The following is a 144,179-nucleotide window of genomic DNA, read 5'->3' as shown; positions in this document are numbered from 1 at the left end:
CAGCTAAATATGCTTCAGGTCTTATAGGCCCATCAGTGCTGGGGTAGGGCTGCCAAGGGTTAATGAGCCCTGGCTCCCTCTGTTCCTTGTATCTCTTGAGCAAGACAGGCTGGCCTTAGGCTCTATCCAGCCTAAGGATAGTCAGCCAAAGAGCATTGATGAGAGCCACAGAACCTAAGCCCATGGCCACCATGATGGGTCCTTTGTTCTTTACTCAGACATAGTATAGATGCTGTCTGCTCAGGAGCATGGTTTTCATCTCTCATCCCCTTATCCCAGAGCTTCACCCTTGTCCCTTATCTCTGCCTCCAGGCCTTGCTCCTTAAGCAGAGGGAACACCATTGAAGAGGACCAGCCTCCAGCCTTTGCTCAGCATTTATTTGTTTCATACAGTTGTGTAGTTCCTCTCCAATAAGCAGATTGTATTCACTTTAAAAAAGGAAGCTTTCTTCTGATGGGAGTCTTGATATTTAGGTAAGAACACAAGATACAGGCTGGCAGGTTTGAGTTTTGTTTGTTGGCTTTTGTGAGAAAGAGGAAGTCTTCTCCACTGTTGGGAGGGGTGTAAATTAGTTTAGCCCCCGTGGAAATCAGTGCAGAGGATTCTCAAAACTAACATGACCCAGCTAGTTATACTATCCCTAGACATGTATCAAAAGCACTCCATATCCTACCACAGAGATAGTTACACATCCACAGTTATTGTTGCTCTTTTCACAATAGCAAGCAAATAGAATAAGTTGAGAAGTCCATCAACACGTAAATGGATGATGAAAATGTGATAGATAGACACACACACAAATACAGGTACACACATATTTGCACAGATAAATTTAAATCTAGGTTCAATACATGAGAGATCACATCTAGCTTATTTTGCTTAGCATAATAATTTCTAGTTCACCACTTTCCTATGAATGTCATGGTTTCATTTTTCTTTGTGGCTGAGAAAAAAAATCCCGAGTCTGTGTACCACATTTTCTTTATCCAGTCTCTGGTGATGGACATGTAGGCTGGTGTCGTTTCTTAGCTACTGTGAATGGTGCAACAATAAACACAGATGTGCAAATAAATACCTGTGTGATATTATCAGAGTCCTTGGGATACACATCCTGTCTCTTGACTCTGTCATAAAGTATTTCTATATTTAGTTCTTTTAGAAATATCCGTGGTGATTTCCATGATGTCCACCAGAGTCCACACTCCCACCAACAGTCTATAAATACTTCACTTTCCCCTTATCTTTGTCAGGCTTTGTTATCATTTATTTGCTTGATGATAGTCATTTTCCAGTGCTTTTATCATACAGGAATTTTGAACTTTGTCAAATAAGTTTTCTGCCTATATTGACGTAATTATATGATTTGTATCTGTAAATCTAGTATATGTAAAATCACACCTATTGATTTGTATGTTGCCATCCTTGAAGGTCTGGAGTGATCTGCTCAATGTGTTCTTAAATTCAGTTTGCAATAGTTTTGCTGAAAACTTTTGCGTTTATGTTCATCAGGAAAACGGGTCAGTAGTTTTCTTTGTCGGTTGGATCACTGTCTAGTTTTAGCATCAGGGTAATGCTGGTTTCACAGGATGGTTTAGCAGTGTTCCTTTTCTTTCTGTTTTACCGAGGAAGACTGGTATTAGCTCTTCTTTAAAGAGCTGGTAGAATTTGGCAGAGCATCTGTCCTTCCTTGGACTCTTTTTTGTTTATTATTGTGTCATTTCCATTGGTAGTTATGGATTTCTTTGAGCTGCTTATATTCCATTTACATCCTCTTGATTTAATTTTGCTAGATCAGATGCATCTGAGAATTTACTCATTTCTTATGGGTTTTCCAGTTTTTTAAACATAAATTTTCAAAGTTCTCCCAAATGGTTCTCTGGAATCCATTGCAATCTGTAGCTACCTCCTCCTTTTCATCTTTAATTGTGTTAGTTTGGGCCTTCTCTCTTTCTTTTGGTTCACTGGGCTCTGGCTTTGTCAGTCTTGTCTATTTATTTCAAAGAACTGACTCTTTGATTGGTTCTATAGAGTGTTCATTTTGGTCCCCATTTTATTAATTTCTGACTCAGTCTTTATTATTTCTCATCATCCACTGTTTTGGGTTTGGTTTATCCTCATTTTCCTGGGACCTTCAGTTACATGATGAGATGATGTATTTGCAATCTCAATGCTTCAATTAAAACGTGAGCACTCAGCTATGACCTTTTCTCTTAGAACTGCCCGAGTTGTGTCCCAAATGTTCTGGCAAGTTGTGCTTTCATTTTGATTTGATTATAGGAATTAAAAAATTACCTCTGATCTTTCAGTGAGTTACTAGTCATTCAAGAGTGTATTGTTCAATTGCCATGTGTTCGTGGTTTGAGTACTTTCTCCTGATGTTAGTTTCTAGTTTTATTCCACTGATACTTGACAAGACACAAGAAGTTATTTCAACTCTTTGGTATTTGTTGAGACTTTATTTGAAGTCTAGAATGTGGCCAATTTTAGAGAATGGTCTGTGGCCTCTGAGAAGAAAATGCATTGTGACTCTGTTGGAAAGAATATTCTGTAGATATCTATCAGTTCTATTTCATCTATGGTGTAGTTTAACTGAGGGTCCTTTGTTGAATTTTAACTTGGATGACCTATCTAAAGACAGGAGTAGGGTATTGCAATCACCCACTTTTATTGAATCAGGACCCATGTGGCCATCTAAGCCCATTATTGTTAGTTTTATAAAATTGGAGCCTCAAGATTTTGCACATGCATGTTTATGCATTTATAATTATTTTTATCTTATTGATTAATTTTCCATTTACTAATATGCAGTGGCTTTTTAAAAATTTATTTTAATTTTAGTTCGAATTATGCTGAATCAAACACAAAAATAGTTAAGCCAACTTGTCTTTTATTTCTAGTTGCTTGATAGATTGACTTCCACACTTTGACTCTTAATCTGTGGATGTCTTTACCAGTGAGATGTGTTTCTTGGAGACAAAAGGTGTTTAGATCTACTTTTAAATCCAATCATCTAGTCTGTATTTCTTTATTGCTGATATTAATCCATTTACATTTAAAATTAGTATTGAGAGACATTTATTAATTTCTGTGATTTTCTTAGTAATTTTTCTGATTAGTTGGTTCATTTTTCCCCTTTCCTTATATCCTATTAGTATTAGGGTTTTGATGATTTAATGTATTGGTCATAGTGGATTTCTTCTTAGCTCTTCTTTGTCCATCTATTCCTAATCTGATAGGAGCTCTGATGTTTGCCTGTGTGAGTAAATTGGAGTTTTCCCCTTACAGCTTCTAATATTACATCTTTCTTTGCATTTTTGCCATCTTGATGATAGCATGTCATTGAGAGACTGTTTTCTAGTCATGTTTATTTGGGGTTCAAATGTCTCTTGTGTTTGGATGTCATTTCTTTCCTTAGGTTTAGGAGGTTTTCTGCTATAATTTCATTGAATAGATTCAATGTCTTTTAATGTTTATCTCAGATTATTCCAGCCCATAGATTATTAGGTCTGATCTCTTTATCATATCCTAGATCTTTTGAACATTGTAGTCATGTTCATTTATTATTTTTTTCTTTATTATTGTTTGAATGTAGTATTTCATGGGCTTTGTCTGCCATTTCTGGAATTATTTCTTCTGCCTGATCAAGTCTACTGGTAGTTTTCCTACTGTTTATTTTTTTATTTGATCCTTTTCATTTCCAACACTTACATATATATTTTTTCAGACTTTCAATTTTCTTGCTGGCCCTGTCTCCCATGTTGCTGACTTCTCATTCATGTTGCTTATTTTTTTCATATGTTTTGATAACAACATACTCTTTCTTATTACTGACTTTCTATTCCAGGTCCTGGGTTGACTCCATCTTCTTATTTGTACTCCCTTACATGTCCTTGGCCATTTTACCAGTAAATTTTTCCAAGTTTCACATGGCATTTTAATGCCAGCATCTTCAGGCTTAATAGTTGAGGAGCTATGATCTTTTAGAGAGATCTTTTTTTCATGTGTCTTTGTTGCAATATATGATCAGTTGGGTTGGATAGCTCCTCTGGCTTTATTGGGAATCTTAGAGAGGAGAAAATAAATTGTTATACTAGGAATGACACTAAAGTATGCAAGATACAGAAATACACTCAAAGTTGACCAAGTACATCACTAATAACCATAGAAAACAAAATGAGAAAGCTACTTTAGAATGTGCTGTAATGTTAAATGTTAACTATGGTAAATGGAGAAGTAATTAATGGAAGAGGTGGAAGGAAGGAAATGGAAGGAAGCAGGGGAAGTGAAGAAATGGAAGAGAAGGAAGGCTAAGTAGATAGATAAAAGAGGGGGCATAGTGAATGATATAATAAAGGGTGTGCTGGATAGTTTTCTGTCAACTTGACACAAGCTGAAGTTATCCAAGAGGAAGGAACCTCAGTTGAGAAAATGCCTGCACAAGACTGGGCTGTACACAAGCCTGTAGGGCATTTTCTTAATCAGTGGTAGACGTGGGAGGGTCCAGCCCATTGTGGGGGGTGTCATCCCTGGGCTGGAGGTCCTAAGTTCTATAAGAAAACAGGCAGGGAAAGTCATGGAGAACAAGCCAGTAAGCAGCACCCCTCCATGGCCTCTGTATCAGCTCTCGCCTCCAGGTTCCTGCTTTGTTTGAGTTCCTGTTCTGATTTCCTTCAATGATGAACAGTGTGGTGGTTTGGAAAAACAAAAAGGCCCCTAAAGGGAGTGGCACTATTAGTAGGTATTGCCTTGTTGGAGGAAGTCTGTCACAGTGGGGGTGGGTTTGAGGTCTCTTTTGCGAAAGCTTCCCTCAGTGTGGCATTCAGTCAACCTCTGTTGCCTGAAAGACGTAGTACTCTGAGCTCCAGCACCACATCTTCCTGCATGTGGCCATGCTCCCCATCATGATAATGGACTGATCTCTGAAACTGTAAGCAAGCCACCCCAATTAAGTGTTTTCTTTATAAGAGTTGCCATGGTCATGGTGTCTCTTCACAACAATAGAAACCCTACCTAAAATCCGTACCTAAGACAGAAGTTAGGGACTGGGGTATTGCTATAATAGGCCTGACCGTGACTTTTTTTTTTTTTTAAATTTGGAGTAATATGGACTTTGGTACTTTGGGTCAGGGAAGCAGTGGAATGCTTTAAGCACTGCTTAATGGGCCTGACTAGTAGGAGCGTGGAAGACAGCGGTGCTGAGGGTGATTTGACCTGGCTGATGAGGTTTCAGAGAAGAAGGTTAGTGTGTTGCCTATGGATTGTTCTTGTGATATTTTGTGGAAGAAAGTGTCTGCCTTTGCCCTTGTCCGAAGAGTCTGTCTAAGGCTAAAGTGAAGAGTTTTGGATTAATTCTGTTAGCAGAGGAAATCTCAAAACAGCCTGGTATAGACTCTGTCATGTGGTTATTAGTGTTAACTCTAATGAGGATTTATAATGAAAAGGGGCAATATGAGCATGATAAATTACAAAAAGTAAATTTTGAGGAGAAACAGAGCACCAGGAAGTGGAACAGATCGAAACCCTATGTTCAAGAAGATAAATGGATTAAGAAATGGAATAAAGGGGGTGGTGACCTCAGGGAGAGGAATCTTCTCAAGCTTCCCTCAGTCTGACTTTCAATTGACTTCCTACTGTCTTCTGGTTAAGATGTAGCCAGTTCCATGTGTGCCTGCACACTGCTCCCTGTCACGATGATAATGATGGTAATGGACTGAACCTCTGAAACTGTAAGCTGCTATCTCAATTAAATATTTTAATTGTAAGAGTTGCCATGGTTATGGCATCTCTTCACAGAAAAAACAAAACAAAACAACAACAACAACAAAAAAACCCCAAAACCTAAGTAAGACAATTAGCAAAGTGGAAGTGTAAGCTAAATAAACCCTTTCTTCCAAGTTGCATTTGGTAATGGTGTTTCCTCATAGCAATAGTAACCCTGAAGAAACTAGAAAAAAAAGAGGATAAATTTTAAAGGGGAAAAAGTTCAATAATAAAATTCAATAACTGTAAGGAGAGGGATTAAAATATCAACCATGAGTATTAAAAAATGAGGGAATGTCAAAATAATACTAAAAATATGGTAGAAAGGGAAAAACAGAGGACACATTGGAAGCAAACAGAAAAATAGAAGAAAAAGATGAAGAAAAAGAAAACAGATTGCCTACTAATGAGAAGCACGTGTAAGAAAAACTAAATGAATACACGGAGGGAAATAAAATCTGAAAACAAAACTTGAAGAACACAATGAAGTAAAAACGGTGCTGGCAGCCTGGGTACAGGAGGCGTGGGAACCGCCACACCGTAGACAAACCACCAGCAAACGCGGCCAAGCAGAAGAGACAATGTCCGTTCTCGTAAAGAGGATGGGATGCTGGAGTATCTCCTTTGAAATGTGGAAAGCGCCAGTTCCACGTACAGTGGGGATTCCACCGAACCTGTGGACGCTTGCCTTCCCTGCCGCGTTTGCTGCTGCTGAGTCTGAATTGCACAGGAGTCTGAGGTGTGTCAGAGCTGTCTTCGCGGACAAAGCTTTACGTTCTTTGTGTACTGAGGGCATCTGCTGTCTACGCGTAGCTTTGCAGTCTGTGGGCTGAGCATTTTCTCATGCCCTCTGGAGACCCTCCCCCACGACTGGACACCATGGGATGGCTCACATTCTAACTGGGGTGGGTTTCCCAAGTGCATTGGCGTTGTAGGAAGCAACCCCAGTCCTCAGATCTTTCAAGACCCTCTGAATATTAATCGCCCCGTTGAGGGCTGGAACTTCAGACTTCTGCAGCCCTACAGCATTGAACAGCAGAAGGGTAGCTTCTGAGGTTGACCTGCCGATTGCTCTCAGGCTCCTCAAACTCCAGGATGAACTCCATTCCCAGGCACCTGTCTCTCTCTGTGCATTTCCCTGCTTGTCGGGGAGCTTCCCGCTACCTGCATCTTTTGGCTTGTGTATCGCAAACTTTTCTATTGCTTGATAAAAAACCACAATGAAGGCAACTTACAGAAGAAAGAGTTTATTTGGGCTTTTCAAGTTCCAGAGTCCATGGTGACGGACTGAAAGCGTGGCGGTAGGAGGAAGTAGCTGAAGCTTCCATCTTGAACTGCAGCCAAAAATCAGAGAGAGTGGACTGGAGTGACGTGTGGCGTTTGAAACTTCAGATTGCTCCCAGTGACTACTTCTTCCAGCAAGGCCACGCCTCCTTAGCTTAGCCACACAGATCCACCAGCCGCAGAACAATTATTCCAACATTTGAGCCCATGGGGGATTTTCTCATTTAAACCACCACAACTTACCAGCATCTGGCACGCCTACTTTACCTGCCATGGGGCTGTGGCAGCCAAATGAAGCCCCTGAGCCTGTCGCTATACCCCGATCTCAGGCTTCCAAGGTAGCCAGTTCAGTTTTCAAGTCCTCTTTTAAGATGGCACCCAGCCTCTGTTCTCTGAGTCATACGGAATGGTAAAAATATGACTTGTCTCCATTCCAGACCCATCTACCAGATATTACTGTCTCCAACACCACAGCAAGACTGGAGGGTTGTGGGGGCTGTGGGGCTGTAGACTTATCCTGGCTTACCTATTTTAAAATTTTAAAATTTAATTTAATTTTATATATCAGCCACGGATTCCCCTGTCCTCCCTCCTCCTGCCTCCCCTCCCCACAGCCCGCCCCCCCCCCCCCCATTCCCATCTCCTCCAGGGCAAGGACTCCCCTGGGGATTCAGCTCAGCCTGGTAGATTCAGTTCAGGTAGGACCATTCTCCTCCTCCCTTCACCTAGGCTGAGCAAAGTGTCCCTACATAGGCCCCAGGTTCCAGACAGCCAGCTCATGCACTAAGGACAGGTCCTGGTCCCACTGCCTGGGGGCCTCCCAAACAGTTCAAGTTAATTGACTGTCTCACTTATCCAGAGGGCCTGATCCAGTTGGGGGCTCCTCAGCTATTGGTTCTTAGTTCATGTGTTTCCACTAGTTTGGCTATTTGTCCCTGTGCTTTTTCCAATCATGGTCTCAACAAGTCTTACTCATACAGTCCCTCCTCTTTCTCACCGACTGGACTCCCGGAGCTCCACCTGGGGCCTGGTATGTACTCACTCATAGGTGTATACTAGATGTAAAACAAAGGGTGACTAGTCTGCTACTCACAACTCCAGGGAGGCTACCTAGAAAAGAGGACCCTAAGAAAGACACAGGCATCGCCCAACGACAGAGAAATGGATGAGATCTACATGAGCAAATTGGACATGGGTGGGGGAGGGTAATGAAGGGCAAGGGTCTGAGGGGCAAGGGTCGGGGGAAAGAGAGCTTAGGGGAGCAGGAGATCCCAGCTGGATCAAGAACAGAGAGGGAGAACAGGAATAACAGACCATGATAAATGAAGACCCCATGGGAATAGGAAGAAGCAAAGTGCTAGAGAGGTCCCCAGAAATCCACAAAGATACCTTCACTATAGACTACTGGCAATGATTGAGAGAAAGCCTGAACTGACCTAGTCTGGTGATTGGATGGCCAAACACCCTAACTGTCATGCTAGAACTCTCATCCAATGACTGATGGAAGTGGATGCAGAGATCCACGGTCTGGCTTACCTTTTGAATGTAGCCTCTGCTTCCTCCCTCCGCCCACAAGCAGAGCTGTGTGGTTGAAGCTGTGTTCCAGTTACTTCTTATTGGTGTATCAACTGTATTTTTTCCCTCTGTGCCTTGGGTACCCCTCTTCTGGAATAGAGTATATTTTTTCTAAGCCTGACTCTGGCCTTCCTTGAGTCACACAGAGGCAGCCTTGAGCCTGCCATCACATCCTGAAGTCCTTACTTCTAGTTTAATTATGTAGAACCCTCTGTGAGGAGTGATCAGCCTCACTTTCCATCAGGAAACAGAAAACGGTGTTGGCTTTAAGAAGTCACACACACCTACCCAGTGAAGGGGGTAGGATGCAAAGACAAGTGTGAAATTCAGGGGTCCCAGATAATGAGGTGAGCCTGTCCATCCAAGGCCTTACATCTATCTTGCTGAGGCAGATCTCTCCACTCTCCCTCCCAACCTCTGGGTCTCTCTTAGTCCTGGACAGTGACCATCCCCAGCTGCATCTCCCACCTTGAGCTCTGAGATGCAGGCAGGATGTTCTCAGATGGCCAACATCGACTGTTAGTGAAGCTTCTTGTAATCCTGACCTTTCCTATCTTCCGGTACAGACTGCATTGGTAGGTTAGACAGCAGCCTGGAGCCAGGGGAGAGGGCAGCTTAGCACCCTCAGCGTCTTATATTTCAACAAGCAATCCCCAAATTGTTTTCCACTGCTAAGTTAAAAAAGAAACAGAACAACAGCTTGGGGCACAACAATGTCCACAAAGCTGAAGAGGGAAGTAATGAGAGTAAACATAATTAATTGTGTCTTTTTGGCCCACGGCTAACAAAAGCAAAGCGTAAATTCACTTAGCTACCTTCTATCTCAAATATTCATCTCCAGTCCTGGGCCATACATGACAGTCTTTAATTGACTGCAAAGTTAAACAAACAATAAGAGAATGTGGTTAATTGTGTTGGCCCGAGGAAGTGGAACACAGGTTTAATGCCCAAGGCTCACATCATGCTGTGAAGAACACAATTTTCATGTCCACCTTAAATAGAAGCCTCTGTGGACAACGGCTTAAGGCATTGGCCTGGCTCCTTGTTCTCTTCCCAGGTCACCTACCTCCCCTCTTCTTTCGAGGCATTCTATCCTTTTCCTGAACTCCCATTTCAATAAAAGTTTGGCTAGCATTCTTATAGTCTCTGTCTGAGTCTTTGAGTCTGTAACTTGTTTACCTGATTTAGCTCTACCTTGGAAAAGCTATTACATTTAGCATTGTCCATTTGAATGCGGTTGAGTATGTGTTATCTTGGCGCAAAGGCATGTAGGCATCTGTCTTAGCTGCTTAAACTGTATGCTTATGTGTTGAAAAGAAAGGAAGAGATGAAGAGAAGGGAAATCAGTTTTGAAAATAGAGCTGTTGATGTATGGACAGTGATATCTTGTGGAGTCTACCTCTGGGATCTGTGGTGAGGAGTCTTCTGGGAGAAAATGACCACTCTGAATCTGACACTTCCATAATGTAGAGATGGTGCATCTTTATTGATGATTGAAACTATTTTTTCATTTTTGTAGATGAGGAATCTTTGGTGCTTAGAAGCAAGATGTCTTTCCCAAGGTCACCCAGTAAGTTAGGGACAGAATAGCAATTAGAAGCCAACATTCCAGACTTCCAGATTCATGAAGTTTTTCTTGGACTGGAGTGAAGCTCTGGCATGTTAGGTAGGGCAACTTTGAAAGTCACGTGCACACCTGAATTTGATCAGTTATTGACCCACCCCGGGGTGATGGGCTCTGCAGAACTTACCTTTATCGTATGTGAATGAAGGTAGGAGTCATAATGGTAGGAGTCAGTCTCCTGTCAGGTGCTTACTGATCCTTCTTCCTCTCATCCTCCCAACCACTCAAGGACAGAAGAGATGTCACTCTGACTTAAGGTTCCTGGACACAAAGCCACTTAGGTTTTATGTTTCATTCATCAGTTGACTGGCATGTCAAGTCCTTGGTGATAATTGGTAAGAGCTGCTACAATAACAGCATTGGTGACCTTGGTTGTCTGTGCAGAGAGGCTATACAGAGAACCCACATTATCTCACTGATTCCTTACAGAGAAAGGAGGAAATGGGCGTCATTTTAACCTCATGCTAACATCAGAGATCAGGACTACAGCTAGAAGGTAATTTCCCCACCATGTCACATCTATCCACTGTCAGCACTTGGATTTGGTTGGCCCAGAGTCTCCCTTTTAATGTGGTGGTTTGCACGATATGCTTAATGTTTAAATATCTAAGGAAAGTCTACTGTGAGCCTGACCCCTTGAGCCAGCCCCTTGTCCCCAGCCTCCATCATCTTTGGATCTGAGACAGAGCAGCTGCCTGAAGGACACTCTCTTGTTTCCAGAGGCTGGGGCACACTAGGAGCACATTTTATGAACATGAATAGAAGGCTTCCCAAAGCACCAGCCTCCCAGATGGGGCTGGTTGCTTGAAATCCTTCAGCCACAGCATTGAAGTCATAAAATGGGAGGGCTGCAATTTCCTCTCCGTGCTGGCTCTTGCTGGCGGCATCAGGAACTGATGGAGGCAGCGGACACTCCTGCTGATCTGGACTGCTTGCTCAGCAGGGCTGGCAAGTCTCACTGGCTGTGCAGTAGTTGGGACTGAAATGGCATTTTTGGGGGGCGGGGAGTCTGGTATCAGAAACTTGGCAAATGGTGCCTAAAAGAAAATAAACCACCACCACCATTTTGTAATGTTTCATTGTTCATAGAATCAGGCTTTTTACCCCAAATGCCTGTCTTTTGATTATTTCTCATTTCCAAAGACACCATTTGTGAACCCTTTTGACGCTAAGGATGGAAAGCTTCAGTGAAGTCTAGAGAGTTAATCCAGAAATCACTCATTTTGCCCCTCTGAAGAAGGCCTTCATTGAGAATGAGAAGAATTGAACCTTCTAGAACTCTGAGCAGTACCTTTCTCATCTGTAGGAAGAGGGCAACACTACATAAAGATGATGAAAACCAAATGGGACGCGTGCAAATGCTGGAAGGCCTTAGGTTTCCAGAGTGTACAAGATAAAGGGGACATCTAGGGGACTGCTTCAATCCACACACATAGCTTCATGTCTGTGCAGTGAAAACACTCACTCTCTACCCCTACGATGTAGCCTCGCTTTTCTGATTACAGTGGCACCTGTAAACCCGACCATTCCTTTAGCAAACACATCGTTTCATGATGTCTCAGCTAGTATCACAATTCCGTTTGACAATTTCATACCCGCTCTATGTCTTGTACATACTTTCCTTCATAAGTTTCATTGACATGGCTTCTGGTTTCTGTTTCATTGCCTGTCCTGTACAGAGTCAACACTGGGAAATCATGAAGGAGGATAGCTTTGTCTTCACACTCTTCAAGCTGCCCCTTCCCATGCCCTTTCTTCCATGGAGAAATGGCAACTACCACCTGCTCAGCTTGCTAGCAGAACCTTTCCTGTGCATCTGTTCTCAGCTCACATCACAGGTAAAAGGAGCTCTCCATTGACAGTGGCTCAAAGTAAAATCAGGCCCTTTCAGGAGGAAAAGACAGAGGAACTGAGCAATCTACCACTGTGTTCCAACTCATTCGAAACGTAGGTGACCCCACGACTTCCAGGCAAGCTGGGACGAATCCAGCAAGACAGGAAAAAAAAAAAAGACATGCTGGGAAAGAACATGAGGCTCAGAATGTGTTCCAACAACTGCTCGAATGAAATCAGTGTCATTTGGGGAGGGAGAGCTAGGGGAGGAGTGTGCCTTTGGGGCCATCTGTCCCAGGTGGCAACGTGGCCTGTCTGAGAGGCATGTCTGAGGGTGGAGCTGCGTGTCAGATGAAGCAGAAAAGCACCTAGATTCTGCTTTTACTTGACAAATCCCTGTTAGAAAACAGGGAAGATGAATTGCTATTCCATTCTTGATCAACTGTATTATATTGTTTTGAGAAGATGTTAGAAAATGCTGAGGATAATCTATCAGCCATCTACGGCCATGCCAGAGGAAAAGCCCAGCTACTGCTTGGTGTCTTCGCTGCTGATGTTTATACAAGGGAAACATCACACAAGGGAAGGTATCTTTAGGACACTCATTTCCATCCCTTCTGCTTCTCCCCTCCCCTCCCCCACCCCACCTCTGTTTTGAAGTCATGAGAATCTGTTGTTGTTTGTTTTGGGGGGGGGCGCCACCCAGCTCCCAAATAAATCACACTCAGAGGCTTTTTCTTACTTCTGAATGCCCAGCCTGAGCTTGGCTTAGTTTCTAGCCAGCTTTTCTTATCTTAAATTATCTCATCTACTTTTTGCCTCTGGGCTTTTCCCCATTCTCTTATTTCCGTAGATCTTACTCTTACTCCATGGCTTGTTGGTTGTGTGGCTCGGTGGCTGGCCCCTGATGTCCTTCTCCTCTGGCTCCTTCTCCATCTCTCTCCTTCCAGATTTCTCCTTCTATATATTCTCTATGGCTGCCAGCCCCACCTATTCTTTCTCCTGCCTTGCTATTGGCCAGTTCTTTATTAGACCATCAGATGTTTTACACAGGCACAGTAACACAACTTCACAGAGTTAAATAAATACAACATAAACAAAAATATCTCACCTTAAAATAATATTCTACTACAAGAATCCTTTCAATCCGTAGACTCAAGGCCTATCGGTATGAAAAGAGGGATTTGGCAGATGAAGAAATGGCAGAAACTTTGGGAGAAGGCATCCTCCATAGGAGTGGTGGATGGGAACACTTTCCTTGTACTTACTGAAGCAAATTGCACAAAGGTAAAATAGAAAGCCAGGGCAATCAAGCATATTTAAGTCTAGGAGCGTCTAAGTATTTTACTTGTGACTGAGTGCACACGAGGCTGATGAAGAAAGGCTGAACTACTATGGAAGGAGCGTGGTGATCCTTAGGGGATGTTGAGTTCAGCTTTCCAAAGGCAAATATGTAGACATGGGAGGAAGTGACGTACCCGAGGTCAGCAGAGACCCCCAGAAAGAGAGGCTTTCTCAATTACAGCAGATGTGTTGAGAGTAAGAATGTAATGGGTGTTTTTAAAACTATGATCAGAGGGAGGGGAAAAAAAATCAAAGGAGTCACGGTCCCTTTCCCCCAGACAGCTGTTGAAATGCTTGTGGGAAAGAGAGAGAAACCAGAGCTCCTCAGTCGCTCCTCTGCGTTCCCTGTCCTACAGAGGTAAACGTTCTCCATGGAGAAAAGATGCAGAGCAGTCCCTAATGCAGGGGAGCTGGGGCGGAGAGGCATGAGGTGCTAATAGAGCTCACGAACTGTCTTTCAGTGAGTTTCCATTTTCCGGGCAGATGCAGCTGTAGACGTGATCAAGGACTCCAGTGCTCCACAGCTGGCAGTGGGCAGATGCTTTCAAGATGGCAGAAAAGGTATCCTCTCACACATAGAGACGAGAACAAGAGCTTGTGTTTGTGAGCTAGTTCACTCGAGGTGTGGTGTGGAGGAAGTACCCAGAGGTGCATCTCCCACTCCTGAGGCCCTTTCTTTCCTGATGGCAAAGCATCCAGTCAGTGTGAACTGAGGACAGGAGCCTTAGCTGCAAAGGAGAATTCAGGGCAGAGTAGGGGTCACTGGGGGCCATTAATGGGCATACTCTTTCTGCCCTCCCACTTCTGGAGTTCTTTCTGGAACAGTCTCAAGAAATGATTTACCAACCTTTTCGTTAAGATATGGACGTGAACTAAGTGCCTGAAATAGCAAAGGGGGAGTGGACAAGCAACATGTTTAGGTCTAGCGAGCTGTTAGAGAACAAGCCTCCTTTTAATCCACGAGCTGACTAGAGTTCTGCTTGCTTGTGGCCTGTCTACCCTTGCATGCATGCTTTCTAAATTTCTATCTTGTATCTTCCTAGAAAGGCCACACTCATTTGACATCACCTCCCCTTCAACATCTGCCAGCCTGCACTAGATTCTCTGGGACTACAAAGATGGCTAAAATCCGATTCTTGCTTTTAATGGCCCTCTGCTGAAGAGACTTGCCTGGTGTGAGGCTCCCTCCATATAAAGAACAGCAGATTGGGATTGGATCCTTTTTGAAGAGTCCTGGTCACCTGGATGATGTAAATGTCTCCGCCAGATGCTTCCCACAGTCATGGAGAATCCCTTAGTCCAGTTCGTATTCTCCCTAGATCTCTGCGTGGGACAGAGGAAGCCGGAGCCCTGCACTGCCGCAAGGATCTCAAGACTTTGGCAGAATGTCTAGAGTTCAAACTCTTGGTCCTCTCTCAAGGTCCTAAAGATCCAGACCCTTCTCTCTCCATCTCATCTCCCCTTTCCACTCTGCTTTCTCATGCCACTCAATTCTCCTGGCTTTTGTTTCAAAGATTTAACATAGACTAAAAACTTTTTTCAGTCAGGATGTGTCATCATGTGGAAAATGGAAGGTCAGTGAATCACGTGAGAAGGATGTGACTAGCTCCCAAGGCTTGGTGGCTAGACCGAGCTTAGGATAGTGGAAATAGGAGGAAGTTCGAGGTAGCAGGCATTCATCTTGGAGCTTGTCTCTGGTGTGCATGGAGGCCTCCACAGCCTGGTCTGGAAGCTTGGAGAAAGAGATGAGATCCCTGATACGGATGTTAGGAACACATTCTTTCCCACTGAGCCCACTCCCTGGGGTGCAGGCCTGGGGGTGGCTTGGAACAGAGACAGCTCTCTGGGCTCCTTAGCTGGCAAAGGGTGAGATTTAGCCTGGGGCTGCATCAGGATCCAGATTCCAAAGAAGAGCTCCCAGGATGCTGTGGGCTCTGCCCCGTGCCACACACGTACAGGGTTTCATTTCAACTTGATTCTTTTCTTACTATCTAGACCTTCAGCCCAACAGACCTAGTTCTCTAAGGTTAAGAAGGGCTTCCTTGTCCCTGATGGGTGGTGGGACTATGGAGCCTCTAAATTCCAGTCTGAGACCTGGAATCCTACCTTATTTGTCATTGTGTGTCTACTTACCTTCTGGAAGTGTCATCTCCTCCATTATAACCACTATTCTAGTCTTGAGAACCCAGTAACATACAAAAGTGCATGTTAGCCTCCATTCGGGCTTCGGAAACCTAAATGTTCCTTTCTCCCCTGCTTCCTCTGCCCAGCTTTCTCCAATATCCAACAAAGGTACCAATGTAGGTGAGCAAAGGATCAGAGGCCAGCCTTACACTGTGAAGCTGCCTGTGAAACATAGCAGCAAGACCCTCCCTGCCCCACACCAGACAAACATTTTTGTCTCTCAAGCCCTGTGATAACATCTGTAGATCACCCCTGGCACAGTGATACTATCAGTCACTGCCTTTGTCATGGGGTCTTATGCTGTACATATTAGTCATTAAAACACTGGTATGAAATAGCTTCAAAGTCAGCGCTTCTCAGGGTTGCAAGTCACTCCAAGTCCTAGGCAAATGATTTTGACAACTCTCTAAGAGTTGTCTAGAATCTTCTGGAATGATCTCAATGAAGAAAAAAAAAATGACAAAAAACTTCATGGCATTATCAGGTAGCATTTTGGTTCTTATTTATTTATTTATTTATTTATTTATTTATTTATTTATTTATTATTTGTTCACACATGTGTGCATATTCATGTACACATATATGCACACACGCATGTGATGATCACACTACCTTCAACTTTTTTTTTTGAGGCAAGGTCTCTCACTGCACCTGGAGCTCACTGTTTCAGCTGGCCTGGCTGTCCAACAAGCCTCAAAGATCTTCCTGTCTCCACTTCCCCTGAGTCGAGGTGACAGGCACACATTACTACACTTGGTCTTTTATGTGGGCCTTGGGGATCTGAACTCAGGTCTTCAGGTTTGCATGGCAAATACTTTATTCATTGACCTATAACTCCTTAGCCTTTGGTTCTACCCCCTCAAAGCTGTCTCATGGAGTTGAGTTCTGTGACAGAGGATAGACAGGTAACCATTCATTAGCACTTGAAATACTTGAGAAGAGCAATATATTTCTCTGCCTTTATATCCTGGATTATTGGGTTATTTTCACATCTTTTGAATCATTTTTAACCCTATGTACTCGCATTGCCCAGTGTGGCACCTGTACCTGACCCAAGGAGGGTGACAGTACAGTGGGGTTGGAAGGGGACATACAGCGGGATTGGAAGGGGACATACAGTGGGGTTGGAAGGGGACATACAGTGGGGTTTGAAGGGGAGATACAGCAGAGTTGGAAGGGGACATACAGTAGGGTTGGAAGGTCAGCCTCTTCTTTGGGTTGGATTTAGGTGACTGGTTGTATAACCTTTTCTTTCTTTTTATCAACTTACATAATTATTTAAGATTTAGCCATTTAATAAATTAAGACTTCAAGATGCTTTTACCTGAGCCTCTAGAAATTAGGTCATCATTGGATTAAAATTTTAGATTAATTAGGCAAGTCAGGTTTTTAATCTAAGAGCAGCTAACTCATCCTTAAAATTCTTCCTGCCTATTATTTGTTTCAGGGCTTTGTTCTTGTTTGTTCGTTGGATCTTAATTTGTCAATCAATCCACCTGCTAGTTGTTCAACCCCGCCTTATATCATCTCTAGTTTGGGGAAAAAAGGGGAGGGAGCATGGTTGAATGGCAAAGCCCTTTAGCCCAACCTCACACTTTCCTGCAACTGACAGATATCCATTATCCTTGAGTAAGGCTGCTGAACTGCAACATCATTTAATGATTCTGTCATTGAGGCTAAAGTCTTGAGAATTCCCAAGCTTAGCTGTTTCCACATTCAGTAAGTAAGTGAAAGTTCATTTTTAATGATCTGGGTGGAGTTCTTGAAAGACATATATTTGGTTACCATTAGTATACATCTGGGTACCCATGATGTCATCTGCCCACACAGAGTATTGCAACATTGACTGTCCTGGTACAGAGGCAAGATAGTCATTCACTGGATACAATGGTACTGAGAAACATCTAAAAGAAATTCTTGACTTTCCTGGTCTCTTTGAAGGTGGAGGAAGAACTGCCTGGACATAAGCCTGCCAGGTCCCAAAGTCCAGGATGCCCTGTCTTCAAGGGCTCCTCTGTTCTCACTTTCTTCCACAGGACAAGAAAGAGCAGCAGAAATTTCATCTGCAGCATCTGCTGTTGTGAAAGCCTGGTGTCTGGGGAGGGATACAGTATGCTCCACACTGAGAGCTGTGCAAGTCACCGGGTCCTGACCCCACAGATTAGCTTGGCTAGCTGAGTTGATTTTTCCCCTTTCACCAGGTATTGCTTCTGACATTTCTAGAAGACACAGTCTCACAGCGAACCCCCTGGTCCTCTGGCTCTTCCATTCCTTCCACCCCTCTTCCATAATGGTCCCTGGGCCTTGGGTGCAGAAGTGTTTTGCGTGTGTATGCGGATTCATGGGTACCGGGCTCCACAACTCTGCATATTGACTGGTTATAGTTTTCTGTTGTGGTCTCCATCTACAAGTTTCCTTGATGAGTGGTAAAGACTATACTTATCTGTGGGTGTAAGGACAGATGTTTAGATTGTCATTAGGGATTATTTTCTTTTAGTAAATTAGTGGTTGTAGACTCTCCTCCAATAACTAAGACTTCACTAGCACAGAGTAGTAAAAAGTGCTAGACAGGTCCCCAGAAATTCACAAGGATACATCCACTGTAGACTACTGGCAATGGTCGAGAGAAAGCCTGAACTGACCTAGTCTGGTGATCGGATGGCCAAACACCCTAACTGTCGTGCTGGAACTCTCATCCAATAACTGATGGAAGTGGATACAGAGATCCTCGGCCAGGCCCCAGGTGGAGCTCCAGGAGTCCAATTGTCGAGAAAGAGGAGGGACTGTAAGAGTGTGAATTGTTGAGACCAAGATTGGAAAAGCACAGGGACAAATAGCCAAACGAATGGAAACACATGAATTATGAACCCAAAGCTGTGGAGCCCCCAACTGGATCAGGCCCTCTGGATAAATGAGACAATTGAATAGCTTGATCTGTTTGGGAGGCACCCAGGCAGTGGGACCTGGACCTGTCCTTAGTGCATGAGCTGGCTGTTTGGAACCTTGGGCTTACACAGGGACACTTTGCTCAGCCTGGAAGGAGGGGACTGGACCTGCCTGTACTGAATCCACCAGGTTGAATTGAATCCCCAGGGGAGTCTTGGCCCTGGAGGAGATGGGAATGGAGGGGAGGGGATGGGGGGAAAGTGGGGGTAGGGGCTGGAGGGGGGAGGACAGGGGAACCCATGGCTGATGTGTAAAATTAAAACACAAATATAATAAATAAAAAAAGAGAAAAAAAAATAAAAGTAGGATCAGTGTATGGCGAAAGGCTATTTCACTCCTGGAAAAAATTCCATGTAAAAATGCATGGGAATTAAGGAAGAGGACATGGGGGGCGGGTGTTGAGGAAACTGATGGGAGCACCTTGTGTGCATAGGTGAGCTCCCATGAGAAAACTGGGCAGAAAACGACGCTGAGAACTGTGAGTTCAGTCATCCACCTTTCCTTTCTCCTTTTTTATTTGAGGCAGGGTGTCACTGTGTAGTTCAGGCACACCTGTACTTCTGATCTTCTGCCTCAGTTTCCCTAGCACTAGAGTTTCCAGTGCATGCTCAGCTTCAGAGTTTATTGATCATGTTTGTTTCTGGTCTCAGTACCCTGGTGAGCAGAAGAGAAAGTGATGCTGACTTTGAATTACGAGACGTTCTGCTTGAACGGCAGCAGCCCTAGCGGCGTGGACCTACCGCTCTTCATCTTTAGATGTGAGGAAGTCAACAATGAGCGTTGAAGCTAAAATGGGGCCAAGGACAATTTGCACACCCCACTGCTTGCAAACAGAGAGTGTAGATCCTGCCATAAAGAGGATGGATAAAAATGAGATTAAACATAGGCAACAAAAAAGTCTCCGATAACAGCATAACATTGTTGTGAAAGCTCGGAGGCTGCTTTTTAACATGGCAGAGATTGGAGAAACCCTGACATCTAGAACGCCTTAAGTTAAACACTTTGCAGAGAAGGTAAATATTTTAAAGAAATCCTCAAATCCTGAAAATAACAGGAAAGCTGTGGTGTGATTCGCTGCATGATTTATCCCCAGCCGAGCTGAGACTTTGCCTGGATGGAAGACAAAGCCAATGTACAAATTCAGCATGCAGATTAGAGAGTCTAAAAGCAATCCGGAATGACCTAAGTAGAAAATCAACGAATTGAAAGAGACTGAAACATTACTCAGATCACAGTGTGGAGGGAAGAAGGGAGCAGGGAGAGAGGGAGGAAGGAAGAGAAGAGGAAGGGGAAGAGTAGAGGAAGAGGAGGAAGAAGAAAAGGAGAAGGAGGAAGAATAAGAGAGGACGGAGAGGAGGAAAAATAAAAGCAGTTCTCTAGACCATGAGTGGCAAGGGGAAACCGCGGCTGTTGGCACAAGACTATGTCAATATCAGACGTTATCAGGGTTCCACAAGGAACTGCAGTAGGTTGGTGGTATTGAGTAGCCTTGGGAGAGATAGTAGCTCAATTCTCCATCATTAACAAATTGTCCCAATTATTTTTTCTTTTCTATTTTATTAAAAATTTTTCTATTCATTTTACACATCAACCACAGATCCCCACCCCCTCCCTCCTCCCACACAGCCTCCTCTCCATCCCAACCCCCATTCCCACCTCCTCCAAGGCAAGGTCTCCTGTGCGGAGTCAGCAGAGGTAGGTCCAAGCCCCTTTCCCTGGACCAAGACGGTGCAAGGTGTCCTACCATAGGCAGTGGGCTCCAAAAAGCCCACTCATGCCCTAGAGATGGGTCCTGATCCTACTGCCAGAGGGACCCTTAAGCAAATCAAGCTACATAACTGTCTCACTTATGCAGAGGGCCTAGTCCAGTCCCATGGAGGCTATTGGTTCACAGTTCATGAGTTCCCACTAGTTTGGTTTGGTTGTCTCTGTACGTTTCCCCCTCATGTCAGGAAGGACAATAGGATAAATAGCAATCCCCCCTCACCCCCCCCCATCACAGTGAAAATGAGAACGAAAAGTGAGAAAGTCACCGTAAGAGATTCATGACCACAAAGAGTGGCAGTTAGACTCCAATCCACTGTTTAGAAGGGACTGTGACAGCAATGGGGTGATATCATCCTAGTGAGATCTGAGCTTGCTCTACACAGCAGGGCTGCTTTAGGGGATGGCTTGACCACGTGCAAGGTCACCAGGTGTCTGAGATGGTCTGTGCTTGACTGTGCTGGGGGGCGTCTTTTGCTCCACCCCTTGGCATTCCTTTAAAAGCCCTGCAGTAGAGACAGAAGGGGCTGCTAGATAATGACCCAGGCCCTCCCGAGGCTGTCCTGTGTTTCTAACTGTCTCTCTTCTCTATACTTCTGTCTACATATTCCTCATTTCTCTCTGCTCAGGAGTCCTCAGGGGAGAAAAGAGGGAGCTGGTCTCCCTCAGTCATCCCTCTGTGAACCTGGAACTGCAAACCCAGCAGGACTGTCTGGCAGTACTGAGACAGAAATGAAGCAGGAACCGAGAATTTACCACAATGTGGGGGGCAATTGTGAGGAGTGAAGTTAAGGGAGAAAGCAAGCAGAAAAAAGAAGAACAGAGGGAAATCTGTGGGAAGATCCAAATAAGTCGTTAGGCAAATAAAATAGCTAAAACAATACCTGATTTTGAGAATAAAAAGTTATGAAACTAAAACCATGAAGAAAAATGCTTATAAATAGGAAGGGTGTTATCGTGATGAGAAATAAACTGTCCTTTGTTCCAGGGGCTAGTACTGATAATTGCTCCACCCTTCGATAAAATATTGATAACACAAATAGTTATATAGATCTGATATATTTGTTGATGTGTGTCCACAAAGTAAATCTACTTATGTATGTTAAAAGTTCTAGAGTAGCCAACAGAAGAGTGAAAACTAAGGATTTTAAATTAGGAGACAGAAAACTGAAAAGGGGAAGAAAACAGACATGAAATTCAATTAATTTGAAATAAGGTGACAATTTAAATGAGGTTAGGAAAGTGACAAATGAGAGCAAAAATCATGACATTTTAAATGGATAAGAATGTAGTACGATGCACAGTAGACATCCATCAACTAAGTGTTCCAATGCAAAGCCCACCACTAGATCCCCGACCAGTCTAAGCAAATCAGCTCCGTACTGTTTACAAAAGGTGCTTTAGATGTAAGAACTCAGCAGTGCTAAAAGGAAAAGAACAAAAAGTATTTATTTACTTGACCTGGCCTGGAACTCACAGAGATCTCTTTGCCTCTGAGAATGACAAATATATAATCTGTTGTGATGGTCCATCAAGGTTGTCAACTTGACTTGCCTGGGTAGGGGAAACCTCAGTTGAGGAGCTGCTACCATCAGATTGGTGTAAGGCATGTGTTGGGGCATTTTATTTACTGTTGATGAAGGAGAACCTAGCCCACTGTGCACAGTACCATCCCTAGGCAGTTGGGTCTGGGAGATATAACAAAAGTAGCTGAGCAAGCCAGAGGGAGCAAGCCAGAAAGCAGCATCCTTTATGGTCTCTGCTGAGGCTCCTGCCTCCAGGTTCCTTCCTCAAGTATCTGTCTGGATGCCCCTTGTTGATGGCTTGTAATCTGCAAATTAAATAAAATTTTTCCTCTCTGTACTGGCTGGTTTTGTGTCAACTTGACACAAGCTGGAGTCATCAGAGGAAGGAGCCTCAGTTGAGGAAGTGTCTCCATGAGATCCAGCTGTAAAGCATTTTCTCGTTTAGTGATGAATTGGGGAGGGCCCAAGCTATGGTAGGTGGTGCCATCCCTGGACTGGTGGTCCTGGGTTCTATAAGAAAGCAGTCTGAGCAAGCTACAAGAAGCAAGTCAGTAAGCAGCACTCCTCCATGGCCTCTGCATCAGCTCTTGCCTCCAGGATCCTGCCCTGTTTGAGTTTCTCTTCTGACTTCCTTCAGTGATGAACAGTAATATGGAAGTATAAGCCAAATAAGCCATTTCCTCCCCGACTTGGTTTTTGGTCCTGGGGTTTGGTCACACAAATAGAAGCCCTAACGAAGACACTCCCCAAGATCATTTTGACCAATGTCTTATCACAGCAACAGAAAGTGAACTGAGAAACTGGTAAATATAAAACAGGGGAACACAGAACTAGCTATGGTAATACAGTTTTTCAGCAGTACTTAAAATTACTTAAAATAAATACAGTTGCCATAATAATATAAAGTGTTGAATTTACCAGGAAGATTATAAAACTCTAGATTAATATGTGTCTAATAACAACCCATAACTAAATATAACTGTAGAACTCTCCTGATGGGAGATTGAAACACATACTTTTGAGCAATTCTTATTTATTAAAAAAAAAAAAAACAACAAAGCCCCAAAACAATCAAAGATGTGGAATATTTGTATAGCACAATTAGCAATTAAGAAGTACAAAATATAAATCACTTTTAAATATAAATGGATTGTTTAAAGTTTGATCACAGTCTCTAAGGTAAATTTCGAGAAAAGCCAAAAGGATTATAACCCTCGGAGCACAGAATCCGACTGCTGGAAATAATTGAGAAGTCAGTCGCACAGTACTTTTCTTTGCAAGTGAAAAATAAGTCTGTGGAGCGAAGAGTAAACATAGAGGAAAGGACAAAAAATGTATAGCTGAAAAAACTGAAATGACACCCATTAAAATAGAGGGAGAGAGGGGCATGGGGAGATGGAGGCAGCAAGTTCCCGATTATCCATAATATGAGGCACAGATGTAGTGGGTAGCCTTGCGGGCATTTGAAACATGGGAAGCCTCACAAAGAACAGTTAGGAGCAGGACCAGCAGTCACAAGGTAGAGTGTCTGTGACTGTCTGGGAAAGGCAGCAGGCTACATGTGAACTAGCCCATCTTCTTCTAAGGCAACGTCTTACCTTGAAGGAGGTGTCTGGGAGTGAAATCAAAATTGAGAAAAATAAGGACAGAAAGAAGGAAGGAAAAAGAAATCTCAGACAGGACGTAAAATAAAAGTCTCAGGAATGAATGCAGCAATCTCTCAGCTCATGTGAAAGTAGAAGAGAGACTTCCCTGAAATTAGAAAATCTGCACATCTCAGAACAGCATTTCCCGGAAACTAGCAACAGATATATATGCCTTGGTTCAACTCTGTGTTTCATGAATGAGCAGTATTTGATACTGGACTAGGGAGACGGCTGAAATGGTAGAGTGCTTTCCATACATGCATGAAGACCTGAGTTTGATCCCTAGAACCCACTTAAAAAAAATCCCAGTGAGGTTGTGTGTGCTTGTGCTGCTGCACTGGGGGGGGGGGGGGGGAATAGGCAGAAGCTTGTGTTCACTGGCTAGCCAGCCTTGCCTATATTAGAGAGACCCTGCCTCAAAACACAAGGTAAACAGCATGTGAGAAATGACACCCAAGATTGACATCTGGCCCCCACATTCAATGTACACACCCGTGCATACTCACTGCCCATGTACATGCATATACATGCACACACACACACACACACACACACACAAATAATAAACAAGAAGGAAGTAACTAGGTCAAAAGTCATCAAAGTTATTATAGGTACAATCAAGACATGGAGCAGAATAACAAACTTATAGACACTGAATGCACACCAGCGAGATCTGCCCATGAAAAAAGCTTAAACTGTAATTTTATTATTACAAAGTGAGCTAATGTTAATAAGCAATGTTAATCTCCTGATTTTGATGGTTATTTGTAGTAATATAAGAAAATTTATGTGTTTAGGTATGATGGAACTTGGGGTAGCAATTTACTTCCAAATAACTTGAAACTTTCTATAACCTTGATATTACCTAAAAGCAAAAATCTCTTGGAAAATGGATTTCTAACAAAGTAAGAAAATCGTAGTTAAGAAAAAAAAATCAATCAACCAAAATATCTCAATGTAATTAGAATAGTCCCAAAGAAACAAATGAAAAACTACTGAAAATTACAAATCAAATAAATTTTTTAAACACACACACACACACACACACACACACACACACACAGTCTATTATTTCAGCTCTACTCTGTGAATTACTGATTTTCAATGTTTATCTAAATATGCCACACATAGAATATTACCACAGAGTAACCACCAGTAAAACATATTTAGATAGAATTATTGCTTTAAAATAAAATCTTTAGGCATCTAGATTGAGCAACCCTTTTATTTCTTTATGAAGAAAAGAAAATTAAAGTGTTATCATCATCATTTAGGCAAAACAGCTCCTTACAGAACGTAAAAAGATCTTTACTAATTACACATCTGATAGAGGGTTAGTATCTAAAATACATAAAGAACTGAAAAACTGAACATCAAGAAAACAAATAACCAGATTTAAAAAATGCAGTACAGAACCAGGCAGAGAATTCTCAAAGAATGAGTCTCAAATAACTGAGAAATGCTTGAAAGAAATGCTCAACATCCTTAACCACCAGGGAGATGCAAATTAAGACTACTTTGAGATTTCATCGTACGTCAGTCAGAATGGCAAAGATCAGTGGAACGAATGACAGCCCATGTTGGCAGGGAAAGGCAGACACCTATTTATTGCTGGTGGGATGTGAACCTGGTCAGCTGCTATGGAAATCAGTGTGGCAGTTTCTCAGGAACTGAGTCAGGAATAGATCTACCTCAAGATCCAGCTATACTACTCTGGCATAGACCCAAAGGACTCCACATCCTACCACAGAGATGCTTGCTCATTTCACGATAGTTGCTGTAATATAGCAATAGATATCTGTAATAGCCAGAAATCAGAAACAGCCTAAATGTCCATCAATGGATGAATGGATAGTGCAAATGTGGTACATTAACAATGGAATATTATTCATCTGTTAAGAAAAATGAAATTTGCAGGTAAATGGATGTAGCTAGAAAAAAATCTTCTTGAGTGAGGCAGGTCCCCAAAGATAAATACTTATGTTCTGTCTTACATGTGGATGTTACTTTTAAGCTTTCAACCTGACTGTTACAATGAAATAACCACAGAGATTAAGTGCCTGGTAAGGGGCTAACAGGGGGTAGGGTCCCCAAAGAGGGGAAATAGAATAATGTAGTGAGTGTTATGGAGAGACAAGGGGGAGAACTAGGTAGGAGGACTGAATGGGGAGGGGATGCGGGGGGGGGGATGGTGAAGGAGGGACTACGTGGAGGGACAACTGACACTAAGGACCATTTGAAAAGCCATTCGGAAATCTATGACTGGAGAGGTTTCATATGTCTACATGGAGTCACCAAATAATAGGGAGACAGTGCTCTAGCTAGACATCTTATGCCACCGTGTAAAACCTCCAGTTATAGGAGTAGGTCACATCTTCTTGTTGACCAAAGAGGTCCTCATGGGAAGCCTCAAACATCCCAGGTTATTATTATTGTACCAAGTCTATTGGTTATCCTCCACAGCCTGATTGTTTCTGAAGACAACACTTACTTATTTCACCAAACACGGAGAAGTCAAGCTGGTGCCTAACTAGAAGTTTCCCCCCTGCTGACTCGTGTTTATGGTCCTGGAAGGTATTTTGCACACTGCAGGAGGAGAAAGGAAGTCTCTCCCAGCTGCAGTCCCTGTGACCTACAACAGAGATGTGCCTACAAGATATACTCACACAGAAGTGACACAAACGTTGTATAGTCTTGCTATAGTGTGCTCCTCCATATCTCTTTGAGACGGGGTCCCTCACTGAACATGGAGCTTAGCTGGTGGCCAGTAAGCCTCCAAGACCCTAAATTCTCTGCCCCTGCCCTCCCCACTCAACAGTGCTGTGATTGCAAGCATACATAGCACACATGGCCATGCCTAGCTTTTTGTGTGAGCTCTGGGGATTTGAACTCAGGTCACCATGCTTGGGTTGTAGATGCCCTCACCAACCGAATCATTGCCCATTCCCAAAGATTTCACATCGTTTCATCTAGCATCCATCATGGTGAGTCTGTCTTTTCAGCTCTGTTCTGTAAGTCACTGCTTTGCTATGCTTCTGTAAACTCCTCTGATCCTATATTTGCTCCATCTGTGGGGGCCTTCCATGTATAACACCCCATGTCCCAGGAGAATGCTCCCTGCCCTGTGGGCTTGGTGGGCTCTTACTTGTATACACTGATGAAGTCTTGAAGTTCCTTTGGTACTCATCCAACAGACTCGTTCTCCATGACCAGACCCTGCTTATGCCCTTCTGGCTTGGTTGCAGAGCCAGTGAGTAGCTTCAGGTTGAATGGTTTACCAAAAGGAGCACAACTTACTCCACTCTTTGCCACCAGGGTTTTGGGTGTGGGGAGGCAGGGGGATAGGCCCTGCTGGCTTTTAGTAAGGACAGATGAACACGTTTGTAAGCTTCAGAAGAGTCTCAGAGTCAAAACTGTCAGGACTGGGATTTTTAGTCCATATTTCAAGGTCTGAAATTTTCCCAGCAGGGCTCTGATCTCATCATTACTGACCACATTCTTGTGCAGTCAATTGTCTTTGACATTCAGCCACATTGACTATTACTGATTGGCGGAACTGAAAGTTCCTTTGTAGACAACCCCAAGAGGCTCTTTGGCTTTCAGAGCAGGCTTCCAGTTGCCTGTTACCCTCAGCTGTTTCTTATCTTTCTGGGAGCATCATGGTGTTTAGTGGTAACCATCTAATCATGCTTTCTTAGTGCTCTGATTCTTTTCTGACATCTCCAATGTTGGTAGATTGCACTGCCCAAGCAAGCCTTTCCCCGTAGACCTTGAGAGGCTGATATACAACCCTTACTGTAGTCCCATTCCACAGTATATTCTCTCAATTCACTGTTCTTTAAAAATTCAGTGTTTGAGCCACCAGCCTATGCCTGGGGCCTGTGGCATCATACCTACCACCAGTGATAAGCCTTCATTACTAGGTGGATGTTCAAGTGATCCAACTCCAAAACACCTTTGGCTCATATTTCTCAAATTATTTCTGCTTCCACATGTTCATTTTGGGGTTCTTCAGAAATAGGCGACAAGCTGTATCAACGAATCAACGTGCTCAAAAGGAGAAGAGAGGAAGCAGGATTGGGCAAAAAGAAAAGTCTGTTATCAAGTAAATCTGATGAAACCTTCAGTGATGGGCAGGGAACTTGGAAACAATTGACCATTGGAATGTCTGTCATGGGGCCCAGGAGGTTGGATCTTTCACTTTCACCTTGCTTAACTGCCAAACGCTGTACTGCTGAGGACAAATCTGAGGAACGCAACTCTCTGCAGCTGAGCTGGATACAGAAAGAGCCTTTCAGAAGGCTCTCCACTGGCCAAGCAGCAGGTTTTTTCCTTGAAGGAATATCTAGGCAATACATCCCTGTGACTGCTTTTATACACACCAGCTACAGACTTGACAATGTGTGTTTAGTATAAGCATAAAAAATACTGGACTCAAACAGGAACAGCATGTGCATACATATTGGGAGGTCGTCAGTGGTGGTACTGCTATGTTACTCTGAGGAGACATGTAAATGTGAGTTCAAACAATGACTGAATTCTTTTAAATCCTCTACCATTGAGGAAAATAACGTCTGCATGTGTTCACTGAAAGATCTTTGAAAAGCTAGATCAGCAGCAAGGAGCATTTGTGGAACCTAAAATGTACTACTGAATTATGATTTTTCAACTAAAAGAAACTAAGACATCTTAGAGGGAAGTCTGATTCAATGTCTGGGAAGAAATGAATCTGAGTAACCTGGAATATTTGTTCTGCTGACTACCCAGGAATGGAGCGAAGGACACTAAAACCACGCCAAAAGACTCAAGAGCAGTTCAAAGAGCAAGTACAAGTCCTTTTGATCAGCGAAAGGACACCTGAGGCGGCAATAAGAAAATAGAGTACGTTTCCGTTTTGACTTTATAATGAGACGTTAAGTTGATCACTTCCCTTTGAGTGAAGACAGGAAATCAGTTCATTATCCTAAAGGTTAGCAAGGAAGGGGAAAGAGCAGCATTTAGTCTGCTTTCCTAAATGAACTGAACCTCTGGGCAGCCAAGCGGCAAACAAGAGAGACATCGCTTCCTAACAGACTCCCAGCTAATAAATGAAAACAAAATCTGAACATTAGAAGACCAGCACATGGTGACTGCAATAAATCAGTGGATCTGCTCAATAGCAATACCACAAACAAGAGACATGGCCAAGCATTACGTGCCCCGCAGCAAACAAACACCACACCATCTGTAGTCTTGCCAAAAAGATCAAACCCAAGTCTGATTGAGCCTTCAGAACCTGCTGCCATTTTTAAAGAAATCCAGGGGACAGAGGAATGTATTGAACTTCATGATGAGCATGTGGATTAGCAAAATCCAGATGGTAGGAAATGCTAGGGGCCAGACTCAGATACTCAACAGAGAAATTAGAAGGAGAAGTAAAAGACGGGGAAACTGTAGAGTAGGAAAAAGATTGAAGGCTCAAATGTCAGTTTTTAAGTGGGTGAGAATAGTCACTATAGTGTCTAAGGACTTTGACATGGGTGACACGTGATTATCATAAAAATCAGAAAATGCTTTTTGGAGGGGGAGAGGGGCCTGAGATTGGTCCAGCAATGGATGCCTCCTTGGTAGTTGGCAAAATACTACTTTTTGACTTCTAAAAGTGTTTGCAATGATGTTGACTTTTATAATATTTTTACTAGCCCATCTATTTCTCTAAGTTTCTATATTTGTGTTCTATTTTACAATAAAATGACTAAACACAGAAAAGAAATGAATAGCCATGTTTTGTGAAGGACAGTTAAAGCTGTACTCAGGGGGGAAATTTGTAGTCTTAAACATTTACATTAGAAGAGAAGTTAGATGAGAAATAGCCAATGAGGTAGAAAAAAAGGAAAGAAAATCAAGACAAGGCGGTATAATAAGGGAAATCATAAAGTGAGGAACCAAAATTAATACAATGAAAATAAAGGTGACCAAAGAAGCCTGAGTGGAAACTTTAAGAATTATAAAGCTGGAAAAGTTTCTAATAAGATTAATTAAGACTAAAGGAGAGATGCCCATACATAAATAACACACTATAGAATAGGAAGTTCTTACTAGATTAAAAGAATAATGTGAAAAATCTATGCCAGCAAAATTTGAAAACAAGTGAAATGGAAGACTTCCTTGACTCTTTTATTGGAAGACTCTTCTAAAGTTGTTCTTAGAAAAAGACAGGAAAGGAAATACAAGTGAAGTATTTGATGATCCTCCTAAAAGGAAATACAAGTGAAGTATGTGATGATCCTCCTAAAAGGAAATGTCCTAAAAGGAGATGTTGTGCCCAGACAAGTCTTCTGAAGCTATTTAAGCTTCCAGTCATCACTGCTACAGTATTTAATATTTCATCAGGGGACCAACTCAGCCAGTAAGACAAGAAAATGAAATGTATGTTTAGAAAGGAAAAGTGAGATGGAAATATAGCCTGTAGATGATATGGCTCTCCATGCAGAAAGTTAAAGTCATTTTAGGCAAATTATTAGTAGATTCATTAAGTCTGCCAAATATATATTTATTTATTTCTGTACATCTCTCTCTCTCTCTCTCTCTCTCTCTCTCTATATATATATATATATATATATAAAGTTTATTACATATTAAAGTTCAAGGGAACCTAATTAACTTCATTAATTTCCTTGCGTAACATTCTGAACGGACAAAAAAATAAGCAGATAAAAAAATAGCTCAAATAGCTTAATTTAAAATGGCTGATGGGATTAAGTGGACACTTCCCCCCAATGAAAATAAGTGAATCCACCAAGTTTAAATGAATCCCCAGGGGAGTCTTGGCCCTGGAGGAGATGGGAATGGAGGGGAGGGGAGGGGAAGGTGGGGGTGGGGGCAGGAGGGGGGAGGACAGGGGAACCCATGGCTGATGTGTAAAATTAAAACACAAATATAATAAAAAAAAAGAAAAGACGTGAATGGGCAATAAATATATGAACAATCATGTTCAACCTCATTAAACTTTGGAAAACACAAATCAAAACCTCGTCCTAGCTGTTCAAACGGCTGCTAATTAAAAGTCCAAAGACAGCAAGTGCTGGTGAGAACGTGAGGTCAAAGGAGAGCAGCGGCCGCTGGTGGGGCTGAGCGCCGCATAGCTCCTGCACAAAACCACTCCTCACAAAGATAAGAATGGAACCGTGATCCAGCAAGCCCACATCTGGGCACAGATCCAAGGGCAATAACACCACTATCTCAAGGAGCTATCTCCTCTCCCATGCTCTTTACTACATTATTTGAAATACCCAAGATAGCAAAACAACCTAGGTGATCATGGTCAGGTGAGTGGCTAGGGAAAGGGAACACCCACTCCTCGCATGCACACATGATTATCACTCAGCCTTTTAAAAAAAGGAAAACTGTGCTCTTTGAAACACGTGGACAAACCTTGAGGGCATTGTGCTAATGGAAATAAGCCAGACATAGAAAGCTTTTGCATCAGCTCATGTCCAGAGTGTAGAGTGGTGGTTACTGGAGGCCAAGAGATGAGGGGAAAGTGGAGATACTGGTCAAAGGGTACAAATCTTCAGTAACAGGATGAAAAATTACTAGAGGGCTCATATAAAATTTGGTAAGTACGGCTATTAATAGTGTATGGTAGACTTGAAATCTGCTGAGTCAGCCATAAATGATCTTTTTTTTCACACACACACACACACACACACACACACACACACGTAACTATGTGAAATTATAGAAATGTAAATTAACTTGATGCTAGTAGTTATTTTGCAAACATCAGAACATTGTGTTATATACCTCAAATACATATATTTTTTTTTTTAGTTTTTGAGATTATAACAAAATTACAACATTATTTCTTCCCTTCCCACCTCCAAATGCTTCCATGCTTCCCTCTCCATTCTCCTTCAAATTCATGGCTTCCTTTTTCACTAATTATGATAACTTACATAATTCTTGCTTGTCATTATTCAGCTATAAAAGAAGAATGGGCAGGTGGCTGCTGAAACATTTTTTTTAAATCATCCGTAATACTGATTTTTCAGAATGTGTCTTATGTCTGTGCAAGAGAGAGATTCATAATCCCAGATTCCAGAATCAGACAACCCTCCCAATGAATCATGGGAACACCAATCTCCTATAAAGAAAGGGTCATTTCTGTTAGGCTTTCCACAGGGCTTAGAGTAATCAGGACCACATGTTCTCTGAGAGTGGCTCCCAGGAGAACAGGAAGAGGAAGGAGGGGGCATGAAAGCCAAGTTTATCCTTCCAAGCCATTAATCAGATTATGTCGCTTCTTCTCCCCCAGGGCCAGAGTGAGTGAGGGGTAGAGACAGGCCAGGATCACTTCATAGGTGAAGTTCTCTCCACTTGCAAGGAAAAACAATCATCCCTTGGCATCCAAGGGTACTGAGTCCAGGCTCCCTGCAGATATATTAAACTCTGTGGCTTCTTGGGTCCCTTATCTAAAATCCACAGTGTTTGTGTACAGCCTGCACACAGCCTCCTAGATATTTAAAGCCATCTCTAGACTATTTATCATAATTAATACTCACAAGTGCTATGCAAAATAGGCCTTTTACTATATTGTTTAACAAATGATGACATGAACAGACAGTTGTTTTTTCCTGAATATTTTTTGAACCTGGTTGATTGATGTGGAGCCTGTGACTAAGATGGGTGATTGTACTCAGAGTGGGCAAGTGGGAAGGAGCCACTCCCTTCTCACCAAGAAAATTACAATGTTGCTGCCATTGCAGCATGGCCAGATGGGAAAACTGGACAGGGTCAAGTAGTTGTTGATCTTTGCAAAGCCAATCCACAGATGGAATCTAATTCTGATAAAAATCCATTAAGCTTTATGCAGAATGTGATGAGCTAACACTAAAATGTGTACGCGGGGGTGGGGGGTGGGGTGGGGGGGTGGGGGGGTGGGGTGGGGTGGGGGGGTGGGGGGGTAGGGGGGGTGGATACAGTAAGTAGCTGAGACACCACTATGCAAAAGTGTCCAAGCAAAAGGATTTGCCCTACCGAATTAAGTATTACTCAAATCACATTTCTACTAGCTTTCAGAGAACTGGGTCTCATTGGGGCAATTTTCAAGCAAAATTTCTTTTTGTTTTTCCTCTCTCCCGTCCCCTCTTCTTCCTCTTGCTTCTTCTTCCCTTCTTCCACTCTCCCTGCTCCAGTAGTAGCTCACTCTCCACTTCGATGTCACGTATGACTTTTGCCCTCTCTCTTTTCTTAAAAACTCCTGTTTTCCCCAGCATACCCCCCACATCCAGTTTCACAGTCTGTGTCCACAGTCAGGGCCCCTTATTGACATGCAGACATTAAAGTTAGGATCCCTGTGTGAGAGAGAAGATGTGGTTTTTGTCTTTCTGAGCCCAGGCTATCCCAATACAATTACAAGCCATTGTATGAAAACAGTGTGGTTTGGGCACACAGGTGGGGGAAAGCCCCATGGAGTAGGATTGAGATCTCATGCACAGCTGGCACAAACAGACATCTCTAGAGGAAGAGCTGCCACTGAAGCCCAACTGGGAGAGCTTACAATCGTGGAGAGGGTAAGACTGTAACAGCTGGTCACGAGTGTGAAGAAGGGTGTGTCTCCATGCTTCTCTACCATTTAAATGAATGCAGGGATTCAACTGGAAAGATAAAGCCATATGTTTTAGACAAGAAAATACAACTTTGGAATTTGGAAAACCTTGTTATTTCTAGGTATACTTGAAGATGTTAATATCTTTTATCTATGAGCTACACACTAAGTGTATTTCCTAGAGAACTTCCATGGGTACACCAAGATACACAGACAAGACTATGCTTGTCATACTGTTTGAAACAGCAAAACTAGGAACACCACCATAAATCTGTCAACACTAGCATGGATAAGCAAATTGCAGTGCCTTCATGCAATGAAATACTAAGGCTAAGTAAAAAAAAAAAAAAAAAAAAAAAAAAAAAAAAAAAGAAGGTTAACTTTCTATACCAGTATGGATGAATCTCATGTTGCATTAAAAAAGTCAGAAAAATACATATCATTCAAGTAAAGATAAAATAATAAAAGTGAACTTACTGTTTGTAACCCATTGATATACAGAAGAAAGAAGAGCATGATTGATTCTTGGCAAACTCTAGTTATCTTCAGGCTGGGGGTAGAAATGAGTCTCATGGAGATTTCAAGCTACTGATTGTTAAAAGCTAGAATGTCGGTATCTCTGTCCCCAGCCCCAACCCCAATCATCTGCTGGAACTCAACTTCCAGTGTGATAGAAGTAGCTGCAGGGCTTTTAGGAAGTAATTAGTCATGAATCCTTCATCCTCATGAATAGGATAAAAAGCTGGAGAAAATCCGTTTGCCCCTTTTGGTTTGTGTGGACGTGTAGAAGCTGTCATTTGTGAGAAATGAGTTCTCGCCAGACACAAAATCTGCTGGCACATGCTCTTATACTTGCTAGTTTCCAAAACTGTGCATTGTAAATTATCCACTCTGAGGGATTTTGCGGTGGTATCAGGAGCAGACCAAGGCATCGGTTCTGTTCTATATTTAAAACGAGGTAACACATGCATGTGTGCTTATTTAACCAACATTCTTTATGTAGCACAAAAATTACACATACTCACGATATGTTTTATTTAAAGAATGAAATAATTTTTTTTCCTCTGAAAATGATGTAATGAAATCTCCTGAATGAAACTCCAGCAAATTACTTGCCATCTTAAACGCCATAGAAAAATGATGTTTGTGTAGCAAAGGACCAGGACACACTAAGGGGGCAACAGGAGAGGATGGACAGACAGTAGGTTGGGATACACAGACAAGGCATACAGGGTGGGTTAAGTCAGAAATACCTATGGAAAACTGATACACAATAGCTGAGTTTAAAACTGTATAGAAAGTGATAAGGAGACCATTACATAGTTTAGAAATCAATGCTATAATATGGAGAACAAAATTAAGATCTTCCAAAAATCAGATGGAAGAGATAAACAACTGTCAGTTATGCGAGAAGATGCCTGATGTGGGTAGAGGAGGTTGCCTCGAGCAATCCTGGGCTACTCTGGAACTGGTTTGGTTCCTTTTCCTAAGTTCCAACAGCAACTACCTACCTCTACTAAGGTGATCACCTCACTGTGACAGGAGTACTTGGTTGTCGTCTGTCTTTTTTCTTGGAGGTCACTTTCTAACTTCCCCAAACTCTGTCCTATTTAGGAGTGGCTGCCCAGTGCACACAGAGTGTATGAACAGAATGTTTTGTTTTGTTTTGTTTTTCCAGACAGAGTTGTGTCTAGCAGAGAGCCCTAGTCAAAGCGACTTAGATCACAGGCATGGGGAGGGCAGAGTGCTCGTGAGTAAGGCGCTTGCTGTACAGCTGACGACGTGAGTTCAGATCAATCCCTGGAAACCATATAAAAGCCAGATGCAATAATGCAAGCAGCTATAATCCCAGCACACCCTGATGGGAAATGGGAGGAGAAGAGAGGTGCTTCTCTAGAAGCATGAAGACCAGCTAGTCTGCCTTACAAAGCAACAGAAAGCCCTGTCGCAAACAAGGTTGAGTACTGACACCCTAAGGTTATCCCTGACCTGCTCATATGCTTCATGTCACATGCCTGCATTCACACACAGAAACACACACACACACACACACACACACACACACACACACACACACACACACACACACACAACCTTAGAACAGAGGTCAGCCAAGTATAGCCCATGGGTCAAATTGTCCATTTTGTAAATAATGTTTGTAAGGATCTGAACATTTTCAAATGTTTATGTCTCCCTACATGTATGTGGCAAGGTTCTAATCCTCAAGGTAAGAGGATTAGGGGCTGGGGATTCTGGGATTACTACCTTATAAAAGAGATTCAAAACAGATTCTCACTCTTTCTATCATGCAATAAAAGGCAGCTGTCTATGAATTAGGAAGTGGGTACTGAACCTGCATGCATTTAGATCTTGAACTTCAGGCCTCTTGACCTATGAGAAATGTTCCTTTTGTTTATAAACCACCTGGTCCATGGTATTTGGTTGTAGCAGCATAAGTACGCTAAGATACTGTTTGAATGGTACACAGTCATTCCCATTATGCCATCCACAGCTGTGTATGGGCTACAGTAGCAATGCTGAGAAGTTGCTGAGAGGTAGGGTAAAACATACAGTATGTGCTTTCTCTCATGTTCTCAATAGATTTGCCAAACCCAGGCTTAGCCAACCATGACATTTGTTATTTTTACACATCAGGAGTTCCAGGGACCATGTAGTTCCAGGATTGAGTTGAGTGTCTCAGTGTTATCACAGAGAACTCAGTTCCTTACATCTTGTCTCTACATTATCAGCATGTTGGTTATATGCATACTATGTCAGAATTCCATAAAGATGTTGACATAAAGGAAAGGGGTGGGTGTGGGAGTCTGTGGGAGACCAGCTCCAACCTGCTCCCACCTTTTGAAGGGTTCTTGGGTAGAGGAGAGAGGAATTAGGAAACATTAGGTAGAAAGATAGACCTAGAGGATGAGGAGAAAGAGACACAGGATAGCTTCAGGAGGGCCTGGGTCAATACCCAACAGCCCAGAGGTCTGTTCAAAAGGGCTTTTTATACTATGCCAAGGGGAGAGGCAAAAGACCTTGCAAAATCAAAGCACACAATACAGCCAAGTGTAGACCCTTCCAAACACCTGGTAAACACACCATGGCCAATCATCCCACTATGCAGCCCTGCTAGGTAAAGCAAGCTCAGATTCTCTGACCCTGAGTAATTTCTCACTAGATAGCCTCTGTGGGTCTCCACAGGTGAAGTTGTCCCTGTATCTCTTCTAAGGTATTAACATCTGTCCTATGTTATCTCCAGAAGAGTTAAACTCTTATTTTAATTGGTCAAAACTGAATCCATAAGCCACTCCTGAACTACTCCCTAAACCAATTATTGCCAAAGTTTATTCTGGTACCATGACTGGTCTATACCAAGCAGACTTTCCATGAATCACTGCAAGAATAGATACTAGATTCAAACTCTGAGTTCAGTGAGCATTTATGCAGAAGAAATGGCTTCTGAGCAGACAGCCAATGGTGTACACTTTTACTCAAGAAATATTTGCTGTTATATCAATCACTCAAATGAAAGGTATCTATACCTTCCTGGAAAACAATTTCTTTACATATTTTATATTTATTTTATTGCACATGGATGTGTGTTTCCATGTATATGTGTGTACCACTGCATATCTGGTACCTAAGGAGGTCAGAAGAGAGTGTGGGATCTCCTGGAATTTACAAGTGCTTCTAACCACTGAACCATCTCCCCGACCTTAACTATACGTTCTTACCAATCTAAAGATAAAGAAAAAAAAGTCAAGTATCCAATAATGAAGAAGCTGTAGGAAAGAGAGTCTGCTCTTTCCTGTTTATGAATGCTAGGGTAACAGCTCCACCCAGGAGGATTTCAAAGTCCCTGCTGTCCTAGGACCTTTGGCTTTCCTGTTCTATCCCAACTGCGCTGGATAGCTTTCTGTCAACTTGGCACAACCTAGAGCTATCTGAAAGGAGGGAAATTCAATTGAGAAAAATGTGTCCATAGATCCAGCTGTAAAGCATTTTCTTAGTGATTCATCTGAGTGAGTGGTGCCACCCGTGGACTGGTTGTCCTGGGTTCCATAAGAAAGCAGTCTGAGCAAGTTATGGGGAGCAAGCCAGAGAGCAGCACTCTTCTATGGCCTCTGCATCTGTTTGAGCTCCTGTCCTGGCTTCCTTCAGTGATGGACTATGGATGTGGAAGTGTAAGCCAAATAAACCCTTTCCTACCCAGCTTGCTTTTTGGTCATGTGTTCCATCACAGCAATACTAACCCTGACTAAGATACCAACTAACAAAATATGTGTGGAAGTGGTGAATCTATATATCCAGAGCCATCTGGGGCTTGTGCTCCTCAAGCCTGCCTCTGCAATAGGATTATAGGGGACTTAAAAAATATCGATAGTTAAGAACATCTTCAGGGAATCTGTTTTGTCTTGGATTTTTTTCTCCTGGTCCTCTGGAGTTTTATTTTTAAATTAAAAACTTACAGATAATTACTTCTCTTCTTCCCTCTCCTCTCTCTAACCATTCACATGTCCCCCTCCCTTCAAGTTCCCTCATGTCTTCCCCACCCTTGTTTTCCTCATCCCTCTCAAATTGATGGCCTCTTTTTCCTTGATTGCTCCTGTTACATGTATAAACATTTACATATATAAATACAACCTCCACAGTTCTTTCAGTGTGGTTTGGGTATATATGATTTCAGGGCTGACTACTTTGTATTGAATAACCAATTAGGAGGAGCATTCATGGGAAAGGTTAATTCCCCCTCTTTAGCAGGCATTGGTTGCCTGTAGTTCTTCATCTAGGGGTGGGACCTCAAGAGATTTTCCCCTTCCGTGGTAACATGTCTATTGGTAGTGTTATTGTTCAGGTCTTGGTTAGGTAGACATATTGTTGCCAACAGCTGTCTAATTGGATGTAAAGCCAACTCAAAAGGGCAGAAGCCATGTTGGGTATTAGATACCTAACCAAGTACCTGGGGTAGTGAGGATATGGATCTTAGAAGAGCATCTACTGCTGATACTTAACTAGACCAACGTAATTCCTAACTATATTCTAAAGCTTATGTGGATACCACAGATGAGTGTAGCCTTCACCCTCATCAAAGAAGCCTCTCTCTTCAACAAAAGTCTGGGAATTTTCAAGTTTCTCCAGTGACTAAAATATTCAACCAGAGTCGTGGAATGCTCTTCCAGGGAAGATACCTGTATTAATTTGCTAGAACAGCCACAGTGAGCACCATACAACAAGAGAACTTCGTTGTCTCATGTCTGGAGTGCTGGATTCTCTTTTGAACTCTTTCCTGGTGTGTGTGTGTGTGTGTGTGTGTAGGCAGGCATGTATGCATGTAGCCCTAGATCCAGGTCGCTCCCCCCTCTTCTTGTCCAGCCCACCCCACTCTTGCTTCCATTCCATTCTGTGAATAAAATGGAGCAGCTTTCCACCCACCCTGAGAGTTCTTCTCAGGCCTTGATGCCAGCTTCATGGGCTTGTGTTCTCTTGCTTTTCCCTCTTTGCTTTGAGTCAACGCTACTGGCCATCATGGCAGATTACAGAACTGATCTGGCTAGTGTCAGTGGTGTAAGTGAGGAGAATCAGCTGTGTGACTTGTATTGAGCCCAGGGTGCTTGGTTGCCTTTAGCCAAGCCACATACTGCCGTTTGACCCTTGCACTTGGCATTGAAGTCTCAGAGTAAAAACAAGTTTGATTAACTTATTCATTCATTACTGAGTGTCTGGTCTCAGCCGAGAATGAACCAATGTGTCTAGGACAAAACAAGGTACGTATCCTTATAGAGCAACTTGGAGGAAATAGTAAAATAATCACACAAATACACATGCAAATTATGAGATGTGATGATGATAGTAGCTAAACAAGGCAGGTACCCCAAGGGACAAACTCATATATTAATGCACCTTCAAAGTGTTCTTTGCTTTGGAAGCAGCTGAGCCTTTTTTGGAAAAGAGCTAAGTGTACCCAGAAATATTCCTGTATGACATGTTTTATGACACAAGCTAAATGTGTCCAGAAGTGCTCCTGTCTTCTATTTTTCCTTCTTGAGCAGTGACCTTGAACTCAGCATGTTCATCAACATGCATGTTAATTCATGATACATGTTAATAAGCATGCTTGGGAACGTGCCTGGTCTGGTTGCTTTTTCCTTATGAATGTGCAGCAGCTCCTGGAATAAAATCTCCATATTCTCTAGGTTAGAGGAAGGCACTGCTTCGGGAATAACTACTGTGATCTTATCTGCTTCAGATAATAAACATTTCTCCACTTTTATTTCTTGGCTGTGCTTGTTTGGGTTGGCACTTGCCAAGGCACTAGCCCATTGTGTTCAGTTTCAGGAGGTGTTGTGACAGAAAGGCAAGGAAGCAACAAGAAAGGAAGGCATGCCTACTGAGATTGGGGCGTGTGAACCCCTTCAATGGGATAGAAAGACTATAGAGACATAGAGAGACATTGTCCACTCCACTCCACTCCCCAGCTCGCTCTGGTCTAGGGCTGCCACAGTGTGGAGGATGCTTCACAAACAAAGCTGTGTTTGGAGAAAATAAACGAAAGAAACGAAGCAGGTGTGCTGAAGTAGAAAAGAGACACTTGCTCAGAGAACCCACCCCCAGCTGGCACTTGCTGGGAGAACCCACCCCCAGCCGGCACTTGCTCAGAGAACCCACCCCCAGCCGGCACTTGCTGGGAGAACCCACCCCCAGCCGGCACTTGCTCAGAGAACCCACCCCCAGCTGGCACTTGCTGGGAGAACCCACCCCCAGCTGGCACTTGCTGGGAGAACCCACCCCCAGCCGGCACTTGCTCAGAGAACCCACCCCCAGCTGGCACTTGCTCAGAGAACCCACCCCCAGCCAGCACTTGCTGGGAGAACCCACCCCCAGCCGGCACTTGCTGGGAGAACCCACCCCCAGCCGGCACTTGCTCAGAGAACCCACCCCCAGCTGGCACTTGCTGGGAGAACCCACCCCCAGCCGGCCCACAGACATAATTCTCAAGTGGCTTCTCAGAAGACCCATTGGCTTCTGTGTGTCCGTCTGATTGTGAGTTTCCAGGCGCTATGAGCAGATGCTTTAGAAATCAAAACAGTCAGATGCTACTTTTTAAAGAGCTCTTTTCAACTAATGTGGCAATCCATTTCAACAAAGTATTAAGTATAAAGAGTGGTTTTAACCCCACAGCCTGACCATAGCTCTTTAACGAAGGTGATCAGCATTCCTGAGCTACTGATGTTCAGGGCCACAGACAATGGATTCCACTCTCTCTTCTCAAGGTGTATTTAAGTTTTGTTTAAGGGTCTTTTGTTTAAGGGATACCACACTTAATCAAAATAAGCCTGGGTCTTCAGGAAGCTTCCTATCCAGATTGGGAAATAACCACTCAAAGTGGTGAGATCACAATCTACCACAGTTGACAGGGCTTCAGGGCTATCTAGATAGGGCTGGAGACGGCCATATTCACTACCTCATCTACCAATGTGATATGCAAAATAGTTACATTTTTAATTTTTCAGAATGCCTCATATTATGGAAGCTTTTTAGGAAACCAATAAACCAATTAAGGAAAGGGTAAGTTACCAAATCTGTTACATAAACCTCAAAGCCATCACTAATGGGACTACCCTAGTTGGCCTCCATTCTTCAGGAGGCATCTTGGGGGAATCAAAGTAATCCTCATAAGAAGTTCCCAGCAGCACATGGCTTCTGCCTTCACCTTGACTTTGCAGGAATGGAAAGAAAGAGCAGGCAACCACAGGCAGAAACTTTGGTTAATTCGTGCTCAAAGGATGAATTGGTATCTACTCTCATTCAACGTTTGAGAATTCTGTTGTTTCTAGCTTTTAAGGCCTTGTTCCACTAGATAAGACAGACTTGTGAATAGCAATTCCAAAATGCTAGATAAGAATTAAACCACAGTCCACAAATTCTCTAGGGCTGCTTTGTTTATGAAATGTTCCAAACTGAACTTGCAAGCATCCTAGTTTTTAACTTCAAATCAGTACACAGTGATAAAACAATAAACAAAAAATGAAGAGTTGGGGAAAAGTCTGAACAATGGCAGGAATTAATCAAAGCTGCCTGTATTTTATTTAGCACTGGGGAATGAAGAACGCATGTGTATTTCTGGTGGTAATTATCCATCTGAAGGGACTATGCCTGCTCTAGTTAGGGTTACTATTGCTATGATGAAACACCATGACCAAAAGCAAGTTGGTGAGGAAAGAGTTTGTTTAGCTTACACTTCCACATCATAGTTCATCACTGAAGGAAGCCAAGACAGCTACTCAAACAGGACCTGGTAAAGGGGTGCTATTTACTGGCTGGCTCTTCTGAATCACTCATCTTATAGAACCCAGGACCTCCAGCCCAGGAATGGCACCACTCACAATGGCTGGACCCTCCCCATCAATCACTGATTAAGAAAATGCTCTACAGGCTTGCCTACAGCCCAATCTTATGGAAGCATTTTCTCAAGATTTCCTCCTCTCAGATGACTATAGCCTGTGTCAAGTTGACAGAAATCTAGCCAGCACAATGCCCTTAGCCATTCAGTCTCTGTGAGCCTCACTAAGGACAAAAACAATGGTCTTCTGACACCTTCAACCCTGAAAACTTCCTGCTGTGTCTTGCTTGACAGCTAAGGGGTACAAACAGGATGTTGGGTTTGGTAATCCAATGACATATGATCATGATGCTTTGTTAAAGGTAGCCCCATTAGGTATCCCTTGTTTCTCTTCTGTCACTTTGATTTTTTTCACTTTCCAGGTGTTAGGATCATAGTCTGTGGTTTCAGTCTGGACACATGTCTTTGTACAGAGTCTGCTGGTCTGTCTTTATTCTCTAGGGATCCACCCCTTGAACACTACACAGCTTTAACAGAAGGCACGCATCATCTAATTCCTTTCCCCAGAACATTCTCCCCTCCTAAGTTAATGAGCTACACCAGCTGCCTCAATTTCCTAGTTAGCTATTTGCATAAGAGAACCAGTGAAGAGAGCTTAGGGCTGAAGAATGTCCAAAAATATGAGGCCCTTAGAGTCTTAGTCTTCATTCATAAGATTAGTGTGGTCATTTGATTGGTATACAGGCTCATCAGAAAGAATATGTAGTTATAAGAATACGAGACATTTTTATGAAGTGTGCTCTTGGAATGTCATGAAGTCAAGAAGTTCTTGCTAGTTTCATATGATCTGGGAAATGTGTAGGCACAGTTGGCTCCCCATTTCTGATCCCTTATATCCAATCTTGCACCTGCATACTATGGTAACTGATGTTTTTCTTTGTACCATCAGCTTCCTAGTCCAGATTGTCCTTCCACAGCCATGCTTCCCACCTCGCTCACCTCCTTCCTGCATACCTCAGAGCAAAGCTCCTTCTATTGCTTAGATGATCTCAGTAACCACCTGCTACTGATGCCAGCAGACCCCACCTTGCTTCCTGACCTGCAGGGTCACTATCTGCATTTCTCAGCCCACCCTTTGATCACCTCAGTTCTCTTAATTTGTCAGTATGGATCCCTCACTCTTTAAAAGAAAGTGTCTCCAAGTGCTGTCACAGAGATGAGATTCCAATGTTTACATCTGATCCCTTTAGCCCTTCCCATTCTAACCCCTGCTAGATACTTTGATAACCAGTCAAAGCGCTCCAAGACCTGTGTCCTCATTTTCTGTGTGGTGCTCAGTAGCATCAAAGGTCTGGCTTTAAACCCTGGCCTTAGCATTTGCTACCTGGGTGATCCTGGGTAAGAGGCATGGTTGTTTTACAGCTCTGTATCATCACCTGGTATTAGAAGGAGTAAATGATGAGCTAACTCCCATCACTGGGGTCCTATACATGCCTGATGTATTATTGTTACTGTTATTATTGATGATCTGGGTCAATGAATACCTAAAGTTCAGCCAAGGCATACAAGGAGGAGCTGGTAGGCTCCTATGATACCCAAGGAGACCATATGTGGCTGCACAGGTGGAATTTCTCCTGGCAACTCAACAACTTGACTGGTATTGGTGGGACACACCCATCTATCCTTCTGTGAAGGCCTGTGGTGGCTAATGCAGCTTCAAGGCAGCAGAGGTGCATTTAAGGCTCTGGCTGTGCTCCCTGTCACTCTCTTGTCTCTGTCTCCTTTCCTTTGTCCGGCCACCGGCACTGACACTAAGTGTTTTCCGTCTTTGTGATTCACACTTCTGTTTTGGCTAAGAAACCATAGAGTATTTGCCTGTATTAGTGTCACTCACTTTTATTTTTGTCCTATGGGCCATGTAAGCTTCTAGAAGACTGGGAATATGTCACTGATGTTTGTGTCTTTTGTGGTGTGACAGTAGGTGAGGCTTTAACCGTGGATGTAGTCATGCACCATGATGTGTCTCTTCAGTTACAAATGCAGCCCAGAGACTCCACTGATTCTCTACCATGGGCCCAGGGCTGCTGTAGAGGTTCATCTTCCTCACAGTCCTGGGGAGACACAGGCTTGTTGTCTTCTTGTGGATGCAGAGAACTCCACAGACTGTGCAGCCATGTGCACTAATCTGCAAGTGCTGCCTATGTTTATTGGAAGCACAAGTGTAGGAGGCTAAGCTTCATGATCTCCTAAGGCCCCAGCTCATCTGTGAAATGGGGCTTAGATCGTGGAAATGGCACTTCCAGAGCACACTGGACACACAGTGATGCTTACATTTGAATCCCTTCCTCACTCTCCGCTGTCCTTACCTTTTCTAGACATTTTCCTTTCTCTCTTCTCATCTGTTCACTCCTCCCCTATTAATGTTTCCATACTCTTAAGTTTTCTGGTCCATCTCACCTCGTATGGACCTCCCATCCATTTACACGGGTCTGGTCATGAAGATGCCGACTTTTCATGAAGCACTTCCTTCATCAAGTTCTTGGTGTAAGTTGTACTACATTATGGTCCCATCACCACGTCCATCGGTGACATAGAGTTTTCATGCCACTTTTCTATATTTTTGCCTCCCCTCCCCCCATTCTGGGAAAGATTGAGCAGCACTCTGTGCCTTCTGAAGTCATTCATGCTGATTCAGTCCACCAAAAGCAAGCAGAAGTGGCAGGCGTTGCTGCAGGTGGGAGTGTGGGGGTCTCTTCTTTTTCCACCACAGCAACAACACCCAACTGTTGGTAGCCTGGGTCCCCAAAGGAGGATGACTGGAGCACAACCCCCACGTCATTCATGACATATGACAGTTTGTATTTAAGGGGAAATTTAACCACGTAGAATTTGAGGTTTCTGAAGCTAGCAAGCTAGCTGATCCTAACAGGTCACTCACCCGAGTGAAGCTAAGTACAAAGATGGTCTCTATGCACCCTCTACCACCATGACAAGAGCCTCATTCAATATCAGGTTCTTGCTGCCTGTTAAATGAATGTGTTCTAACTCAATCGCAGCAGTTAGAGACTCAAAGGGGATAAGCAAGGCCATCTGTATGTAGTATGCTTGGATGATTCTGGGGACAGGAAGATCACTCTGTTTCTAGTTAACTTGCCCAACTTTTAAAGACAATTATGTTAAAATTTTTAGCCTTTTAGAGATCAAAGATTAATTTAGATGTGGTACCCTCCCCTTGGTCTGAAATTCCTCTCTAACTGTGAGCCTTGGCCCTGAGCAAATCTCTGTAAGGTACAGAGGAGAGGGGTCAGTTCCTTCACCACCACCCACCCTGAGTCCTCCACTGTTCAGGGGCAGTTGAAAGGCCCTGGGTGATGCTGAAACAGTCTTGGAACTGAAGCAGAGTCATCAGGGAAGGAGATCTTTCCTTTGGCCCTTTCCAAGTCCCAAGCTCTGTGATTACAAGCTTTGAGGACACCACCACCCCACCCCCCCGCGCCCACAATGTGGGACATCATGGCCTTTTCCCTCAGATGTGATAAAATAACCTCAACCAAGAGCCACAAAAAACATGTGGAGCTACTCACCTCACCAGCCACGGGTTTGGCTCTGTTACATCCAGCCACTGACCCTGCCTCATCCCTAGGGAAAGGCTTAGGATTAAAAGTCTTGGGAGGGTCTACTAGAAAGGACACTACTGACGTTGATCTGGACAAAGCCCATGGGGATGGTGTTTTATTTCTGTGAACCATGACTCAGGGCTCTGAAGCCACTGGTGGCTCTGTGGAGGAACTTGTGTGACATGTGCAAGAGCACGTGGAGACCCAGAGTCAGAGGTTAGAGAGTTGAACTCTCAACAGAGGGAATAATATCACACACTGAATCATTCTCAACAACAACAAGACAGGTTTTCTTTGGACATGGCTGTATTTCCTTAAACAAGAATGAAACCTCTCCAACAGGAAACACAACCTTAGAGTAGGCAGTCCCAGGAGCCTGCTCACTTCTTCCTCCATTCTCCTTGTAGGAGGCACGAAACAGGGTTGGATTTAAGTTTGTGAATTACTTGCTAGCCAATGGAATTGTTCCCAGAAAGGCCCGTGAATTATAAGGCCAAGAGACTGAGTTTTCTCCAGGACAATAAAAAGAAAAGAATTGAAAATTTTATGGATCAATTTATCTACCAAACACCTATTTAGTATTACTTTCTAGACTTCATAGAAAACAAACAGGATTTTCATATAAGTGTACACACACACACACACACACACACACACACACACACACACACACAGAGAGAGAGAGAGAGAGAGAGAGAGAGAGAGAGAGAGAGAGAGAGAGAGAGAGAGATGGGGGCTTTTTAAACAATGGATTCATAGCTTGTGAGTTACTGTGTGTGGTACAAACATTTGGAGGTGGCATCCACTTGGAGGAAATAGGTCATCATGGGGCTGATCTCTCTCTCTCTCTCTCTCTCTCTCTCTCTCTCTCTCTCTCTCTGTCTCTCTGTCTCTCTTTCTCTCTCTGTCTCTCTGATGCTTTGAGGTAAGCAGCTTTGCTCCTCCACACACTTTTGGGATATTCTATCTCACCAGGAAACAATGGAGACAAGTGGCAATGGGCTGAGTCCTCTAAAGCTATGAGCCAAATAAACCGTTTCTTCCTTATGGAAGGGATGGTGGCTTGGAAACAGTGGTGGGAGCCTAATTTAACTCCCTCTCTACTCCCACCCTAGCTGGGGAGAAATGAGATGGCTCAGGATGCAGTAGGATGAAAAGGTCTCACATTAGTAGGGACCAGAGATGAGTGAACCCAATGTCTTGTTTAGCTGGGTTGCCTGGGAACCAGGTAGTTCTTGGGCTCTGGCTCTCTAGAGGAGCCTGCACACTGCATGGCAGGATGGCAAGGCCTTTGCCTTGAAGTCTCTCTAATTTCTCTGGGATCTCAGCATCTACCTAGCACAGGCATGTGATTGATGTCTTCTAATGTTTCCTAAGTTGGAAGGAGATTCTTCCTCAGGAAAGATAGAGGGTCTGAGAGATCTATGCCTGATAGGCAGACCTGAGATTGTCCTCTCACTAATGTTGGCCTGGGGACAATAGGCATCAAGTGACACCATCATCTCAAATTGCATCTCAAGCTTTACACATCTATTCTCATAATTATCTTCAGAAATTGTGTTGTCATTAAAAATATTTCTTTTAATTTTTTTTTAAGATTTTAATATAATTCCATGATTTCTTCCTTTCCTTTCTCCCTCCAAGACCTCCCATATGCCCTCCTTGCTCTCTTTCAAATTCATGGCCTTATTTTTCATTAGCATACACATATATACATATGTTACTAAATATATAAAACAAAGTGCTCAGTCTGTGTCACTTGTGTGAATGTTTCCAGGGTTGACCGCTTGGTATTGGAGAATCACGTACTATGCTTATTCCGGGGGAAGCCTGTTTCCCATGCCTTCAGTACCCCTTAGTTGCCTGCAGTTTTGTGTAGGGTTGAGGCCTTCTGGATTTTTCTACCCATATTGGCACGTCTATTGTTGACCTTGTTCAGTTCATGATTAGGGAGTCATGCCAGTGAGATTTTTATGGATGTAACTTCTGACATTCCTAGGAGACACAATCTCACAGTGAACCCCACAAGTCTTGGGCTTTTATAATTTTCTTGCTTTCTGTTCTACAATGTTCCTTGAGCCCAAGGTGTGGTATCCTTTGGAATGAGGTTCCACAGCTCTGCATTTTGATTGGTTATGGTTTTCTGTAATGTTCTCTGTCTGTTACAAAGAGAAGTTTTCTTGATAAGAGATAGGACTACAGTTACCTGTAGGCATAAAGACAGATATTTAGAGTGTAGTTAGGGATTATGCTGGTTTATTAGACTGTTGGCCGTAGGTTCTCCTCCCATAACCATGGCTTCACTAGCCTTGAGTGGTTACCTCAGTTTCTAGTACTCTCTTATTGTGCCAGTATTAAATACATTTGAGAGCTGTTGGGTACTGCTGAGGTATGCAAGCCACTACTGTAGCATTAAGTTTATGGTGTCATGCTGGTTATTGTGGTTCATAGGTGTTGTAGTGGGTAGGATTGTAGGTTTCTTCTCTTCTTTGCAGGCTTGTCTGGTGCTTGCTGGTACCATGAAAGCTAGTCCTCAAGATGAAGGCACTGAGGTCAGTTCCAGTTCAGGAGTCTCTGAGCTCTGTGTCTGAAATGAGTGGTGTTTCCAGCAGTAGGGTCCTGCCTTCCACCTGTGGGGGGCAAATAGGGACAATAGCAATGGCCTGTGTGTTTGTGAGTCTCTTGATCAAACCTGACCAACAACTCCAAAAAGAGTTTCTCATGCCTGGTGTTGGGTTTTGTTAGATGGTCCTTGACTTTAGGGGAGAACATCATCTGCCTAGATGGGAATTTTTTATTTCAGTGTAAATATGTATTAATACAATGACTTATGTGTATTTTAGGTCTTTTTAGGTAGATGGTTAATAGTATGATTCCTTGTGACTGTTTTAGACATACTGCTATTTCCCCCTCCTCCTTCTGTAGTTATTTCCCCCTCCTTCTTCTGTAGTTATCTCCTCCTCCTTCTTCTGTAGTTATCTCCTCCTCCTTCTTCTGTAAATCTCCCCCCTCTTTCCTTCTTCTGTAGTTATCTCCCTACCCCTTCCTGGAAGAGTCCTCCTGTGTTTCCATTTTCTTCATCAAATCTCTTGTCCTCTGCAATTCCCCCCTCCATTGCTCCCCCACCAGGTCCCCATCCCAGCAACAGTGCCCTTTAACTCTCCTGGGTTTTGCAGTTCCTCTAGGATATGTTCCCACATCAGAAGACTTGGATACAGGGGTCTCAGGTTAAAGAGAATATGCAACATTTATGTTCCTGGCTCCTGGGAACCTCACTCAATATCATCTTTTCTAGTGCCTCCCATTTGCCTGCCTATGATATGACTTCATTTTCTTTACAGCTGCGTAATATTCCATGGTGTTTATCTGCCACATTTGTGTTACATATTCATTGGTGGAAGACCATTTAGATTATTTCTATTTCTAGCTATTATGACTAGAACAACAACGAACATGGCTGAGCACATATTTGTGGAATAGGATATCTAATCTTTTGGGTATATGCCAAGGAGTGGTATAGATGGGGCATATGGTAGATTTGTTTTTAGATATTTGAGAATTCTGCACATCAATTTCTCTATGGCTGCAGCAATTTACAGCCCTGCTAATAGTGAATGAAGCTTCTCTTTTCTCTGAATCCTCTTTAACATTGTTATTTATCCTCTTGTTCTTTGCTAGATGAAGATGAGATCTCAACATTATTTTTATTTGCATTTCTCGAATTGCTGTGGACAATGAACAGTGAGATGTTCCTTAGCCATTTTTTTCTTCTTCTGAGAACTCTTTGCTCAGGTCTTAGGCCCATGTTTTTGAATGAGTTGTTTAGTTTTCTTTTTTTTTAAGTTCTTTATGTATTATAGATATTATCTGTGGTGATATTGTGTTCCCTGAAATACTGTGCACGCTAATAAACTTATCTGGTGTCAGAGAACAGAACAGCCACAATATTAAACATAGAGGTTAGGTAGTGATAGCATACACCTTTAATCCTAGCATTCCAGAGGCAGAAATCCATTTGGATCTCTGTATGTTCAAGGATACAGCCAAGCATGGTGACTCACGCCTTTAATCCCAGAAACCAAGCCTTTAATTCCAGGGAGTGATGGTAGAAAACAGAAAGATATATAAGGCGTGAAGATCAGAAACTAGAAGCATTTGGCTGGTTATGCTTTTAGACTTTGGAGCAGCACAGTTCAGCTGAGATTCATTTGGATAAGGACTCAGAGGCTTCCAGTCTGAGGAAACAGGATCAGCTGGGGAACTGGCAAGGTGAGGTAGCTATGGCTTGTTCTGTTTCTCTGATCTTCCAGCATTCACCCCAATAACTGACCTCAGGTTTGATTTTATTAATAAGAACTTTTAAGATTCATGCTATATTAATCCTCTGTCAGGTGTATAGCTGGCAAAGATTCCAATTCTATGGCTTCCTCTTCACCTGATTGCTTCTTTAGATATACAGAAGCTTTATATATCTCAAAGCCCCACTTGTCAACTCTTGGTCTTAATTCTTGGGCAATTTGAGTGCTATTCAGAAAGTACTTTCCTACACTTATCACGTGGGATACTGCCTGTGTTTTCTTCTGGAAGTTCCAGTGGTTCAGGTTTCACACTGGGTATTTATTTAGTTAGAGTTAGTTCTGGGCAAGATGATAGACACAGGTATATTTTCACTCCCCTGCATGTAGACATCCACTTTTCCCAGCACCATTTTTTGAAGATGCTTTCTTTCTTTCCAGCATGTTTGGGCATCTTTGTCAACAGTACATGGCTGAAGTTGTCTGTACTCATGTTTGGATCTTCATCTTTGGCCCACTGGTCTAAATGTCTGGTTTTGTGCCAGCACTGTATGTTTATTACTCACAGATCTGTGATGTATCTTGACATCTAGCATGGTGATCCCTCCAGTGTTGTTCTTGCCCGGGATTGTTCTGGCTATCTGGGGTCTTTTGTGATTCCACATGAATTTTAGGGTAGTCTTTTTGTGTCTGTGAAAAATGAAATGGGGATTTTAATTGGGATTGTACTGAATATGTAAATAGCTTGTAGAGTCTACAAGATGACTGTGGTTTTTTTTTTTGTTTGTTCTTTTTTTTTTTTTTGTTTTTTTTTGCTTTAAGTCCATTCATGTAGTTTTTTACTTTTATTGACTTGTGTTTATTGAATCATCCCTACACTTTAGAGATAAAGCCATCTTGGTCATGGTGGATAATCTTGACATCTGTCTGTATTCTGCTTGCAAGTATTTGATGGAACATTTTTGAATCTATATTCATCAGTGATATTGGTCTGAAGTTTTCTTGGGTGTTGTGTTCTTTATCTGATTTTGGTATTGTAGTTATACTGGCTTCATAGAAGGAGTCTGGGAGTGTTCCTTCTGTCTGCTTTCCTACTTTTCTCTTCTCTCCTCCTGCCCCCTCTTCCTCCCTTCTTTCCTCCCTCCCTCCTCCTCCTCTTTCTCTCTCTCTCCCCTCCTTTTTTCCTTCCTTCCCCCTCTCTCTTTCTCCATCCCTTCCCCCCTCCCCTTCCCCTCCTCCCTCTCCCTCCCTCCCCTCCCTTTCTGTTTTCTTTCTTTCTTCCTTCCTTTCTTCCTTCCTTCCTTCCTTCCTTCCTTCCTTCCTTCCTTCCTTCCTTTCTTTCTTTCTTTCTTTCTTTCTTTCTTTCTGAATAATTTGAGAATGATTGGCTGTAGATCTTGAAAGTCTGGTAGAATCCTGCTGTGAATCCATCTGGCCCTGGCCTTTTTCTTTTCTTTTCTATATAGCTGTGGCTGTCCTAGAACTTGCTCTGTAAACCAGGGTGGCCTCAAACTCAGAGATCTACCTGCCCTTGCCTCCCAAGTGATGGGATTAAAGGCATGTACAACCATGCCCTCCATTCTTCTTTTTACTACAATTTCAGTCTCCTTATTTGTTATGGGTAGTTTAGGTTGTTGACCTTCTTTCTCTTGGTTTAATTTTGGTGGTTGGACTGAATCTAGAAATTCTTCCAGTTTTTTTTAGGTTGTTCAACTTAATGGAGTATAGGTTTTTAAAGTATTCCCTTTCTGAATTTCTTTAGTGTCTGTTGTAAAGGTTCCCTGTTTGTTTCTGATTCTGTTTATTTGGGACCTTTCTTTCTTGGTTGGTTGGGCCAAGGGTCTATCAGTGTTGTTTATTTTCTCAGAGAACTAGCTTTTAGATCTTTTGATTCTTTGTATTTTTTTTATCTATTTCATTAATTTCTGCTCTAATTTTTGTTATTTCTTGCCATTGCCTGAGTTTGTATTTGGTCTGTTCTTGTTTTTCCAGCTTTTTGAGTTGTATCATTAAGCCGTTTGTTTGTGTTTTTTCTGATTTGTCAGTGTAGACTCTTAGAGTTGTAAATTCCTCTCATAGGACTGCTCCCAAAATGTCCTAGAGGTTTTGCTGGGTTGTTTTTAATTTTCATTTAGTTACAGGAAAATTTTTATTTATTTTTTGATTTATCCTTTGACTCATTCATCATTCAGTAATGAGTTGTTTAATCTCCATGAGTTTTTATGTTTATTAGAGATTTGTTTGTGGTCAATTTTAAGTTTTATTGCATTGTGGTCAGATAGGCTATGTGGAGTTACTTCAATCTTTTTGACTTTGTAAAGATTAGTTTTAGTCTATTTTGGAAAAGCTTTTGTGTGCTGTTGAGTAGAATTCACATTCTTTGGTATTTGAGTGGAATATTCTGTACATATATGTTAAGTCCACTTGCTACACAATGCCATTTAACTCCAATGTTTATTTTTTGTCCAGATGAACATTCTATTGGAGAAAGCAGAGTACTGAATTCTCCTATTAATGGGTTGGTGTTAATCTGTGTCTTTAAATCCAATAGTACAATTTTATGAAACTAGGTGCGTCAGAGTCTGATGCATATGTTTTTTTAAGATACCTTGATTAGAATGAAATGCTCTTTTAAAAAATCTCTTCTTATTGGTTTTGATTGGATGCCTGCTTGCTTCCTGGTCCCATTGATTGAAATTCTTTTTTATCCATCCATTTACTCTAAGGGCTTCCCCATCTTTAAAGCTGTGTTTCTTATAGACAATAGATAGATAGATTTTGTTTCTTTCTTTTCTTTCTTTCTTTTTTTTTTCAAGACAGGGTTTCTCTGTGTAGTTTTGGTGCCTGTCCTGGATTTCTCTCTGTAGGCCAGGCTGGCCTCAAACTCACAAAGATCTGCCTGTCTCTGCCTCCCAGTGCTTGGATTAAAGGTGTGTGCCACCACTGCCTGGCCTGCCTGGCCGGTTTTGTTTCTTGATCCATTCAGTCAGCCTTTGTCATTTGATTGGAGAATTGAGGCCATTAGTATTTAAATTCATTATTGAAATTTGTGGGTTGTGGTCATTGCATTGTTGATTTCTGGTGATATTTTGTGTTTTATTAATTATGGCTCTCTACTTCTTTCCACAGTCTTTTGGCTGTGCTCATTTATTTCTTCAGCCTGAAATAATGCATGCTTCTTTTTATGTTCTTTAGGTTTAGTTTGTTGGATATAAAAGTTTTTTGTTTTTTTTTTTTAACACTATTTATATTGTGGATTTTTTCCTTCAATGATGGTGGATAGTTTTGCTGGGTATATTAGTTTAAATTGGCCACCATGATCTTTTGCCTTAGGTGTTGGAATACATTGCTCCAGGCTCTTCTGTCTTTCCAAGTTTCCATTAGAAACCAGCTGTTATTCTAATGGAATGTGATTTGTGTTTTTTTCTTTGGCAGTTTTCAATACATGTCCTTTGTTTTGTATACTTAGTGTTTTAACTAGGATATGCTGTGGGTAATTTTTTTTCTGCTCTTGTCTATTTTATGTTCTGTGTGCTTCTTGCATCTCTATGGGTATGTTTCCCCTTAGTTTGGTGAAGTTTTCTTTGATGATCTCTTTAAAGTCTGGTCTATGCCATTGATTTGGGGTTCTTCTCCCTTATCTATGCCTATAACTTGAAGATTTGGACTTTTCATTGTGTCCTACTTTTACTGTATGTTCTTTTCCTGTATTTAATACTTTGTTTCATATTACTTGTTTATTTGGTCTAGATTCTCTACTTTATCTCCAGGTCCTGACATTCTAGCTTCTGCTGGGTTCATTCTACTAGTGAGCCTCTCTCCTTTGAGTTTCTAGTTTTCTTATTGGGTTTTTCAGTTCCATCTTCATTTCTGTTTAAGTCTCTTCTATGTTTCTATTTTTTCACTGATTTCATTTGTAAGTCCTAGATTGACTTTGTCATTTCCCATCAGCCTATGTTTGTGTTTTCTTGGGCATCACTCATGCATATTCTTCTTAAGATGTTTCTCCTTGATTTTATTTGGTCTTCTTAAACTCTTTAAAGTTTTTAATAAAGTTTGTGATTTTTCTTTTAAATTCTGTGCCCTGGTAATTGTCAAACATTTTTGAAGGATTGGTGGTTTTGGAGGTGAGATGCTGGCTTGATCTTCCATGTTGTTTGTATTGTTTGCTGTGAGATCTGGGCATGTTAGTTCAGTTTCTCATATGGACAGAGAAGGTTAGGGCAGAAGAGAGGATGTGTAGGCAGGTTGGGCCTAGAAGTTGGAAATGGTTTAGGTGGAATAAAGTCAGATGGACAGAGGTTACTGGGAATAAAGTCAGATGTAGAAGTTGTACCTTCTGGTCCAAGCCTGAAGTATGATCTGTCTGGGTGCAGAGATTGGATATGGTGTAGGAGGAGCCTGTGGGTTGGGGAGGCAGGCAGGGCAGGTCATGGAGGAAGCCTAGAGATTGGTTGTGGCCCAGGCAAAGGTGTCCAGACTAGGCTGAGCCACTATATGTGGGACCTGGGCTAGATCTGGCAGGTTGGTAGGCATGAACATAAGGGAGGATCAGTGGGTTGTCTTTCTTGTTTTTTTGTCTTGGAGCAGGATGGGGGTGCCTTGGGCTGAAGACTGCTCAGACAGCCTTCCCATGGAGAAACATAACAGAGCTCCTGAGGACAAGACCTTGGGTGTGAATGTGTAGAAGTCTCTGCCTGCCATTGTATTCCATAACAGCTCCACCCAGACCCCAACACATGCTGTGAGCCAGGAAAGGAATGTGGATGAATCAGCAGAGCCTTGGGGGTGTAAGCAGGCCCACATAGCCTCCTTCTAGTGATCTTGGTTAATCTCCATTAGCCCTGGCATCTCTATGGCCATCCATCTTCTTTTTTTATTCTTTAATCAAAAAAGGAAATTTTATGAAATAAGAGATTTCATTATAATTCCACAATGCACATATTATACTTCAAAATTTCCCCTATTATCTTTCTTATCACCCTTTCACACACCTCTTTCCATGTTCCACACCCTAATAATCCTTTTACTTTCATGCCCTCTGCCTCAGGGCCAACTCTACATGTGATATTTGTCTTTGTGAGTATGGCTTATGTGCTTAACACAATTATCTCAGGTTCTATCCATTTCCCTACAGAGAATGTAATCTCATTCTTTCTGGCTATGACTCCTTGTGTGCACAAGCCACATTTTCTTTATCTATTCATCTGTTGGTGGCACCCAGGCTGACTACATGACCTGGCTATTACAAACACAATAGACATGGGCATGCAAGTATCTCTTTAGTAAGCTGACTTTGATTGTTTGGAATAGAAACCCAAAAGAGGTATAGCTGGATCATAGTTTTTCTGAGGAACTGCCATGTTGACTTCTAAATTGGATAGACTAATTTACATTCACCTCAATAGTATGTAAGATGGCTTTTTGCCTTGTGTCTTTACTAACATTTGTTGGGTTTTGTTTCTTGTTAATAGATATTCTGATTGGGGTGAGATGGAATCTCAGTGTCATTTTGATTTGTATTTCCATGACCATTGACAATATTGAGCATGTCTAATGTATCTAATGGTCAGTTGTATGTAGCTGGAGTTTTTCCTGCCTGGCCCACAGTCAGGACAAATCTCTCTTACCCGCCAGTCCCACAGTCACTCAGACCCAATCAAGTAAGCACACAGAGACTTATATTGTTTACAAACTGTATGGCCGTGGCAGGCTTCTTGTTATCTACTTCTTCTATCTTAAATTAACCCATTTCTATTAATCTTGATTTTTTTTACCATTTGATTCGTAGCTTACCAGTACCCTTACATCTTTCTTGTCATGGCGGGGGCTGAGAGACTTATATTGTTTACAAACTGTATGGCCGTGGCAGGCTTCTTGTTATCTACTTCTTCTATCTTAAATTAACCCATTTCTATTAATCTTGATTTTTTTTTACCATTTGATTCGTAGCTTACCAGTACCCTTACATCTTTCTTGTCATGGCGGGGGGCTGGCAGTGTCTCTCTCCTCTGCCTTCTACTTCCCAGAATTCTCTTCTCTGCTTGTCCCACCTATACTTCCTGCCTGGCTACTGGCCAATCAGTGTTTTATTTTAACCAATCAGAGCAATACATTTGACATACCTGAATATCCCACAGCAGTTGTATTTCTCACAGACAATGCCTTCTCTGCTAGAGATAGCCTGCCATGAACAGTAGTTTGCCTTTCCTATTTTGCCTTTCCTTTCCAACATGCCTTTCTGGAACTCTGTGCTTACATATGCAGAATTAAGTTTTTCTCATCCAGATCACCATTCTCATCCTCCTGTCTGTTCATTGTTCATTAACTGTGTTGTGTCCAGTTTTCTAGCTGGGCAGTGTGCCTACAGAGGTCAAAATTAGCATTATTAGTGTTTTCATCCACTTGGTGCAGTATGTAGTAGGAACTCAATCCCCTTGTTAAAAGAACCGGTGACTAAATAAATGAACATAGTAGAGGAAGGCATTGCTGGGCTGTAAGTTTGTAAACAGTGCTCAGTGGTCCTGGAATGACAGGAAAGAGGCATCATTTTCTGTGGTCACCTGTTGACATTTTCTAGTAAAGAAGAACACTGACACATGCTGAGTGTTGATGAGTGATGGGGTCCTTAAGGATTAAGCAGAACTATTCAGAGGACAGTAGTGAAGTAGCTCCTAGCTTTCCTTTCTGAGGATTGGCTTTTCCATCCACTTTAGTCTTCTCTAGCACTTAAAATTTCTCCTGTCTCCTTCCTTACACTTTCATAGATGCTTAAGCATTTCCTTTTTAACAAAGAAAACAATCAAGAACCCTCTCATTTCCTTTGAAAGACTATGACTGAATCTGTGATGGTCACTGTTCCATCAGGTCCATACCTACATGTGGAGTATTTTGGTCTTCTCAAGGAATTGTCACCATAGTCTATGAAGTGCTTGCAAACAGGGTAGGGAATAACATTAAACATTATGGGATAGTTAGGCTCAAAGAATATTGGCTATCGATCAAAACTATTCTTGGTGACTGTCTTCCGTTGCCTCATCTTCCATCAGGCTTCCACTGTGGATGATGATCTAGCTAACCAGCCTCTTTGCTGCATCTGGACTTGCTGAACTCCCTCTCCATCAGGCCCTTTACATAAAATCATGACATTTGCTTGGAAGCTCCCTCACTCCTATCCTTACACAACTGATTGTGCTTGTCTCTCATTTCACATTGGTTTTTCTTCCCCAGCAAGGTCAAAATCGATCACTGCAGTGCTCAGGAACTCAAGAATTTCTACTTCTAGTGTCCATCATGGCCATATTTTCACTTATTTCTGCATTATTTTTATCCACTGCTAGATTGTAAGTTCTGTATTTTATTTTTTCCCATACAAATGTATTCTCAACTTCTACATAGCCCTTGGCTTTAATGAACAAAGGAATGAACAAAAGATATGAAGTACAACTTCAGCGAACACAAAGTTCAGAAGTATGTGAAAGGAACCCCTAGTTTAGACAGTGGCAGGAAAAACAACAAGGTAAAGGACTTAGTGCATAGTCAGAATGAGCGTGCAGTGACTATGATGGGCCATGGTCACATACTGTAGGCAGAAATTTCTCTCTTGCCTACCAGTTCCCAAATACCTGGCAGCCACTTCCTAAGTAGTTAATTCAGAGGCTTAATATTACTTATAAATGCTCAGCTGGTAGCTCAGGCTTATTACTGACTAGCTCTTACATTTAAATTAACCCATAATTCTTATCTATGTTTAGCCACATGGCTTGGTACCTTTTCTCAGAGCGGCATTCTCATCTTGCTTCTTCTGTGTCTGATTCTGCCCTTATTCTTTTCAGGATTTTCCAAGTCTGGTCACCTCAGTCTATACTTCCTGCCTGGCTACTGGCCAATCAGCATTTTATTAAACCAATTTGAGTGACAAATCTTTACAGCATACAAGAGCATTATCCCATAGCACACAGACACTGGTACACAGTCAAAATGAACTTTCAGTAACTGCTGTGGGCCATGGTCACCTACATTGCTGTTACTTCTATTAGCTTCAGGTCAGCCTCATCCTGTCTGGATTGATACTTCTCTGGTAGTTGACAGAAACAATGTGTTTAATCACCAGATCAAGATTCAGAAAGACACCAGGCCAGTTTCTACAAATGTTGTTGAATACCTCTTACTTATCCTATGTTCTAACTTTTAGAGAGAGCCCAGAGGTTCCTCCTCTCTTCCAGAATAGCCAGAAGAGAAAGAACTTGTCTTAGTGTGAGGAAGAAAGGAAGCAACCCAAGCTGGGGCTGGGCTGAGCCGGCATCCTTTCTCTACCCCTTGATTTGAACAGTGCCTTCTATTTCATTGTTGTTTCTTTCCTACTGAGTGGGCCATCAGGTGGGAATGTCTGCATGAGTTCCTGAAAGTTCTACAGAACCATTCTCCTCCAGGGTTGTCACTGTAAGGTTTGGTAGCTTATACTTTACTTTGGATTAGAAATAGATCTTTTGCTTGGCACTTTTTCAGTACATCATGGTATGGGGAAGCACCTAGCAGAAAATACAGCCATGTGTCAGCAGATGAGGCACAGTGCTAGACTCTGGACTATTACAATGAGTCAGATAGGGTTCCTGGCCACACAGATCTTAAACCTCACCATGTAGTAAGCCAGATGACTTTTTTAAGATCAAACAATCATGGAAATAAATGTAAGATGAAAGAGTCCTGACTGTAATATTAAGAAACAAAAACAAAATCAAGAGCATTATAATATACTATTAACTTGAAGTGGAAATCTAGTGTGATGTGGCAACTTGGAAAGTCTGTGTATTATCAGTCTGTGTTGATGAAAATAGGTATGCTATGTGGTTCAAATGAGGTAATAGTCTGGTTATAGTTAGGGCTGGTCAGTCTGTAGCTAGAGTATTGTGTTTTCTTCTGGACACCACGTTTGCCACATTCTAAAGGAACAAATTAGAGGGTTGGTCAGGATAGCAAAGGGCCTGGAAATCATCATACAGGGAACTGAAGGACCTGGTGATGCTTAGTCTAGGAAATAAAGAATTAGATGGGAGACATATGCCTGTTTTCAAAGGTTTGTTATATTGATAGGAGTGTGAGTCAACTCATGCACTGTCCAGAAAGTACTTCTGGGACAGAATGAATGGGTGGAGAGGATCTTTAGTTCAAAATGAGCAGAAACTTTGCTCAGCACTTCATATTCTGTCATCCCTTTTGCTTCCCCTCCCAGAAGCAAGAACTTTGAAGATGTCTTTCTCTTTTCTAGTGACCTCATACCTCTGCCCGCTCCATGCCACTGTAACAGAACCAAAGTGTAGAGTCTCCTTCTACATCCGTGACTGGCAATGTTGACCAACAGCATTAGGACAAAGACTTTACAGAAGTGACACTTTAACTGTTCATCAAAGCCTCCTCCAACAAGACAGGTGAAGAATGAGGGAGGAGGAAACCAGCATGTGGGTTACTGGATATGTTGAAGACAGTGGGTTAAGTGTATCCCTAGGACCTGACACCACTTGTCATGGTGCAGAGTGTCTTGGTGAAAAGAAATCAATGGCCAGCTTCATCCCACAGTCCCTATGGATGGTAGGTTGTTTTTGTTGTTTTTAACTTTTTTATTTCACTGGGGTCTGGTTATTCTGCTTTAATCACCTCTTTATTGCTCTGAGTAGGACTAAGCCTTACACAATGAATAAAATAACTGAAAAACTTCTTCCACTTGAAAAAAAAAAAGAAACACACACACACACACAAAAACAGTTTTGTGACTCACCCCATATAAACCACAACCCAATAAAGCCACGATTAAAGCGGATGTCAACTAAATCTCTCAATGACTGGGGTTTCGCTTTCTGTTTTCACGCGTCACCCAAGTCCTTTGATGGATGTTGGGCCCTCTTGCTCAGGGCTCTTGGTTCTTTTATCACTCTCCTTCCACAGACCTCAGGCCTGCGATTGCTCAGCAGAATCCTGGCTAACAGGAGGTGGAGGGAAGGCTTCCTGGAGCACATGGAGCAAAGTCAGGAAAATGACCCCAGTGAAGGTAAGCCCAGCGGAAGATTATCGGCAAGCTCATGGCTTTTCCAGCTGGACTGCTTGCCTGTGTTGGCTCCAAGGCTACTGGAGTAAGTGATCAAAGGCCACAGGGAAGGACTTTTACCCACATTTTTGTCTTCTGGCTCTTGCTCTGGGTAGAACCACTTTGTGAAATTTAAAACAACAGCAGCAACAACAGTGAAACTCCAGTCTCTGAAACAACATATTTTCCCAGAAATGAGGCTTATGGTCCATGGCACCATTTACCTGCATGTAAACCACAGAGTTAATACATGACTTCTGGCACACACAGGCATGTTTATGTTGATTCTAATGCTATGAGAAACTATTAATGTGGAGTACTCACTGGCCATGTGGTCTGATAAACTTTGGGTGGTTTGAATTCTTTGCAATAATTCTTCAGCAAATCTCCTCTTAGGGCAGTCATAAGGCTCATTTTTATTGTGTCCATGATCTCTTACCCAAAATAGTGATATTTTTATGTACTGGATCAAAGGAAGATTGTGATTATAGCAGGGACTATTATGAAACCAGAAAGGAGCCAACTAAAGAGAGAAGGGATAGAGTGGGTTATTTTTAAATGGCATGCTTCAAATATGACTGACTGTAAATAAACTGTATATTGCCCTTTGAGGGTAAGAGCCTGAAGTGGAAACACCACATATGGCCATCGGGAGATCTGGTGTGGGACTTATGAATGTTCCAAGGGACTCTAGATATGGTCTGGCTATGGACTTCTTCGGCTTCAAGCCTCAGAAGACAGGCTTTTTCCGAGCACTGGAAACTATTTGTTTCATACATTGAAATGTGGCATTTTTCATTTTTACAGCTATTACTGGTGTCTGTAGAAAGAACTATGTAAATTGTCCTGGGTTCAGTGCAAATAACCCCTCTGTGAAGCTGTAGGATGGTCCAAAAGTCATCTGAAAAGAGTGACATTTCGTTTGGTTATCTAGAAGATAAATTGAAGAGAGGGACTTGTTCAGAATCATGTAAAGATGGAGAGCTATGCAATGCTTCCATGGCGATATTCTGTTTGTGGACCAAGTCTTTTGTTCCCTCCAAGTAGGACCATGCTTGGTGCTGTGCGGCAGGTTGCTTCTCCTGACCCCACGCTGTTTCCTATAACCCAAGTCTACCTCCAGTTTCCATTTGCTATGAGTTCCTGCTTTGGGGGGACTCGGCTGTCACTCACACCACCACATTCTTCCTGGTGTGCTATTGGTCTGATGGGCCCCGTTCTGACATCTGCCTTTCCAGGAAGGACAGCAGAGCTGACCTTGGAGGACGTGGGCCAGGAGATTTAAGATCAGATTCCCAGGACTGCTACCGAAGTCCAACCTAGACTCTAAGAACAAGGAAAATGAACCTCACCAAAGTTCCTGGGTGAGAAATGAGGACCAGCCCACTGAGAAACCAAGTAGAGTCCCAGGCCTGGCTGTTCAAAGTGTGGGCCTGAGAGCAACACTGTTGGCATCATTGGGAGTGGTGCTTAGAATATAGACGCTCAGCTCCCAGTCCCCACTTGACACGTTAGACCTCTGGGTGCTTTAGGTGAACTTAAAATCTTGAGAAGTACATCTCAGAGAACCCAAGGCAAGGTCAAAGTCAGGGTTGGTTGAGGGATCTTAGTAGGGTTGGGAATGAGAGCAGGTCAGAAGAAAGCAGGGGGAGACATGGGAGGGGCAGGGGTGATGACTGCCAACACCAGGATGTTTGAAGCTGCCTTCACAAGCTGTGGGTATGTGGTTATGTGGTATGCTGATATATCTAGACTGTAAATAGGGTCTGAATCCTCTAGTCAGCCTCTGAGACTGTGAAAGACAGAGACCCATCTTACTCCTTCATCTACTCCAGACCTGCCATGACATCCCATAGCTCCAAGACATTCTTTGTTGAACTGAATAGGGTCCCCCAGGAACCCCACTAGTCATCTATCTTGAGTTTATTGTCGTATAAAGTCACTCATCTTGGGTTCTGTATCTCCCTCAGGAATCTCCTGGTGAAATAACAATACTTGGGTGTTTTCTCTAGCACAAGTCAAAGCCAAACAAAATGCCCTACCAGGTCACAGAAGATCTGGCACCACATCCCCTGAGAGTTCAGGCAGTGCTCCAAAAGAACTCATGAGAGTTTATCTGCTAATGTGCAATTTGTGCAAAAAAGCCAATGAACCTGCTGGCTCCCATGATGGCTGTCTGAAAAGCCAGTGCCCAGATGCCAAATTCAGAGGTGTGCTTTGTATTTGGAGAGACGGAATGGCCAGCCCCCTCCAGGTTTCAGGAGAGGGCTCTGTGCACAGCATCCTCCAAAACTGGCAAGAGTTAACGCTAAGGTGCAGCTGCAGGAATGTGAAGCTGGAGAGCTAGCTCAGGGAATTGCTATTGCAATCAGAGGACAGCCCAAGTCAGAGTTCCAAAGCCCTTTGAAGGGATGCCAGCTCGGACACATGTTTCCAATTATCATATGCAATCTCAAGGCAGTGTGCAAGCTGCACTTTCATTATGTCAAAGAGAAAGGAAGGGTGAGGGTGAGATAAAGCGGGGAGAGGCCGCCAGGCTGGAGACTGAGCTTTGCTGTGGCACCAAATGGTAGCCGGGCACAGAGTGAGCCACCAACGTAAGTCCGTCTGGGAGCCCAAGGTGTGTGGCAGCTACTCTGAGAGCCTTTGTTTTCTTTTTTCATTCTGAGGGTGGAGGAGATCCAGCTGACACAGCCACAGAGGGCCATGTCTCTAGGAAACCTGACCATCTCTTTGGTATTGGGTCTGACTACAGATAAGATCCTGTGAAAACTTCACAGGGACATCCACTGTGTCCAGCCACAGGGTTTCAGGTTATTTCTTAAATTTCTCCGAGGTTCGTATTTCCACCAGGAGTTGGTTCCTTTGTTTGATGTAACTCAGGAGGCAAGAGAATAGACAGCTCCTTCTCCTCTCCAGGGTTGGCCGTTCTTAGGCTGAGTTTTGCCTCTTTCTCGTTCTGAACCAAGTTCTAGCCCAAGAGACCATTGTCCTCAAGTTTGTTTTCCAAACACAGACCAAGAGATTTTCCTCAAAGAAGTCTCCCAGGCATATCCCTTCCACACCATTGCCTCTTAGGACATGCTCATCATTTGGAACGGCTATTTGGCTGATCCACGTGTTAGTTACTCTGTGTTTTTAAGTAAGTTTGTAGAGGCATGGGGGCCTAGAATGTGTACTTTCTGGCTTCTTAGCTCTCAAAAGTTATTTACACATACATGCATACTCATATTTACAAATACATTTTGTGTATAGCTGTGTCTTCATATATTATATTTACATATGTACATGTACGCACCTGTAGCTGTGTGTTTTTACCTGTTTTGTATGCAATAATTGGCGCTGGACTATGTGTTTTATTAGACAACACAGAGTTTCCATTACCACCCTCATTTTGCATGTAAGAGAAGTGACAGAGCAAGAAGGAGCTTGCCAGTGCCATTCCACCAAGCTAATGGTGAAGCCAGGCATGGACACTGACAGTCTGGTCACAATCCTCATAACGTCTCCCTCTGAAAGCCACTCAGCTGTCTCCCATGCTATGTACCCAGGAAATGTCACTTGGACTATTATTCCATAGTTTGCTGATATAGGGGGCCTGTAGGGAAGAGGAGACACTGCAGGATTGGTGGCTGCGAAGAGAAAGGCAAGAACTAAGTTATGCCTTACCTGCCTTGTGACACTGCTTCAGCAGTCATTTGCCTGCTGCCTGCAAGATTGGGTCCTGGTGTGGAAGAGAGGTGGCTGGAACACACCCCTAACACCAGGAAGAAAGCCTGCGTGTACAGGAGTCTCCTCAGGTCACTGCTGTGGTTAAGTCTACTCAAGTTTGGCCCCTGGGCCCCCCAGTCTCTTCTGCAAGCCCAGAAGAACTTTGGGGAGGTCAGAGATTTTTATTTGCCAATCCAAGTGAAACGCAGCAAAACACACTATGCATGCTTGACATGTGGAAACTCTAGGAGCCAGTGGTTGACAAATGTACCAGCCTTAACGAGCAAACATCCCAGAGAAGGCAGAGCTGGATGCAAGCCTTCCTGGCTTCATCAGGTGGTTATTTTAGCTTCAGAGCCTGGAGGCTAGCTCATAACTAATCCATGCAAGGTGTTGAGCCCTGTGCCTGGTACACGGTGAGCAAGCTCTCAGTAGGTGCTAAGAAGTACTATTAGTACCACTCACTATTACTAGTTGGAAGGAACCAACCATATAGTTGTAACACTGGCAGCTGATGAACTTACCTGCCTCATGGAAAACCACTCCACCATATCCTAAGGGCTTTCTAATGTTCAGATGACTCTAGTTTTCAAAACACATTTCTTAAATGCTAGTTCTTAACATGCATACATGCATACATGTACATACACACACAAGCATATATATAATCTTAGTTATTTCTAGACTTTCTGAGTACTTAACACACAGACTCTGGAACTTCTGGAGCCTACATGATCTCCATGAACCCAGATTCAGGTAGGATCTGCTGAGGGAAGTGCCGTTCTTCTCCTATCCTTCTGAGCCCAGCTGTACACATCTGGATACCATGATGCCCACCAAGAAGAGGGCGTCTCTCCCCATCTGTGCACCCTCCGGTAAACAAACATCCAGTGAGCCCTGGCACGGTTCTTCCTCCCCTAAGTCAGCACAGGGTTGCTCACACCTATGGCTTCTGACCCTTGCCTGGGGCTTAACTGGTTTCATGGCTTTGCTTCCGGCTCGCAGCCCTGCGGTTATTTTCATTTCATGGCTGCCCGGCTTAAGAGGTGCTGTGCCTTGCCAGCATTTACAGATAGGACTGAGGGAGCCAGCTCTTGAACTCAGCTCTGCTGCCATCATCCCAGAACTTGTCCCCTGACAGGGGGCTGCTTCCTCTCCACCATGGGCAGCTGATGACTTTGACTCTGTGTGGCCCAGTGCCTCCCACTGTCCTGTCCCTATCTTTGGTAGGAAGACTATGCGTTCCAGATAACCCATGCTTCCCCTGGGTTTTGCTTTTCTGGTCTATTTCTTTCTCCTTTCCCCAGAGTCAGGCCAGGCATCCCAGATGTGGCAGAACCTGCCCTCTATCCTCTACTCCAGGTCTGAGGCAGGACTTCCTCTGCAGTGCTTAAAATTTTGGGTGCACTCCTGTGGTCCACAGGATCAAACCTAGCCATTTGGAGGTGCTGAAAACCTGTGACTATCTCTGCCTTCTGTTAGGAGCACAACCACCTTTGGAAGAGGCTGGGGGTGGGGGAGAAGTCCAAGGGACAAACTGGGACTCTAAGCAGAATCAGACGACCCAGTGCTGTCCGTCTGCTCCTGGAACCAGACGAGGTGTCAAAAAAGGATCTTGGAGAGAGGCTGGGCTGGGCCACAGTGGGAACAGTGGGTTGGTGCTAGTTTTCTGTGGCAGGTTAGAGAATGCCTTCAGATGGAAGAAGCTGCCCATAGGAGAGGTAAACTGAGGTAGAAAAGCCATAGGAAGAAATGGAGGGAAGAGCATGAGATGGGCCCCTGCTTCTCTAACAATGTAACAGGAGGTTTGGAGCTGCTTTTTCCTCATGCTCAAGTGGTTAGGACCCTGGCCATGTAGTGACCTCTCAGGGAGAGTCAAAACAGGCTGCTGGAACTCCACACAGGAGAAGTGTTCAAGCTGTGGCAAGGCCCAGGCCTGGGTTGGGTTTGTACTGCTTACTCTGATCAGGCAAACTGACAGCCCCTCGTTCTGTGTGAAAACACTGCTTCCACATCAGGACCCCAGTGTTTACCTCAAGCACAGTTTGCCTTTAGGGGAACAGTGGTGCTGTAGGGGCAGGAGACCCATGTCTGCCAATAACTGTAGAACTTTTGTGGAAATGGGGTGCCCTCCATCAACCCATTTTCATTAGAGATTCAGATGCCAAGTTAGCCCTGTAAGCAGGCCACGGGAGCCAATGGTATTCTTCAGATACCCCCAAAGAATCTGTCAGCACTGGGCACAGTCTCTAGGGGTGGCTTTGCTGGTGTAGCCACTCAGAGGCACAGCTGCTCTGCCTAGAAGCTTCCAGAATGTCTCCCTCACCACCACTCTCCTCATGTCCAGGATTTGGCAGGTCTCCTATAAAGAGAAAGGCCTTTATAATCTATCTGTTCATGAGAGGGTCCTGAAACTTCCGAGGCCATGGAACTGGAACCCTGAAAAACCCACAGACACAGGCCAGTGGGAGGGCTCCCTTTGTCTGACAGAGCATCTCAGCACAGAATGTTCTGGTTAGTGTTTCTTGAACATAAATCTTTATTCCAATTGCAGTAGCTGTGATAGGGGAAAAAATCTATCATATTTCATTCCACTTTTACCCTAATCAAATGGTTCTCACTCCAAAGCTCTCTGAGTTTCCAATTTACCCTAGCTGAATGAGGGTGGGGGTGGGGCAGGGCAGTGATGGTTGTGGAGGAAATGAATGTAACCAGTTCCCTTTTCAGCCAATGGACACTTTGGGATATATATTACATTATATATATATATATATATATATATATATATATATATATATATTTATATATTACATTATTATATATTATATATAAACAGAGTAAGTGTTGTCATCCTTGGAGGAGAGGTATGGTTAAAAATTTCTGTGTGATGTTTCCTATTCTAGGGACAGAATTGTGACTTGAGGTAAACAACAACAACAATAAAAAAAACAGGATGAAGGAGAAGGTGACGACTTAGAGCTATCACACCCTGCTCCACGGAGGATTCTGCAGCCTCTCTGTTACCTTTACTGCTCTTGAGACAGTGGTCACAAACACATTAAAAAAAAAATTACCCCTTCCCCAAAACTACCCAGGACACTGGCTGTCCTGGAGGCAAGGGCTTTGGTAGAGGATAGACACACACACACACACACACACACACACACACACACACACACACACACACCAAATCCATTGCCTCTCTTTCTGCCTTTCTGTTTCCTTTCCTGTTGGGAGGAGCAGAAAGCAGCTGTGCCCACCTGACTTGACCTCTCTCCCCCCCATCTTCCTGGACATTTTAGTCCTGCTACACTTATCTTTATCTGTTCTAACCCAGCTCTCATCTCCACAGGCCTTGTGGGCCCAACCAGCTCTGGTCACTTGTGGAAAACATCTCAGTAAGAACGAAAATTTTTCAAAAGTTCATTTCTGTCTGGTCACTGGCTTTCTAGTTGGAAGCAGATGCCAGGGTGCTAGGGTCACTCTCAGTTGCTGCTGGAGCTGTTCATGGAGACGAGAAGTTTGGAAGCCCTACTGTTTTCTTGGGGTAGGGATGTTTTCTTGCAGGGAGCCACAGGGGAATAGCAGAGAAATAACCACCATGCTATGGTAATCTTAACATGAAATCAGACCTGCCATGTCAGGCCTCAGGAAATGATTTTGTTACAGCTCCTTCAGACTGCCTACCTGACAGAAAGCAGCCGAAAGGTCTTCTAAGAAGCCTCCCCTTACCCCCACAGGGAGTTCCCAGTAGCCTCCAAAAACTAGCCTGGGTCTCTGAGAGGTGGGAGGCCTCCTGTGCACATAGCAACCTGCTTTGTTACCAGTCTCAAATATCCTCCCTCCTCAAGTGAGACAATCAAGGTTCATGGATCCATGAGCAGATACTGCAAGGATTTGGTAGACTTGGCTCTAGAATGTAGAGCAGAGCCTGCAGGCTGACTCCCCTGGCTAATCATGCTGCGCAACAGGGTAGTAGTGTCTGAAACCAGTTAGCGGGCCCTAGAGCAGTGCTGGCTGGGAATGAGGGCCACAAATGGGCTTTGGAGCCAGGAGAGGCTGGGGACAGATCATTCTGCACTCTCCCAAAACTTGTGGGTCTTCTTACTGAGAAAAAGGACTCAAGTGCGGGTACACAGGATGCTTTGAAAATTTAATAAATAATGACTTTTAAAATTGTATAAACGATAAATTACCATGCAGTCCTTATAATTTAAAATAATTTACAGGCTGAGGTAGGGAGGGGCCCAGGAGGGTGTGGAGGGGGCAGGTCGGGGAGGGGCTGCCAGCGGGTCAGCCTCTTCTTGCAGCCTTCCTGCTGAGCACACACACACAGGCTGTGTCTATCCGGATGAACCTCCAGGCAGCCTGCTTGTCGTCTGTCGTCAAGGCCTTGACAAAGGTGTGGGTTGTGGTACAGTATGAGTTCCAGTGCTTGGAGTCAATGCCCCGGCAGCCACTCTCAACGGGGTTGGGGGCTCGGCACTTGGTCTCAAAAAAGTACTGTTTGAATACACTGTTGTTAATGTTCACCTCGCCCAGCACTGTCACCTCCTTGCCCTTGATGTCCGTGGCTGTGGTCTTATCCCCAACCCACACACTGACACTGTCACACACTGAGAACTCCCCCATGTGGAAGACTGGGTGGGTGGATGAGCGCTTGCTCCTGTGAGTCCTGTTGAAGGAGATTGTACCATGGGCCTGGAAGTCCAGATCCAGAGTGTCCGAAGAGGTGGGTGGGGGCTGGGTGCTAAACAGCACACGGGGTGAACGGAGTCTCCGCTTCTTAAACAGTCTGGGGTCCACAGTGATGTTGCGGGTCTGCCCTGTGACGCGGGCAGCTATTGGTGCCGCAGGGGCGCTGCGGGCTCTGCGGAGGGCTGTGTCAAGGGAATGCTGAAGTTTAGTCCAGTGGGCTTGGGGGACGGAGTCTCCTTCTGGGACATTGCTATCTGTGTATGGTTCTGCCTGTACGCCGATCAAAAAAGCTGTGATCAGAGTGTAGAACAACATGGACATTACGCTATGCACCTGGAATGACAAAGACAGATAGATTACTCAGGGGAGCCGCGCTAAGCATTGTCAGTGTCCGGCTCCCTCACGGGGGCCCTTCCGAGACGATGCCAGGAGGCTGCACCGGTGGGCAATGGGTGAGGAGATCCTGGACGCCTAAGTACGGCACTTAGGAGAGTGAGGTGTGATGGCAGCAATCACACTGGCATGGCTGGCATTAACCAGAGCAGCCTGCGTGGTGGTTCTGTTCTGGGAAGCAACGGGACCCTTGAAATCCTGCCTAGGAAGTTGAGGTCTCCCTCACAGAGTCCTTTGGGCTCTCTGACTGCCAGCTTGGAGGGCGGTGGTGCCTGCACCCTGAATGGCATTCCCTTGGGAAGGTTCTGGAAGTGCTGCAAGGAACATGTCCGGAAGCCCCATCACTGGATTTGTTCCTCACGCAGCAGCTCTGAGCCTGGAGACTAGTTCTTCCACAAAGCACCACACTTCCCTGAAGTCTCTGAGGGTTAGGAGGGTTAGGGATTGCCATCTTTCTTTCGCATACAAGGAAGCCATCCACAGGGAATCATGCCAGAAGCTAGACCAGAGGGCGGCTCCAAAACAACCCTTACCAAGCCAGTCTGTTTCCTCCCTCCTTTCTCTCTTCCACTTTTAAAAGCAATTCCTTTATTTTTATTGCTTGCTCTTAGGTGAGCAGCAGAGACCGAACACCAGGCTCAATCGGGCTCACCCTGAGCACCACTAGAGTCAACTCTGCTCTGGGGACCATTGTCTTCCCATACTGAACACCAATTCACATCTGTAGAGGTGGATAAAGGCCACCTCCCAGGTGAAGCCCCTCCCGCTCTCCGTCGGCTCAGGACTCTCCTGGACAGTGTTTTCCATATTCTCATCTTCCTGCACTGATGGATCATTTTGCCTCCTCCTCCTCTATAGTTTCAGCCTAGTTTGTATATTTCCTACCTCTTGATGCTTTCTCAGGTAACTCTAGCAGAAATGTTCCCTCTGTTTGTCTGTCCGTCTGTCTCTCTATGTGGGTATATGTGTGTATGCATGTGTCTGCATGCATATATATGTGTATATTCCTTCCTGGTAAATCTATATAATGAACAACTAGCCTTAGGATTGAGAGAACCTTGGACATCCAGCCCAAATACTTGTTAGCAGAAAAAAGCCATTTAATCTACTGCAGCTTGGTTTCCTTGTGGGCAGTAAACTCTCTTCTCCAGGGTGAATATTTGGATTATGTGTGTGTTGATTCTTGAGTTATCATATCTCTCTTAAGACAAGGACTTTCTCTTTTTTAGCTCTGCTGTTCACTCTCGGAGCACCTTCCATGCCTGGGCGCTTTCATAGAACAGTGTTCTCACTCTCAGACTTCTCTAAAGCATGTATCTGGGCTTGTCCACTTCCTGGCTGTGTTGTCTTAGAGGACAGAGCCGTGTTGAACCCACTTGGGTGGAAGGTCCTCCGTCACTATGTGGATGTCTTTCTTGTCTTTCACAGCAGACTGTATTACCTTTACCTGGTGTGGGCATTCATTCCCACGTCTATCTCCCTCCCTGGTGGTGCTTTAGAAGTCATGTGACTTCCATTGCCATCACTGCATGCACATGCACAATGTCTGGGATGTTCCAGTTTCTCAAGAAATATAAGAAGAATGGGGAGAATACTGAATGGACGTGTCAGAGAAGCCCACCCTTTTGTTCACTTTCCACCATAGTCATGGGTCCTTTGACTGTGCCCAAGGCTACACGCTGCCTTCCAATCAACATTCAGCCAGTGAATTCCATACAATGCTGTACTTCTTGGTGGGATCCAAGAAGGAAACAACCACATTCTTTTCTCTCGGCTTCCTTTGAAGAGTGTCTGGTCGCTCCCCTTCTCCAGCCATCCGTGCAGAGGATGAGGCACTCTACCTGAGCCTTGGATTCCCCTACCAGATCTGATGGCTAAAGGTCTTGCTGGTGATTGTCTTGCCAGCTCTGACAGGATTGACGGTTCTTTTGGCAGTGAATCTGGCCTTTTATGTTTGTTCCTCTTTTTGTTTCGCTACTTTCTTTGCGGTACATGTTATCTTTCATCAGGTAAATTAAGGCAGAAGACACAGAACTGAAACCCAGACTTTTATACCCAAATTGGTAACACCTGTTAGAACTGGAGCAGGAACTGCAGAAAAATTGACTGGAGTTTAGGGTTTCAACAGAAATAAAGCTGGCCTTGCTCTGTGGTTTCCATGGTCTCCTTCTGCAGGCTCACCATCTCCCGAGGAGACTGCTGATGCCCCATAGCTACATCCCTAGCCAAGCTGTCCCCTGGGGCACTCTCTGGACCCTCAACTTGCCAACAGTACCTCTCCATGGATGTTGGCAATCTCAGTGCAAGGCATCACTGAACAAAGTCTTCATGCTCAAGCCCACCATCATCTCATCTTTGTCTTGTGTATCAGTAGCAGCCGCCCAATTGTGGACCACTTGGTGCCTTCCAAATCAGTTCCACAGTCACTGTCTCTACTGCTCCTGGTTCTCGTTCTCCTCAACGGCATCTTCACGTTTTGCTTTTCTATTGCTAGCACCATTATGCTTTCCTTTGCCAGCTGCAAACCTCAGCTCACCCTGGACTCTGTTCCCAGCCCTTCCCCTAGTCTTCTGAGTAATCTTTGAGTTCTGTGGGAGTGGCAGTCCTCAACGATGTAACTTCTCTCCAGTCTCACTTCTTTGTCCCTGGTTCGGGTCGTGGGGCCTCCTACCTGAGGTTCCAGACCTTCATCTCTCTTATTCCAGTTCCCTGACTTCCCCATTAAAGTTCTTAATGCATTGCTCTAGCCCTAGGGCCTTGGCCAAAGGAGTCAATGGTGAGCCCTTAGTCTATGGATCTGGAATGGATAGCTCAGCCAGGCAACAGCCCCACCTCCTCCAATAACCTCACATTTCTTCATTCCAGGCAGAAGAGCTCCTGCCTTCCCTGTGCTTAGCCACTCTTGCTCTGGCTTTGGGGTCTTCCCTCCAGGTATGCTCCCTCTGCACCCCTCGCCCCTTTATGCTCTCCCTGTCTCCCATCAGAATCCATCCTGTTGTCTCTCAATATACCAACTTCAATGGCATCGCTCCAATAGCACCCGACTCTAAGCATAAAACCCCTCCCTGGTACACCTGTCCTGTGGCAGGTGTGTTCTCTTATCCTCTCTGACAGAGGGAGAGCTCTCATAGACAGAAAACTGTCTGCTTATTGCTGTTGCCTGTGGCACCTCCACCTCCAGAAACCACGGTGTGTGGGGATACCTCTTTCCTTTTGAGTTCCCCACCTGAGTGTTGATGTTAAGGTGTCTCTAAACTCTGACTTTGATCTTTTAAGGAGTTGTTAAGTTTTCTACTCTGTATAGCACTTGCTCGTTCCACAAAACAACTCCACAAAGTTCTAAACGTCTAATGCTATCTGTGTATTTGCTGTTGGGTCAACCCACGTTCCCCACGGTCATTCAATGGCAATAGAGATTTGCATCATGGACAGACAGTTCATTAAGAGTTGAAAATGTCTCAAGCTTCAGTTTTTGACTAAAATCTAATTGGGGGGGTGGGGGGAACCACATTGTTTACTCATACTGATGTGTTCCTATAATCTTTAAAAATTATTAGAAAAGTTTTATAGTCATTGGAAAATATAGAAAAAGAGAGACATGATCCACACTGTTTTCCATTCCAGTGACACAATGCATGGTGTAGGAAAGAGCATCCTCTCCTTGGATGAAGTGAGCCAGGAAGGAGTTGATTCATTTATATTCCACTTTTAAAGCCTGCATCCTGAGCAGGTGACAGCCTTCCATGTAGCTTCAGGGCATGTGTCTAAGTGGGACATTTAGCTGGAGAGACAAGCTCGGGCTCACATGAAGGAACATGTCCATTTCAGGTGTGAATCTTCATTTTGTTATGCTCCTATCTATAAGGGAAGGGAAGTGCCTGGGAAAGAGGAGACTGTCCTCAGGGTAGCTTTGACAAAGCCTCCACCAGGACCCTCTCCCTGGCTGGCAGAATTTTCTATGGATTACCAGCATTTACCTCTATAGTAGGAGATGTTTCTATTCCGGGTGAATACTCTTTACATATGTCTGGCCCTACCTGACTAGCTGATAAAGCTGCCAGACAGAGCTTAACAGTTGATCCTAACTAGTCCTTGTCTCCAGTTGCCAGGAAGCCTACCAGCCAGGCCTGCAGAGCCATGTTATAGAAGGGAGCAAGGTAAATCTGTCTCAGAGAGAGGTGTCAAGAGCTACTCACAGTTCCTGGGCTAGAGATCAGATCTGTGAACCTGGGTCACCAATTGTTGGACAGAGAGGAAATTCTTGTGACCAAGGAAATCCAGCCTCCTCCATCTCACTGGCTGCCATCTGTTCAAGGGGTCACTTCTTGCTTTATACTTGGCTTCCAACCTAAATGTAAATTGGCTGCTATATTCCATTTTAAAACTTAGGAACTCCCAGCTGTTGGAGCCTGCATGGGGTATAAGAATTCTGTGGCTCCCTAACTCCCGAGGGAGGGATCTCTGAGGTGTCCTGGGATGAACACAGATAGCAGTAACAGAACATAGTCCAGCACCTCTGCTGGCATGGCCCACACAGCACTCATGAGGAGGAAGCCCAGTTTTGCAGTGACATCAGAGACTGAATCCCAGGCTATCAAACTTCCAGGCATCAGACGCACCTGGAGGTCTGTTAAGCTGGGTAGCTTTTTCTACTTGTAGAATTGTTGATTCTCTGGGCTTAGGATTCTCTAGGCTTAGGGATGGAAGAAACATGTCAGGCAAGTGACAGATGACGCTGATGTTGCTGATCTGGGGGACACGTTTTGAGTTACGAGACTAGAGGCTGAATGTTCAGGGTAATGTGGCTAGTATGTGTCAGGACCACCCTGCTGCTCAGCCTCTGCATCTTTTTGAGGAGGGAGGCTTGAGGCAGCCTACACTCTGTGATTGATAGTGCATCCTGAGACGCACATACTCTCTCCAACATCCAAAGGAAATTCTCAGATTATGAGTGCTGCCTCCAAGGTACCACAAATCTGGACACAAGGGAACACACTGATGTTTAACTGCTCTCATGTCTGACATCTCAGGTTTTCGAGTATCATGCAGCTATCTATGATCCCGATTCAAGTATGTCTTTATCAAAAAGTGCATAAGATGGCCAAGATGGTGACATGTGGCCAGAGAGCTCTAGAAGGTTCTAGACTCTGTGATTAGCTGGCATTCCTCAGAACAGGTGTGTAAGCTATGGTCATGGGAAGAGAATGTGCTGGTCTGAGTTCCAGAGTCACATCTTATGTCTCAGCAGTCATCACAATCACCCGGGAGTGGGGCTGTGCTCATCCCATTTTATGACCCAGGGAACAGAAGACATGGAGATTACATCACTTGGTCCTGGACACCTGGTAAAGCAGCCAGGCTGCTGCCAGTGTCCAGATTCAGAACTCTTCCCTACTCTTCCACTTAGGCACGAAGAGTGACCATAGACTTTCTGCCTTACAAAGCCACCTGCTCAGACTGCTCTGGGCGAGTGTGTGGAGTGTCTGTCTCATGTTGTCTGTCTACTCAGGGGCTTGTGTTATGTGACTCTTAATGTGTCCCTAGAAGCCGCGGAGCAAGAGGACTTCTTTGAACAAGCCCCATTTGCAGCAGTGTCATGAAGAGCCGTGGCCCTTACTGCCCCATCAGGTCCGACTCCCCTTCCACAACCTGCTCAGCCTTCCCAGTTCCCGGGGAGCCCCCAAGCTTAGCAACCACAGAGCTAGAAGCCCCAGGAAGGCAGCTGTCCCATAGGTACTTACCTCGGAGTGGCCAGGATAAAAAGCTGCGTCCTTAGCAAAGCCTTTATTGGGCCCAGACACTGAGGTGAGCTTGGGTCCAGCATGCCATCCAGCCCCCTGGACTGCACGACCACAGGCCAGAACTCTGTGGAGGAGAGCGGACATTAGACAAGGGTTACCATATTCCCTAGCACATGGGTAGACTCCTGAGCCCTAGACAGAGGGGAAGGAATATCCCAACAGGGCAAGCCCTACATCCAGAGTTCCAGTATTTTAGCAACACTGGGGCCCAGGAAGGAGCAAGAGTCCAGTTGCCAAGATTTCCAGGTCTCTCAGCATTTACAAGCTCTGGGCTTGCATAGCCCTGGTCTTGCATGGCCCAGGTCTTGCACAGCTCTGGTCTTGCATGGCCCAGGTCTTGCACAGCTCTGGTCTTGCTTGGCCCAGGTCTTGCATAGCCCTGGTCTTGCACGGCCCAGGTCTTGCATAGCCCTGGTCTTGCACGGCTCTGGTCTTGCATGGCCCAGGTCTTGCACAGCTCTGGTCTTGCATGGCCCTGGTCTTGCACGGCTCTGGTCTTGCATGGCCCAGGTCTTGCACAGCTCTGGTCTTGCATGGCCCTGCAGTGATCCCTGCCTTTACTAGTTTCAACTTGGACACAGTCCACAGTGGGACTGCACCCAGTGTAGTGGCTTCCAGATCCATACTGGAGTTCTGCTCCAGTGATGCCTAAACTAAAATGAAAATCATTTTGCACACTGCCCAGGTACAGATATAGTAAACCCAACTCCATCCAGCTTTGGTGATGCAATATTACAAATGCAAAAGTCCCAGCAATTCAAACAAGCCAATTCTGTGATGGAAATACAAGATAAACAGTGGGAATGGGACAGACTGACCACTTGACATATCACTCGGATCTCTCACTGAGACACATACGTCAGAGGTCTTGGGGCACTGTGCTAAAAGTCAGATTTCAGAAATGAGAAGCTATGGCAATAACACATTGAGAAAAAAATTATGATTTAGCTTGTAGCTTCTAGAGCCTCTGTTTTCCTCTCACTTCTGTCAACCTGATCTATGCAGGTGCTTCATTCATTCATTCATTCATTCATTCATTTCCTGAGCACCTACTATGTGACAAATGCTATTCTTGGTGCTGGAGGCAGAGCAGTAAATAAAACAGGCAAGTTCATGACCTCTCTTGTGGACTTCACAGTCTAGTATAAATAAATGATTCAGGTTCTGTTCACGCCATGAAGAGAACAGATACGGTGTGATGAGAGAGAAGGGAGGTATAAGAAGCGGTTTAGCCAGCATGCTCAGTGAAGAGTGCCTTGAGGAAGCCGCCCTCGGGTTCACAGCAAGGCATGGAGGACGAGTTGGAAGCTACCCCCAGGTTCACAGCAAGGCATGGAGGACAGAGCATTCCAGGTGGAAGTGAGAGTAAATGCCAAAGCCTTAGAGATAAGTCAAAGCAACTGTGTGTGAAGGAACAGACCTGGGAGGTGAGCTGGGGAGCAGCTAGAACAATCCGAGCCTTGAGGGATGAAGCCAGGAGCTACAGTTGCATCCCTGGGGCCGACAGGAAGGGAGTGGGGGCTTTCAGCAGGACAGTGACGTGGCAATTTTGAAGGATGAATGGATGAACGACTAAGTCAATGAAGAAAGTTAGTAAAGAAAGTTCAAGAATCCCACGTTTGTCCTTATTGTCTGTGCCTTTTGCAGTCCCACAAACCCTTCTTCCAGCCATGCCTTGCTCCACTGTGTGCCCACCATTGCCCCCTTCTTACTGTGGCAGCAGATGTCACAGAAGGCTCCCTGACGAAGCCAAATACCTGGTGGGGAAGAGGGGCCTGAAGGGGGGTGGGGAGTGGGCTGGAGTGGCTTCTGCACAGCCTGGAAGCATCTTTCTGGGATGTTTCTGTCCCTCTTCCTTCCCCACCTTGCTCAATATGCTCCTTTTGTCTTTCAAAAACAGAAAAAACTGATACACAATTGAGAATTCAGACACAGAGAAAACTTGTAATGATCTTCGAACAGTGAGATTCTGTGACAAACAACATCTTGATGCTCTCCAGGGTTGTACTTAGTCTGGAGGAGGGACAGTGGCATGTGCTCTGGGCTTAGGAGGTACGTATTTCTGGTCTCACCACTCAGGGGGAGCTCATCTGTTCCACAGGCCCTTCTGCTGGGGGCTTGGCTGAACTGCACAGCTTGCAAGGTTGGAAGCCACAGACCTGTGTCCTGACCCAAGTCTCTCCAATTCTTGGGTAAGACATCACTCCAAGTGTTAGTTTTTCACCTAAAGGAAAAGTTGCTGGAACAGATGATAACTCAGGTCGCTCTGATTTTAGTCCTCTGTAATTCTAAGACAGTATGAATAAGCAATGCTTTTTCCTACCCTTACACTGAAGTTCATTAACCTCATCAATTAAGCACTGACATTTCAGAGCCTGTGGCAGACACTGTGGAAGGTGCCAGGGACGAGGAGAGAAGCAATACGCAATATTTCCTAGAGGGGAGGAAGGGTTTGCACAAGCTAAGTATTTAACTTAGTGTGACGGTCAGGGTGTGTATTACTCATGAAAGGGAAGCACGGTGGACCTAGGAACCTCTTTTGTCCATTCATGAAGGAGGTAACACCTGAGCAGGATTCTTAAGAATGAATAGGAGTGTATTGCAGAAGAATGGAGAGAAAAACCACTACACAGCCTTTGAGCTCAAGAGCTGACTGGAGGTCTAACCAAGGTCAGAGTGTTGGGGACAGCGAAAGGAGTATGTGACAGGCCTTTGTGTCGGCAGAGGACAGTGAGTTTGGTGATCCCATTGCTGTGGCCTGCTCGCTTGCTGCCCACAGCACACAACAAACTTTTACTTTTAATCTACGGAACAACCAGAGAAGGAAATGTGACCCTGTGTAATTATTCTGGATATTCCTCTATTGGATACCTTCTAATCTAAGCGATTGGAGTGAGAGAGGCTGATGATCTAAATTCTATTTATTCCACAGCTTCTCAGACTTGCCATCTTGGGGGATGGAGTACACACAACCACAAGTTTCCCAGCCATATATCCATAGCCGCTTGCCCAGCCAACACCAGTCTCCTGCCCATACCATACTGGTGCCTGATGGCTCTCTGAGGCTCCTTCCAGCATCTTCCATGCCCTCAGTCTTCTCTCACACAGTGCTGCCACAGCAGTTTGCTGCTGGAAAGAGGGTTTCCTGCCAAGAATGCTGACTGATTTTCATAGGTGGTGCTGTAGTCTCATTCCAGGGAAGGCTGGAGCTCTAACATTAAATCCGAATTTAAATAGTGCCAGTTTCTAATGTGAACACACCAGGGGCAAACAAAGAAAGTCAATGTCTATTTTTAAACTCCTAACTGTTCTCATCATGACTTAAGAAGACATCAGATGGCTCTCACACCTTTGAGAAATGTATGGAAATAGATCACAGGTGATTTACAGACCACCTTATGCTCCTTCTAATCGAACACAATGAAAGAAATACTATAGAAATCAGTTGTGCCTCTGCTAGACCCTGGCCTCTTCTGGCGCATTAACACATAGTACTACAGTATCTTAAAACTTGTTAAAAATGCAAAGTATTGGGCAGCTATCCTGAGTGCTAGAAACAAGACAGCTTGTGATTTAATAAACCTGTTTATTGTATTATTTAAGAATAATCATGTTCCACGCTGGCCTTCCTCTATCTCCAACTTGACTGGATGAAAGTCACCTTGGAGATTGAGATGTTCCCCTGGGTACATCTATGAGGGGATTTCTGGAGAGGATTAATTGAAGTAGAAGATCTGTTCTTAATGTGGGGGGCACTTATCAAGGGTGGATCCAGATATAAACAAGTCCAAGGAAACAGCAGTTGGGAAGACCTGCCTTCCTTTCCTCTTTCAGGGTAAGTGTGTCTATCACAGCCGTGTGACCCTCTGCTGACTTCAGATTTTGGATTCTATAACAGTGGCTCTCCAGGGAACTTCTCTACTTTCTGGTTTGGGACTGGTTTGAAGTCCAAGCTTCATAGACTGAACAGTTACCGGGTTTTTTACTTCTCCAGCAAGCAGGTAGACATTGCTGGGCTACTCAGCACCTATTGTGTAAGCCAATCTAACAAAACCCCTCTTTACTACTTATGTCCTATTTATCCTGTCCCACTAGAGAACCCTGCCTAATACACTCCCCAGAGAGGGAGCGATCCAAGCCAAAGAGGACGACTCAGAGGTGGCCTGCTGCTGTGGACTGCCTACATGACTGGACCTTTCCATCTGGTCCTTTGAACCCATGAACAATCAGCCCAGCGTCTTCTAGAGCTGCAGGGTGGAAGGACTCTTCTGAAGATCCCTGGAAATAAAGTTGTTCATCTGGGTCTCTGATCATTGCTACCCCCATCTCCCCCAGCCCACCCCTTTTCATTCTCTTTAAGTCTCAAAAGTATTGCAGTCAATTCTCATCAAGAAGTTTGGATCAATGGCAAACTGTTAAAGTCCAATCAAAATGTGATTGTAACTTTGCTTCTGTTGATAATTTGTGGGGAGTGGTAGACATCCCCCTAAGTCCTTCATACTTGAATTTTATGCAAGACTCTACCTAGCCCCCTGGTTTCTCTTTCCACTGCTCTCTGGTTCTCTGTAGTGGTGGTACTCAATCCCAGCCACATGGCCATTCACCAGGCCAGTTTTACAAACACACTATGCTGCCTCTTGTCCTGTCTCCAGGGAGCCTCTTCCAACAGGCTTGTGTTGCTACCTGCTCACGATGGTTTTCAAGGCTCCCTAGGAGATCCAAATGCAAGGCCAGAGCCAAAGCCACTGATGCACAGGAGGAAGAGAAAGCTTGGCAGTGGCTTTGATGAGCCACCTAAGAGAAATTCATTATCAAGAAACTAATGTATCTTAGAAAATAGAAAGTACAGGTGCAATCACCTTATAAGGAACAAGGAGACATGAAAATATACTGGGCAGACTGGGGAAGTCAGTCTTTGCAACCCGTCATTGTCTAGATACAAGCAACAGCTGTGAATTGGGAGGTTTTCTTTTTGACTTTTTGCAAGTCACTTAATAAAACATTCTTCAGTGTTGGAGCTATGGTGGCTTAGTACTAAAAAGTTCAAGGACTGTTTGCTGACATTTTTTATTTCCAAAGATTTGGGGACAGTTATCCCAAAGGACCATATATCGCATGTGCTCCAGCGAAGCAGTGGCCGATCCCTAGGGTAGTTTACACTGTTCAAAGATGCCAGGGAGTTGCCTCCTGCTTCCTTCAGCCTCCACCAGGTTGAGATCTGAGTAAGGAGCTCTCCTTCAAGGTCAGGCATTAAGAACATGTTGTTGGGGTGTAGTACATTTTGGTGTTGCTGTTGTAATTTTTTCATTGCCATAACAATTCTTCATAATGTTATCCTCTGTCCACTATGTCTGATGCTGAGGCCACATACAAAGAGAGGAGAGCTGGAGGTCTTTTTTGCTGTAAATCTCTTTTCCTAATTCTTAGCTTAATCAGACATTTTGTAGGGAGGAATATGACTGTACAGTTTGCTGAGTAGGAGTTCTTTTGTTCTTCTTTTTTTTTTAAACAAATTTCAGTTTGGGTCACTTTGAGCTGATTTGATGTCTTTTAACTATTTAGTGGTTTTGGCAGATCCAATAGGAAAATAGTGCATCTGGCACCAAGGACTTAGGAAGACATAAAGGTTCAGCAAAACTGTTCTTTTCAACCAAATGGCCTGATGCTGACAATTCTCAAGAGTCCTGTCGCTTTTTTTTTTGTTTTTTGTTTTTTGTTTTTGTTTTTGTTTTTTTTTGAGACAGGGTTTCTCTGTGTAGCTTTGCACCTTTCCTGGAACTTGCTTTGAAAACCAGGTTGGCCTCGAACTCACAGAGATCTGCCTGGCTCTGCCTCCCGAGTGCTGGGATTAAAGGCGTGCGCCACCATCACCTGGCTTCCTGTCGAGTTTCTTAAAGAGATCTGGCCCTATGGCTTATTGGGAGATGCTGAGGTAAATTACAAAAGCCATCTCAGCATTCCCCCAGAGCCAAACAGACCTGAGAAGATGCCATTGTGACTGGCTGCCCCTCAGCCTCAGCATGAAACAGCATTTGCTGGCACTGTAAGTCGCCTTCCATGGTGCGCAGCTGCCCACAGCCTGCATCGTGTTTACCTGACTCCAGTAATTCATGAGCTCTGTAATACACAATGCCACAGAGAGGCTTTCGAACTACGGCTAATTACAAGGACATTAGTGTGGTAGATAAGCTATCTAAACACAAAGCAGCCTTCCAGGACAGAGAGCTGAGGGAAGAATAGTTTTACAAGAATGCACTGGTAAGTACAGTCTGTATAGCCTAGCCCATCAGCTTGGTAATACTAATAATATATCTATAATCTATGTTTGAGCGCCAAAAACAATCCAATAGTTCTGCAAACTTCTCTGCAACCTTAAGAAAACATCTCTTTGGTTCCAACTGGCTGATCCTTAAACCACAAGAAAAAGATCTATTTCAACTATGCTTTTGGTCTTTTCCTGGTCTGTTCCATGCTTCTAACTATGCACAGACAGCAGTGCTTAGAATAAAGGGGACTCTGGTTGCTTGGAGTCGAAGTTCATATTCAATACTAGCAGTCTCCGGGTCACGGCAGATCAGGGATGACAACCTGGGACAGAAGATGTGAATGAAAACAAAGGGTACCAGCGAATGTTAGCTCAGACCAGAGCCCTTTATTTGATTTGCTTTATAGGAGCCCAAGTCCTCAGTTCTTCTTGAGCTAGCCTTTTCCTCTCAGTGTGTGGCATGTTTTCCAAGCAGTAGGATGAGAAATGTTACAACACATGACTCTCTAATGCAAGTCAGATGTAACTCCAGGAATTAAGCTAAATATCCATAGCTCTGGAAAGATCAGGAAAGATTCAGGCTTAAGAGATACATGGGGAGGGTTTTGAGGCTTTTAAAAGGCCAGGCGGCCTTCCCTTCAATCAGGGAAGGGCAGCAGGAGAGCCCAGAGACTTGGCCGTATGGATTCTAGCAAAATGCCACCTTAGTGGGTAAAGTGTCTGTGCTGAGGGCATTTCGGTTTAAGAAGTTGGACTGTAGGTTTGCTGCAATAGTTATTATACTTAGCCACCTGTATTTAAGAAAACAGGGATCACAAATGCCCTGGACCATTAACCTCACAATGGACAGACACCTCCTCACAAGCCTGGAGGACAGCTGCCACTGATCTTGAACCCCTCACTCTTCTGCACTGACGTTTCCTAGCTTGTCTGCCGACTTCAGACCCAGAAAATCCCACTCAAGGCATGAAATAGATAACCGCCAGCCTTGCCTAGGCATGCCACACATGAGGCTCCTCAGTTACCCGAGGCTAAGATAAGCGCTGGAAATGAAGACTTGATTCCCGGGTGTGTTTGTTGGTGTTGGGGGTGGGGTGCGGGGTTTCTGCCACTTCCTGTGTCTGGCTTCAACACGGGGGAAGGGCTCTTGGGCATCCTTGGGCTGTGTTAAGGGGATTCATGTCACTCAGGATCTCAGGAAGGAAGGTCAGGGGTGATGACAACCTGCTGCCTGCTGAAGTCACTTGACTCTTATCTAACTGTGTTAGAACATTTCCCATCTTCTAGTGTTTCTCTTTTTAGGGTTTATTTGACCATGACAACATGCGCAAAGGGAAAACTTCACTGAGGAAATTCACTCCAGAACTAACAAGAGAGCCACAGAGAGCATCTGCCTCCAGAGACCCAGAACATTGTGGGTAATTCGAAATTCCAGAGAGGAGGACAGTTTTCCACACTCCATCTAAACACACACACACACACACACACACACACACACACACACACACACACACACACACATACACACACGCGCACACACACGCACACACTCATCTTGTTGCTCCTAAAGAGCTAGTTTGTGTGATTAAGATGCTGAGAAATAAAAACTAACTTGCTTTAGCATCTGCTTAAGTCTGTAACCCTAACTGCAAAGGGAGGCTAGAGCCTCCGAAGTTCAGTTTTCTTGAGAGACCCAAAGCCAGTTTCCTCTCAATGCTTACCAGGAAAGAAACCCAAACAAACAAACAACAACAACAACAACAACAACAACAAAAAAAAAAACCCACCAGAACAAATACCACTTCCACCTTGAGCGGAGAGGAATAGCAGTATAAACATGTATTGTATCCTAGCGCACAACACCCAGTTAGTACTATAAATATTACTTAGTCTTCTTCCTAACATTATTAATGACACTTGGGCAAAACAGGGCAATGGAGTATTGGCAGATCTGGGTATAGAAGAGAAACAATGCAGTGTCCATTCTACGCCCCTACCGGGGCCTTTCCTGGGGAGAACAGTGCGGGGGGGACCTGTGGCTTTGTGTCCCAGTTGTGACTGGGATGGCTGGTCATGTGCATGCTCAGTGGGCCTGAGAGACCACAGAGCAGTGTTTGCAGCTGTGGCAGTGAAAGACAGTCAGTCATCTGCCAACAGGATGCTGAGTGAAGAACAGAAACACTTGCTCTCAAAATGATGCCTTTTCCTCAGCTCTGTGACAGGCAGTGGGAGGAAGTCGCTTTAGTCACCGCTGCGGTTTGGGGAACAAGGCGACCTGGAGCGATTGCTTGAACTTGCCTGTCAGTGTAAGGTTAGGAGTACCTTTGCTTGGGGGTAATTGCTACCTTAAAGGGAAAGTGAGTCACAGGAGAAGGCACCAGAGATAGTCATGGTCACAGTCACAGTCATTAGAGGCTTGGGACAAATTTAGGCTCCTTCTGAATTACCAACTTTTGAGAGTTTAGGTGTCTTTTTATCTGCAGGGATGTCCTGGAGTAGGCATTTAATGAATGTTTATTGAACAGAATGGAAAACTCTCCATGTAGCTATTCTAGTTTATTCAACCAAAGTGAATCATTATTTCACATTATATTGAGAAATAAAATGTGATCCCAATCCACAATTTCTGGATATTGTGCCCTAGAGTGATATGCACCCGGGAGCATGCCACATTTGTGGGCTGACAGGTGTGCTTCCAGGGAACTAGGCTACAGGCCTTCCTGCCTTCACTGCAGGAGTGTACACAGTGCTGGGCACAACAAGCCCCTTTTGTATTTCCAGTGAGCTTATTTCCTCTTGCCCAGTACTTGGATGGAGAAGGCTGTACTCCAGTCCGGCCATTGGTTATGTTATGCAATCCGGTGGGATGGGCAATCGCCTCACTGTTTAGTTATACCCCAGGAGAAGATAAAGAAAAGAGGGAGAAAGCCCAGCACACACATATGTATGCTGGTGGGGATTCTATGAGGGTGGGGATTGTACAATGATAACGGAAACCATTTGTTAGCATTTCAATCCTGTCTTTGTAAATCAGCCAAATTTCCTGGCACCAGGCCTTTGTGCTAAGAGAACTGCACCTTGAAAGCCTTCCACTCATGCCCCACGCCTGGTCTAAGGAGTGTCACCCTGGTCCCCAGGAAGGTGGGTGCTTGAATGACTTTTGAACTGTTTCTACTTTTCCTTCTTCTCACAGACCTAATTTCTGCACCTCCAAAATAAAGCTTTAGGGTTTTTTTTTGGGGGGGGGGAGGTGGATAAAAAACAAAAATGCAGAAAACATGTAAAGTCAAACAAAATCTTAACAAAGTTCTAGAAACTTACACTGGAAGAACAGTGCATGCCTAAGCGTGTTTATTTTGCCTACATTGTCCCCAAGAGGAATTACCTCAACAGACACATGAGATGGTGCCAAGCAGAGAACTGTGCTAAAGACTATCTGTGCCCTTATGTCCCCCAAGTTCTAAGACCCAAGTGATTCCACTTTTCTCCATTCATTTCTCAAACCTATTACAGCATTTATGTAAATCAAGCCCCTTATTCAGATTCTCAGAACATAGCAGCACTATTTCTAATGGCCCAGGCATTGTGACCACCACCATCACCACCATGATCATCCCAACATCATTACCATGATCATCCCAACATCACCACCACTTTCATCCCAGCATCATCAAGATCATGCCAACAAGACCACCACTTTCATCCCACATGATCATCCCAGCATCACCACCATGACCATCCCATCATTACCATTATGATCATCCCAACATCACTGCCATGGTCATCTCAGCATCACACCACCAACCAACTCCGACACTTCTTGACCACCACCATCCATTCCCCACCACTGTATTACCTAATACCAATTATCAGCATGCAGGGGTATAGGATCACCAGGAGACAAACCTTTAAACTTGCCTTGGGGGATTATCAAGATTAGGTTAATTGAGGTAAGGAGAGCTGCCTACTGTGGGTGGCACCATTCCACTGGCTAGGATCCCAGGCTGCATGAAGAGAAGACAATCTGAGCATAAGTGTTCATCTCCCTCTCCTTCTTGTCTAAAGAGACAAAGTGAGCAGTTGCCTCATGCACCTGCTATCAGGACTTCCCTGCCCTGAGGGACCATATCCTGAAACCGTGAGGGAAAATCAACCCTTCCCACCTTAAGTTGCTTTTGTCTGGTAATTTGTTACAACAATGAGAAATGTAACCGAGACAACACTACCAAACCCGCACTGCCCTTTTAACCATTTAGCCATCACTATTTCCAACACCACCATCAATAGCTCCATCACGTCATGACCATCACTGCCATCACTATTATCAGCAGCATCCCCCCCCCCCCCCTGCCAGAATGAAGAAGCCTGTGGAGCTATCAAAGTCTGATAAAGGTTCTCCAATGCCTTCTATTAGGCCAGTTATAGCCCCAGGATAAAGTCAACTCCTGAGGTCAGTTAGTTATTCCCAGAATGCTTCAGTGAATTCTTGAGGTTCATATAAGTCCTAAATGAGTGGTGAATCAAGCCAGGAGCAAGAAATCAACTTTCTTATTTCTTACACATTCCATTACATTATTTTCTAGCTTCACTTTAGAAGCTGTTCTCTATCTACATCCTCTCCTCTCCCTCTCCTCTCCTTCCCTTCCCTCCCCTTCTCTCCCTTCTCTTCTTTCAACAAAATACATATTTTATGACAATTTTCAGTTTAGACCTTAATAAACTTCAGAATTACCTTAAAAAAATAGTACCTATAATTGCCACGAGAGATTTATGATATATCTATAATATAGAAATACAAGTATCATGAAAACCAAATGAGGAATTATGTACCTGACTTCTCCAAAATGAGACAGGGCCTTCCTTTTGCCCGATGCAATTGCTAAGTAGGTGTGCAGTGTTTGTAGGCCACTGTGAGACTTTTCCTAGCTGAAGGCAAGTAGATCTAGCATTTAGGATCCTGCAGAAAGGAAATCTCTCTGTGAATCTCCTCTCGCCCTCCAGAAGGCGGAAGGCCACAGAAGTAGTTGGCTTCCACTACAGGGGAGTAAAGGCCAGGCCGTTCCCTCTTCATGTGTGCGGTGGCCGGCCAGCCGCCCCTGGAGGCCCTGAAGTACTCTCCTTGTGTCATTTGTTCCCTCCGGTCACTGTGATAAGTACACCAAAGTTGGGTCTGAACTGGGACTTGTGGGAAGGGAGCACAGGCAGGGGACAGAGATCCCACAGAGAGTCACCAAAGGCCACGGCTTAATTGTAGGTGTGAGAGTCAACGTAAAACAGAGTGTGGTGTGTTAACATGGTAAGTGCTACATGGGCCTAAATGTGGGTTACAAGCAGGACATCTAAGACTGCTAGTGATAAATAATTTCTGTGTATCATCTGCTACTGCACAGGGGCCTCATATGTAAAAATAATAAAACTCTTCTGAGGTCAGTGTTTTCCCACCCTACAGAAGTGGGAGCTCACGCCGTCACTCGGTGATATAGCTCTTGCTGCCACGCCATCCCCTGTTCCCACATCTGACCAACTCAAAGGAGCAAAGGTTTTTGCAGAGTGTTGATTTCTGCTTCTGTGATATGGGTAATAGATAAGTTGGATTTCGTATATTTCCTTTTCTTAAATGTACCCAATTTCCAAACAAACAAACAAACAAACAAACAAATGTAGAACAGGTTGCTAGAACACTGTGAGTGCTCCACTTCTCTGTCATGAGTTTTTCCTTGAGGGAGGCCAGAGAACAAATCTCCTTCTCACTACAATACTCCCACCACCAGAAATAGGGCTTGGGAGGACCCACTATTCTGATAGAAATGCAGTCACGGAAGATGGATGACTTAGAAACATTCAGTTGCTCTTTACTGAGAATGTTATTGAAATTGGAATGTAGCTATTTCATTTAGTCCTACAATTTTTTAAACTAAGTCCCTTTTGTGTGTCCATCAAGAAAATCCACAGGCAAGATGGGAGCTGCTTGCTCTGGGCTGGGGATGTGACTCTCAGTTGGTTGGCTTTTTGGGTGTGAAGACGAAGCCAGGGGCTAGAGCCAAGCAGAGTCTGCTAATATTTCCATTCATGGACATGCAATAGCAAACCACTTCATACATTTACAGGAAAGCATCAAATACAATATCTTTGTTGTGCTTAATCAGAACCAGAGTAGAATTCCAGGCGACAAGAATAGAAATTCATCCTAATGATTTCGTTTTTAGTCCAAAACATACAGTTTTTTCTCACTCTGTTTGTCACTTTCTAAAACAGGAAACCACCAAGAAGTGCCTTTGGTTTGAGGGGGTGAGTGGGAAGCAAGAACAGTGAACAGATCGAGATGAGGAGACACTGAATGGCAATTGGCAAGGTAGACGTGGGGCAGTCTGGTTGTTGAATTGTCGCCCCCTTATTCGTGTGAAATGCTCCAGCAGGAATCAACCGTCCAGGCTTCGTGCTCTGCAGTTGAGACCTTCTTTAACAGAAGTAGACCACAAAGCAAAAAGAAGTGTTCAGGTCCCAGCAAGAATTTTCTCTCAAGGAAGATGTAGATGCTTTCATTCTGAGCAAGGGAAATACTCTATTCCAAAAAAAATAAGATTTTCATACCCTGAAAAACACACAGGCCACTTAACAGGAGAGAGAGTGCTTCCTTCTGAGTTGCCATATTGGATTAAGTAGGTGGTTTCCTAGTAGAGGTCATATTGCTGAGCACACACAAATCAGTGGTGTTTATTGCAAGCACTTAAATCTGGAGGTTCAGCTAGCCTACCAGGTTACTGCTTCTAGAAACTTCCTTCAAGAAATTTGGTAATGGCTTCCTTTCAGAGTCACTTGTGAATACAAAGGTGACAATCAGGGGGCTCTTTAGCAGTGAGAAATGGCTGTCACCTACAGAGCAACAATGCCATTTTGGCAGTCACATCAGAAGGACACACGCTGGTCGTTAATCACACAGCTTGGCCTTGTCTCACAAGCACCATGGGAAATCTGACTAATGCTGGCATTGGAGATGGCCCTGCCCCTGGTACTGGATCTGCTGATTTTAATTAGTGGTCAGGTTGGGCCTGATCCCAGATCAGGGCTAGAGGGAGAGTTGCCCATCTCATTTCCCATCAGCTTGGAGCCTGATGAGTATAATGGCGAGAATGTATGAGTCCTGATCAGATGGAATCAGATTAACCTGGCACTCGATATTTGGCCCACCCATAGGAAACATGATGTCATCATAGAAGAAAGTTGAAGAATCAGGAAGAGCAGGACGAAGCTAGCAGAAGAAGCAATCAATAGATCTGGGAAGAAGTCCCTGCAGTATAGTATAAGCACACATGGGTGGATGTGAGTTTCGCTCCACAGCACTCATATAAAAATCTGGGTGCATGATTGCATGTGCCTAAAATCCTAGTGCTGTGGAGGTAGAGACAGGAGGATCTCTAAGGTTTTCTGGGATTTGCTGGCCAGCCTGTCTAGTAAATCGGTGAACTCCAGGTTCAGTGAGAGAGCCTGTCTCAAAATATAAGAAGGAGAGCCATTAAGGAAGACTCTGATAACCATCTCTGGCCTGTAAATACTTGTGCATAGATATGCATGTACATCTACACACACACACACACACACACACAGAGAGAGAGAGAGAGAGAGAGAGAGAGAGAGAGAGAGAGAACAATTAAGAAAGAAAGAGGAGACAACAGCAAGGGCATTGAGAGAAGAGGCAGAAGGGAGTGAGCAACTCAAGAGAAAGTGGAGGACAAGATCCAAAGATGGAGAGGCAGGAAGAGAAGGAAGATCATCCTGGAAGAGTCACCAGAGGAACGGTGACTCAAGAGTGTGGTCCAGACTGAGAAAAGACTTTGAGGATGAGACGGAGAAAGAACTGCACAAACTACAAACAAATCCTCACTCCTTAGCCTGTGCAGGTGAGATGTGATTTCTGGATGTCCCTCGAAAAAAGGTCCAAAGAGTCGGTAATCACAACCATTCATAATGTGTAACCACTCTGCCAACAAAACCAAGCTTCACTGAATCAGCTTCTGGTAACCTTACAAAGACAATCTTGGTGATGTTTCAATGAACAGTCTATCCCAGTGTGAGTTCTGCTGGGAAAATCCCAAATCTGAGCCCAAACTCAGTGATAGCATTGCCTTGGCAGACTGATTTCATCACACAGGTTAGGGCAAGGCCACTCCCAGACACACTGTGGGCCCAGCACAAAAGCCCTTCATCCCAGGGCCGCCGGGCTGGGTGAGCCAGACTGGCCCTTAAAATAAATGAGATTGTATGACTTCACCATTATCAGCTTCAGAGAGAATGCTTTGGAAAGAAATGAGCAGAAAGGAAGAAGGGACATCGGGGGAATTGGGGTTTCCCACTGATGCTATGGTCCAGCTGGAGCTGGTTACAGTGTAAACTTTGTTTAATCAAATCCACTGTCATTAATAAAACTCAAAGCCAAATCCAAACAGAGATAGATGAGCTGTACTTGGACTTCACATTGGGTTTGTATCACTGTTTCACCAGGTGCCATCCATAAATCTGGGATGCAGGCTGCCGGAGCTGGGGCTGCAGAAAGGCCATCTCAGGAACCTTTGCCCATTCCTCCAAGCCAAGCCATGTCCCTGTTACTGCTGCTCAGGGCTGAGAGAAGCACAGCATCTTGTCCTTCTTTCCCAGAGTGATAACATGACTGGAAGGCACCCTGGGACAGAAATGGCTGGAATTGGGGATGTTACGTATTTAGCAAAGCTCTCCACAAGGCAAGCAAGGGAGAAGACCTTCTCCCTATTGTTGCCGGAGACACATCTGGGAGGAGTGTGCAGAACTAAAAGAGAGGAAGGTGCTACCTCAAATCCATTGCCATTCAGCTAAAAGGTTGGGCCATAGACTATGGACTTCCGGTTCTGAGTAGGGCATGCCTGTATGAGATAAAGGTAATTGCTCTGTTTATAGAATCAAACTTGTGTGCACATAACTACATGGAATCATAAAGAATAAACACAGAGAGGAAAAGAGTAAAGAAAGAAGAGGGAGGGATGGGGAGGAAGAGGGAGAGAAGAAAAGGGAAACATCATTCCATCAAATGCGGAAGGTAGAGACTTGAATGTACAAATACACATATTCGTACAACACATTCTTCCATTAGAGTCGGTTCCCATGAAACGTTCAACCTGTCTGACGTTGAAATTGGTGATTTGTATGTTTTAGACAACATGGTCTCTTTTTAAAGCAACTGGTGCTCAGCTGAAGAACATGCTCCTTTCCCACAATGGAGATAAAGTGAGAGCCTGGACCCTCCTGAATACTGTGCAAGGTAACTTTGGATGCTCTTCACACACTTCTTATGTTCTGACTGTGAGTGAAGCCCTGCCACGCTCCCTTGGATGGGGCTACTAGAGATGTCCTGTTGACAGGGAGGTTGTACAGATGACTTGCAACAGAAAGATATAAGGAGACTGCTGTGTGTGTGTGGAAGAGATCCAATAGCCTGCAACCACCCACCCTTTGCTCTAACAAGACCACTTTATCTTTCTAAGTAGATCTGCTCACTGACTGCCTTGTAGAATAGTAAGCTCTGTAGCTTAACGTTTAGTAACCCTAGTCTTGAAAATGTTCTAATAAAACTAAATTTACATAGATACATATGGAAAAGATGGTCTTGGAGGGAAAAAGTTAACAGTTAATAATAACTTGAAGGAAATAAAGTTAATAGTTGAATTAAAGGACTATGAGTAAATTTTTATTTCTTATGCTTTCCTATATTTCATATATATTTTATTGTAATATTCCATAATTAGCTTTTATAATCCAAAACATATCTCTTAAATAATTTATAATTTCATATTTAAGCTATAGAACATTCATGGTTTTTACCTGTTAGCCCCATCATTGAGATTTTTGTCTTCATAGGGGGAAAGTTTCACTTCTTTTTCTTAATTTTCTAGAAAATTTAAATCACAGAAACCAGACACTAATTCTTCAATCAAAGGAAGTTAGTTACTTCATGGAATAACCTTTTCGTGAGCATCTGTGTAGTCATTAAATATGAAAACTGTGAGGACCATAAGCACAAAGGGGCACTTGTAATCTAGTACAGAGTCAAGGGCATGGAGGAGAACATGTATGAAATCATGGCAGCCAAGGAAATCACATGCACATGGGAGTCAGGCCTGGAAGTCGGTGTATAAATGAAAACAGTTGTTTTGAGTGTGAGAGCTCTCAGTGAGTCCCACCCTCCACCCCTCCCTCTTTCTCCAAGTGGCTAGTAATGTTGTTATAATGCCTTCATAATGAAAATAAGGTCCATAAGCCTTTCCATATGTCTTCTCTGCGGGTCCCCCAGGCTCAGGACTACAACAAATATGTTCCCACCTTTAGCCTTCTCCCCATGGTGCCTAGCTGGGGCTGCTTCATTCTGCGAAGGCTTATACAGTGTTGCTGAGTAATTAACCAGGTCTATTTGATGACTTAAGATGGGTTTGGGTGGAAGGCGGTACTTGTGCCTCTGTTTAGGCAAGTCACAATCTTATCACACTGAGCACAGAATGAGTCATTGAAGAATGACTAAGACGTGCGGATACATTGCTTATATTAGAACGGTCTTGAGTGCACGAATGAAAAGGGCTGTGGGTTCAGGCTCTCATTCATCTATTGCTGACTTAGGCTGTTCTGTTTTCCAAAGCTCACATAAGGTTTGGATATAATATTAGCTCCTGCAGGTCTGTTCTATAGAAGGGAAATTTGGAAATAAACCACCAAGACATTTGTAGAGCATAGAATTTGGCTGTGTTCATTCCAGACATCACGGGAAGGGCTGGAAGGGGGAAGAAGGGTAGCCGGAGGAGGAGGCAGGGACCTGGGTACTTGCTGCATGCTGTCTGCTTCCCAGGCATCATTCTAAGATGCTTCTTCTAGGGTCTGTCTCACTACTTCTTGCTGTGGCTGCAGAGCAGGTATTCCACCTTTCATATAGATTGGGGGACTGTGCTTTGGGAAGACCGATAACTTGTCCCAAGCCACAAAGGCTGGAAAGAGGGACTTACCTGGTTTCCAAAGAATGCTTTCCATTCTCTCAGCACAAACCACTAGCTCATCTATGGAATGCAAACTTCACACTACTGGTCTAGAAGAGACTTCAATTCCCAGGATTCTCTTGTGATTCCCAATCAAGAGAGATTTCCCCCACCTCTTCCCACCACAGGGGACATTTTACAAGAATGTCTGGAGACATTCTTTCATTCCAGTAAGCAGGTAGGCAGGCAGAATGCTAGAGGCATCTACTGGGTAGGGACTAAGGATGCTACAGACTTCCTCTAACACCCAGAGAACCTTTTACTGTAGAGAACCATCTGACCCCACATGTCAGTAGCACAGACAATATGAATGCCATATTGCCATTTCATAAGGGAATCCAGTGGAAACTATCCCCCTCTAAATTCACGTTCTCATTCACTTATGAAATTAAGTTTTTGTGGCTGTGAAGAATTCTCAAGTCATCAAAGCATCAGAGGTGCTTAATGGCTGTACAATTAGAAACCGCCCAGCATATATAAATCAAATAAATGTGCATAAAATCTGGATGACAATGCCAAATACAAATCTAAAATTTATGTAGGGAGTTTTCAGTGAAATTGCCAGTAAGAAATTAACAACTCCCCAAGTGTTACCAATTGTGGCTAACCCTAATCTGTACTAAATTCTACAATGAATAACTGAATGTTCACTTGATTCCCAAGATGCTCATATGTAAAATCGGAAACTTGGCTATTCTCTGGTTACAAGGTCAGGTTGACTATGTGTTCTACGTTCTAACACTTTAGCTGTGTCCATGGCAGAGTAGTTGCTTCTGTTTGCTGTGGCTTGTCCTCTGGAGGGGCAGCATGGTACATTGATTATGTTACTTCTGTAGCATTAAGATGATTCTAGAAAAGTAGAGCCAATGAATTACTTAATAATTCTGTGGTCCACCATCGTCTTATAGGCATGGGATGGTACCAATATTTGAGGAAGACTCTTATCATTACAAAACTTAAAAAAAAAATCGACCATTCAGTTTAGTAGTTTAGTCTTGAATCCAGCATAAGTACCCATTAGCATCATTTTATAGAGCTATTCCATGCGAGGAAACAGAGGGAATGAAGGACAAGAAGGGGTAAGAGTCTTTCCCTTAGGAATAAACAGCATAGAGGCAGGGTAAGGAAAATGCACAGGGATAGTTAGCAAACCACTTAGGTTGTAAATGAAGGGCTCAGAAAAGCCTGTATCATATGATAGTGCAGCTACTGTGTAAATGTTCATCTCTCCCATTACACTAACAGCTACTAGCAGCCAGGACTTTGGCATTTCCCTATTTTTCTTGGTATCTAGGTAGGATCTGTCCTGTAGAAGCTAAGAATGTCCATGGGATAAGCCAATGAATGAACAACAGAAAGTGAGCACCACAGGAGTGTCTACCCAGTGTTTCCCACGCTTGGGATACTAAAGAAAAGTTTTGGTGAAGCAAAGATTCTGTTAAGTTTTCATATGAAGTATCTTCCACAAAGACTCACATGTTGAAGACTTGCTTCCAATGGACGGGTTCAATCATTGAGAGGTAACTGAACCATGAGAACTCTGCCTCCATGAATGGATTAATTCATAAATGGAATCATAATTTGATGTTATAGAGGTTATAGAAAGTTCTAGAGACAGAATCTAGTTGGAAAAAGTGGGTCACTGGAGGCATGTTCTTAAAGGATAAGGCTTGTCTCTAATCCTTTCTCTGCTTCCTGGCTATCTCTTCCTCCACACACTTCCACCTCCACGACATCTTTGCCTCAGGCCCAAAGCTCTAACTGACCTTGGAATTCATTTTTTTTTTTTTTTTAAAGATCTTGAAATCATGCTTCCTTTTAAGCTGTTTATGGGAGGTATTTTTTCACCGAAATAAAAGGGTCGCTAACACTGGCTCCATAGTCAAACACATTTAGGAACTCCTGGGTTAGAGATGGCTGCCATTGCTCACACACTCCCATACACCAGCTGGCACTGGCCTCGCTAGGATTTCACTTACTTGGAGTCAGACTTTTCACTATGGGGTCAACTTTTTATCGATGAAACGTTGAAAATGCATACTTGAGTCAATACACCAAGAAATTTGCTTTGATAATAATATAAATCATCCAAGAAAATGGCTTTTTGCATTGACCAGAGCTTGAGGAAAAATACAGATGCATACACTAAATTGCAATCTTGGGGTTTTTCTGGGGAGAGAGAGAGAGAGAGAGAGAGAGAGAGAGAGAGCGAGCGAGCGATTGCCTATTCCTCTCAGCCAAGTCAGTGTGAAGACCAGCCCAGGTGCTTTTCCTGTCTCACTTAAGCAGCCTTGGTGCATAACTTCTTTGTAGTTTGTAGTTTGGAGAGCTCTGCTTTGCAATGATCTGAGTCCTTGATGCATATTTAAAAAAAATTCTTGACAAATCTTTTCTTAATAGTCTTACTGGATTTGTATTTTTGTTTTTCAGATATCATTTGCCCTAAACCACTCAACTAGGCTTGATGAATTCTCAGCAGATCACTAGCCCTAGACCCTCGGGTGATCCAAGACTACTGCAGTTTGGTATTCTCTAACCACGGGGCCTCGCTTTGATCCTGGTGGGCTTCTTGGCAGTGTCCAGTGATAGGGGTCGGGAGTGGGCAGCAACCCACTTAGCAAAAGCAAAACTCCCCATCCTATCAATTCAACCTTATTCAACCTCTCTCTGCCTCTCTCTTTGTCTGTTAGTTTCATTTATCTTTCAAATGTATGATTCTCTTCCTTCCTCCCTCTCCCCCTCCTTCCCCCAACTCTCTCTTTCTTTCTATCTTTTTCTTTCTTTTTTTGATCAACTTTTGAAATAAGTCTTCCAGATGCCAAAGGGTTTCTGTTCAAAGACGAATCTGTCCCCAAATAAGTGATGGTGATCTGGGGAGTTGAAAACATTCTATTGTCATCAGGAGAAAATATAAACAGACAGTAACACGTTTTGTGAATTATTTCTATTTAAGTATTTGAGCCTGGGGAAATAGTTGAATGCAGAGCTAAGTCACATTTTTTTTTTTTTTACGAGAAGCTTTGACTTTAAAATACATTTGCAAAAATGATTCTAGTACATTGTGTTGTATCCTAGCTCCATGCACAACCCTGAGTCTTGTGTATCTCTCCTCCTTCCAAAGGAACCAGTTAGTCGGAAAGACCTTATTGAATCACAGTCTTCCCAACACCAGGCATGAGCCCCAAGGATGGCACTGTAGGGACCCCCACCCATCACACAGACAGATGAACCCAGAGTCCAGAGACAGAGTTGTGTAACCCTTGTGAAGTGCAGCGGACTTGGACAAGAGGAGAGCTCTTCTGTGTCTGCCTCAGTGTGGCTTGTCTGCGTGGTTCTGCGGCAGACAAACGACATAAACTTCCCTGGAAGACAGACCCTTTGACCTTGGCTGCTCAGACCCAGTGAACTCTTTGGTCACATTGGTTTCTGTCTCTTTCCCCAGAGCTTGGCTGTGCACGTCCAGGCCCAGCAAAAGGTCACTGCAGACGGCCGTGACTACAGTGCAGCCCGGCTGCCCCCCACTTTTTCAAACTCATGACGGGCTATTTGTGCTGTTCCTTTTCTCCAGAGCTGTGTCCTAGGTTCTAATGGAACCCAGGGACTATCTTTAAAAAAGTGACCCTTGAGTAAAATGCTTCTTGCAGATGATGTGTCTCCTGGCTAGTTTTATGTCAGCTTGACACAGCTAGAGTCATCCGAACGAAGGGAACCTCATTTGAGAAAATGTGTCTATAAAATCCAGCTGTAAGGCATTTTCTTTCTTTTTTTTTTTACCTTTTTTTTTTTCTTTATTATTATGTGTTTTAAATTTTATACATCAGCCATGGGTTCCCCTGTCCTCCTCCCTCCCGTCTCCACCCCCATCTTCTCCCCAGCCCCTCCCCTCCATTCCCATGTCCTCCAGGATCAAGGCACCGTAAGGCATTTTCTTAATTAGTGATTGATGGAGGAGGGCCCAGCCTGTTGTGGGTGGGGTCATCCTTGGGATGGTGGTTTGGGGTTCTATAAGGAAGCAGGCAGAGCAAGCCATGAGGAGCAAGCCAGTAAGCAGCACCCCTCCACGGCCTCTGCATCAGCTCCTGCCTCCAGGTTCCGGCCCTGCTTGAGTCCCTGTCCTGGCTTCCTTCAGTGATGGACTACTATGACATGGAGGCATAAGCCAAAGAAGCCCTTTCCTCCCCAGGTGCTCTGCTCACGTGTTTCATCACAGCAACAGTGGCCCAAAGGGCACTGAAGCCACAAAACCTGTGACTAGTACTTGACAACTGACATAATCTAACAAATCTGACACTCACGTAAGGAGAACCTGTCATCCTGTGGGCACACCACGCTTGCCACCACAGGGACTGCAGAGGTTCACGACACCAGCCTAAGCAGGGCATTTGGTAAGCACAACCACTCAAGTGAATTATGATCGAAAAGTACACTGCTGCCTCACTCTTTCATCGTTGACTTACTAAGCACCTACTATGCACTAAGGCACTCTCCTAGAGATGAGATAGAGGTATAAGCACAACGGAAGAGTCCTCTGCTCTCAGGAAGCTTAAATTCTAGGAAACAAAACAAAGCAGTAGACAGCAAAATCCCGGCTGCTGATACGGTTGGAAAAGGCAAAGTATACAAAACGTTTTAGGACTATACTTGGGAAAAGTGCTAATTTGGTCTTTCTGTGTAATGGTTACAAGGAGGCCTGAGTGAAATTCTAGGAGGGAGTAAAGGCAGTGGCTGAGAGCCATGGGCATGCCTCCACGGCTCAGGGCAAGTGGTCAGAGGTCAGATGTGACAGGCAAGCGGAGTTGGCTCTTACAGAATGTCGTAGTCCTGGGTGAGTTTGGACTTCATTATGAAGGAGGTAAGGAAGTCCTGAGAAGGCACTGAGGAAGGATGTGGCCCAGCTGGGTATTTTGAAAGGAGCACTTCAACTGAGCATGTAGAATGGGGCAAAGGATGCCTGGAGCAGCTCCTACAATAATCTGAGTGCGTGGTGGCTGCAGTCCGGGCTGTGACGACACTGTAGGTGAAGAAGAGAACATTGTGCATGGGATGTGTTGGAGAAGGAAGGTCAGTGGGAGGTTCTGATGGACTGTGATGTGCAGGGATGAGAAACTGTGGGGAACAAGACACTCAAGTGTTCCAGCATCTTGCTAGATGGAGGGCATATTCACCGAGGTGGAAATCACTGGGGAAGGAGCAGGGTTGAGAGGCAGAATCGAGAGCTAGGATTGGGCATACTAAATTCAAAAGCTTATGCAGTCACATGCCTACATTTGAGATAGCTCATATTGGACATATGAGTGTGAGGAAGTGGCTAATACAGAAGTGTGGAGTTAAAGAAGAAGTCAAGGGCTATAAATATAAGCAAGGGTAATAAATGCATAGCCTTAACTTTCTCTGGGGTAAGAAGCCTGAAGAACTAGTTCGCTGAAACTCACTGGGCAATTCCTTTCTCATGTTTTCTGTCTGTAAGTTAAAGAACATAAATCTCTCCTCCCTAAAATTCCCACACCCCTGCTGTGCCTTCCCTGGTAAGTCTCTGGGGACATTTTGAGGGCAAGAACTGTTATTTAGTTTCCAATCTTCACTGTTCAGTATTTACTTGGCACATCAGAGGACTTTTTAGCCATTATCAAGTACTTGCTGTAGGCCCAGGCTGGGCTACTGCATGTGTGACATCATGAGATCATCTAGGAAGTCAACATTATTATAGATTAGTCAGGAGCAAGACCATCTGTCTAGTGGAAAGAGGGAGAATCATCAGGGCTGGGCCAGTCATGTATTTGCTTCCCTGTGACATGGGGGAGGTAAAGACCTGGGATGATTCCCAAGGTTTGTCCGTCTTTACCTGCTGCCATGCCATCATAAGCAGAACTTGAAGGGTAGCTGGGAAGAGAGCTAAGAGCTGACAGAAGCTAGATGACCTTGGCTTGGCCTTGGATGCTAATTTTGCATTCACATCTATCTCATAGACTCAGAAAATAAGACAGCTGAAGCCCTCCTGTCTCCTTTTAAACATTTTTAAGGGTTGGGGGTGGGGGGATCGATGGGTAACGTGTTGACCATGCAAGAGGACCTAAGTTTGGATGCTCCTACAAGAAGATGAGAGATATGGAGACAGGAGAATCTCTGGTAGCTCTTGGTCCAAGGATCCTGGCACACACAGCAGTGAGCAGCAAGAGAGCCTGTCTCAAACAGAGTGTAAGGTGACTGACATCCATGGCTATCCTTAGACCTCCACAAGCATGCTGTGGTATATGCATGCCCATACTCACAGATGGGTAGGCACTCACCCACACCCACCCACACCCCCACACACACCATACAACACATCATATATACACATTTAAAAATTTAGATCTTGGCATTATCTTTGAAAGATGATAAAAAATGAAACATATATTGAAACACACACACACACACACACACACACACACACACACACACACACACACATGCATGTATTTATATACAGAGAGAGACAGAAAGAATGCTGAATTGATAGCTAAAATTTTCCAGTATCTCATATGTGTTAGTTGCTATGGTAAATATTTTAAATGCATTATCTGATTTGATGCTCACAATAGGCCTGTGTTATTTACTTCTCATGAAAAAGAGGAAACTAATAGATTTCCTTATATAAATCTTCAATCCCAATCAATTTGTAAACTTACTCTACCAACCTTTTACCCAGATGCCATGCTTTTTGTTTAGAAAAAGCAAAAGAAACTCAAAATGACTTAGATTAAAATGTAAAACTCAGGGCTACTGAATTAGTTTGTTACTTCTCTAACATTTTAAGATAAATATTTCTTGAAATTAAATTGAAACACTAGAATAAAATACTTCCACACAACCTCAGAATGTTTTATGGTAAGTTAAATACTTGAAGGTTAAATATAAATTCCTCCATTAGCCTTATTATCTTTCATTCCAATGCCATATTGACTTTTCTTCGAATCCCTTCTTTGTAGAGATAACTAATGTTAGTATTTAGGGTACCTTCTTCCAGACATATCTATCATATTCAAGTTTTTATTCAGTAATCATCCTTTATCGGTTTTAAGACACCCACTTCCTGCCTCATAGCCTGAAACACTGGTAATGCTGAATTCTCTACATACTAGCTTTCCCTATTTTTACATAACTATGAAAAAGTTTAACTTATAAATCAAGTCCGTAAGAGGCTAACAAAAGCTAACAATAAAATAGAAAGCTTTAACAACGTACTGTGATAGTTTACATTTTCTCTCTGTCTCTGTCTCTCTGCACTGCACTCACACCTCTTGTGATGCCGTGATGCAAGGCCTGCAGGATGAGATGAAAGACGGAGTGACCCAGGTGTTGTGACACTACAGTAGGTTTCTCTGTACTTCACACACTCATGGCAGTGCCTCAGCCGTGATTGATAATCGATTCAGTGACCAGGTGACTAACAGGTAGGGGCAGTCCATACAGTGTGAATCCGCCAGGCAAACGAGATGATTAATATCCTGGCAGGATGGAGCAGGATTTTTATCGAGCTACTCAGCACAGCATGCAATTTACAACTGAGCTGTTTATTCCTGGAATTTTCCATTGAATACTTTCAGACTGTGGTTGACCACAGATGACTGAAACCATGGAAAGTGAAACTAGATTGAGGGGCAAAGGTGCCACTTTAGCTAGCTGCAAGTGTTCTGGTTGACAGAGGTCCTGCCCCTCAGACGGGGTGCACAGAGAAGGGAAGAAGGTCTTTCCTCCTGGTGCTTGCCTGGTGAAAAAAAAAACAAAAACAAAACACACAGTTGTCAGAGCATTTGAAGATGGAGGCAAAGCTCTTGAAACTTTCTGATGGTGCTTGCATGGAGCTGCCATCTGTTTGTAGGGCAGTTCTGAGTGTCGTGCATCTGATTTCAATAAGCTAGAAGAATAGTTCCATCCTCCAGCGATTTAGCAGGAGGCACATCTGCTCTCCCTCATGCCACAGAAGCCAAGAGAAAGCTGGTCTGGAGGAGCCTGCGGTCCAACTCGACAACAGAAGACAGTAGTTGCTGTTGGATCCTCTCCAATCCCCATGGAGGTCACGTTTTGACCCTGAGCCTTTGGGAGCATGGAAGGCAGGCTGGTATTGTTCTTTATCATTAGTTGTGTTGTCTTGATCAGAAAAAAAAAAAAGAAAGAAAAGAAAATCTCTGAAGACTGGCCACAGAATTTTCAAGTCTGGAATTCCTCCCACACATGGAAAACAAGACTCAGGCAAGGAAACAATGCCACTGTGTTTATCTCCCCCGCATTTTGGGATCTGACCACAGAGAAGAATTTGCTCTTTATCAGCGTGGTCCTCACCTGGAATTGATAACGAGTCCTTGCTGAGCCGCAGCCCAGGGATGCCAGCCAGGTGACTATGTGGCAATAAAGAAAACACTCTGGCACTCTGTGTAACTGGAGATGCATCCCTGGCCCTGGCAGGCATCCCCCATTTGCCGTAATGTTTGGATAATTATCAGCAATAAGATGTTTTATTGAACAATATTTGGACAATGAAGACAGTAAGCTAAACAAGCTAATTATTTCAATGTCAATAAGGGAAACCCCCTTCATCTTCAGACCACAAACATTTCGGCTGTCCCTAGGCAAGACTATAAAGTTGGTAACAAGGGTGTCACCTTTCTCTCCCCAAGGGCTGCCCCTCCCCTAGATACTATTATGAACTCAAGTTCTTCTCTGGCTAGCAGGGTCTCCTAAGGTCAGGACCACACAGAATCATTGTGTGGATTAGAAGGGCCCTTTCCTCAGGCAGGTGCAGCCCATGCCAGGGGCACTGTCTGGAGAGCAGATCCTCTCTTGTCCCCTTGGCTTGGTGCCTTGACAGTCAGCACAACCATGATCTGTGGTGGGATTCTACTGTCTCTCCATTAATGATGGGACAGTACTTCCCTGTCTCTCCATTACTGATGGGGCATTACTTCCCTGTCTCTCCATTACTGATGGGGCAGTACTTCCCTGTCTCTCTATTATTGATGGGGCAGTGCTTTCTCTCTAGCCCATCTTGCTGACTTCTTGTGTCTGGACCGGGAATCTCAAATGAGTGTATTTTGCTAAAAGAGGCAGGGATGCCTGTGGATCTCAGGGCAGGATCAGGAAAGGATGCTCCAGGGCACTGTGGTAGACCACCAGTGCAGCAAGCAGAGAAGGGGTCTGGGACAGCTGGGATGGTCTTCTTACCCACTAGCCTGGCTGCCTGGGCAATCTCTAGACTCCAGGCTCTCTAGGCACACTCTCTTCCTTGCTGTTTCCTTCAACAACACAGAACCCTCAAACAGCAACCATCATTGCATCTAATCCCCAAGCCACGCTAGCAGATCACCTGCTGGCCCTTACTCACCCAACAGTTCCTGTGTGGGGGAGACTTTCTCCCCTCTCTACCCTGAAGCATGAAGCCTCATGCTTCATGACCTGAAGAGAAGACCAGGCATTAGTAGCTGAGAGAGCTACCCTGACTACTCTCTGAATTTGTTGAGTGGAAGTCTACTGGAGAGGCACAAGAAAATAACAAAGTGCTAAGATATGCACATGCATGTACACGTGTATACACACGTACTTGTACACATAGGCACATACAAGTGCACGCGTGCGCGTGCGCGCGCGCACGCGCACACACACACACACACACACACACACACACACACACACAGGTACCACATCCTTTGAAATAAAGGCACAGCAGCTGCAAACTTGCACCTTGGGGGTGGGGAGCACTGCCCATCCTAACTTCCTGATGGTCTTCATTAAGAACTCAAAATCTGCTTTTTCTTTTGGGAAACCCCTCTATGGCACTGTAACAGTAGTGGGTGTACACAGGTGGTAGATCCTGTTGATTTAAAACTTTGTTATCACATGTGCTCTGACCTGGAGCACCTACTCACCCGGGACTACTTGTGCTGAGGGCTAAAATGGCAAACAACAGCTGTGCCATCTCCTGTCCTGTGTCCTCGCCTGGGCTCCCAGCCCTGACTGTCATGCCTCAGAAGCCCATGTTATATTAAGGAGGAACAATGTCAGCCTCGCAGCCTCAGCCAGGCCCGAATTCTTCAGGGGTCACTCGAGATCTGCCTGGCTAAGTCTCACACAGTGCTGGGCAGGCGTGGGTGGTTGATAAATATCATTAGATGGCAGGGGGTGACGAAGACCACAAGAACAGGCCCTTTCTTAGCAGCTTGGTACAAACTTGTTCGGATGTCCTGGATCCAAGTAGAAGCCAGATGGCCCGGGGTCTGAAATAAACAGCCCCAAGGCCAAAGGCACTTGTTGACAAGAACAAGCACTTGGTTTCGGCAGGAGGGAGATCAGGCCCTTGGCCTAAAGGACAGTGTTTGTGCTGCCTACAGGCAGGAAGCAGGTGGTATGGATGAAGCCTATGGAGTACTGGTAAGTCACCTTTCCAAACTCGGAGGAGGAGGAGCTCTTATGTGTGACATGGCAGCTTTCTGTGGTGTAAATACATCAATTGCAGCCAATTTCAAGTCACCGCATGACCTCCCCAAGCCTGGCGATGGTGGAGAAGTTCATGGTGGAGCAGGTGTGAGCCTGTCTGTGACCCTCATGACAGCACTCTGCGAGAACATTTCCTGGATGAGGACGAAGGATTTCCCTTCATTGTTGGAACAGCTGTCTTCCGCCTCCTTCTGCCCGCCTTTCGGATCTTAGATGAACCATGCCTTCTCTCAGGAAAGCTGCCGCCATCAGAAAGAACACTGGGTTTCTTTGTGGCATTGCTGATCATGGACTACCTTCTCGACTGGTCTCCAAAGCCCATCAGGAGAGCAGGAACTACATGAGTTGTCCACCAATGTCACGGGTGCCCCGCTCTCAACACAAAGTAGTTGGTAAAGAAGGAATGGAAGAAGTTTGCTGAGACCTAGTGGGGCTCTGCTACTCACACTGGCTTTAGGCCAGACATTTCCCCAATAGCTTTCTTTGGCTTTTATCCCCTTTGAGTCAGACAAGGAGGACCCACCTCTGTCAAGAACACTGAGCAGGTGTTAAACATTGTTAAAACTGCTATTCATGTTAACAACAGGTTTTTATTGTGAGCACTCCATCAATTCATTTTCCTGTAAATAAGCAGATACTTAGGATGGGATGATTTGACTCATTAGTAAACATTGGACTTGCCCATGCTGGTCTATTGCTGCAAGGGAACTGCCAGTCTAACTGTTAGCTGGACGACCCCTATTGCAGCACTGGCAATCTAGAACACTCCATGGTCATCTTGAGACAGCTATGCAGATGGCCTGATCGCCCAGGCTCCTGATGGCAAAGCTCCAGCCAGAGCTGTTTGCAACACTTTGTATCAGACTTTTGGTTGTGGCAAGTCTCCACTGTAGATGTCTGTAACTATTTCCACATTGGCCAGAGGAGAGAGCCACTTCCCCTAGTGGCTCAACAGAGAGACTGCTGTAGGGTCCTAAAAGGCAGGGGAGGGCTATTATTGGTCCAGAACTGGCTGTGATGGGTCCAAACATCCATCATTAGGTTATAGAAGCAGACTTTTCAGGCTCACTCAGTGAGTAGGTTGGATGCTCTTCTGAACTTTTGGTATGGCAGCATCAGGCGGTAACATAAGAAGTAGCAGGGGCGGCACTGAGTGGTAGCAATGGCAGCAGCATGGCCACACCAGTTCACTAGTGCCCGCCACACTGTTAAAGCAGCGAGGCAGATGACTGCTTGACAGCAAGGTGTCCTTCAGTGGGTCAGGAAGTAGCAGCACTCCAAAGACTTCTCGGGCTCTCAAGCACTTCAATTCCTGAGCAATTTGGTGGGCACCTGGGTGCCTGACTTTGGAGTGGCCTGCCAGGTGTCCTGGCTCCTAAGTCAACTCACCTCCTAAGGCATCCCAGCAGGTATCCCATGTCCCAGCCACAGCTGAGTCATGGAAGTCAAACAAGCAACTTCCAGAAGGAGCTGTCCAGTCTTCAAGACCAAGAGTCTAAAACCCAGGGTGTGGTTCTTTCATACTGGCTGCTTCCTGAACCCTGGGCGCTAGGGAAGTGCAACACTAGGGGGCGCCACTTACAGCTTCTGCCTGTAGGTAGTTGTTGTCAGCTACCAGGAATGGAAGGAAAACAAAGTTGCCAGACACCAGCCCTGCCTAAAATAGCATCTCCTTGCATATCCATGATTCCTTTATGGCTAGAGCCAAAGAACTTTCAGCCAGCTCACAGGTGACATTATTTTTCCCTACCAATGAGCAAAAGGACTTGGTGGTTTCTTTGGATTCGTTCAACATTGCAATTCCATTGACCTTTGCAGTTCTTCAGTGTTGGCAGTTGTGTTGATGGTAGATAGGTAGGTAGGTAGGTAGAAAGGATGGTAGATAGACAGACAGACAGACAGATGATAGAGAGATGATATATAGATGGATAGATGGAGAGATGGATGGATAGATGGATGGATGGATGGGTGGGTGGGTGGATGGATGGATGGATGGATGGGTAGATGGATAGACAGAGGGCCAGATGGTCCAGGAAGCATGTGTTAGGGGCAGGAAACATATAATGAAGTGCTTTTCCCCACTCTTTTTCATTCTTCAAGGAAGAATCTACCTCACGGCTAGCCCTGTGGTATTAGTTTTGTCTTAGTGAGTCTTCCCCTCAAAGGAAAATGTTTTCCTTGGAATTCAAACAAAAACAAGAAATGCCAATCAGACAGAAAAGCCTTTAGCCCTTTGCATGCAGGTGCAAGTCTTAAAGGTCCTTCTGATGTTCAAAGCCCAGAACAGTGTGTGCACATAGGAAGGGCAGTCCTGGTGAATTACTGGGGTTAAGATAGACAATTCTCCTGCAGTAGACATTATTTATAATTACCGGTTTTGATAGGACTAAAAAGTCTCTCCATTTTAATGGTTGCTTAGGGACATAGGGAAAAATGCTCTCACATCTATTTTGGTAGTTTTCATCTGAAATGATAATTCCCATGATTTATTTCTGTTTCCAAGGAAGGTGGATGGCCAGAATTCCTTCTCTGTCCTGGTCCAGCACTCCCTGGCAGGGCCAGTAGCAAAAGAAATGATCTGGCTCTTTGCCCTGTGCTGGCTGCTGAATTAAACTTCCTTCAGAGGGCATAGCTCCTATGCTTTTGTGCCCACCAAGGAACAAGGGGTGAGGGCTAGGAGCTCAACTCCAGAAGAAAGGAAACAGCGTGACATTGCTGTTCCATGTGACAAAGCCACCTGGAGGCAGGTGGTGCCTGTGGTCTCTATAACTCTATGAGGATTCGTGTGGCTAAAAATGCCCTGTAAAAGGAAGAGACCCTTGGAGTAGAGGCTGGATAGTCTCTACCTACATGCTGAGTCTGGGCAAAAAGGTGGCAGAGAGTCTGGGCAAAAAGGTGGCAGAGAGTCTGGGTGTGATAACAGCAGCCAGAACAAGAGAGAAGCTGTTTGTTGAGGCTAGTGTACTGCGTTAACCACTTTATGAGCACTGTCGTCCTTGTTCATCACAGCAATACAATGATCCCCATCTTACAGGTGGTGTAACTGAGGCTTATCCCACAAAGGAACATCAAGTCATGCGTTGAAACATGGACACAAACCTTCTATAATACTTGTTTGGGGGTTTCTTCCCATCCCATTCATTTCCTTTACCTTAAAAATGCCTCCAGCTCCAAAATCTTTTCCGGAGTGACTGACTGATGTCTGCATTTCACTTTCTGAGATTTTACCAATGTAATGAGGAAGACAGCCATTTGTATGCACCAAGTACCGGGCTGTGTGTTACATGACCCCTCTCCTTTAATCATTTTATATGGGAAGTACTTTGATTAATGTACTTCCACAGCTCAGGAAATGAGATTTAAGGAGTTTATATAATTCACTTAATGTTACACAGGAAAAAAAGAGACTAATATTGGCCTGCTGGCTGCCCTGCCAGGGAATGGCTTGTTGCCTTTTCTAATGGTGAGAATGTGGTGGCTGCTCGCCGCTTGTACCCCTGGGGTAGGCATCATTCTTAGCCTTTACCAGCCACGTTAGTTCTTAGTAGGAGTGAAGGCTCAGAGGTGGTATGTTGATGGAGAAGTCTGAGAGCATCAAACCCGTGTGCACCAAGAAGACAGCCAGTGACAAGCTGGTAGAAGGGTTTTGTGAATGAGAAGCCACAGTGATGAATCAGGCTCTGGGGAAGCAGAGATGGATAGTTCTCCTGTGAGGGTAGGGCCTGTACCTTCTGAGCCTGAGGGTGACAGACAACCTCATTGTCCAGCCCTGCAAGGCACACAGTGCCCAGGCAACTATGAGACCATGTCTGCGGGAAAAATCCATATTTCTATGGACTGAGTCAGGACTAAATTAGGCATGAGTCTCCTAACACATCTGAATTTCATCATCATTATATCACTCTTTAGACCTTGTAAATTTTCATAATAATATTTTGGGTAGGTTGGAATAAGCTGTATCCATCTGAGGTGTGTTACTTTAAATCTGCATTAACAGACCAATAAAATGAGGTGTTGGCCAGCTAATCCCACACAGTCATCTCCTCAGAAGTATCCGGGCAGCAAAATGAACCAGTCATGAGTGCATGTCCTGAGACGGCCTTACAAGCACAGACCCTGACCACACAGTTTCTTGAATAGGATTTGGGGATGGCTGGGGCTGTGTGCCTGTGGCTAGCTAGCATCCTTCTTTGATGGGGGCCCTACTAATTGACAGTCCCAGAATCTGCATCCCCTAGATTTTGGAACCTTGGATATATAAGCTTGATCAACTCCTTTTTAACTTCCACTTCCTCAAGTGTCTTCCCTGTGATATAGTTCAGGGAACTGACCTGGGTGGAGACACTCTGCCCATCATTGGCAAGATCCACCGCCTTCCCATGTGGCATTACTGTAACGACTGTCACACTCAGCACAAGTGTTGGACAGTGGGTCCAAGCATTTTGGAACCATTTTTCATATAATAATACCGCATGCTACCAACTCCATAGAGGTCAGTGTGACGTACAGTGCAGACCTCTGCCTGGATGCCCTCTCCTCATCTCCCTTCCCAGGGTCTCAGCTCCAACTCATCTCCTTTGTTTGACTCCTCGCAGACAGGCACCAGCAACACCTCCACCCTTTCTGTGGTCCTGGAAGATTGGACCAAAGGCTCTTCCCTAGAGATACCTGCTCTTCTCTGGGCCCCTCCCCCTTCTCCTACCTACCCAGAGCTATATTGTCCCTGTTAGTTCTGATTTGCCCCCATCCATTTCCAGAGTCCTCTCTCCAATGGTGTCATGCACCCTCAGCCTCCAGCTTCGCTCTTTAGCCTTTTAAAGATTCAAGTGCAAGCTGTCTCTAACTTCTAAGAGAGCTGTCTACAGACACATAGGTAGCTGGGGGCGGGGTATGGTTGTCAAGTTCCAATTGAGGACATTGCATCTGGAGGGGAAGATGACCAAGAGCTTGCACTGCCGTCCATGGCCACCTCCTCAAACAGCTGGAGATCACTAATCGCTTCCTTTCCTGACCTTCTACAGTAAGCCACAACTGTGCATGCCATGCTTATCAATTATCCATTAAACTCATCTGGTAAATACTTTTTGAGGTCCTACCATGTGATGACTACAGCAAATCCCATGACCTCATTCTCTACTCTTCTGGAAGGAGCAGGAAAGAAAGAAGGAAATAAAACTCTAAGAGTACTATGAAATAAACCAAGCAGACATCAGAAGGAAGTGACCTGATTTCAGATCTGAGTGGTCAGTGAGTGACATCTAGGCAGACCTAAATGATGAGCAAAGCTAACCGTATACAGATGAATGGGGATGAGTTACTATTGGCAGAAACCGCATCTACCGGGATCCTGAGATGGTTGCACATAGCGCATTAATTCACAGCACAGTCACTGTGGTTGCGGTGTGGCAGGTAAAGGTAGGAGTGACAGGAGACACTGGGGACAGTCGGTCTGACTCATTTAAGACACCATTTCTTCCCACCAGCATTACTGGCATTTGGAGCCAGACCCTTCTTTATTTGGGGGAACTGTCCTGTGCACTGGACTATGTAGCCCCCTCTCTGGTCTTTGGATGTAGTAGTATGCCTATTTTGTGAAAACCCAGACTGTTTCCAAGTATTGTCAAATGTCCCCACAGGAGGAAAATGAGCTCTAGAGAAAGAGCCTTGCGGTAAGGTCATGGTAAAGACATGGTTTTGAGACAAGGTCATATAGCCCAGATGGCTGCAAACGAGGTAACCAAAGTTAGCCTTGAACTCCCGACCCTCCTGCCTCCACCTCCCAAGTACAGAGATTACAGGTGTGCATCAAGAATGTAGATAGTCTGTGTATGTGGAACGCGATTAGAGGCTGAAAAAGACCACAGTGGGATTGTCACCTGCAAAAATGTCATATTCAGAGGGACAAGAGCCGCAGAGGGGGCTACTAGGGCTGAGCGGCTGTGGCAAGAAGTGGCAAGACCATGGGGGTGATCCAGCGAGAATCACGTGATAACCGGATAGGAGCAGAGAGGAGGAAAATAAAATTCAGGACAATTTCTGGATCATTCTGTGGGAATAAAATAAGACTAGGGGAGTGGTTGGGGGGGTCAAAATTCTAAATTTGAGATGTCCATTAGCTAGCCCAGTGGCTGTGACTGTAGAACAGAAGAGCCTAGGGCCCACGGGAGAGGTCCAAAGGAAACAGACATCCAGGATCTTAGGTCGTGTTTAATGATGGGCAGGATGACATCATCCTGGAAGAGAATGATCTGGAAAATAAAGAAGATCCTGATGCAAGCTCCAGGGACTTCCATTTAGAGGTCAGGAAGAGACAGAGAAGGCAGAAAAGAGACACAGGAGGGGACCCATGAAGGATGAGGGACAATAGGAGTGCTTCCTTGTCTCCAGGTCATCCTGGCACCATGGTCACATTTGCCTTGAGACATCCTCAGCCAGGCCACCATGTACTGGTGGAGTTCCTCACACTCTGTATCCACATCACACCACTGTAATGCCGGGCCCCACGCTGTAGAGCAGCAGATGACTGACAGCCGCCTTTTTTGACCAGTATGTGAAGGAATGTGTGATAGTAGTCTCACTCTAGATGTGGGGACACTGACAGACAGGCAGCTACAGTAATGCACATCCACCATGGGCATCTCAAACCCCATCCTGGAACGAGAACCTGGAGACTCTGGTCCCTTCTATGACCTTTCCCCCAGGGCCCTTGAACTCTGCCTCCCAGGGCCTGCTTACTGCCTAGTACAGGCTCTGCCCTATTGCTGCCAGAACACCCCACTACTTCCTAGGCTCCTGGGTGGGGGTGGCTTCCACATCTGCTCCTGATGTTGAGATGGACAGTTGCTCCTCTGGGGCTGGTGATACCCAACCATGAGCAGAGTCAACATCTACTGGAGTCCCACTCTATAGCTTGGGTGCTTTGTACATTCACAGTGTGAGGCCCCAGGACTGTTAGTAACTATTTTGTGGATTAGGAAACAGGCTTAGAGAAGTTCTGTGATTTGCCTAATTTAGATGGTATGCGATAAAAACAGGAGGTTTTTATAAAAAATAATAAGCACTAATCTCTAATATCTTAAACGTGTTACCAAACTGAGATTATATCGGAAATTTTCTTTGGCATGTAAAAACTCATAAAGAAAACGCTACATGTAGGTTCTCTTAATTTTCTCTAGCAATAATAATGCAGTCAAAACTCTACCATCATATAATTCTACAACTGAAAACCATTAACAGTTGAAGTGACCAAAAGTGATTTAAAATGACTTTTCCCCTTAATAAAGATACTTTATAAAGAACTTTTTGAGACGTATTTGCTGCTTTATAGGATCCATGCTTCCTGAGACATCTTGTTCTTTTTTGGAAAAATTCAAGATCAAGGACGCTAAAAAAAAAAAAAAAAAAAAAAAAAAAAAAGGAAAGAAAGTAACCCACCCCTAACATATTTCATTTCCAAGAGCAAGGGATGCTGACGCATGTGCATGAAAGGCTTTGGTGTCTGACCTCTTCAAAGGGGAAACATTGCCAAGTGTTCACACTTTCACTGTGGACAGCTCAGAAACAACACCCTTGAATCCAGATCAAAAAGAGAGGTTATTTGTTTCCTTCTCGGTGGCATGTCATTTCTGGGACAAGTGATTCCACTTGTTGTTGCAAATTTTAGACATTGCAGAAATATACTTTTCTTTCCTCCTTGTGGCACAGTAGAGGTCAGACAGCATTTGCTTTCCCCGAAACCCTGGTGCAGCAGCCAGGAATCGAAACTCACCTTCCTGCCTGGCCCACTCCATGCCAGCTCCCAGGTGCTTGGCTGGGTATTACCCACCTGTTGGGAGTGGATCTGTGGTCTCATGGGACAAGCGTCTCTTGCTGTGATTATCACCTAGTGACATGCCACTAGCATGATGTCACTAATGTTGGTGCCATTAGTTTTGCAGGGACTGATGTGTGAGTGGATAAGTAAAGAGCTGGGTACCCTGATGGAAATCAAAATTACCCCAAGGACCAGGTCCCTTTCTTTCCTCCTGCCTGCCCCATTGTCCTGCAACCTCAAACTGCTTGGAAGGAGTCGGTGTCTGGTATGGGCAGGAATGCGGCCTTTGAGGAGATGTCACAAATAATCCTGCTTGAGTCTTGGTGGTAAAAAACGTGCCTAGCAGAAGAGCATTTTACTAGAAGAGTTGGAATGAGCCCCAGGGGAACAAAGCGAGGAGCTGAAGAGCAAGGCTTCTTTCCACCAGCAGAGCCAGGCAGTCTGTCACCACTGATCTGCCCTCAGGGCCCGTCTCACAGGCTCCCCAGGAAATCGGGACAGTCACCTTCCTGACTCAAGAGTCCAATCACAGTGGGGGTCACCCTCTCCGGTGCCCTCCACTGGGAACCTGAGGAGCCAGGGTCAAGGACCAACTGCTGGTTGGTCTGAGGGCAAGGTTAGGTTTGTCTGACCTGAAGGAGTCTCCTCCAGTGTTCAAATTGACCTTCCAGTTTCTTCCATTGGGAGAGAAACTTAAACCCTCCAAGTGGTCAGGGATTTCTTTAGACATTTGACAACTACCAACAATGCAATTGTGTTTTAGGCCTGATATTAAATAAATATATGTATTGAGGCTAAGGATGGTTTTGTAAGGATAGAAGCTCCATCCAAAATCATGGCACCCACACTAGGACCAGAGCATTTATCCCAGTCACAGGACTAGGAAAGGCCACAGCATCCCTCTGACCATTACCGGTGACAGACAGGCGCCTGGTGTCTCTCACATGATCACTGTCATGGTCAAATTTAGAGGAACAGAATCCAAGTAAGATGGCTCTGCACATGTGCAATGGGGTAGCAGGGAGGAAGTGAGGTCACTCCTAGTGCTTCTTTGCAAGGTTTTCAGAGCAAATGCCAACCCCAGGGATAAAAACATCCCAGCTCTGATGAAGATGAACGGCTGCAAAGCAGAGGACAGAGAAAAGGATAGAGGAGGGTGTGACAGAGGAGGAGATTCAAGGAGATGGAAGAAAGGAGGAGGGGACAAAGGAGGGGATGAATGGAAAAGAGGAGATGATGCAGTTCCCGCCTTGCAAAGGTAAGCATAGCACTAGGTACCTCATTGACTTTTGTTCTAATCTGTGCAGCATCTCTGTGACGGGGCGATTATTCTACCTTGTAGAAGACATCAACACTCAGAGAAGCAAGGTTACCCAAGACCATACAATGAGCACAAACTGAACCCCCAAGCTGGCTGTTTCAGAGCCCTGCCCTTTTCTGTAACATTCTGACACTGTCTTCTATACCAGCAGCTTTCAACATTTTTCTTTTTTTAAAAAAACTATAGTTCATAGTTTAAGTAGAAAACATTCTCCATTATTAGCCAGTCTGAACACTTGCACACGTACAGGAACAAACAACTGAAAACAGGATTTCATTGCTACTTCCAGTGTACATTGGTTTTTAAATTGTTTACTCAAATCTATCTATCCATCCTTCCTCCCTCCCTGCCTTCCTCTCTCTCTTTCCCTCTTTCCTTCTCATTCTCCCTCTCTTCTCTCCCTACCTCCCTTCACATTAACGAGAATGGCACTACTAAATTGATCCCCCACTCTGCCAACGGGTCTTACCCTGTATTTTGAAAAACAGTCTCCTTCCTCTAGACAGTTGATCTGAACTGTTTCTTGGCCACCTTGGTCTGGGTGGGTGCAGGCAGGGTCTTACACTGAAGTAGACTGCTAATTGTGTACTCTGATCATCCTCTGCCAAGGGAACATCATTAATAAAATATCTCAGAAATTAGCACTATCTGACAAAGCCACTGCTTGGAAAAGAGTCAGCCCAGGAAACCATCCAGAGGACACAGTTGCTGTTTGCAGGCTCCAGGGGGTGGTATTTTAGGCAGTTGATGCATGCTTTTCTGCAAAAGAGACTATTTCCTCTGCTTTCAGAAACTAAAGAATTCATCTGCTCCATCGGGCCACGTGCGGTCACCATCTAACAATAAATGCTAAAGGACAAGAAGATGCCAGGGCTTGTGGGACTTGGTCCTTCCACAGCAAGAACAGAATTGTCTCTCTCAATTCTCAGCATCTGAAACTGGGCTCTTTTTATGGGTATGCACCTCCCACCTTGGTTTAGGATTTGAGGATGATTCTGTCTGATGCTGAGGGGCAGTGGCTGGGTTGGCCGAATCAGATTAAGTCATGGAAAGTGAACTCCAGGTCAGGTGTGGCTGAGCGCTCGTCAAGCCCGATGAGCTGGTAACTGGTGACTTCACTCTAAGAAATGTGCGCAGTAATTGAGAAAACATGTTCCTGTGATGTCCTCACGCAAAAATCCAGATTTGCGATTTTTTTTTTTATTCCTAAGAATTCCTTGAATATTTTCTGTGCATGTCTGTACAGACTCCAGGGCACAACTTCTAACTTAGTATACTACATATATATTTTTTCTTTTTCTTGTGGTGGCCTGGCTTTTAAGGGGTGGGATTCTGAGGGGGCGTTAGGCAAACAGCCACAGGCCCTGGAGAGATGTAGAAAAGGGGAAGAGAGCCTACAACCTCTTGTGCTTTCAGGGGCAGACAAGGCAGGGCAGTGTGGGTCCTGGAAAAGCAGCTAGCTGAATGCTGGATTCTGAGAGGAACCCTTTGGAATCAAGCCAGCCCTGTCTTCATACTACCCTGAGCCTCTAACGGCTGCCCCCACACAAACATTAGTAGCAAAGTGCCGAGGTCGCAGGGGCTTCCCAGTGGGCTTCCCAGCCAGTGCCTGTCCTCTGTAGCTGGAACTCTGATCTCTTCTCACAGATGAGGGAACTGAGGCCCACTGTGGTTAAGTGATGTGATCATAGAACTCAGACAAGTTGGAACAATACAAAGCCCATTCTGATGGACTTTGATCCTGGACTTCCATAAAACCCTATAGACCCCTCCAAAGTCTTCAGGGGTCTCCTGCCCCTCACCTCTCTCCCCTTTTGGAGCTTAGGACTACACATTTGTACTATTGAGGCGATGGTGATAACTACTCCAAAGGTGAGAGTTTAGATCAAAAGATAAGAGCCTTCTCTTTGTTTGGGCCACCTGGGTTTATTTTATCCCCTGGGCCTGGAGACTGAACCTAAGGCCTGCCTCTGACCTCTAATCCCCTTTACACTTCATTTTGAGTCCATGTTTCACTAAGTTGCCCAGGATGGCCTTAAGTTCACTCTGTAGCCCAGGCTGGCCTTGAGCCTCGGGCTCTGGTGTTTCAGCCTCCCAAAAAGCTGGGATGACGGCCGAGGCCACCAGGCCCAGTGTGGGGGTTTGAGTGAGAATTGTCCCCCATTGGCCCAGATGTTGGTTTGCCTAGTCCACAGCTGGCGGCGCTGTTTGGGTCGGTTTAGAAGATATGGCCTTGCTGGAAGAAATATGTCACTGGGGATGGGTTTTGAGGTTTAAAGAGTCACACGCCAATCCCAGTTCACTCTCTCTGCTTCCTGCTTGCTCTTGGAGATGTGAGCTCTCAGCTGCTGCCGCCATGCCTGCTGCCTGCCGCTACTCTCATGATGGACTCATCCCCCTGGAACCATAAGCCAAATAAACTCTTCTATAAGTTACCCTGATCACGGTCTTTTATCAGAGCAACAGAAATGTAATGAACCCAGCAGGCTTCGTGGGGACATTTTGACAAAGAGAAAATCATACATTCAGACTCAAAGTTTTGATAATTCAAACAGTTGTAAATTTTGGCTCCACTGGACTTACAATCCTGCAAAATAGTACGTGGCCTGTCCCCTCACAGTGGAGCATATATATTGCTTTTAACTTTCTGTGGTTCCTAGTCCTTTATGACCTGACTCCTGTGTATGACCTGGTGAGCCTCAGGACCAAGTTTCCTCTTGATCTTTGTTACAGAATTATGTGTCTGTCACACATCTCCCACAGTGCCCTGCTGTGAGGAGTATATGGTAACTATGGAGGAAGCAGCTGCCTACCCTGGCCTACATCTGGGAGCATGTGCTCAGTTGCCATATCCTTCTCCCCTTGTAATTGTGACAAGATACATACAATCTTAAGCATGCAGAGGAATTGTTATGCAGTGAAGGGAACCAAAACACCCCTAAAACTGCCAGAAAACATGGTGATTCTCAAAACCAGGCTTTATTTAGAGAGAACAGTCTAACGTTTTCTGACAGCGAAGTCTGAGGAGAAGTTTGGCTCCAACAGAAAATTCCAGACAAAATACCCACCAGCCTCTTTTTGCCCAGATATGATGAGGAAGACAGAATTCAGAAGATGAACTGTTTGGCTGAAATTCCATCAAAGTGAGAATGTTAATTACACAACGTCCCTTCAAACCCAAAGATACAAATGAGTAAATTCCTAGAGAAGACTTCAAAGCCATCAAAAGATTTCTCCCCCAGCCCTCACATACAGTTATATATATGGAGACACATGAAGCTCAGAGGTGACGCTCTCCTACTCAAAATGAAGGCACTACAAATAGGGGGGGGGCAGTCTCCCTAAAGTCCAGACTCTCTTCACCCTCCACACAGAGCAAGAACTTTAGGGAGGGAGACTCCGTCAGGGTCTTAGGTGTTCCAGCCACACCATCCAGCAGGGCTCAGCAGGCAGACAGAGCTCAGTGATGTGGACCTTGTATACAGGGGAGGAAACTGGTCCTTTGGGCCTCTCTCTTCCTAGAGTACTATCTCCTTCTCTGATTAATTAGCTGAGCATCTTTCAGGCAGTGTGTGTGTGTGTGTGTGTGTGTGTGTGTGTGTGTGTGTGTGTGTGTATGCATGTATGTTTGTAATTATTTATATTTTTTTCAAACTCCTGATCATAATGCAGAGGGAACCTGTCCCTCCTGGGATCTCCCACTTGCCACAGAGGATTTAACACATGGCTATTCACAATGATGAGGCAGTACCTCCACTGGCTGACCTCTGAGCTAGGTCTACTCATATCCAAAAACAGGGTATCATTTCACCAGACTGAGCAGGGAAGAGTTACAAGTCACTTCATGAGTAATGATGCTTAAACCACAGAGCTGGCTGTAAACCACAGGACTGATGTGACACTTTCCCCACTCTACCATGGGCAAGCTGAGTTCTTGCCTCTACCAGGAGGGACCGTTGTCTCTGAGCTTTCTTAGGAACAACATGTAGAGCACCAACCCTCACTACTGAAGGAACAGCCAAAAGAAACAGGAGAAATCGGCCCTGGCTGCACAGGAAGGCTCTCTCCTATGTCAGTGACTTAGGGCTGAGCAGTGAGTGTGTGCTTCTTTAATATCCTCCAAGATAGCAAATACCTTGTGGTTACTGGGAAACTATTCCAGTAGCAGTGGGTTGTAACTGCCCAGCATGGGATAGCTTCTGGGCCAAACTTGGGCTGTGCATTCCAGTCACTCATAGCCAGATTCAGTCACTCATCAGGATTCCACCTGCACAAGGCACCCAGGCCGTGCCAAAGCTTCTCAAGTTGCTGGCTTTTCACATAAGTCCCGACTGTCTGACTCTGACTCACACCCCTACCAATAAAAAGACTTGCTGCACGTGCAAAAGGTTTGCCAAACTCTTGGGCAACTCAGAGAGCATTGTAGCTCGCCCTACCTGACAGATTTTTGTCATCAGATTAGCCTCATTTGTCATCCTTGAAATGTCCCATACCCCACACAAACACCTTGTGTGTGTGTGTGTGTGTGTGTGTGTGTGTGTGTGAGAGAGAGAGAGAGAGAGAGAGAGAGAGAGAGAGAGAGAGAGAGAGAGAGAGAGAGGAGAGGTGGGGGGTCAGGCGTTTTCCTCTTCCCTCTTTACCTTATTTCCTGAAACAGGGTGTCTCACTGAACCTGGAGGTCACCTATTTGGCTAGACTAAACCAACCAGAAAGTTCCAAGGATTCACTTGCTTCTGCCTCCCTGGTACTAGAACTCCAGGCTCCTGACACCTCACCTGGCTTTTTAGATGAGTACTGGAAATTTGAACTTGGGTCCACACGCTTGCAGAGCAAGCACTTTGTCAACTGAACCACCCATCTCCCAGTCCTTCTCTTTTTCTTTTGATCTCGTTAAGAATCGACTCTGAAATCCAAGCACCTCCACATTAATTTTCTCTTCTTTCTACTAAGTTTGGGGTTAGTAATAAATGTGTGTTCCAATGCATTCTCCAAAAATATTCTTTTCATCCATTTGAACTATAAATAAACAAGAGGCTCTATTTTTCTTTTGTCCCCAAGTAAAATCTTGGGGCAACAGGTGAGGATAACCGAGCTGTTCTGCTGGAGAACGTCAACAGTGCTCGGGGAGCATCCCTTCCATGCGGCTTGGCTAGCTTATGATTAGCACATTATTGTTCTCATTTACCCTCACAGCTTGCCTACTTGTATTCATTTACTATCAACATGTGCTCATGTTGTATTAAGTGCTGTCAGTGCTGGGGGGGTGAGGGGACCCAGAGGCTTCCTGCTTTAGGGATGACACCCCCTACTGCCAAAGCACCCATCCCTTTAACAAGGAAAGGAAGGATTTTCTTCAGTGCTGGGACCGCCCTGAGCAGGTAGTCTGCCTGTGCTCCCAACAGCATGTGGCTGAGGAGGAAGGTGCACTATTCTGATACCCCCACTCTTTCTGCCTTTCTTCTCCTATGGGCCATTTGCAATGAAATTCCAGTCACAGAAGGCAGAAGGTGACACCTGGCAGGATCATAACACTGAGGTCCCTTTTGATAGAGGCACTAAGTCTGGTATACTGATACTCAGAGGACCAGGGCTTCCGAAGTCCCAATTCTACGACTGCATCATAGATGCCTTAACAGAAGGGCCTGGAAGAATGACCTTTATTCCATTCCCAAGGGAATTCTTAACTGGAAGCACCATTTACACATGGAGGCAATCTCAGCTGCCATCATGACTTCTGACATTTAGTAGGTACGGCAGGGACACTCAACTTCCTGTGTGTATGGCGTGGCCACACGTAACCAAGGACTGCCCTGATGTGTCAATGGCTCCATTGACAAATGGCATCATGCAATTCACTACTCAGATTTCATGAGGTTAATGACTTGCTCACAGCCACAGGCTGCCGCCGCCATTCCTTTCTTACAACTAAAAAAAAAAAAAAACACCATTGGAAGATTACTCAAAATACAGGAGAAATTAATCAAGAAACCATCCTCAACATTGAAATTTGCTTCTCCTTATACCACACTCTAAGGCCAACAATCTACAGAAATTCCTCAAAAAGCATTATATTGTCCACAGAAGAGCAAAGAAAACACAACAACCCCAAGCAACTGTCTTCTGTGGTGTCCCGTCTACACTTTGTGACTGAAGGTCTATTTCCTTTAGCTCCAATAGGAACATCTCTACCTTACGCACACCCCATTGGAAAGCCAGTGATCCCAAAGCCTCATTTCTGTGTTTTGTACGTTGGTCTCAGAGTCATCTTAGTCTCATTATTTGGGATCAGGAATCATAACCATATCCCCCTGTCAAGAAGCAAACATTCAGGAAACGGTCAGGAAGGGCTTTTCTTTCCTCTTTATTTATCTGCCTGACATCACTGTGACACAACACTAATTCCCTCAGAGTTAATCTTAGAACTGGCTAAGCTTGAGAGTCACAGTGTGTAAGACACAACGGTGACAGTCAAAGAAAGAAAAGAGACACTTTCTGGAAACCTGGGTCCTTTGCTTCTCAGATAACCAGAGACTTGGTGCATACCCTCAGCATACGTACTGCTTCCTGACTGTGGAAGGCCTCCTGCTCAGGACACTGGGGTACCTGGGAGTTCTTATTAGGAGAGGGCAAATGGCCAGGTCTCTGCTCTGTCCATTATGGCTGTGTGGCGTCTAGGTACAGCTCAGTTACATTCCTAGCAAAAAAGAGCAGTAACTATTCTCTGTGGTTTCCCTGTAGCTCCGAGACCCTGTGCTCCAAAGTGAGCAGCTGTCATGCTCAGCACTCGGTTAGAAGTGTGTGATTTTCTCATCAGCTGAATCTCAGTAAGGATGAGAAACTTCCCTGGGGCTCCAGCCCTGCCCTGCCCTGCCCTAGTCTCCATGCTGATGTTGGCAGCTGGGGCCCCCTTTCTGGTCTGGGCAGAGAGTTAGTTCTCCCTGGAGGAGAATGGAGTGTGGGGGCCTCATCCTTTCCTCTCAGTGCCATCAAGGCATGGGGGTTGTGAGGTGGGTAAGAGGAGAAAGTAAAAACCCATCCCTTGCTAAAGGTTAAGAGCAAAGAACTGAGAACCCCCAGCCCCAGGCTGACTTTCTGATGGGTCTGGCCTGCTTCTGGTGACTATGCAGGGATGGCAGTGGTTTTAGCTGGCTGTAAAACCCTCTGACTCACCCCTATAGCTCTGTCAAATCATGTGCCCCATGGCCCAGAGACCCCAACTTGCTATGTGTGGTACCCCTTAACATTTTTTCTTGGAGGCTTCTTTTTCTCCACCTGTCTATATCCGGGGAAATGATGGGGAAGGGGCAGAAGAATGTGGCATTAACTCCATCTGCCTTCCACTACCGAGTTCAAGTCTTCTGTATGTCAGTACCAGCCATTCTGGCCTCATCCTCCAGGCCATGCTCTCCTCAGGCTTCTTGTCCCCTTTCAACCTCTGGGAATACTATCTATGATGAATTAATATTCACATGCCAGGCTGACGCATGCCTTACTCAACAGATGAAACCCATCAGGCTTAATGTGGAGTGTGACTCTGCGGAGGGAAAGCTTCATTTGGTAGGAAACTGTAACACCAGTCAAGAAGGGTGGCAGGGGCCAACTGTACTACTTCTGTACCTCTTGGAGAGGGAGAAACAGACCTTTTCAACTGCTATAACACAGTTTCGGAAGTTCAAGACTCTAGGGAGAGTTATTTGGGGGCCCTCCATGCCAGCTGAGCTTGCAAAGTTCAGGTGGCCATGCCTATGGGGAGAGTGGATTGGCACGGATGCAGGGGAATACATCAAGTGCCTTTTCTCCAGGGTTTCCACTGGCCTCCCATGACATGGAGCAGAGGCACCCAGGAGAGCAGTATTTTGGTTTGCAGCTGGGAACGTGCACTGAGTTTTCCTTAATACCCACAGCAACCAAAAGACTTTGCTGTAATACACTTTAATGCACGAAGCACCCATAAATTATCCTTCAAACTGCCACGATTTCCAGCCTGGAACAACTTGGAAAAACCAGCCTAGCAAGCAGGCGCTTCTTGAATCTCTGAAGTAAACCTGACGAGAAAGGTCAAAGCCCAAACACCTTCCTTAAGAATCTCAGAAAGTTTTATGAAAGCAAGAACATTGTAATCAAACGGAGCTATGTTTACGTTGGCTTCAAGTTGCAACACCCTGACCCCAAGAGTCCTCTTCTCTCTCCCTCCCCTGAAGCTTCTCTGTCTGAACCCAAGAGCGCCCGCTGCCCTTCCCAATGCCGGGTGCCAGCCTCTGCCACACCTGGCAGCAGACAGCTGAATGTACTGGGTGACCTAAACAGTGGGGCTACGCCTCTGAGATACATAGCAGGCCCCACTGAGGGCCCTGGCGCTCGGGACCTCAGCACTTGAAACCCAAGCTCCCTGAATCAACCCCAGGCACCCACAATCTGTGTTCGGAGCCCTGCGATAAGCACCAAGCCTAGCGCGCCCTGGGTGGCTGGTCCTCTTACCTAGGGGCAGCGTGGCACTCTCGGGACTCTGCGCACTCCCCAGCCGGCGCGCTATGCACTCGCCCTCTACCCCGCGGGCTACTGCTCCGCCACCCCAGCGCGCTCGCAGCGCGCGCATCCTTCTCTCCAGGCTCTCTGGAGCGCTGTCCCCTTCTAACCGGATTGCTCAGGCAAGGCAGTGCTGTTTCTGCAGGCGCCAGTGTTGACTTGGGGACTTCTAGACATCCTGGGACAGGCAATTTCACGACCAGAGAGACCCTCGCTCCTTTCGCCTCCCTTGCTTGCCCCGTGAGCTCGCGTCCCTGCATCTATTCCGGACACTTCTTTCAGGGCTGCATTTCAACCCACAAAATCTCGCCAGTCAGGGATCCAAGCATACTATCCCAAGAAGACCAGTAACCCCAGCCCGCCGCACCGTGCTGCATCCGTGCCGGGGTTCGGCTCAATGCAGCCTGACTCACCGATGCGCTCCCCTCCGGCTCCAGGCGCTCTCTGCCGTGCAGGAGCACAGAGCTGCTGTAACAGGCTTCGTGAATGTATTTAGCCCCTCCTCCCTCGCTCGAGTCACACCCTCTCCAAATCCTGGCCCCCACCTACCCCACCCCTCCCTCCCTGCCCCACCCCCACTCCCAGCCCCGCACCTGCTGTGACTGGACCCAAGGTGCCAGACTGCAGGGGTCTTGGGGACAAGGGATGGATAGCTCCAGGAGGGCTGGTGAGATCTCCTCAGGAAAAGACAGCCAGGGAAGGATTCAAACCTTCTGAGGTCAAATGAAGATGCATCGGGTTCGCAGTGGCAGAGGGAGATTTTCTAGGGCACCAGGCAGGGTAGCTGGTCCTGGACACCAATTGGCAGATAGACTGAGCTGGGCCCGAGTCCCTTCACCTTCTGCCCTAGCTCACTGCCTTGCTAGGTTGCCTTCTGGGTTGGCTTAGGTCTCCTTTGATGGGGGCACGTCAGGGGTTCCTCTTCCTGCAAATCTGAGAGCTGAAGGAACACCCAGGAAGCTCCTGGGACTGGAAAATACTAGGGGGTTCTCTGAAACCATGCCGAAGCAGAGTTAACTAGACTGTCCAGACAGGGGTGTATCTGCCTGCGGTCACAGGGAGAAGGGCCTTAGGTGTCCAGATATCTCACTTCCACAGCCAGTCTTAAGGCCTGGGGTGCCAGGAGCCTCCCAGGAGCTCAAATCCCTCCAATATTGTAGCTAGAACTGTATCTGTGTGTGCTGTCTCCATTTTTCTAGATGAGGGGTCCACGGCTTTCATCCGATTTTAAGAGTTGGTGAGCACACACATTAGAAAGCCAAGCCTTCTGCTCCACCCCTAGACCCCACCCCAATTCCCTGTGATCCCTTTTCTCTACTTACTTAAGGGGGTCTCCCAGCTGGCCCTCCAAAATGTCTTGGATCTGATAGGAGCTGGCAGGGGCCTGACTCAGACCTCCCCTTTTCCTGGTAGATTTCCACCTCATCTCATCCTCAAACCAATAAGGCAGAAATACACCTAAAGTCAGATTTCTCACCAAATGTGCACGAACAATTGTAATAAAGGTCTTTGGAAACACACACACACACACACACACACACACACACACACACGCACACACACACACACACACACACACACACACACACACACACACACACACCTTTCTCTGGTGGAACTTGTGAAATGACTTTTCTTCCTTTGAAAAAGCATGCTGTATGCCCCCAGCCCCACCTCCACCCTGATAAACGCCACAGGAAGGAATGGATGCAAGACAGTGAAGGAGTGGGGTGAAGTACCAAGTCTCCCCATTGCTGCGGACACCCTGCCAATACTGCCCAGGCCGGAATCATGCTCCATGCAACTGGAATGTAGTTAGGCACAGGGTTCCAGTAACAATGAGAAGCGGTCCTTCACCCCCATGGGGGATACCTATCTGCCAAGGAACTTCTAGCCATCTGGATCTTGACTCCTTTTTGTCCCCACATCTACTTTCTTTCCGTTTCTAGACACCTAGTGGGTTGAAGGGAGAAGAAAGGACTGGCTTTGGAAGTGAACTTTTTCACTTCGCTAAGCATGTTCTGTGTGGGCCAGACAGTCTGGTAGATCAACACATTTTAGGAATGGCAGTGAGAGGCCAGGGGACACCAGAAGTGGCCTCATGATCCTGGTGGTCTATTAGAAAGCTTACCGTTGTTAGTTAAACAACTTTCCATTTCCAGACCGTACAATACATTTATCCATTAACCATTTCACATATAACTCTGCTGTTTAAGCACCAACCCCATGTAATAACTGTGAATTTAGGGGTGAAATTAAAAATTACAGAATAGCTCAATGTGGTTATTAAATATGGGGCTTTTGTATGTCACCTTGAAGGACAAACCAATTTGAGAGACTTGTGGTTCTTTTTCAAGAGGGAAATTTAAAAACAAAGTAAAATCTAAGCCCAGCTGTCCTGCCCCCAAATTGTTGATCTTATTCTTCGGGCATTCTCCGGTTTAATGAGAGCTGGGTGTTTTTGTTTGTTTTGTTTTGTTCTGCCAGCTCTAACTAGATCTGCTTATGTCCCTGAATTTGAAGGACCTTGAGTAAATAAGAACACGTAAACACAAACAGTGGTTTACTCCATGCTACGTACCAGGAGGTGACTGTAACACTGCTCCCATAGTTGGTCCCATAATGGCTGGATTATTAGACCCTGATCACACTATTAGTCTCCCCAGGACCTAGCATAGGGGCCTGATGTACGTGTTGGATCCAAAAATGGTGAGAGCCATGTGTGGGTGTCAAGTAGTTCATCTATCCTGGGCTGGTTTCCAGCAGCTTTCATAATAGATCAGTCAGCCTCCGTTCTAATGACCGTGGTCAGGTGCCTTCTCCTTTTGCTTTTTTTCACTTTCAAGAAGGACTCCAACAGAAGTGTCCTCGTGGGTCACTGAGAGAAGGACCTTAAGGTCCGGACCAGTTACATTTATAGGCATGAAAACCAGCTGAGAGGGCAGTGGCCCGAAGGCATGGTGCCGACAGGCAGAGAATAAGAATGTTTTGATGTACTAGATTTTCTCGAAAGAGCTTTTTATCCAGGGTATCAAAATAACCAGCAGCTGATGCATTTGCTGACTTGGAGGACAGCTTGTGGTGTGTACAGTAATTGTTGTTATTTCTGAGGATGCAGAAGTCTGCATCCATTGAGAGCCTCATCAATAGCAACACAGCCTGGCACAGACCTCCTGTTCTGCCTCTGCCTCACTGCCACACTCATTCTTCCAGTGCCCTTGTCTAATTTCTAGATCCCAGTCAGATCCTCATCACTGACCTCTCAGACACACTCCCTTGGTCACCAGTGTCCATTATATGTACAGTGCTCACTAGTCTTCTGTCTCAGCCACCTGGGTGGACACTGGCAAGGACTAATTTCTCAGCTCTGACCCTCAAACCCCCATCCACAGCCCTTCTTGCTCTTTTCTTTCTTCTTCTGTTTTTGTTGTTGTTTTGTTTTTTTAAGCTAGGGTCTCATGTCAGCCACGCTGGTCCCACATTCACTACGTAGCTGAGGATGACCTTAGATTTCTGATTCTCCTGCCTCTGTCTCTCCCTTGGTAGGCTTATAGGTATGTACCCTCCAACCCAGTTTATGCAATGCTGGAGATCAAACCCAGGACCTCATGCATGCTAGGCAGGCGCTCTACATCCCTTGTCCCTCATTCCCACAGGTCTCATCATGGGATGCTCCTGGGCTGGGGACAGGGCAGTTCCGCTCTTGTCCTGTAGGGGCACTGTGGCTCAGAAAACCATCACCTTGAGATTAGGCAAGTTTTGGCCCATTGATGAGATCTAGGAGAAACATCTAACCTGTTAGGGCTGTAGTAGTTATAATCCAAGTGGTTCTTTCTCAACCGTTTTAACGCTGCAACCCTTTAATATAGTTCCTCATGTTGTGGTGACCCTCAACCACACAATTCCTTCTTTGCTACTTCATAACTGTAACTTTGCTACTGTTATACATTATAATGTAAATATCTGATCTGTGATCCCTGTGGGGGTTGTGACACACTGGTTGAGAATCAATGCTTGTAGTGATTAATAATCACTATAAAAATATAATTATATTGATCAAATGTAGTAAATAAGTAATTTTTGAGAGCCTGCTCTGGCCAATCCCATTCTAGGCACTGAAGGTTTGGCCAGAGAATAAAGCTGCCTCTAGACACATGGAATTTAAGTTCTAAAAATTCCCATTATCTATTTAATATTTGATAAATGTAAATTATTGAATGCACATTGTAAGTCAGGAGAGCATAAGAGAAGACAGGCAGTCGTGTTAGAGGGAAAGAAAACTCCCAAGCCCGGAGCTAGAGCAAAGCAGGTAGCCAAGAGGGAGTGGAGGGACAGATGACACAGAGCCCCACAGCCTGCTCAGGCACAGGAGAGCCACATGTGCCCCTGGGGAATCAAATCCCGTCCCTGACCACCGTGAGCCTCAACCTTCTCAGTCTTGATCTACTCTGCCCCTTCCAAGGTCCCTAGTGACTCATGGCAACCAATGAACCACCTAGATCAGGTCCTGATGCCGCTGGTACTGTCTTCAGAGCTCTATCCAGGTTCTGGGTGGGGAAATTCTTGTGGGGCCACCAAAGAAGTGCATTAGGACAGGACCTAACTACAACCTTAGAAATACAGTGCAATATGTTTCATAAAAGCTTGTTCTGGGGCAGGACTTACAGGAAAAGAAACAGAGGTCAAGAAGGAATGTTCTTGCCATGTAAGTACCCACTAAGCAGTGCAAAAACAGACCCATAAATGAATGGGAAACCTGTAGGGAAAGGTGTGGACACTCAAAGGAGACAGAATTTGACCACCTTCCAGCTCCAAGGAGCTTTCATTCTTGTCCTAGCTGTCCTTAGCCTAAATCCCACATTCTTTAAAGAGGCTGTGGGGTCTCTGTGTCACCTGTCCCTACATCCCCCTCTTGGCCACTTTCTTTGCTCTAGCTCTGGCCTTGGGAGTTTTCTTTTCTAGTTAATTTCACAAGTAACAGTACTACCTCCGGCCTCTAAATATTTTCACAAGGCTTCAAAGACCAGTGCCCTGATCCCTTCTTCTTCTAGCCCATTCCTCCTCTTCCGAGATATACTTCTTAGACTTCATCCGCTTCTGATTGGAAGGTTTCTCTGATCCCCCAACTCAACACTGAGACTCTTTCTAGATGACTCTATACTAGTCTGTATGCCTAAGGGCACACACTTAATACTCGTTTGCAAATGAGATACTGTCTGTGCTTTGATGCATGAATAAGAATTAAAAGAATTCTGGGAAGGACGCCACGTGAGACAGAAAGAATGTCTTGGAACCAGGGGTCAAAACCAGCCTAGAATTGATGGGGGATGAGGTGGCAGCAGGAGTGTGAGAGTAAGGTCCGGGGAGGCCTGGGATGTGGTGGTAAACCAAATATGGGTAAACTCCCTGGCTCCTGTAGTGACAGTTGAGATCAACAATGATGCCTGCCTGACTCCGGCACTGGGAGCTGATCATACCATCACTCCTCCGAGATAAATTTAGGGTGTAAATTGATTTAGGCAATAGGAAATGGCAGTGATCGAGAGGCTAGGGTCTCATGGATGTCCTTGTATTCCTCGTTTGTCTGACCAGGTGGATGGTAGTACCAGCTATGGAGAAGGGGCATCAAAGGGAGCTCATGCAGTGGTGGTCTGGGGAGCAAAGGTCTTTGGGGTTTTGTGGGGCATGTGTGACATAGAAATGTGTGCATAAGAGAGAGGTGGGAGATTTATGAGCAATGCCAAGGCTGGCTGTCTCTGCATACTGCACACAGGCTGAGGTAGACAGTCTCAACACTGTCTTCAATTCTACGTTGAAGGCTCACCTCCTGACGAAGCTACACTGTTCCTCCCGCACCATGTCAGTGCCAAGCCAACTGTGGGGTATCCTCCCAGAGGTCAGAGGCCAGAGCTCAGGGAAACAGATCACTTGCTCAAGTGTTCTCTGCTTCTCTCCTAGCTGGTTATTCCTGGAATGCTCAACCCCACACAGGGGTGGGTGTATGCCAAAGACAGGGAAAATGAAGACCCTGGCAGGTGAATGAAGGAAGTCCTATCCTTCCCATCCTAGACCTCTCTCTGAGCTCACAGGAAGTTCTTTCTCCTGTTCTTTGAAACCAGAACCCTCTTAAATCACATCGTCAGCTCTCTCTACCCCAAGAGAGTTTACAGTAATACTCTCTGATCAAATCCTCCAAGCCTCACTCTTTTTTTTGCTTTTTGAGACAGAGTTTCTCTGTGTAGTTCTGGCTGTCCTGGAACTCATGCTGTAGACCAGGCTGGCCTTCAACTTACAGAGTGCTGGGATTAAAGGCATGCTCCACCACCAAGGTTCAAGCTTCATTCTTAATACTTTATGGGAGCTAAAGGAATTCAGAAAACTTGTTTTTCTTTTTATTTGTGAATGCTTGGTTTTAAAAAACATTGTCTTGCTGTGGACTTGGAAATTCTATTCCTGCTGTGGAAAGATGAATATTGGCTCTTTTTCTCTGTGTTCTAACTGCAGTAATCCTAAAAGCAGTCTATGAAAACCACATGCTTCTGGAAGAATGATGGCAGATCACAGGCTGGGAAAAGTAATAGAGAATATACATCCATCTCATTATTTCCACACAGTAGGCAACAGGCTCTCTCTCTCTTTCCCCTTTTTCTTCCTCTCTTCTCCTTCTCCCTCTCTCCATCTCTTTCTCCTTTCCTTTTTTTTTTTTGAGCCATGCTTTCCCACTACAACCCAGGGTGGCTTTGAACTCACAGGAATCTTCTTTCCCAAGCTTCCCAAGTGCTGAGATCACAAGAACAAGCCACCAGGCTGAGCAGCAGAATACTTTCTCCACAAATTCTAAAACCCCTAAGAACTTCAAACACCTGGAGTGTTCTACATCTTCAGCAAGTACACATTCTAGGAAAGAATGAATGATGTTCTCCAGGTTGACCAAGTAACTTAAAATATACCAGCAAACCGTCAAGGGCTATGCTGTTGGTCTCCACAGCCCATATGTTGCTCTTGACACTATCCTTTACTAACTAATATTTGGGGAGATTCTTATAGAACCAGGCAAGTGTCAGGTGTCTCAAATCAGGGTTTGCCAGCATGGTAGAAATCGAGAAAGCCCCCCCCCCCCATCCCGTGCCCTCTAAGTCCCACTTGGCCAGGGCTGTCTTTATTCTCAGTAGCAGCAGTAGGCAGCAGCCTGGGACCTGGGGCATTACTGAGGCTCCTCTAAGGGACTGGCAGTGTGTCTCCTTGGTGCAAAGTGGAGAGGTTAGCTCCTGCACTGCAGATGGCAGACACGTATTATCCCCACAGTTAACAAGAGGCCTGGTTCAAACAGAACTTCCCCTTCTGCCAGATTCTAAGTCTGGCAGAAACTCCCTTGGTCCAGGGAACCTCAACCACACTGCACCACAGAGTTTCAATTAACTCTACTCTCAGAAAACACTCTTGGACCGTCCATTGGTTTCTCAGGGCAATCATATGTCAGGGGCTAGGGGGTCAGAGCTAACTTCAAAAGGACTGACATATAAATTGAGTGGGCTATTTGGGCATCAAAAGGTTCAGGAGTAGAACACTAAAATCAATCTGTATACATGTGAAAATTGCTCACAGGAAGACTGTGTTGATTCCCCTCCCCCTCTCTCCTATGCCTCTGTACATGCCCTCCCCTCCTCCTGGGTCACTCATTCTTTTCTGGGCCTCCTTCAGCTCTGCCTTGCCCCTAGGCAGACACAACCTCCAAGTTGGGGAGACCAACTGCCTTGGTCTCAGTTAGGGGTCCTCTGACTCTGAGACCACATTCCTTAGATGAGACCTCCGCAGTATTCCAGACTCTATTATGAAGTCCCATGTGCTTTTCTCTGTTCCTTCTCTCCTCCCAAACTCCAGCAAGCTCCCCTGTGCATGCTATCCACAATCCCAGCACCATGCCTGCACATAGTAGCTATATGCCCGGACACAGTAGGTTCCCCATTCTTAGCTGCTGCAGAACTGTCTGTGGACATGCATCCTCTCCAGTCTCATCTTGAATTTTTGGTGTCTGTGTGAGAAAATGTCACAAACAGACTTTCTTCTTATCTTATAACTTACTGAGAGAAGACAGAAAGTCCAGACCTTAGAACCAGGAAACTTGCAGAGTCCAACACCTGTCAATTAAAACCAAACCTGCTCCCAAGGCCTATGGGGGAGTTTGCTTAGAGGCTGCTGCATAGAGGCAGGTGCATTCCCTCTCCTCTTGAACTCCCAGGCACCCATAGCCCCTGTATACACTGTCCCTCCCCATATACCTGTATCCTGTCATAGGCTGCGTCCAGTGGGCTTGGGCAGGCAGAGATGGACTTGAGTCACCATCCCAAGTGGGCAAGTGGGCCCAGGTGCTTGGGAAGAGCAGAAGGTGAGGAAGGACCCAGGCCTGAGCTCCTCTTCCCCAGCTCCCAGCTCCTGGGCTGGGGATGTCCTCAGGCTTCTTTTTGCCCTCATCCTGCAAGCCTAAAGGGGTGGGTATTTTTGTTGTTGTTGTTCAGGATGGAGATTCATTTATCGTCATTCTAATTTTAAAAGTTCCCTATGTGCAGAGATGACTTTGACAGTCATCAGGAGTTTATTTCTTCCTATTAGCATCCCATTATACAATCCCTGACAGATTAATCACAGCTATTGTTGCGCTGTTTATTCTACACACTGTATAATTTTACTTTCAAAAATGTTGTTTTAATTAAGAAGGAAGTGCATTAGGGGAAGACATTTTCCTGACAGACAGGCTTCTCTGGGCCCACCAAGCAGGTGTATGCTCCCTGCTTGCAATCGTGTTGTCTCTAGCACAGCACCAGGGAGGAAGTGGGTCCTGGGGTTCCGTGAGGCAGCCTCCTGAATGTGAATAACTATGAATAACTCATTGAAGTTGACTTATGTGCTTTCCAGCAGTGTTTCTTCTTTGTCTTTAAAATAAATAGCATGTTTTTGTGATTTAAAAAATGTGGCTGGCGTTTTGTGGGACATTAAGGGACATAGGTTGAGACCACAGTCATCTGCTTTACCTGAATTCACCCAGCCTCAGCCATTTGCAAGCTTTATGTCTTTAGACAAAGTATTGAACATCTTTGGGCATCACCTTCTCAGAGAAGGAAGATGCCCATTATGAGTTCACATAGGATGCTGAACGCTTTAACCAAGACCATTATGTAAGTCGGTTAGGATGGTTCTTGACACATAATGAGTGTTCAGTAGAACACTTATCCAATTCTAACTTGATGCATTGCCTTCTGCTCAGACAAACCAGAGGTGCCCAAAGAGAAGTCCCATGATGGGAAGAGGTCGACTGTGCTGCATTTTGCAGAGGGCCACCTAATTTTGAAAAGAGGAACCACTTTGAAACCACAAAATCCAGAAACACATTACAACTTCACCATTTACCCTCAAGCTCTGCACCCAGAGCCAGATACCAAGTAGCTGGAGCAACAAGTTCATTTTTTTTTTTAAAAAAGAGAAACATTCTGTGGTGAGGGAAAATATGCTTGCACAAGAGGCCCCCAAAAGGAATGCTCCCACATGTGATATATGTACACTGGACAGAGATGAAGTTATTTTGCTACCCAAATAGGACAGAGACCCAGAGTAAAGTTTATATGTCATGTGCACTTTGGTGCAGATCAATCCTGATTTATTTGCAAGATGTCAGTGCCCATGTCCTATGGTGAGACCTGACTGGTAGCTTAGAGTGACCGGAAAATTTTTTTTCTATTCTTGAAACGTAGCCTATTGTAGTACAGAAGTCAGGCTCAAGGTAAAGGACTTCTAACCTGCTGCGAGAACCTAGGAGCCACTGGCTGAACAAAGAGCCGCAAAAATAAGAAGAAAATAATAATGTTCTCAAATTCCTATGGGTGAAACCAGCATCCCCACTTGCCACCCTACATTAGGTCCCATCTGAACAGAGTTCAAGGGATAACCACAGTTCTTTGTTGTGCCGGGATTTTGTCATTTCAAATTCCAAGCCTTCTGAGACTGAGGACTCAGCTCTTTTCATGTCTGCATCAGCAGAACCAAACACAGGAGTGAGAAGAATTGTCTTCAAAAATAGTCATTAAAATTGAACTGAGTAAAATTATTAGAAGAAATGGGCCATTGTTTAGATCATTCATTGTAGAGAAGTCTTTGTTGTAATGGGGGCTTAAACTGTGTTCTTTAATAACAGCTGGGATCAGTTAGGCTAGAATAAAGGTATAAATGGGGGAGAAAATCCAAAGACGGCACATATGGCTTTGCCATTAATGGAGTTTAGCATGCAGTTAATATATGAAACAGGCCGTGTGTCCAGGAACACTGTCACATGGTTCCAAGCATGGCTTTAGAAATCTTTTCCACACTCCTTGCACGTGTGCATGGAAAGACAAAATTGCATTGGAAGAAAGAGAGGCTTAGCGAGCACATCAAGTTCAGTATTTGCAGAGGAATGGAGCACAGAGCATGCCTTTTTATGGGGACATCTCTTTTCCAATGAAAGCGAATTCACTGGAAACACCCTGCCAGAGTTAACATTTTTATAGACTTCCATGCACTTTTCGGCATTTTTATGTAATGCAGATATTTGCTTAAGCTTCAGAGGAGAAAGTTAACACAGTTTTAGTTTATCCTGCACATTTTTTTCAAACACTGGGGCCCGGTGCACTTTGCAAGCTGTCACTCCAGCTGCTGATGGCTCTGAGGTGGCTACTTAGCCTCCAAGGCTGTGAATCTCTATGGCCGTCGTTTTCTCTTCAAGTGATTCTTTTGCCAACATCCCAGAAGAGATTGTGATCTAAGCCTCCTGCTCCCCACTCTGCCACCCTGGGCCATTGCCAATCTACCTAAAATGGCAGTTTGGCTCCGCTGGACTCCAGAACAGGTCTATGACAAACAAAAGTGACTGGACATAGGCATTGCATAAAGTTTGCAAAAAAAATCAGAGAAGGTTTCCAATTTAATGATTTCAAATTGATGTTTTAAAAGGTACAACGAATAATAAAAATCCAATAAAAATCACAGTCAGGCTCTTTTCAGATTGGAAGTATGACACAGTGATACATAATGATTCTAGTTGGTGTGCTAGGAGACAGTATGCTAGGAGACGGAGAGGCGGCTGCCACTGTCTGTTTTTAGCTGTGCCCGACCCATGGGGAGCAGTGCAGAGAAGGCTTTGCAAACAGAATAGCACAAAGCTGCCATGCAGGAAAACACCACGCAGGACAGACTGAAGAAGGGACCCGAATGTGCCTCAAGCCTTTTGATGTCAGAAACACACCAAAAAGGCAGGATGGATTTTTTTTTCTCAATTCCTTTTATAATAATTTTTCTTTTCTGGTTTGGTCATTGGATCAGAACCAGTGAACTCAAAGGTAGTGTAGCTGAAGGTGCTCCCCAAGTTCGGGTTGAGACTGATCTACATAAAATAGTAAAGGCAGTGATCCCTAAGTGCTTCCCTGTTATGTGTTCCTGGGGAAGCTCAAACCCAGCCCAGAGCACCCTCATCCAGGCTGGGCATGGTGTAGGAAGGAAAGTGGGCTGCGGAGTCAGGGTACTCCTTCCTCTCTGGAACTCAGTTATGTTTCCACCTGACCTTGTACAGGATCACTTGCTTCTGTGGACCATGGCTTCTCCAAATTAAATAAGAGATGTGGACAAGGGTTTCTTGGAAGTGCAAGTAGCTAAAATAAATTGGTCCTTATGAGGGCAATCCCTCTATCCTGGGTCTTTTCGTTTCAAAATAAAACATCTGAGAATGGCAGAGCTGAGCCAAGAGGAATAACAAGCTCTTTGGTGGTGAAATTTGGGTCATTTTGCCTGCCACATCAAAGGTTGTCTTTTTTTTTTTTTAAATGGAGGGCAGACGTGGAGGGGTATGGCTTGGAGAGCTGAGGGCTTTTCATCTTCAAGGAAAGCTCTGGGGTCATCTCTGCCTCCTTTCTTCTCCATCCACCATGGAAGTTCTCGAACCCTTGTCCGTCCTTCTCACATGCAGAATGTGCTCGACTCTTGTTTCTGCCATGGCTGCTGCCTCTCCCTCGATTATGGCAGGGCTTTTCAACCAGTTGTTAGCAGAAGCAGCTTCCAGAACAACGCTTCTAACGCGCCACTTCCCCCAACCCGTTCTCGGACTCCATGTTAGTCATCTGGGGCTAGAGCATATCAAGGTAGCAGCAACCTACTTACTTCTCGTTCAAACCACGCAGTCCAGTGGGACTGGCTGGAGGGACTCTGTTCATGGTGGTCCCCGGGTGTCTGGCCCGAGGGAGCCTCGCTCAGTCACCCAAAGAGGAACGAAGACAGGGCAATCCACACACAATGGTTCTAAAACTCTGAGCTTCTGTTCTGTGGAGGAGAACAAGTCACGTGTCTTTCAGTGGGGGCCAGGAAGGACAATCTTATCATGTGGCATGGGGATTGGAAACACTTAACAAAAATCATCACGATGACAACCTGGAGTCTTGTGCTTCCCTTACAAGACCCACCATGTGCTGAGGCTGCTCTAGGATCCTGCACAATAGGGCCCTTCAGCAATGCCCCCCCCCCCATTGCCTCTCTGAACTCACTGCACCCTCCTTCCCTTCCTCAGGACGTTTGCCCCTGCTGTCCCCGACACTGGGTGCTCTTACTCCAATAGTTTACATAGCTCCATCCGTTTCTTCCTGGAGCCCCTGCCCAGTGTCCCATTGTGAGGACCTCCTTTACCACCAGAACTAGATCTGAATGCTGCCCTCTCCTCTGCACACTCCCACACTCCCCCTCCTGCTTCTTCCCTTTGTTTCCCATGTCTCCAGCATGACATGGCAGGTTTTGCCCTGCTCAGGATCAAATCCAAGACTCTGCTTCCTAGCTGGCAACCTTAGGGAGGCCACTTCCTGTCTCTCATCCTCAGTTTCCTGGTCTATAAAGCAGGGTTAATAACAGTGCCTGCCTTCCAGCAGGGTGGTGAAGGTGAAATGGTAGACCCTGGGGAACAGGAAGTACCTCACAATGGTGTTCTGAATCACCACCACACTGGGATCTGAGTTCTACGGGGCAAAGCTTTCCGATCTTTTCAGTACGAATCCCCAGAGTGGTGTCTAGCCTATAATAGACTGCAGGAGCACCTACTTACTGCACGAATGAGTGAGTGACTGATTGAGTGGCAGCTGTGTCGGACAAGCTGGCCAGTATTCGCTCTGCTCCGCCCCTCCCCCCCAATGTCTCCAGGCCTTAGCAGGGGGAGGACTGCAGAGAAGACAGCTCTCTTGTCAGGCCAGACTGCACAGAGTCCCTGAAACACCTGCTGGAGGACTTCCCCTGATGTAACAGTGTGTGATGGTGGCATGGCTCCGTCTTAGCAGGAAGCATCCGGCTGCACTTTGAATCTAGCATAAAATGGACCCCAGAGAGCCGGGGAAAGCCGAGCGCTCTGTAAGGACAAGTACCTGGTTGGCTGCTCAGCCTCCGTTTCAGCCTTGGACCTGTGATCTGCTCCTGTGGCATCATCACGTATCTCTGTTCCCACTGCAAACTGGATGATTGCTAATGTTGCGATTTGTCTGGGATCTGTCCCCTGTGGGGAGCATGAGAGCCTGGCAGCCTTCACTGGGTCAGGCACATAGCAGCTGCTTGTCAAATGACTGGACTGATGGCGTTTTAGAAGCCTATCAAATAGAAGTCAACTAGCACAGACCCCCCCTTCTAGAATGTTGAAAGGAATTTTCATCTTCTGTAGTACGGGAAACTGCAAAGAGAGCTTTCAGAGACCATTTTCCCTCTTGCAGTTGGACACATTCATTTAACATCACAGACATGAAATGTGTTCATAAGGAGCATCTGTGATTCTGGGACCTCGTGACGCTGTGCAGACAGCATATGAGACCTTCACCGGTGGACCAGCTGCCTGGGGGAACTCGATGAGTTCAGCAGCTTCTTGATTGGTCCCAACTAAGGTGGCTGGAGCTTCCAATTGTGAAACAAGTTTAGGGTTACAAAGCAATGCACAGATACCCTAGGAAATCCCTGGCAGTAAGGTTGTGTGGTGTTTCACACTCTTAAATATACTACATATGGCAGTCCCTCAGGTGAGCAGGGCTGAGAAGAGAGCCAGGGAGAGTATCAGGTACCTTAACTCTCAGATCTGGATTGGATTTTGTTTGTTAATCTTAGGTTCTGTGCAAGGCCCATGGGGATATCACCTTCCTGTTTGTGGCTACTCAAACTTTAGGGCTTCAATGTTAAAGATCTCTAGGATGGACTCACAGCATGATTGACAGGAGGCAAGAAGGGAGGGTCATATGGTTGCTTCCCTTTTCTCCTTGGAACCTGGCGTGGGAAAATGCTCCTTGTCTTGCTTACTCATATGGGTGCAGAGCTGGGAACCCTCCACCCAACCCCACCCCATGCCTATTTGGGCCCCCTTTTTCTCCTTAAAAACAAATGCTCACACACAGATGGTTATGTTTGTGACTTGTTCTGGAGCTTAGGTCTCATGACAATTATGGAGTGGGTAAAGCCTACCTATTCACACACTTTTCTGCCCCCTTCCCAACCTCTTTGCACCTTCAAACCCTGTTTGATCCAGGAAATGTTTGTGAGCCAGTTGTCTTGTCTGTAAACTACTATATGGATGGTAGTGTGTAAAGCTCAAACTTTAACAGGAAACTAAGAAGTCATGGGGGGAGGTTCTTCAAGGCATTGTTGTAAGCAATGGCTGTGGACAGAATGCCAAACACATAGGAAGCAAAGCAGAACTGGAAAAACAGGATCCCAGCAAACATGTCCTACAGCAGCAGAGTCAGTCAGCATTGTGAGGCCACAGCCCACAGAATGAGAGCCACCCTGGGCCAGCTCATCACTGGACAGAGGACTACTATCCAGAATATATAAAGAGCTCAAAAAGCATAATAAAAATAGAATATCCAACTAAATGTGGGCAAACAATCCAAACAGCCTCTTCTCAGAACAAGAAATATAACAAGCCAATAGCATAAGCCATTAGGGAAATGCAAATCTGTTATGCAATGAGATGCCATCTCACTCCAATTACAATGGCCATAATTAAAGAAACAAACAAAACAAAACAGAAAAGCAATTGCTTGTTTAAAAAATATATGAAGAAAAGGGTCAGAGTATAAATTAGTCCAGGCACAGTGGAAACAGTTCCCACAATGCAATAGAGCATGAGATTGATACCTGTTTATCTATGCCTGGTTTATTTTGCTTAACACAATGTCCTCAAGTTCTACCCATCTTGCTGCAAATGAAAAGATTTCACATTTTCTCATGGCTGGAAATATACCATTGCATATAGGTCCTATCTTCGACATCCATTCATGTGCTGAATGTGGAAACAAAGAGGAACGGAGGAGAAACCTGAGAAGTAGTTACTAGGTGCTGGGACAAATGCACAGTCCATTAGTATATACGATGAGCATGTGCTAGTAGTGTGGACATCAAAATAGCATTTATATCCATGAAACTACTTGGAACATTAGATGAGAGAGTTCTGTAATGAATGTCTAGTGCCTGAAATTGTCTTTCAGGAAAGAGTCTGGCTTTCTTAGGGCCAGTGCCATGTGACTCTGTGGGAAGAGCTTTGGCATCCAGCAGGTGGTTAGGGAGATATGTTGTATTTGAGGTTTACGTGCCCTTGAAGCACATAGAGTGCCCTGCTCCTCCCAGGAAAGACCATCCACTTCATGAAAGAACAGTTGGGGAAGGGAAATACAGAGTAGCATGTCCTTAACAATGCGCTCTCTCCCTTTCCCACATAGATTGAGCATCCAACCTTGTCACCCTGCTTTGAGGAGTTTATGTCATGGTCACAGTCAGGAGCCCAGAAGTTCAGTGGGTGGACTCTGTTCTCAAGAGGTTGCATGCATCTTCCTAGCTGACAGACACTCCCAGCCTGCTGCTCAATTCCTAACAAGCACAACTTCAGGCCTATACTGATTGAACATCAACATTAAATATATATCAAAAGAGGATTTATTAGACTGGCTTATAGGAGGCAGTTCAGCTAGACCAGCAATGGCTGCCTCATACCAGAGAGGCCAAGAATCTATTGTGTGTTCAATCCACAAGGGTACATGTCTCAGCTGTCTCGATTCAGCCCTGAAAGACTGGAGGCTTTGTGGAGACCTGCTGGTCTGCAGTCTACGCTGGAATCCGGAAGAAGATGGTAGTAATATTGATGAAGAAATAACACAGCATCAGGATAGATGAACTTGCCAGCAAGAGTGAGGACAAACAGATTAAAAACAAATTTTCTTCTTCACGTCCTTTAATCTGGGCTGTTGCCACATTCAGGGTGGGTCTACCTGCTCCTAACAATCTGACCAAGAAAATCCCTCACATGTGGGCCCCAGCAGATGATGTTTTAGTTGCTTCTAGACATTGTCAAGGTGACAGCTAAGACACTTCCCTTTGGGTGTGACACATAGTGGCTATTTCCAAATCAACAATGATTTGAATAGTGGTAAGGAGGGGGAGTGTCTCCTACCTCCACACTGGGTATGGCTTCCAGATCATGAGGCAAAGTAAGACTGCCTGGCTTTGCCCCATGCCAGGAAGCTCCAGCTATAACTAGACAGAGGAACAGGACGGGACAGGAGACTGGAGAGTTCCTCCTGTTATTCTGAGCTGAATACCAGCTTTAATCAACACATTCAAAACCATCCCCAATCAATACTTTAGGACAGCCCCAGGAAGGGATTCCCTTGGTCAAAACGCTTTAGGCTCTAGGCTGAAATTTGCCTCACTGAGCAGGACTTTGCTACCACTGATACGGTCAGGAGGCCAAACTTTGATCAAGTGAAAACAGACACTGAAAAGAATTTTGTTTGTTTTCTAAGGAACTGTTGGCTGCTGGCATCTTTCTGCTGTGGAGTTGCTGGAAGGCCATTTGTTTATGGAATTTGTTGTCAGAAGGAACAGTCAGGGGAAGTGAACTTAAGGAGATTCACTCCCCCAAGTGTGAACTCAGACAGAAAAAAAAAAAAAAAACTCAATAAAGATGGTGGTAGATGTGTGTGTGCTTGTGTGTGTGTGTGTGTGTGTGTGTGTGTGTGTGTGTATCCAAACACAATCTACTTTACAAAAAACAAAACTAAAACACTAGGCCACAACCCAGACTGAAAGAGAAAATAAAACTTTCTTTCTCATACCACAGACAGATTGTGGAATGCCTTTCTGTGCCACAAGTTTGAAAAAACAAACAACGGTAACAGCAAACTCCTAAATTCAGTTCACACATAGTGTTTGAGGACTGGGTGCATAGTGTAAAGAGAGACCCACCTGCAAGCTATTTCATTAGGAAGTAGGTCTATGGGAGAAAGCAACATTTGCAGATCCCGAGGCTCTGGGTTTGGAACTAAGAGGCATAAGGAAAGAATTTTCATCTAATACTCTTCCTTTCAACTTACGATTTGGTGTCAAATATTTCAAGCCTTGATCACAAACTCGGCTTCCCAGCTATGATAAGCCACATCAGCCTGCTACTTGCCGGTGTCCCTCTGTTTATCCTGCAGAACGCTTAGCTCTGGGGACTAGATCTGAGATGTAGCCTGACCCTGGCTCAAGCCCTGTGAACTGTTTGGAGTCATGATTTTTTTTCTGCCTCAAGCACCCATTCCCACCACTGTACCTGGGGATTTAATCCACTCACCTCATTCACATCAGGTGAAGTTTGTGGTCAGGGCATAGGACAATCAATACATTACACTCCCTGGTCACTGGTTAGTTCATGAATGGCAATGACCCCACGCGGCCAATGAGCTATCTCTGCAAGTTCTGAGACATGAGGAAATGCCTCTGCCTAGACTACTCTGCTAGTCAGAACTTGAGGCAATGTACCCCAGAGCTATTTGGTTTGATGGGGCACATTTTCCAATACTAGTCTTAGAAGCCCCTTAGCCAGTCATGTCTAAACTAAGGTAAAGTTTGATCTGCTTGGCTTTCTATAACAAAATATCTCATAAACCTGGTAGCTTAATCCACAGATAGTTATTTATCATTATTCTGAAGTCTAGAAAGTCTGAGATCAGTGTGCCAGTAAGGATGGGTTCTGGTGACGACCACCTTCCTGCTCAGCAGATGGCTGCCTTCTAACCACATCACCAGAAGGGAAAGGGGTTGAAGGAAAAAAAAAAGACGAAGATGTAGAGGTGACAGGAAACAGAGGCAGAGAGGAAGCCCTGGCTTCTTCCTATAAGGGCAAAGAACACTACTCCCACTGTGGAACTCACACCTCATACCCACATCTAAATCCTAACTATCTCCCCAAGACCCCACATCCCAATGCTGTCACATTGTAGGGTAGGCTTTCAACAGCAATTTGAACAAGATACAAGTGTTCAAGCCCCAACAACTCCTTTTTAGGCGTATGAATTACAGGATCCATGCATTAATATTTTGCTTTAGACTAATTTAGGCTGGGTCCTTTGTTCGCTTGTAGCTGAGCCTTAACTCACAGAGATATCTATCTTGGAGACCAGCATGTTTGAACCCCACCCGTGAAGAGCTTCCATTTGTTCTGGCTTTCGAGCTCTTTCTTTCTCTTCCACCCCCTGCCTTCCCTCCCTCCCTAGCACAGGTGTGCCCCACATCGGAACATTCTGAATCAGAGTCTTAAGTAGCTTTGTACATTTGCTTCTTTGCTAGAAGGTAACTCCACCAATTATTGTAAGAAAAAGGTAGGGAAAGACTTAGAGTAAGCTGTTTTCATTCCCTCCAGATCTTCCTACCCCATGCCTTTCATAACAGCTCTTTATATACTTCGAGTTTATTTTGGGTCATAAATGATGCCATGGGGTTTGTCTCACAAAGGGTGCCATGACTTGCTGTTTTTCAGACCGTCTGGAATTTCAAAAAAGAAAAAAGAAAGAAAGAAAAAGACAGAAAAGGACAACCCAAGAGCAGTTTGATGGCCCAGAATGTGTTCCCAGGAAGCCATGTTTTGCATCCAGCTAGTCCAACTTTGCAGGGCTATTTGTATGTACCAGTCAATCGTTCAAACCGTGCCGATGGCTCCAGTTCAGGACCAGACCCTTGGGCGGGCACTGCCAGTCTGTTTTCAGGGCAGATGGAGAACACGGGAGGCTTCTGACCTTGGACTTGCTGTGAGCCAATAGGAAGACACAACAGGTGGTGAAGTCAAACCTGAGCTCCCATTCCAACTCAACCGAGGAAGCTAGGCATGTCACTCTGATTCCAAGAGCCCTCATGCCTGCGCCTATCATGTGAGAACCACAAGAGCACTTCTGGAGTAAATGTTGTGATGTGTTAGCCTTTTCTAAGCCTTGCCCTGCAGGGACACCCGGAAAGAATTTGCCTTTGCCTTCTCGATTACATGTTAGGACAATCCGCAGCCCGGAAATCAGTGGTGCCAATTCCAACCATGGCTCCTTTCCTCACATCTGTGATACTGAACAAGATCTGGGTTTGGTGTTGTTGTTGTTTTCCAACATGAAAATAGAAGCAACATCATTATCCTTGTTTTGTAGATGACAAAAATACAGTTCAGAAACTTGGACAAAACCACTCATTTGAAGGTATTATTTGGAAAGGCATTTGTTTTCTCAAAAGGGCATAGTTTTACTTATTCTCTCTCTCTCCCGATCTCTTCATGTGAGTATATATGTTGTATGTGTGAGTGCACATGTGTGTGTGATATAGTCATCTGTATATGTGTATGTGGAGGTCAGAGGTCAGCATTAGAGGTCCCTTTCTAATTACAAAGTTTCTCCCTTTCCTTTCCTCCCTCCAAGCCCTACCATATACTCTCCCCACTCCTTCAAATTCATGGCCTCTTTTTTCATCATTGTCATTCCCTGTACATATGTATGCGTATGTATGTATGTATCTATGTGCATACATATTTCTAAATATAACATATTGAATCCATATAACGTTACTTAGTGTATGTACGTTTTTCAGGACTGACCTTTTGGCACTGGGCAATCAATTGGTATGCTCCTCTGTGAGAGGACCACCTCTGAGGCTGTGCAGACATTAGAAAGGAAATCCAATTGAGAAAGACTCATGGGATTTCCTTCTTTTCTTTCTTCCTGTCTCTTTTGAAAGCTCTTCCCACCTGATCACTGTTCATTTTACCAGCATCCAAAAGACATCCCTATGTTGCCTGCCAGAGGAGGGTGTCCCGGACTTTATGACAGACATCAGCCTTATGTAGTGTCTAGTATGGATATGGTTCCCAATGAACAAACACCAAGAAATGACCGGAAGTCTGTGATAGTTGTCCAAAATGGTGTATGGCCTCAAGCGGCTGATGCTAGACTCTAGGTCAGGTTGGCTTTTGGTATCATGCCTTGTAGAATCTGAGGTGAGCCACAAAGTCTCAATTTTTCTATTTCCAATGGATGAATGTCCTCAAGGCTTTTTGCACTGCCCTAGGAGATGACCCTCATCCCCTCACCTCTAAGCTGACCTTTGGGCAGGGGACAAGGAAGCCTGTACACCTCTCCTTGGGGAAAGCAGGGAGTGAGAGCCTCTGAAACACGGCTGTAACTGGAGAAAAGAGGCTAGGCCCTGTCTCCTTGTTTAAGTTTCCTGATCATGGTACTAGGGAGTGTGGGCAGGCCACCATGCTGGTGGCAGGCTTAAATGAACCCTTTACGGAGGGCCAGCTGCTGCCACGTTTCCCAGCATGTCACACACATGCGTCCTTGCTGCCACACACACTTGGGATGGCCTTCAGGCCAAGTTGGTTAAAATCATGTTGCCCCAGCCCGCTGTGTGTGGTGCAGCTCCTGGTGTTCCACAGAAGCCCTGGACTGGAACCTGTGCAGGCCTTTTAATACATGGCTGGGAAAGAGAGAAATGAATGTTCCCAGTGCCTTTCCCATTCCCGCTCTTACCAAGAAGACCTCAAATGAAGGGGGTGGGGAGTTTCATACCAGAGGCAAGTCTGCAGTGAGAATCTCTGAGTCTATTTTCGGCTAGGACCATCTGGACACAAATCAAGAATCTAATTCCCCCACTACTTTCTTTCCCCTTGTACTTTAGCTGACTCCGAGAGCAGAGAGCCTGAAACCAAGTCGGGACCACAGAATTCCATTAAAATATAAAGAATAAATAGAAAGAAAATGTCACCGAGTTCCATGGATTATTTCCCCCATCAAGTAGAAGCCAGTGCTATGGCAGCCAGGGTTCTGCATCCCCTCCTCCCAGCATCTTCCAGAACCTTCTAGACAAGTTACATAGAGAGGCAAGTTAAGACTCACAGCCTTTTCTGGGCTCTCTCTCTCTCTCTCTCTCTCTCTCTCTCTCTCTCTCTCTCTCACTCACACACACACACACACACACACACACACACACACACACACACACACACGCATGCACCCCAATGGGTGGTATGTGTTGTGAGCTGTAAGACCAGGAAACACTGAAGTTAAAACTGTGCAATAGTCATTAGGCAACCTCCGTTGAGGGTCAAAAGTCCACCAGGAGAATATGCTGCACCTGTGAGCCCCCGAAACCTCCTCAGTACAGCAGCCTCACCCACATGACAAAGACCCTTGAAGAAGCCTGAAATCTTACCCAGAGGTGGTTTGAACTTCTTCCACATGGTCAGCAGCCTGAACTATGAGTATAGGGGCTGAGAACAGGGCGAGGGGTCCATACTCCTGGATGCTGGTGAACTTCCTTTAAAGTCGGAGATGCTGGAGTGCTTCAACTTGAAAGGAAGGTACAGGATGTTCTAGGCTGGATCTCCCATGCAAAAAAAAAAAAAAATGAACGTATTATTCTGGAATCTGAAGATCAGCAACTTAGATTTATGTTGTATTATCTCAGCTAGCAGAACCAGACCAGGATGAAAGTGATGACTTCGTTGCACGTGGTTGTAGGAGAACGGTGTTCTGAAGAGCTGGGGTTCGGGGAATCTGCTCTCTCCAACCTTGTTCTCATTGTTGGACGTGTGTGTCTTCCTTGTGTTCCTGGAAAATCACACTTGGGCCTACTGTATGCCAACTTCTCTGTGGCTGTCTTGGGCTGGATGCCTTCCTCAGTGTGAGTGAAGGGCTTTGAGAGCTCCTTGTCTGACTGAGTCTCTCAGAAGAGGCAAAGAGCCAGCTGGAATCCTGGTGGCCTCTGGCTGCCAGCAGGACAGATGTATCAAGTCAGGTTTATGGGAGAAGCTTTCCCAGACTGTTATGTCCAAACTTCTGTCCATTTTGCTGTAACCTCTCCAGTTAGATGGATGGAAACCAGATCAGTTGAGCCTGGACTAGAGTTGCATAGATAAGAACTCAAAGAAGAAACAACTAGTTTATCATTAGATTTTTTTTCCACTCCAGCAGAACTATCAGGGATTGAAGAGAGCTAGAAGGGCGTGTCTTCTGAAGGACAGTTGAGGTGACAACCAGCAAGTGACTATGGGGGACACTTGCTCAGGGAAGCTTTACCAGGATACTTCATGGCCGACTGGACCCAGGACCTTCTCAATATAGAAATGGCCATAAAAAGAAAGCAGACAGATTCCCAGGCAGAAAGTGACCTCTCCTCCGAATTCCATGCTTGGAAAAAATACTCATTTAAAGGAAAAGGGGAAACTTTACATAACAAAATCTGGCTTCTTCAGAAGGACCTGGTCTATGAACATGGCAGAGAGAGAGCCCAAGAACACGCCTGCACAGTTGATGCTGCTGGGTGGGAATCCATTGCACTTCTGAGCTTCCAGGACCAAAGTGTGACACCTCCACCATGTGTGTGAAGAAATCCATTTCATATGCTTGATGGGGGGAGAATCATATGCGCAAGATTTCAACCAATACTTGAAAGATATTTTGAGAGTCATGCCTACTTCTTTGTGGCTGTCTTGGGCAGGATGCCTTCTTCAGTGTGAGTGAAGGGCTTTGGGAGCTCATGCCTAGGCTCCATGATGGAGCCAAGATGTGTTCACTGAGACTGGCCAAAGAGGCTACATACCAACTTGAGTTTCTTCTCTTTCTTTTAAAAAAGAAAAAAAATTCAAACTTAGATTTTTTTTCTTTTAAGACTGGATCTTACTATGTAACCCAGACTAGCCTCAGACTCACTATATAGCCTAAGTTGGCCATGAAATCATGACCCTTTTGCCTCAGGCTTTTGAGTGCTGGGACTGCAGATTTGTGCCACCACGCCCAGCTGGTTTCCTCTCTTAAGGTCAGGCCAGGGCAGGAGATGGCTTTCTCACGGCACAGTAGGGGGAAAGGGTGTCGCTGCAAAACACAAGCCCCAGACTGGGGGATCTAAGTGGCTTGGAGAGGCTCTGGTATGGAAGAGTATCGACTCTACTTTTAAACTCGAGGGATTTGTCTTCCAGCTGTGTGGATGGTCCTGAACTTGAAGACACAGGTAGAAAAGAACAGTGAGGGATTGTATGTGGCCTTTGTTTTTGTAAATTTTGCTGGCTGATTTTCTACCTTTCCAGTTGAGGTTTAAAGCTATTTATAAGTAGTTAGCATAAAGGAAAACTTAGTTTACAGAAATTTCTTTTATAATTTTTTGGTTTGAACCTAGGAAAGTTGGCAGAAATGGTATTGAGAGTCCTGTCTTTCCTTCACCTACTTCTCTCCAATGTTACCAGCAAACACAAGCGTGTCAAGTGGCAAAATTCCTGATAAGAAGTGACTTCAGGGTGGACGGGTTTACTTGGGCTCAGGGTCTAAAAAGGGATCTAGTCCATCACGTTAGGGAAGGTGTGGCAGCAATATCGTGAAGTGGATGCTCACACAGCACTCCTGCTTAGAAAGCAGCCCGGAAGTGGAAGCAGCCTATAAAACCCAAGGTCCACGCCCAATGATTCACAACCTTCCACAACCTTCCAAAAGCACTTCCAGCTGGAGACCAGGTGTTCAAACACATGGGCCTTGGGGCACATTTCTCCGCAAAACCACAGCAATAATAACACATTTATCCAAAGCCAAGAAACGAACATGGGTGCAATACTATGAAATAAACTACAGACTCCATCCCACTGGTGTCCAGGATCCCAAGTTACATTGTGCTGTGGGGTGTTCTCTATGCTGTGAATGTGCTGCTCTGGTTGGTTAACAAATAAAACACTGATTGGCCAGTAGCCAGGCAGGAAGGATAGGCGGGACAAGCAGAGAAGAGAATTCTGGGAACAGGAAGGGAGAGACCTGCCAGCTGCCACCATGACAAGAAAGATGTAAGATACTGGTAAGCCACGAGTCATGTGGCAAAGTATAGACTAATAGAAATGGGCTGAATATAAGAGTGAGAGCTAGACAATGGTAGGACTGAGCTAATGGCTGAGCAGTTTAAATAATATAAGCATCTGTGTGTTTATTTTATAAGTGGGCTGTCATAGTAACAGGGCTTGGCAGGGGCTGGAGAGAAGGTCTCCAGCTACAACATTGAGTTATTGTAGCACCTTAGTTTCTCAGTGTGGAATTATTCCTAATTGACTTTTACAGCCTCAACATGTATTTTTATTTCAGTGTGTGTATACAGTATGCTTATGTGTTCATGTGGTACACAGACATATGTATAGCTGTGTAGCGGTTTCCTCTGAGACTAAAACATCCCATCTTGGAGGAAATGTTCTTAAAATAGATGTTTACAAGGAGGTAAAACAACAGAATGTTCTAAGTTGGAGGTGGGGGTATAGAATATTTCAGGGAAGCTCATTAAGACAGGAAATAAACAACTCAAAATAGCTTCAGGAAGTCCCTGAAACTAACCAGACTCATAAGTCCAGTCCTTCCCAAGAGTATA

At 44.8% G+C, this 144,179-nt stretch overlaps 1 protein-coding gene across 1 annotated transcript; it reads right to left on the bottom strand.

Annotated features, from left to right (window-relative positions):
* Positions 1-67,254: 67,254 nt before the first annotated feature.
* On the bottom strand, positions 67,255-119,916 carry Ngf (nerve growth factor). The gene is made up of 3 exons (XM_036191146.1): positions 119,873-119,916; positions 73,957-74,080; positions 67,255-68,155 (listed from the first exon to the last, which is right to left on the bottom strand). Exon 3 carries the CDS (start codon positions 68,141-68,143, stop codon positions 67,418-67,420), a length of 726 nt encoding a protein of 241 aa, XP_036047039.1. The 5' UTR covers positions 68,144-68,155; positions 73,957-74,080; positions 119,873-119,916; the 3' UTR covers positions 67,255-67,417.
* Positions 119,917-144,179: the final 24,263 nt, after the last annotated feature.

Source organism: Onychomys torridus, chromosome 6 (genome assembly GCF_903995425.1).
Source record: "Onychomys torridus chromosome 6, mOncTor1.1, whole genome shotgun sequence".
NCBI lineage: Eukaryota > Metazoa > Chordata > Mammalia > Rodentia > Cricetidae > Onychomys > Onychomys torridus.
This window is presented reverse-complemented; position numbering and strand designations above follow the sequence as displayed.

What these genes read in the sequence shown, in the direction of transcription:
- Ngf (XM_036191146.1), bottom strand. Translation starts at nt 68,143, where the DNA reads ATGTCCATGTTGTTCTACACTCTGATCACAGCTTTTTTGATCGGCGTA.